The sequence below is a fragment of the Ambystoma mexicanum genome, chromosome 2p (assembly GCF_040938575.1).
Source record: "Ambystoma mexicanum isolate Mex_15411 chromosome 2p, UKY_AmexF1_1, whole genome shotgun sequence".
NCBI lineage: Eukaryota > Metazoa > Chordata > Amphibia > Caudata > Ambystomatidae > Ambystoma > Ambystoma mexicanum.
The window spans coordinates 1,139,934,015-1,140,078,193 of NC_090923.1; positions in this window are offsets into that span (position 1 = coordinate 1,139,934,015).

Below are 144,179 nucleotides of genomic sequence, written 5' to 3' on the forward strand. Positions count from 1 at the left end.
CAGTTTTACTGAATAGTCTATATTCATATGGAACAGCATCTAAAGCTTCTATCGATTTAGCGGAGAAATAGTTTTCCTTCTTCATTTGATTCAGGAGTTCAGCAGATCTCTTTTTTCTCAGGTGAGCATCTGCTTTTGGAAACTCACCAATGTTCAGGTCACTCTTTGGAATCACTAACGCTGGAAGGTGGAAAATCACTATAGAACACAGCCCTACCCAATCTCTGGGCAGCTTCATGTAAGCTCTGGATCCTCAGGCCCAGTAGTAATCCATTATCGCTACTGTCCCATCTTTCATTCCTGGCACATTGAAGATTCGACCACACTGCTGATTCTCTCCAACTTTTCTCGTGCCATTATTTCTGAAGCATAGCTCTGCACTAGCCAAAGACAATATCTGCAACAGGCTTCCTTTGGCTTCAACCCACGTCAGCAATTTTGAAAGCCTAGGCCAGAAAGGCTTGCATCCTTTTTCCACTTGTTCGATAAATGGCTTGTGATGACCAGTTACTGCCACAGCTCTGCATACGACTATGCCTTCGTCCCAACCATCTGGAGAAAGTACTGTCCCCCAGATTCTCATCTGGCCTCTTTACTTGCACCTCAGTATTTCTTCATCAGTTTTTCCCTGACAGTTGAGTTTCCTGTTTATTTCTCATCTAATTCCAGGTCCCTTCATTCCAGGCTGTTTGTATCTTATTACATTATCTCTCGTGTGTGCTCTTTCTCTTGTCTTCAAATCTTGAACATAATCATCGTCTTCTGATGCTGCCCCTTCTGTCACCCATAACAAGGATGCTGTTCGACCTTAGAATTGACCTCTTGAATGATAGAGTACAAGGTGAGTCAGGCAATGAGCTTAGACTTAGACTTTCCCATAGCATAAGGCAGGAGAGCACATGCATAACAATCCTCCTTAGAAGTCCTCTTTCCCATTTCTTTCATGTGCTGATACCACATGTTGTTTACCAAATGTACTGTACTGTGTAAATAATCATTTAATTCATAATCACGCTCCCTTGCACTTCTCTTAGGCATTTTTCTTGCCAGGTGAGCTCTCATAAGCATCTCATTGAATACATCAGTATACATTCTTCCTAGAGGGGGAATCATAGGAACACTTGTCAGTGAAACAGGTGACCTTACATGTGTCACTGGTGTAGGAATGATCACATATGGCCTTGGCCTTCTTACAATGTCTAGTTCTGCAAATGTCACTGGAGTGGGAAGGTTTAACTGGACTTCTTCCTTTTTGGGACCAATAAAGTAAACAGTGTGGATCAATAGGAACAGACAAACAATAATAGATGCTGAACAGGCATATATTATACACCATTCATTAGTCCCGATCATCAGTGTCTCTTCATACGTTGTTGACTCTGTTCACTCTCCGGATTTGCAATATGTTCAATAGACCACATTATGCCTGTGATTACTTTTAAGGAAAGAAAAACTCTTTTTAATCAGGCGATCTCATTAAATGCTCAGGTAGCTATCTGATCTGTTCTTTTATTGCTGCCAATAATTGTCTAATCGCCTGGCCATTTTTAGGATCTTGGATAAAAGTATGCACATCAGTGCTGTGCCCAACAAGAGCAGAGTAAGCTTGGAGTATAAAAATCAAGACAGCAAGAAGTAGTCTGTGAACATCAACATTGGACAATACCATTTGGGTATCCTAAAAGAAACTAAGTGAGAAACGAATTTGGAAACTGTTCCCTTTTCCAGTCGTCGATAAAGGAAGTCTAAATCGGGCATTTTTCATTTACTTCAGCACTTAAAAGTCCAATGTTAACAGATTCCTGTATAATCAAGAACAATAACTTTCTTACTTCCTGCTAAAATATCTATAAAGAGTGTCCAGGGCAGCCACAGTCCAAAAGCACACTTTGTGATGCTGGAAATGCATCGGAGGGAGAGGGCCTCCGTATCCTTGTCCTCTACTGTTTTTAGCGTGTGTTCTGTCATGTTTTCTGTACAGAAGTTCATGTGGGACTCCTGGCGGTACAGGGTTTTCTTTTAATTTGTTGTACAGACCCATTGGATACCTGTATGGCACCCATGAGTGGGGGAGCAACCTTGTGCCCCTAGTATATGTTTTTGGGCACTTGTTTGTGGCCCACAGAGCAGGGTATGTGCTGGTGGCAGCTCCATGCTGAATTTGACAGGTGCTCTGAGTATCCTCCATTTTGGGATACCAAAGCCCTGCCTTTGGAATCAGTTGATTCTTGATAGGAAACAAGATGGCCCCTGTGGCCTCTTGCTTTCTATTGCCTGTCACCTTGTTTTCCCAAAGTCCTGGGAAGCCCTGACTCTGTCCCTTCCCCCTGACTGGCTGTTGGGTGGAAGTTCCATATATGGTGTTGTTGTGAAGTCCAGGCCAGACTGGCTGGAGCCTTTCCAGTGGCTGTATGTTGAGGGTACACCCTGTGGGTGGGACCTGGGTGAATGGAGTGTGTGACAAATATGTACTTCTTGTTGTGGGTGTCTAGTTTCTGGTGTTTGACACAATGACCGAGACAGCCCTGGCTGAAACTGGTATGAATGCAGTGTGGAGTGTTGAATGGCTGGGTATTTGTCCCAATACACATAACTTGTGAGTGTCTGGAGAGAAGTGAATGACCTGAATGCACTATGCACCTGATTGGCTGCCTGTCTGCATGAATGCCCTTCTGACCGATTGGTTGCCTGAGTGTGACCCAGCAGAATGAATGGGAGATCAACTAGTATATCTGGGGGCCTCTCGCTGCTAGAATTCGTGTTCAGAAGCTGAAGAGAAACTAGAGTTGAAACTGAAGCTTAACCTTCAAGCCCTGCTGGAAGAGAAGTCTTGCTGCTGCTCTACTTCATCGATCTGAAAGCTGCTTTGTCTCCAAGGACTGACCCAGAGAGGACCTGGTTAGGCACCCTCTTCCCGAGCTACGAGGGACCATCGTGCACCAGCTGATCTTTGCCAAAGCTCCCTGGTACACAGACCTATGACAGGCTGCCGACCGAAGAAGGGGACCGCCGCTGAATCACAAGGAGAAGTGCCCGGACACTGTTGTCCATCACCTTCGACGACCGCCGTTGCCAACTGGAGCCGCTGTGCTCCCTTTGCCTAAGTAACATTTGATCGAAGGATGCTCTCGCCTGCACCGTCGACCGTTTTGTCCCACCGGAGAAAGTCGAGGCTGCTGACGCGCCAAGGAGCATCCGCCGTTGGGTTTCCCGCCACTTGAAGACTGCAGAGTCACTGACGACCCAACGCCCTTGCTGGGCCAACGTTGTTCAAACTCTTTGCTGTCCTGAACTATCGTCACTGAGGTACCCCGCACGCCACGTCCTTGCAGGACCCCAGCGCTCCGTAGTTGCCGAGCACCGCTAGGAACAAAGCTGCCACTTCACCGTCATCGTTCACCCTTTTCCTTGTGGGATCTCAACGATCCGTGGCTCCTGCCTTAAAGGGAGCTGCTCAAGAAGGGTCCGTCGATGACCCGATGACTAGCTCTGCTATTCCAGGTACATTGGGGTTGTAGAACTATTTTAGAAGGAAATAAGACTCTTGTGAACAATATATGGACTGGGCTTGTGGTATATCTTTATTTACAGGTTGCCCAGGTGGGGGGGATCTCCATACAGAACTGTGTCTAACGGTAGAGGCCAGTATTCTGCCAATTGTTCTAACCAACTGCTTTCCTGCTATTTCTTTTGTTGGTTTCCTTTATTGAATGATCTGTGTGACATTTAACCAGAGTACATTTGATACATTTTAAAGAGATCTGATAATACTTATGGTACCACTAGAAGTGTATATATTTGCCATTCTAGATTAACTAAGCACTAAGTGAGTTATTGTGATTGTATATAACCTTGAACTTAATTATATAAAGACTGCGTTTTAATTAATACAGTGTGTGGACATTCCTTCGTGGGGGCTTGGGGACTACAATGTACTTAAGAACCAGCCTGCATCACCTCCTGAGAAGCTAGGCCTTGATGGCTCGTCCATTGCTACCACAATAGAGAATCTTGGCTGGGGTCCTCTGTGCCTCTCCCCTACCAAATAGAGAGCAGAAATACAGACACTCCCCTCCAGTCTTTACACACTTGCATTTATTTATGCCACAATCTTTACGTCCTTCTTCCTCGTCATCAATCGAGTCTGCATGTGCTGAACTTCTTCTTCTTGACTTGCTTCCGAATGGGGTGGGGGTGTGACTGTCTCACCAGTGTAGACTTTTACATCGCCCAGGTGGATCTAAGCTCACCTCTCTTGGACTTTAACTTCTGAAGGAGTAATGTCTTCCACAATATAAGGACCACTAAATCTGGGCTTGTGCAACTTCCTAGAGAAATGTCGAATTAAAACACAGTCTCCAGCAAAATGTTTAGGAACAAATAACTCTTTATGTCTGGTTGCTGTATTGTCTTCATCTGTGTCCTGAGACCGACACCCCTTCTGCTTGAGTTGATCCGAAATGACAGAGATGCTAGCAGTCATTCATGTTAAGTATGAATGTCACTCATTTCCCAACAATTCTGCAGTTGTCTGGGCATCACTTCTATTCCTCGATGGAGGAGTCAGAGGTGTTCTCATCCGCCTCCCTGTAACTAACTTGTGGGCGTGAGGTGGTGGTCGGACCCGGGCTGATTTTTCAATGCATATAATCCAAGGAGCAAGCAATGTAGCTGCCCCTTCTTCAGTGTCAATTTCACCTTGCTATCCTTTCCTTGAGAAGACCGTTGAGTCTCTCACATTTTCCGTTCATTGCAGGTGATAAGCAGATAAAAACATATGTTTAATACTAAGCAATAGGTTAATCTGTTAGAATATCTCATTCACAAAATGGGGCCCAAAGTCAGATCGCAGCACCTCACATACTCCCCATCTAGGAAATACTTCTCGAAATAAAAACTTCACAGCGCAAATGGCATCAGGATGTGTGCATGGACCAGCTTCAATCCATCTCAAAAAGGGGTACATTACCACTATCATATACCTATATCCATTACATCCTTGCAGTATGTCAACATAATCAATATATAAATGCTGAAAAGACTGTTTAGTCGAGGAATCACTCCTCTGACTGTTCGCAGAGTGTGCCCAGCAGTAAACCTTTGACATTGATGCAATTTACTACATAAAAAGCAATGTGTTCTAACAGGTTCAGTACGTGGTTGCTGCAAGGCTCTCCCTAGTTACGCAAGGTAGTATAGCTGTTCTAACGCCACCCTTAATAAGGCTACAGGCATTACCGGATTACCAGTGCTATCCTGTTGCCATAATGCTTCAGAAGGGGATAAAGAACACCCCCTCTGTGTTCACAGCTCTTTTTCTGCCTTTGGAGCACAGCCTTGAACTTCCCTCAATTGTGTTCTTGACAAATGATTAAACCCTTCATTTACAACCATAATTGTGACCATTTTTTCTCTCACATCAGGAGTATCAAAACTACAAATATCCGATAAATATGCAACATGTTTGGCCTCTTCGTCAGCGGCTTGGTTTCTGTGTGAAATTAAGTCAGTTCTCTTAGCATGTGTTGCGCACTTGACTATCGCGATGGCTACTATTGCGATGGCTACTGGGAGTTGTAGTGCCTTCATAAGCCTGTCCAATAATGCTACATGTTGCACTGGGGTGCCGTCCGCTCAGAGCTAGCCCCTCCTTTTCCAACGTGCTAGCTCTGCATGCACTGTTGATGTCACATAGGTGGAGTCACTGTAAACCGTCACTTCCTGCCCTGCATGATTTTCGAGTTTGACAATAAGTGCACCAGCTCTACAACCTGTGCTGAAAAATGAGCCGGTAGTCTCGCACTTGCTACAACTTCAAATTCCCTGTTAGCTCTGTGCCTTACCACAGTTGAGCCTGAAAGCCTTTCTCCATCAGTTTGATCGATTTCAAAGACCCGGCAATAAAGAGAACTTCCCTTGCTACTAGAGCATTCTCCTTTGCCCTCGGGATCTCATCATAGAACATAGTTAGAGCAATGATGCACTTGCTCATCCGCTGCCAATGGTTCAGCTACACATGTGGCAGGAGTCATTATTTTGCACCTGACTATTTTGATTGCTCGATTTAATATAACTACCTCATAAGCAGAAGCTCTCTGAGACGTCAATGTACCCTTAGGTTTCTCCAAAACAGCAAATAATGCATGCTCAACAAATAAAGCCATGGAACACCCCATCACTATGCTTGTAGACTTCTCAATGGCAAATTTAGCTACTGCCAGCGATTGTTTTCAAGGAAAGTGTCCTCTCATAACTGGGTCTAAAATCCCACTATAATATGCTAAGGGTTTGTATCCTAATGTGGTTGTCTGTGTGAGAACTGCTGTCATAACTGTTCCATTTGTGTGCAAAAACTGGAAGAACTCCTCTGAATAATTGGGAATTCCTAAAACTGAAGCTGTACAAATTGCTTTTTTCAATTCCTAAAATCCTTCCTCCATTTCCTCAATCCATTCAATTTTTTCCTTATTCACCTGTGCTTTCTTCAGAGCCTGCAAACGGGGTCTTTTATATGAACTATAATCAAATACCCATGCTCTGACATAATTACACAGTCCCAGCAACTGTTGCATTTTTTTTATATGTGCGTTTCTGGAGTTTTCATAATTGCTTCAGCTCTTTCAAGTGTAACTTTCTTTCCTTCATGCGAAATTAACTGACCTACGTATAACACTTCTTCCTGAAAATATTGCAATTTCTCCTTATCCACTTTGTATCGTTTGTCTGCTAGAATAATCATTCATTGATTGAGTCTCCTCTGCACTCCTCTTCTCTTGTGCTACATACTAAAATATCATCTACGTACAGCAGCACAATGCTTGGCCAATCAATATTGCTTAGGTCCATCTGCAGGACCCTATTAAAGATCAATAGAGATTCACATTACCTTGGGGGCAAACGTGTGCTGTTCAACGTAGTCTGATGGAACGTAAATGACGTAAGGTCTTGAGAATTCTTATGTAACGGGTTTGAGAAAAACACATTTTTCAAGTCAATCTCTGAAATATCATGCCTCTGTGTCATGGCCACTGGTCAAGGGGCCAGTCCTTCCTCATCTCCAGGGTCCCATTGGACCCAGTCGTGTCGCCTCTGTGCTAGGCTCATGTTAAAGTGTGCTCTGCACACACTAGGCCTAGTGCGTGTGCAACTGTGCCGGGCATGGCCCAAGGAACAGAACTGGAAGGCACGTGCTACAGGCCCAAAGAAGGACAAGGTGGAGTTTGTAGGTGGAGCTATGGGAGGGGCCTGAACCAACCTATATAAGGCCAGCTCATCCACGTGCCCTTCGCTTCGTGTTATTCTACTTCCAAGCAGCATAACGCTCTCCACTGTACCTACATGTGCCTCGCTGCATTACAGCCTCATCTTTGAGATTTCCTGGGAACGCTTCTTACCAGCAGTCTTCCGCCTCATCTCCGCGAGCGTCTTCTCTCCAGCTACTAAGTCGCTGTGGACGCGTCTTACCTGCTGCCAGTCGCTCCATCTGCTACCAGCCTCTACATCGATGAGCGCGCATCTTACCTGCTACCAGCCTCCACATTGCTGAATGCGCCTCTTACCTCTCACCAGTCGCTACATCGCTGAGCACGCATCTTACCTGTCATCAGCCGCTACATCGCAGAGCACGCACCTTACCTGTTGCCAGCCTCCACTTCGCTAGCGCTCCAGCTGCTGCATCACTGAACACGACTCTTACCTGCAACTCGTTGTGGCCTGTGCCGGACTCTTCTTCTTACCTCCATTTCATTACGGCCTGAGTCGAGTCTTCTTCCGAGCCACAATTCCACCATGGTCGGAGCCAGAGACGCCCTCTTGCCACCACGAATCTTCATCGAAGGCACGGACACCATTCTTCATCGTCAGCCTGCACCTACGAGGGAAAAGAACAAACAGGTTAGAACTTATATGCGCTCACACGGCCGCATATACACATGGGACATTGCAAGAATTACCACTAGATGGAATACAGTCATTCCGAACTGAACTATAATCATACTAAAGACTTACCTCATACTTGGATTGGTCACAGCCGGTCTGGATGTACCTTCCCACGGGCCAGTGAAGTTTACTCGGCCCGATCTACGCACCCCTGCTAGGAAAGGCAGGACGGATAGCTCAACATTACAAAACTACAAGTGAGCGTCTATGGGAAAGTGCTTGCCCACCATATTCTGGCACGAAAGGGCTTGGGGAAGTCACGGGGTCCCCACTCCGTTCTCATCGCCTCTCCTCTTCACACAAGGGCAAGATCCATCTCCTGAATCGCAGGTCCAACCACTCTCGGAGGGGGAAGGTGATTCTGAGGAACCAGACCAGGGGAGGGCTCCAACCGTGCCCCAACGCCCCTGCGGAAACCAGGTGAGCGTTACTGCTCTGGGGGAATACTGCATAGAATCGTCACAGGATTCGGAACTAAAGGAAACTCTGCCTCTACAATCTGGTTAATTGGCCTCATGTCCTGAATTAAATGCCACAACCCCCCTTCGATTTTTTCACAGTTACACTGCGGTATTACACGATGACTCTGATGTCACCAAGATGCATTGTTCCATCATAACCTATATAGTCTTAAAAATCCCCTCACCCTCTTCTTGAAACATTGGGTACCTCCTTGCTCGAGATAAAATTGATCCTGGTTTAAGCTTGATCTTAACTTCTCCTACCCACTTCAACAGGCCTATGTCAGAGGGGCCCGTAGTCCATAAAGAGGCTGCCACTTTTTCCATATCCTCATCAAAAAATGCTGGACGTTGCCTCATTATCATCATCCGCTGTGGGATCTCTCTTCTTTCGATTCTGATCCAATACTTGATACTCATTTCTAACACCACTTCATTGTCTGACGGATTGTCTCTGAACATATCTACGTCAGTGACGTCAGACAATCTGTACCCTTCCCCAATAGCAATTACCGTTCTGCATGGCCTGCCCTCATCATCGGTTCCTTCGAGCATAGCCCATTCCCCTTGTACTATGGCTGCCTGTAATTCATGGGGAATAATCGGTCCCCCCTCTTCATTCAAAGGCACCTGCAGCCTGAACAGAAATTCATCAGGTATTCTCATAATCTTGCCCACTAAGCCGGGTAGCGATGTTAACAAAATGCATACCCCATAGTGAAAGACTTCTGGCTCTAATGGAGTTCCTCACAGGGCTATTTGCCCTGTAAATGCCATCATAATTTCGCTCATGTTTAAATAATGTATTCCTGGGGTGGAACACACTATACCATCGCCAGTGAAAGAAATCACCATATTTAACTTTGTCATGAGATCTTGCCCCAGAATATTAACTGGTGTCTGCCTTGAATACAATAATGGGACTGCCATTGGTATCAAGCAGGTAGTTGGGGCAAGCTGGGTGGAGTCTTGGCAGGCCTGGCATAGGCATACAAAGAACCTATAACAAATCCCTCCTTCATTCCTTCCTAGTATTTGTAGTAACTTCCTGGTTACCACTTCCTGTTGCCAAACAGGAAGTGCATGATAACTCATGATCTCTCTAGTGTTTGGGTGTGGTTGGGTATATAAGCCACGCCCAAGATTCTTCCAGTGCTTCGTGTTGCTTACTGTGAGCTGTATCAGCAACACACTTGTCGTGCTCTGGATCAGCCAGCATCTGCTTACCTGCTCCGGATCATCCTGTTTCTGCTTACCTGCTCCGGATCATCCTGCTTTTGCTTACCTGCTCCGGATCATCCTGTTTCTGCTTACCTGCTCTGGATCATCCTGCTTCTGCTTACCCGCTCTGGATCATTCAGCTTCAGCTTACCTGGTTCTTACTCCATGCCACAGCTATCTCCAGTCAAGAGGAGACTTCTACACCGGCACCTGTAAGAACAAAGAAGAACAGCGTTAACACGCGCACATCAGTAATGCTGTGCATACTCACCGAATCTTCCAGCGACGCTGGAATCCAGGTTAGTTGCACAAGCGCACAACCCTGTAAGAAAGAAGAGACATTATTCATAGCGCTCGCTCCAATAACGCGGACACTTATTTCACTGCGCTCTCTCTCTCTACGCGGTGCATACTTACCAAAAGCCCCCGTGCAAACTTGCCTAACCACCAAGTCGCCAGTAGCACTGAACCCGGACTCAAGGCGCTAATACCACATAATTTCTCCTGCAAGGGAAAGGGAGAGACATTACCAGGCACGCTTGAATTGTAGGCACTGCGCAAACCTACCAGCAGCTAGCTTCTACACCAGCGCTACTCACCCACAAAAATACCGGCAAAAAAGACAATACGGACAATTTTGGACACTCAACATTCTATGCGCAACGTTCACTTGTGGGAAGGACTTTCTAGCCAGTGAAGAAACTGGCGCCTTGAACTCTCGGCCTCGCTGTAAAGGCATAAAATAGCGTTTGGCATCTGAACTCAGCCTACAGACATTGGCACCAATCACATGAGTGAATCGCGCCCCTGCAAATGAAGGATGGAATGCACACCCTACTAAAGATCAAGGTATTCCTCCGGGTGAAACAGGGGAAGTGAAGACTAGGGGTCAAGGGAGGCTTGTCCATCGCTCCTGTAGAGACACAGGTGAGTGTGACAGGGACAGACATATCACATTCTCCTATAGAGACTGGTCATTTCTCAGTAAAAGGAACTGTACTTGTAGCTCCAGAGAAGCCTTGAGCATTTATGGCATTTCCTGATAACCAAAATGTTCCCTCTCGTACACATGAGCGAGTTACCCCTGTGTCTACTAAAAAACAAAAATATGTGCCTCCTATAGTAACCTCACCCCTTGGTTCCTCTTGAGGATTTGGTGTCACTGATAGTACTGAACACATCAAGTCACCCTGTGAGCTGTCCTATTGTGGGTACAGGCTTATTCTCGTACCTGTAATATGACTACCTCCCATGACAGTGACACCCCCTACTCTAGGAGTCAATAGCTGTCCTGTGTTTGCATTCTGCTATATCTGCATAGGTGCGTGCTGTGACTGCACTTGCAGCGGATACAATGGTGCTTGCTGTGGTTATAAAGCCTATTGAAATGGCGGCATCTGCCCCTGATATACTGTCTGATCTTGGGCGAATCCATCCCTATTTTGTGAGCTATATGCTGGAGGATAAGCTGTCCCTCCTCTTGAGAATTGCCCATTCTGTACATACCCTTGGCTCCCACGTGTTCACGCAATGTGCCCTGTCATTCAACATGTCCAACACACAGGAGGGAGTCTTCTAATCTGCCCTCCCTGCATGCCTTGATTATCATTGTGTACATTCTGAAAACCACCTTGGTTACTGTGGAAGCCCCCTTGATTATTCTAGAAACCTCCCCTTCCTCCGGAACCGGTTCCCCTGCCTCTCGCATGAATCCATTCCCTCCTTGATCCGATTGACTTTGATTATTCGCCTGTGACATACCCACTGCTTGCTGCGTTATCAGCAGTGGTCGAAGTGTACGAAAAGAAGTAGTGGAACTATGTTCCCTGCTGCCCTGCACCCACTCTCCACAAACCCCATCACCACGTTCCCTCCCACAAACAATATACCCCCCCAAACACTTGCACCTGCTGTTTAAGGGAACGTTCAGTGCATTTCAACTTCTTCCTACACTTTTATTTTAAAACAAAATAATCCCGAAACTGTTTCTTTTTAAAATAAAAGTATAGGAGCTGTGAAAGGTAATTTAAAAAAGTAGAGGAGCACCGCTCCCGAAACGCTCCCGCTCACTTCGACCACTGGTTCCCAGCCCTTCTCCGCTCGTCAGTACCGCTCTTTCTATAACGTACTTTGACAATTTCTTCTGAACTAATTTAGATGCCTAAGAGGGGGCGCTGGGAGAAAAGATCATGTTGATCAATGAAGTGAAGATTGTGCATTATTAAAGTGTCCTATTTGTTAAAGTGCAGAGAAATCCCATTGTGTTGAGTTGAAATTCAATGTGTGTTGTTGCTGCAATTGAATGTTTATTCAAAAATACATGTTGTCCATATTGATGCAAACAAATTTCATAAGTGATTACTGTGTTGTGTGACGGAGTTGGTGGTTTGTGTATTGTAGAGACATTTCTATCAATGGTGCAATTGTAAATAAATAAAAACTATTTGTTCTAGGTTGGAGACCTAACTGAGTTAGAATCTGCTAGGCACTCTGTTGTGCGACACCTTGATTGGGGGGGTGGGAGGAACTCCAGAGATAGATCACTATGCTAAAAAGCAAACACTGGAACTCTCTGCCAAAAGGCCCTGTTGCTAAAAGTTCCCACAAATAAAGTCCAGTAATAGCTAGGCATTTTATCAACTCACCTGAGTATGTTTGAACACCTTTATTTGATGGTTTACAAATGTTACGTATAATGTAATGACACAGGCATGTGGCAAACAGTGACTACACACAGGTGACTATCACACAGGAACTTTTGGATTGTGTGTACGTCTGAAAGTAGTACAACCATAGGGTCATTTGCAGAGATCTCAACTTGTGCCATGTAGGTGTGAAGTAAAAAAAAATGAGTCCTGGCTTTTAGGCTTTCATCATACCGCTCATTGGCACATGTAGTTGTACACCTGTAACAGTATTGCACAAGAGTGCAAAATAGCATATGCTGCTAGTGCCAGGGCATAAAGTAATTGTTTGATAGCTGTTGAAGTATACCCTTAGAAACAGAAGTATTCATGAATAAGTGATATAAGTATGAACAGTGGATAATAATTTTCCGTATTACGAGATTTAGCAGGCTGTGGACTTTTCTTTTTCATCATTTACCTTGGGTACTTTCTACTGTTGTGAGGTAGAAGAAAAACATAAATATTTTATGTTAGTTTAATCTTTGTTTATACATTGTCAGTCGACACTGTATTGGTCTAACCGAGCAGAGTCACGTCCGGATAGTGGATTATTGGGCCTCATTACGAGGATGCCGGTGCTACCGGTGGCCTACAGGCAACCTCCCTGTACCGTTTCTGTCGCCTGACATCCCACTGCTACCGCGATATCACAGGTGGCTGAGAAACAGTAAGTTCCCATTCCTGTGGAGTCCCATAGTAGTAGTTAGTAACAGTGCCGGTGCTTCAGTGACAAACCTACCAGTAGGAGCCTGAACATGGCAAACCTGCCGGTTGTTCAGTGCCCATACCGGCAGACTCGGAGTGACCCGGTCCAGAAAAGGTGCCTGTAACGTTGTTACCAGCACCTTTATTTCCAGACCGGGTCACTCGTAATGAGGCCCATTGTGCATATGTTCGAATTGTAGCAGCACGTCTCTTTCATCTTTTTGCAGTTGACAAAAATGAAAATCATTTAGAAGTGCTATATTCAAATGTGTTATTGAAATTATGGTGAAAGTACTGGCACTCATTTGTTTGTGACAAGTCATACTAATATGTGCGAATGTTTGATCCCTTCGCATTGTCGTAGTTGCATCTGCACTCAATGGCGGCCATTTTCTTCAAAGTGTATATCGCATGGAAGGGGAAGCCTACTTTTGCACTTCCGTGCAATTTTGGACATTTGCATCTCAAAGTGCTAATGAAATCTTTTAAACCCGGCAAGTTGTGTTTGAGGGAGGCTTTTACTTCGGATTTACTTAGGATTCCTATGGAATCTGTCTGCATTTAGTAAGTGCTCAAAACTGGCGGATTCCATAGAAATCCATTGGTTATACGCCAGTTGGAAAATGTCATGTTGGTGTAAATCTGTTCCTTTTTTGCAGGTGGAGCGAGAAAGCAATGCAGAAATTGTACTATTGTTCAGTGCGCTCAGTACTGTTGCAAAAAGAGTCAAAATACCCCAGTGCGTAAATAATTGTCCTAAGACATGACTAATGTATGTACGCCTCTTTTTGGCATCTGATTTTTACACTCTATATGAGTAAAAAATAAGCCCCAACACTTCAACACACCCGTGTTAGCTATCTACTCCTCCATGATAGCAAATTAACCACTTTCCTTTATACTGCTTAGTTTATAATGTCTGCATTTTAGACATGCAAAAACCGTTTGCTTCCTTAGCAGCACCTCAAAACTTTTGTTATATCACAAGCAGTAACAAGCGTCGTACTTTTGTCAAGAAATGACTACAAGCAGGTTGACGTGTATCTTTTTTTTATCTTGAAAGTACATTAATAAACCTCAGGAGACTTTTTTTTCATCTTTCCTCACTTTGTGTATGTGTACAATGGAATGGGTCGTTTGGTTGAACTGTGTCTTTTAAAATGTACAATAGCCGAGAATAGTTACATTTTGGCATGGACCATAGATAATGAAAACGCCCTGATTTTTTTTTTTTAAAAAAAGTATACAAACTCCTTTAGTGTGTGCTGTGCGGGACCGCCCTTTCAAGAAATCCTGGCACATGATTTGGTAGAACGTGAACGCGTGAGCCAATAACACAGGCTTCTGGCACAGGGCCGGAATCTTTGCTGAAATCTAAAAAATGGTACAGAAACAGCAGGACGAAACACGACTGAATGATCTGGACTTGTTACGGGCTGTTTTCCTTCTGTGCTGCGTGTATCAGCGTTTGTTGCCGCTGCCATTTCCCTCTGTACCAGACAGGCCCTGAAATGTAGACTTAAAATGGATGCTGCATCATTGTCCCGCTTTGTTTTGGGACTTGGCAGTGCAGTAGAGCAGCAGCTCCCAGGCTCAAATTTGAAGGGAGGGGCAGGGGACTTCCCGGAGTCCCTGGATGATGCAAGAGGGTGTGTTTTGGCGCGTTGGCAAGCAGGCAGGCCTCTCTGATTCACTCTTATGAAAAGGCAAGGTTCCTAATTCCAATGAGCCGGTGGATAGTGTTCCCTCTGAGTTTTTTTGGCCGAAAAGCCTTTCTCGTTATTCAATCCACCCCGCCCCCTCAAGCAACTGTTGTGATCCTATTGGGCTCTTCCGCTAGACACGATGAAGCAGCCGAACAGGGAACTCCTCAAAGTGGCAGAACAAGGGCGGGTGGGGTTGTTGACTTATTTAGATATGAACCCATATTTTGGTTGGATCAATGCCATTTCCTCGCAGGGATTTACCGCATTTTACTGTAACTAAATGCCCAGGGAGACATCCTCAGACCTATTTTGCCTTTCTCGATACCTAAACCCATACTCCATCTGCATATTTGTGGCACAATGCGGTCAAATCTGTTCAGTGAAATGGGATTCGATGAAAGTGAGCGGCGAGGAAACATGGTAATTCTTTTAGTTTGCAGCACGAGCACTGCATGGTTTTGGACCGTCCTTGCCTAGTCTTCCCTGTTCTCACCTACACTTTCTATTTCACCCATCAGCCACTTTAAAAAAAAAAACAACTCCCAAGGATTGTTTTTGGCAGAATAAAAACTGTGATATACATGCCCGCTTCTCGCAGTTTCCATCTGTTTATTGTATATATCCCGTCATTGCCGAACTATCCTCTCTCATCTCCAGCTGACTCCCCACCACCATTCACGGGATGATACGGCACTCTACCAAAACAGAGGTGATCTTTCTCCAACCCACTAACCCTACAACTATTCTCCTGTCATCTGTGCGCTACTACCGCCTCCCCGATATCCTCACCTCATCACCTAAGACTCAGAACCTCGTGTCCTCTTTGAGCGGGGGCCAATAGTTCATGACCTCCACAGCCACGGCTGTCACATCATTCGTCCCGCCATCCCTCCCTCCCTCACTTATCACTCAACTAGGATCCCTGTTTCCCCTTGTGTCTTCAGCAAGCTGGACTACTGTGCACTCCTGCGCTTCTCACTCACCTCCAGTTATTAGTTATTGACTTCATGTACGATGGCTACATATGCAAGTTCCTTCAGCTGGTCTTTAAACCCGTCCATGAGGTGTCGACACGCCCCATATCTTCATCTGGCCGACTATACACCCTTCAACGCTCCTCCTCTCTGCAATCCCAACCTCTCTGTGTCTCACTCCCGTTCCTTCACTCTCCTAGCTCCTTATCACTGGAATTCCTACCCCCTTAAATTAAGAGGAGAACCACAGAACAGGCCTTACCATGCCAAAGAATCATCTCCCTTTGCTAGAAGAGGCACCCGCCTGTGCATACTTCTATATGCTCCTTATCAAGGCATTGTCAGTCTGTCCCCATTGTATGTTCCCAATGTCCCTTTCCTCTACCACATGGCTACTTTAAAGACCGCATATCAACACTTACTGTAAAGCACCCAGCAATGGTGGAGCTTTCCATGCCATTTTGACCTTAAGTTATGTCATATTATCTCGCATGTGTATAGCGCCTAGTGCCGTTGTTCGCGCCGTTGAAGTGCTTTTGCCTGTCAGGGAGCCAAAGGATGAGCATGACAGAAAATGCAGTAGTGGTAGGTAGAAGCAAAGTGCAAGTAGATAGTTGAGGAGAGCGTAAGGTGTCCAGGAAGACATGAGAAGGGAAAGGTGGAAGGGCTATGTGTGCAATTGGACCACATTTATCATGAGACTGAACTGTATTCTATGGGGCACTGCGCCAAGAGGAGAGATCGCTGGAGAAGAGGTGTTCACTGCACCAGAGGGTCTGTCTGGAATCTACTCCGTGCACGGTGCACTGGAGCATGTTGAAGTCATGCCCAAGAAAACACAGGTGGCAAAGCCCTTCTACTCCCTAGACATACCCTTTATTATAACAATCTGCTTGATACAAGCTCCTAAAATAGCATCATGTGTAACTGGCTAGTCAGATATAAAACATTCATAGTGGAAACTGTCAGCAGAGGTGGCCTGGATGGGGCCATTAAAGTAAGGCACTTAGTACTCTTCGATGTCCTCCATCCAAAACATTTCTTTTGGCTGGGACCAATACCAAGCCTACCAGAGCAGATGGCAAGAAACCTATAAAACGTGCACAACTTGGCTCCAGGTACGGAAGTGTCAGTCTACCCATGTCATTATGGTGACAGCTATACAATCTAAATCCAAGGTTGGTTGCTTGGAGTGCCAGAGACACGCTCATCCCTTGGTCATGGGCTAAGAAAGTGTCGACATTGAGCAAATGCACACACAGCTCTGGCTTAACAACAAAGGATACAACCAGGTGTAAGAAAGGATTGCACCCCGGCGCCCACCCTGCACAGCACTTCACAGCAGATGCTTCTCCCGTGCTAGCCAAAGCTGCACCCCTCAAGCGCACCTAAGGCCCGTCATAAGCCGATCCATTCAAAGAGGAATGTAAAATAACCCGCCTCATATACGTCAACGATTGCCCTGTCGCTGGAGGATCCAGACCCCACACTCAGCAATGGTATTGCTTGTAAGAATCTGCTCAGTGAGGCTTGGCAAAACCTGCTCGATTCATTCATCTATGCTACAGATTCTGTACATTGTTCTCTCTCTAACAACATTTTTTTTTTTATAAGTGTCGGTCTTCCTTAAGCACCCATTTCTATGAGATTTAGTCGTGTTTAATTCGTCGCAGTAGAATTCGATTTTTGTTTTGGACAGAAAGATTTTGCTGCACATATATGCGGGGTAAGACCCCCCTGTAGGCACCCCTAACTGCCCTACATTATTTATTCACCTAAACCCACCCCACACATATATTTGTGGCAAAATCTGTGGTTAAAAACTCAATGAATGCTTCCACAAAGAAATATGCTGCGGCAAAACCTCCCATTACCTCTGCACCCTCCATCTATCTCGCCCCATATGGAGGCCTTTTACCACTCAGGTTGGCACAAGTGTCTTGGGGCTTCAGGACAGTTTTCATCCTGTCCTACTTCCAGTGCTTTGAGTAGGGCAGAGGCAGCCAGGGCTGGGCCCTGGCAGTTTTCAAAAGAGAGGGGCTGAGCCGGGGCCCTGCCAGGGATCCCTGGTTCCACCACACCATGGCGGGGCACACTATGCCACCACGGCTGCAGCCATGACGGGAGATGCGCCCGCCATTAAGTCAGGCAAGTGTCATGACCCACAGAACGCGCCCCTTCTGGACTTCCTGGTCCTTGTCACGGTGGGGCTTGCATTCATTGTTTCTCCCAACGTGGCCGTATCACGTGACACGCCTCGCACCAGCCTTCACGGCGGACGTAGTACGTTCCATAAATATGCCACGCCCCCGCGGCCCCGTGCGTCTCAATGCCATTGCGAAGTAGCGACCAGACGTGTGCTCCGTAGCTTGCGGTATTGTTTCCCTTGCTTCTTCCACACTAACCCAATTCTAGTCCCTTTTCTTCCTTCTTGATTCCTGGACTCGTGTGCTAGTTGCGCACCCTGTTATTTCCTGGATTCCTGGATCCCTGCATCCCGGTACTTGAACGCACGCTGGAGTCGGAAGAGACTTGTGCAGCCTTATTCAAGACTCGAGCAGTATGCAAGAAGGCATTGATCAAGAAATCCAGCAAAGATCGAACTCAGGTGAGAAGGGGGGAACTCCTTGACAGCAAGCTGACAGAAGTGCCAGCCGGCCACAGCATTGCTGTGGCTGGCTCTTCTGTCAGTCACTGTAACTTCATCTGGTGACCCCTCACGCGAGGGGTCAGCAGAGGAAGTAACTGTCCTTTTGTTTCCCCACCCCCTCCCCAGGTCACTGAGGCGTCTTTAACCCTCGGCGAACCTGGGGACCCGTGACATTTCTAGGTTTATAAAGGATGGCTTGAAAAGTACACAATTCAAGCCATCTTTTATAAAGCGTTGCTGACAAAGACGCCCCAGACTTTGTCCGTCATCAAAGCTTTATAAAAAATGGATTGAACTGTGTACTTTTCAAACCATCTCTTATGAACATAGAACTGTGTTACATATATCTATGTTTAAAAAAGAAAGCTTGAAAGTACACAAACCAGAGTAAGGTAGGCACACAAATATATACATGCTATATATTTGTGTGCCTACCTTACTGTGGTTTGTGTACTTTTCAAGCCACCTTGAAGTACACAAATCACTGTAAAGCATGCAAACAAATATATAAATGTAATCATTTATATATTTATGTTCGTAGCTTACTATGGTTTGTGTACTTTTCAAGCCATCTTTTATAAACATAGAAATATGTAACATATTTCTATGTTTATAAAAGATGGCTTGAAAAGTACACAAACCATAGTAAGGTACACATACAAATATATAAATGCTTACATACATTTAGATATTTGTGTGCGTACCTTGCTATGGTTTATGTACTTTTCAGGACACGCCCGTCATGCAAGTCACAGACCCAAATGAGGGCCCCCTTCAATTTCTTACCCCACTTAAAGCCGTGCATACGCCTCAAGCAGCCATGTTATACACCACAAAGTAAATGACTGTAAGAGCGGCATTTGGCTCAAGGTTGAAGACACCTGTGCTATAGAATGAACGCGCACTTTCCCTGCGCACCACACACCTCCACACACGTGTTTAGAAGGTAGTTCAAATGTAGACATCTTTGGCATAGCGTTAAATGAGGGACTTGGCTTTGCCTCTCAGGTGAGAGCGGTGGCGAAACACTCTTCCTTCCACCTAATGATGCTTCGCCGTGCCCTATCGTTGCTACCTGACGAGTCCCAGCCAGGAGCCATAGTTCTAGAAAATGGCAACGTACGCTGCGCCGGGTAGCCCGATCACCAGCTTAAGCCTTTGCAAAGTGGGCAGAAATGCTCTTGTTTGCCTAACCTTTGTACTAGAAAACACACCAGTCCTCCTTTGCTTCTCTGGCCAGACGCTTACTATGCATTGATATTGAGATTTGTAAAGTGCCATACGCAGTGCTGGTCAATGTGCCAACTCTTGCCGGGTCCGAGATCCGGCATCAGAGGTCTGGATGGATCTCAGGCCCGGCCTGCCCCAGCCCTGACAAGGCTATACCGAACCACCAGCTTCTCTGATGGTGATCTAATCTGCCCGCGCCCCCTTCCCCAGCCGTCTTCCGCGCCTTTGCAGGTTTGATTTGCTTAGCCTGTTTTTTTTCTTCAAACCTGAAAGGGACACCACAGGAATCAATGGGCCCCGACTATCACTGGGGTGGGGGCCATCACTGTTAAAAGCAGGCTTTCTACATGCTGGGCACAATATTGTTTTCCAAATGTGTATCTTACACTTTAGTTAAAAAAAAAGTCATTTCCAAACTAAAAAATGCTGCTTAAACTTGCATTCACTAGTTTTCTTTGAAATGTGTTTCTTTTTTGTCAGGCTACTACTACACAAATACCCTATAAATGTTGTCGCGCTTCCTTTGTGCTTTATCACAGGTTATTTAGGATGATGTTATATGCTTGTTAAACTGCTTAATTACACATAAATGCTTACGTTGTGCTGACAGGAGGTATTAGGAAATTAAACGTTGGGTTTATGGGTGCCAACTTTTGATTTTCACTACAGGGGCAGAAAACCCCCCACCTCTGCCTTGAATATAAGCAACCGACCAGCCCAACCCATGCCCTAGCCAAACACATTTTTATAAGGAATTGCAAAAAGTCATACGATTAACAACCAAATTTTAATATATAATATCTCAGCAACTGTCTCTCAATCTGCTGAGCTACCCTGATAGCCTTCTACTGTACAACGTGTCTATGGACCTCTTATTGTACTAAAAAATCACTGCATTACCAACAGTATTTTGGGTACACCACTGCCATGGACGTGATTTAAAGTGGAATTGATGTACAGTGTGGAGTTTGGAAAGAAGCAGCATGATAGAAATTGCGCCATTTTTAAACATTTTTTAAAAATATTTCTTTTTAGCAGAGTTCAACTGCCAGCTCCACCACTTAGAACTCCGCCCCCACCCCGCCCCTTTGTGATCCCCTTTGCATTTTTTCCATTTTCACCACTGGCCATAAGCAAACGTTCGCTTCAGGATACAAGGAGAAATGGGTGGGTCTATGGTGCTAGACAGAACAAGAAGAAGCAAGCAGGATCTGCAAGGAGTGTAGGCCCAGTCGCATCTTGGCCAGACGCCACGAACGTGCTAACTGGAAATTGAAATAAGTGCAAAAGGGGAGTGCAATAAGTGTTTATAACGTTTTGGTGCCCGTGGCAACAAGGCTAGCGACGGCGGTGGCTGGTAATGGCCCACATGCTGCCAGCACGGGCGAGCCTGTGTGAAATGTCCTATCTTCAAGCATTGGGAACTTGTGTGGGTCGCGCGTGCGCACCAGGGTCCTTCGAAGTTTCGACGCCTGCCATGGAGGTGTGCGCACAGTCTGACGCACGCGCCTCGGCGTGCCTCCGCTGGCCTCCACTTGTACCGTAGCCCAAGAAGCGAAAGTGTTACCAGAGGAGGCATGCGGTTCCCACTACAAAGCCTGGAGGCCCTTCAGAAGACCGCTGAAAGTCTGTTGCTTTTGTTTAACTGGTTCTGCATATATTGTGGTGTGTTCTGCTTTTAAACTTGCTCGAACGTTTACACGAAATGTAGTTGCTGGGGGCCATGTAGAAAAAGTGAAATGAAGTATTGTAAAAGCTTGGGGAAGCTGTGTCTGCTTGAACATATATTTTACACATCCCCCCGCCCCCTATGTACTGTGTGGTTCAAATTCAAACTGTTCAATGGATATACTGCACTTACTTGTCCAGTCTTGCTTCACATGACACTCAGAGTTCCGACTGGCACTCTGTTCTTTGTAAATTGGCCCAATATTCTAAGTTGCCCAAGAAAAGGGATATGCCATTTTCCAGGTAGCACCACTGGACCAAGGTGCCAGGTGAAAAAGTAACCCCTTTCAGCAATGGGGTTATGGAGGCCCAGAGACTGAGAGTCCATGGAAGCACTTTGAAACACATAGTCGCTATATAAATAAACTATCATATCATATATCATCTAAACGTGACGTCCAGGGGAGTCTAAATTTTGAAAGTATAAGAGGACGCTCCTAATGTGTGAAAGATAGTCCCTTCAGGGAGAGTATTCCTAGAAGTGGGGGGCTGTATAGTCAAAGGAACCCTACTATAACATCTTGGATGTTTTCACCCCGGGGACTAGCCCCCCTGGTAGTTAATTTGCCCCCAGTCGCCGACAATGTCCAGAAGCTGAAATGAGGATGAAATGCGAAAGATAAGTCAGGAATGTTCAGGGTTCCCTGTCAAGTGTAGCGCAGGGGCCCAAAGACTGTTCGAGGTCAGCGATGGACACACGTGACTAGGACCTCTTTTTCTCTCTCCACTCACGATGCTGACGTTGGTTTCTCATTCAGACCGTTTTCCTGAGCCTGCTCACTCTCAGCCTCCTCTCATTGTACCTTAAAGAAGTAAGTACACAGACCTGCTAAAACACTCCCCGCCCACTCTCACCCCACGTCCTCACCACCACCTCTCTCTCGGACCACTGCCTGCAAGAATCGACACACACGCGCCGAGACATCCCATCTTCCTGATCTAGTAAAATACTCCAGATTAGGCAAAGATGAGGTATTGCCATTAATTATACTGATTCAACTTGGAAGCACAGCAAACAATCAAAATACAACAAAAGCGGGCTGTAATCAGTGATCAGTTGCGTAAAAAATAATAGCAAAACACAAATTGATGTGTGTTTCCTTCAGGATTTCTGATGAATCACCTCAGCATATACTACACAGGCACAAGTGAATCAGCCGTGTGTAGATGTACTCAAAAATCGACATTGCCATAACATATAAAAAAAACAGTACCTCACTTGTCAAAACACATATAATCATTACTTCAAGCACATACCTACAAAATTCATGATTAAAAAAGATCATACAAATCACAACATACAGAATAGTATACATAATAATATACACATCGAGGACCGAAAAAACTCAGTTCATGAAAGAATGTTGTGTAGAAAATTATTCACCAGGGGTCATGAAGCCTTCTAATGTGCCTTAAAATATTTCGTAGAGTGAACAACCCATTATTCTGAAGCCCAACATGTTTCGATCCCTTCAAAGTGTTGGATTTTCTTCAGGGAAAAACATGGATGGAATCTGTTGATGTGTACGAATACGGACACCTAAGGTGAAAACAATCAGAAGGGAAACTAGACAAACCCAAATAAAACTGTTAACTAGTAATTGAAAACAGAAAAGACTACTTATTTTATGTTCACTAACCTCATTCTCTGAGGATTTGTAGACATGAGCTCCACCTCACTGATGATGCTCAACAACGCTGAAACACGTGTCTGGGGATGCTGTTGGTACTCTTGTTCAGAGGAGAATTGCCCAGCATTTCGGTGCTGGACTGCCCCTGGGCAAGACAAAGACTGATATGCAGGGAAATGTCTTCTCTGTGAAAGGGACAGTGAACTAAAGACTTGGTTGAGACTCTCCCAGGAGCCATCCACCCAAGAACAGGTCATTGGGCCGTGTTCGTGCTGGTAGAGAGACTCTCGGACCCCCCTTTGTTTTGTCAATCTGGAATAAGACAGAAGTAGAGTATAATCTTAATACAAACTCTAACCCTATGTACACCTTGTTGTGTAACAATATTAAAGCAGTTAACTTTATTCTGCTTACTTCAGCTTTGAGGTACATTTGTTAAAATGCAAAATAATTTTGAGCAGTGAGTAGGGCTGCAAGGTGAAAACGTATATGTATTAGACGTTTAGTTAGTTACAAAAGTAATAATGCTGCAGGGGTGAATTGCCAATTACACTTACTCTGATAGATGAGAGCCCAATATATCTCCGCTAGTAAGACATAGATGGATGGAGTCTAGTCGCCGTTGCGCTCAGCACTCGATAATACATAACCGCTGATAACGACTCAGCATATCGGAGCAGTATAAAAAGACTAGACCGTGTCATGCATTACTCGGTAAAGTAAGATGGCGCTAATGAAAGCAGAAGGTTTAGATATGAATTTATGCAGAATGCCATGTTGGAACGGATTTAGGTATGATGTGACCACATAGGCACAAGGACTTCAAAGGTACATAATGTCTTCATTAGCATGACATTTGGTATTATAAATCAAGCATTCTTCCATTTTCAGTAGCTTTGAACTTCTGGGCCACCACTTATGGATAAACATACAGAACAAACCAAATCAGTTCCTTTAAGACTCTCATTCAAAAAGTGTAAAACTAAAGGAGCTGTGAGATTTGGATTTTGAATGCAACTGCGGCAGTCACAGATTCTGACCTTATTTTTCCTCATAGTCATTCCAGTGTATTGAAGCCCAAAGGGACAGGTAATAACAAATACAACCGGGCTGGTTTTGCAATTTGTGAGTTGTTTTTATTGCCATAATCTGCTGAGACCCAAATCCAAACTCATAGTGATTTTAGGTTGGGTGCATACAGTGCTGGAAATTGAAAGAGTTTACTGGGAGAACTGTCACCTCCTTGGAAGGCTGGGGCTGTGGGAAGGAGGGTGCGTGCCAATGGGGCGTGGCCCGTCAGGTTACGCAAACAGTATCTCTTCATAGAACCCAATCCTGGCAATTTGCATAAAAGCAAAGAGCATTATAGGAACATTATAATGTCCACAATTTTAAATGTTAAACATGTCTTCTAGTGATTCAATAATAAACATTTTTAAGTGAATAATGGACTCTTGTTTTGATTGGTCACAATAGTCACCCTAATAAAGAGATGTCTATAAATTGCAGGATATATATACTAGTCTGGACACCTGCAACATTGTATGTGTGGCTTTGGCAGTTTCTTCATGCAGTCTCCAGTAACAAGGCTTCTGAATGCTGTTGAAGAGCGGGTTACTACTATCCAAATAACAATAATGCAGCTCCAAAAAACAGCTCCTTAAAATCTCAGTTGCTGGAAGACCACACAGGTAACTGCTGGTGCAGTGTAAATTACAGTGCCAAAGAAGCCCCATTCCATTTGTGAGATTATAGTCTGTTTTTTGTACATACTGCGACTGGATTTGCCCATTATAAATTGAAGGTTACAAGTCCAAGAATTCACATAAAAACAGAATTCGACTATCATCTTCCCAATGCAATGGGGCATATTGGGATGTCAGATTTGTTTCCTTACTCCCTGCCTTGCATCCATTATCACTCTCCTGTCATTCTTTCCCTCTTGCTTTTCACATTCTTTCTCCTACTGCTTTTTTTCTCATCTCACTTTCTTCCTCTCAGTGTCTCTACCTCCTCTGTGCTCTTCCCTTCATGCTCTACTCCATACTCCCTCTTCCCCTCCATTGCCATCTCCTCAATCCCTCAACTTGCTTGCTTCTTTGTCTCATTCTCGTCCACCTGCGTTCATGATCTCGAACTCTCTTTCGTCTTCACAGTCTCCAATTCACTCTCGACCCTCACTTTTCCATCCCACCATCTCCTTTACCCTCCCTTCCATCCATCATTCTTCCTCTCATGTACGTACGTCTCAGAACCCACAACAGAGGTCCGTGTAAAATTAGAAAAATGTTGTTCCTTGGAGGAACATCATTTTTCCTAAAAGCACCATATCTTATGAAAGAAAGACTGTGTCGTACTGACATGACCCTTGCATGTCCCTGATTTATGGCCTGACCACAACCCTAGTGGCAATCGATAATGCATGTTGGACACTGCAAGGTCATTGTCCTTGCCGAGGCCTAGTTTTGCATTTTAAAAAAAGCTGTTAAAATAAGGCACCTTTGCGATGTTATTAACATCTTATAATGGAGGGGCTGAAAATCCCGTTTTAAGCGGAACAGACAGGCCCGGAAATTCCCCGCCCAATAACGGAAGAGTCAAAGTAATTGACAAAGGCCTGTTTTATTAACAATCAGCATAAAAGAGGGTCCGCAGTAAGCACTGAACGTCTCCATGCTCTCAAAGATTTTCATCTCAAACAACAGCTTTTAATCAAAAGATACATCATAATTACAAAAACCTACAGGAAGGTGGGATTGCTAAAGGGAGTTGTCTTCATATAGAATGTATACTGGCCAGTGTTTTCATTGGATATAGAACTTTTTTGGCCCCACCTCGGACCACTCCTAGACTGATAAGGTAAGAAATACATTATCATAATAATAATGGATTGGCTCCTGTGTGGAAATGGCATTTTCTATGTCCCTTTTCATTTGCAATGTAGTACATCACTTTTAATTACCCCACTGTATTCAATGTATTGCACAACTTCATTTTCCAAAGTATTGGGTGACTTATTTTCCCCAAATGCATTTTACCTGTTGCTCAGCTGCAGCCTGGAACCCCTTTCAACTCTTCCTCCCACTCACTCCACCCTATAATTAATCTCCCCTATGACACCTCTCCTAACCTTTCAAAACAGTTCCACTTCTTGTGTCCATATTGGGGGCTGGGGATGCTCTGGAAAGCCACATTCCCCACCCAACAATTAGCCTGACCTCTGGCCCCAGCTGCCCTGCACTGTATAATTCCATCTCCCCATACCTTACATTTAACATCCCCTCTGGGCTCAAACTGCCAACTCCCCTGACCTGGGAATCACCCAGAATACCTGAAAGTGTGTGCCCCACTCTGCATCCCATCTCCCCTGGAAACGACCCTGGCAACACTTGCCCAATCTAACACTTGCCTGGGTGAGGGGGCTGACCCTGGAAACGACCCTGGCAACCCTTGCCCAAACAAACACTTGCCTGGGTGAGGGGGCTGACCCTGGAAACGACCCTGGCAACCTTTGCCCGAACTAACACTTGCCTGCGTGAGAGGCCGGCCCTGCAGTGGATGGATGAAACAGCCTTATATAAGCCTGTGGAAAAAGGACTGGAGGCTCTCTTTTTTCCTTGGCTGCTGGCAGTGTGGTGTGCTGACGTGGGTTGGGGGCAGAGGTTGCAGAAGCCCTTCTGGCAGGTACACTTCCCAATGTCTGGCCTTATACTTCTGCCCTGTTTCCCTTCGTCCCCAACCTTGCTCTGTTTTTCGACCAGTGGGTCGCCTGGCCTCGCTGTCTCTTCTTCCCCTGCTTCTCTCTCCTGGACTCAAGCCTCTATCCCCCTGTTCCCTCTGTCCCCCGTGTCCCTGTCCCCCGTGTCCCTGTCCCCCTGCATGTCTCTCCGTGCCTCTCTGCGCCGTCCTCTCTTTAATTTCCCCCCCACAATCTCTACCAGCCCCCACCCCTCCTCCAACCTTTCCCTTTCTCCCTGGGTGTCCCTTCTTCCAAGAGTACTCCCCAGGCCCTGGGTTCCATGTCAGTGGGTGTGCCTAGCTAGTCCAGTGTGTCTACTTTATCCTGCTGGCAATTACTTTACTCCTCTTCCTGTAATAAATATGTTCCTGGTTTCTACAAAGACTTTGGTGCCTTCATTGTGTTCCCACTTTACAGTGCAGCCTGCCTGTTATTACCGGGGGGGGGAGGGGGGGGGCAGTGCATCTGCATACACAACGCATCCTCACTGAGTCGGTTGACACCCTGGTCCAAAACTGTGGCCCTGTCTGGGGTCTCTCTCACGGCCTCCCCTATTTTGGCCTGCCTCCCACTTTCACACCTGCAACAGTTGCAAGACAACATTATCGGAGAGCAGTGATTGTTTGGTACTGGCTTCAGCAACCTTGGGCATTTGCCAGGTAAACAGCACCTGAGCAAAATATAGTGGCAGAGACACCAAGGAGCCACTTCTTCCAATGAACTGAGACACCATCCCTGGTTTCCTATGCCACAAGCAAGGGCATCTAACTTTGAAGTTGGCCTTGTGCAGCATCTGTGTTCTGAGAACTTTTAGTGATTTAAGGCCGGTGCATATCTGTGCCTGGCGCTAATGGACACTGTTTTTGAGTTATGAATCACGTGCGAGGAGACCACATTTTGAATTATTCTGCTCAGCTTCTATCGTGAATTTAGGTCTTTAGTGCTATTACCCCCCCGCCCACCTGTCCTCTAGAGACTTGGTCGAGCTACTCTTCATACAATTTTAAGATTTTAATTAGACAGCACCTGGCATCCACGAGTTGTAGCCCCCCTCCCAGCCTCAGCCCCGTAAAGAAGTTTATCTTGTCGTTATTTTGTGTGCTCTGCTCCTGATTGATTGTGGGCGGGGTTATGGAAACATTGGCTTATAGGACCTGGGATACCCTGGCATTGCTGAAGCCTGACGCATGGTACTGGGAGTTTAGTTGGAATGTAATGTTTTTATTTTTTTTTAAATTAAATGCGTATATATATTGTATACATTAAAAAGAGTTCGGGAACCAGAACTGCTGGCCACATTTGTAACATTTTAGATGCAGTCCTTGTGTTAATTTGGAAATTTGTGACGACTTTGTGATCCTGATTTTACATATTCTGTCAGTGCACTTGTAACAAAATTAATCTTCTTTGCTTTTATGGAAGGTTTTTTACGGGAGGTGTACCTGTTCCAGAACTTCTGTTTTATGTAAGTGTACCCTTTTGCTTGTATTTTGTATTAAAATGAAAACCCGAAAAAAAAAAAAAAAAAATTAGACAGCACCTGGCATTCGAAGGTTGTTTGTTGTTTTACTTAATTTCAGAGAAAAATGTCTTGCGCTTGGGAATTGTTATCTTCTGTTTTACTTCATAGCTAACCGACCCTCCCTTTTCTGCAATAACCTTGGAAGGAGGCCGCGTAGCCACTGCCTGGTCTGTGCAAGTCTGTGTTTCAGCCAATTTAGCAAACTGAATTTCTCTGCAGCGGCGTCCTTGGATTCTTCTTCCACTCTAGCGTAGCGGTGCTGTCCATTTTCTCCAAAATGGCCACTCGTTCCTGCTGCACTTCTAGGTTAAGCAAGCTTGTACTGTAAGCATAGAAAAATTACTATGATTCAAAATGACGCACAGTATATGCTTGCAGTACTAATAAAACGAGATGTGAGGGCTTTCTGGGCTTCGGTCTCCAGCCTAGATAACGCATTGATGGCTGATCAGCTTAATGCAATCCCAGAGGCCAAATGGTTTGACTATTACTCTAAACTTTTTGATATTGGGGAGGAAGACTTGGCTTCGGATGTATTGATGATTTACCCATCGAAAGACGCATGGAAACCAGTTTTTGATCTTGAGACAGTGTTCTGTCTTATTTCTAAGGCTAAGAAATCTAGGGCACCAGGCCCAAATGGCCTTACGAACAATACATTCAAAGCCGAGCCCGAGATTTGGGCCAATCTACTCTTCCTGCTTTTTCAGGACGTAGTAAATTCCGGGAAGGTCCCTATGAGTTGGCATACGGCCCATATTGTCCCAATCTTTAAGAGAGGCTTACGCTCGGAGGTAAAGAATTATAGACCGATCTCTCTTATAGACGCGGACTGTAAGCTTTTTGCTTCTCTGCTCCTCTCCCATCTTAACATATGGATTAGGGACAATCATATTCTCCCCAAATACCAAACTGGCTTCAGGGTCGGCCACTCTACCAATCTTAATGGTCTTATTATAACTGCCCTTCAGACCTCCTCTTGGGGAAAATCTGATGGTCCTCTGTATGTCGCCTCTATTGATTTATCTAATGCATTTGATCTGGTCATTAGATCCAGATTATGGGAAAAATTAACTAAATGGGGCATCCCGGCGGGCCTCCTTTCTCTCATTATGGCCCTCTATGAAAACTCGGGGGTACACATCAGGCTCGATTTGGCTGGTACTCTCTCTAGGAGGATTAGGACGCGTATTGGGGTGAGACAGGGTTGCTCGTTAGCTCCCTGTCTATTTATCCTCTATTTGGCTGATGTGGATAACTTCCTGAAAAATGCAGGCATGGTGAGTGCTAAACTTGGGGACCTGAGATTCTCATGGTTGGCATATGCCGATGACTTTCTCTTGTTCGACCAGACCAAAGTGGGCCTGCAGAGGCTCCTGTGTAAATTTGAACAGTACGCACTGCTAAATGGGCTGAAGATCAATCCTGGTAAAACACGTATCATGGAATTCTCAAAGGGGAGAACCCGAAACAACAAAGTATGGAAAATGGGGGGAGCAAACATTTCTCGAGTTAACAAAATCGTCTATTTGGGCTTTTTGATCTTGGCCCAACCATCGGTGACAGAACTGAGACGATTCCTTAGACAGAAACTGCTCCCTCTCATCTCCCAATCACGTACTTTGGAGAATAAATATTGTATGTTCTCCCTCAAACCCGTGGTAGACTTTTTCAAGGGTAAGGTGATTCCAAAGTTACTGTATGGTATGGAACTCCATTACTTTACACTTTTGCCCTTCTGGGACTCTCTTGAAGGTATTTACTGGAGGAAAGTTTTAAAACTGCCCAACTCAATTCCTACTGTTGCCATCAGATATGAGTTAGGTCTGGTTTCTCTACGAGCTAGGATTCTTTGGAGGGTTCTCTCACTGTTCTCAGCCTTGCTTTCCCCTAGACCTGATACTTTATATGTTGATGTGGGCCATATGATTTTCTCCCAGACACACTCGGGCCATAACATATATCTCCAGCTTTTCTCCACTCTCTGCGATAAGACCCTGATGGACATATCCTCCGACAGGGATACATTACTTACAAACCCTAATAAGGTAAAGGAGTCTCTCTTCAGCCATGATTGGAGCAACACTATCGAAAAACTTCATGGTTATTCCTCACTGAGTGATCTTCAATTTGATCATAAGAAGAGAGGTGTGATGTCTTTTATTTTGATCCAATTTCCTAATAGACATTACCGCTCTCTTCTTATTAAACTCAGATGGAACCTTCTTCCCACTCGGGAAGTCCTACGCAAAAGGAAGAAGCTCTCTGATTTGGATCCCACCTGTCGTTTCTGCAAACTTTTGGGGGTCACTGAAACTTCTCGGCATCTCATTCTTGACTGCAAGGCCTTGACCTCTTTAAGGGACAAATATCTAGGCATTTTTAATGTTATGGGGCGACTGGGGGTAGACAATTTGATTTGGTCACAATGTCTTTCAATCTCGAACATCAAGGTTGGTCTGGCTGTGGCGGGCTTTATCAGAGCCCTTGACCTATATGCCCCTTTGGTCTGATTTTTGCTCCTATTCTTGGAACTATGAATTTTTTACTATATGAGCACAGTGTTTTTAATATGAGCAATGTATTTCATATTTTATACCTTGCATTTATTCTATCTGTTATTCTCTGTAACTAGTACTTTGTATTGACTTGACTAATCTTAGACAATCAAATTTTAAATCTGAAACCGGTTGATTATCTATTGTGTGTACCTTTTTGTAAAATTTGCAAACTTTTGCAACTTATGTAAATCTGTAATTTCGTATTTCTTTAGCGGGCATTTTCTTTTTCTTTTTTTTTTTTTTTTTTAAATGCAAATGCAATGCAATGAATGTTTATCTTTTCTTTTACTATTTTGTTTTTAATTATAAAGTTTGTTTTATTTGTAAAGGTTTTTTGTAAACCATATACAATAAAAAAAAAAAAAAAAAAATAAGCAAGCTTTCATGTGTATTCTTACGCATCTTGCCTTTCAGCGTATACATCATGATATGTTTCTAGGGTCTATGGAATGCAGTTAACATTCTCATGTCTAAATGCGAGTATGGCCTAGTGTCTGTGTATCTTCATGGTGGGTGCATATCTGCTGCGTGTCTCGTGCGTCTACGTGTGCCAGGCTGGCAATGGGATCACTGGCTCTTATCAGCTTCATTTCCAGCATGTTCATGTCTTTCTTGAGCTTGCAAATACATCTCTTTGTCGATGGTTCCAGGATAAGGTTGGTAGGGTTGCCTTAGTGAATAGCGTCTCTCATGCTTGTGCTATTTAGGCAGGGAATGGGGCTTACGTCATGAATGGCGTACTCTCGTGTCTATGGTATGGAGGCATGGTCAGGGCAGACAGGATGCATGACTTGTTCCTCTGCCTATTGACATGTTTCTGAATTTTGTCTTTCCTGCATAAGCCAGGCATTTCCTGGACGGCAGCACCACTCTTCTGATTTGCCGCACACGTTCCTCCGACAGTAATACATTTTATCAGCTTGTGCAGCTGGAAAGTTCCCACCTCAGAATGGCGGTGCTGGAAACTGAAGCTTTCCACACTACTTTTCCCCAGAGCGCATAATCAGGGCCTCAGCCTCTATCGTCTCTTCCCTCTCACCTCACGTTCCCATCCGGCCTCCCCCTCCGCCCCGCCCACCCCCACCCCCTCTCGCTCGCAAGGCTTGTTGACAGAAACGGTGCCCTGCTGTGTGGCGGCGGGAGAGCCGGGGTTGGCTATTTCGGGCGGGCACTGTCGTGTTGGCATGTACCCCATGGCAGCAGCAGGCACCTGTCACAGGAGTCCTGTGATCTCTCTCTCCCGCGTTCAGTCGCTTCGGAACCTCTGAAGGTGCTGCCAGGATGCGAAAGTGGCGTGAAGGCCAGAGGGGCATGCTTGGCGACGGTGCCAGCGGTCAGAACGGGAATAGGGGAGGAAGGGAAGAGGGGGAGGGGACGTGAAAAGGTCCGGGTGGGACAAGTGATAGCGAGGGTCGCTGCTGGTGGGACGACCCATCTGAAACCAAAACAAACTATGATGGCCTATAACATATCTATTGGACACAACCTAGGAAACTATCCTTCCAGTTTTACAAACGCAGCGACCTTGGGAGTGGCCGTTTATTGAGCGCTCTGCAATGTTGATTTTAAGCAAATGTGTGTTCCCTGCTATTATGTATGAGTGTGTCACCTCTCTGGGCCACCATTACACACTGGGGCAAGCGTTTGGACTGCAGGGAGATTCTCACGGCCCTCATTTGAACACAGAAACGGAAAAGTAAATGGGGGCGGGGCAGTCAATTTGCAAAACGTTATCCAGCCCCATAGAGCCATAGCTGCACTCCTTCCTGTGCCCGTCTCCTTCTGAGTGACGGGCGATATCTGGTCATTGCCAAGGCCTCCAATGAGAGCCTTTACATCCCAAAGGCTGCAGGGGCCAATTGCAGCACCTGAGAAAGGAACTCCTTTGCGGGCTTCTGCCCTCCATTCTCCACTCGGGGAAGTGTGAGGGGGTGTGGGAGGGGGATATTTCTCTTATATGCCATGAGGAAAGGGAAAGCTGCAGGATAAGTGCCTGGCCAGGGTCGGACTGGGGCATACAATTGTCTCGGACTCCAAGGAATAAGAGGCAGGCCCACCGTGGCAAATGTCTATTCATTCCTTTTGTGACAGACTGAGTAGTGACCAAGGGGGGAGGTTTTGGATAAAATCGGATGCAAATTGTGCATTTTAAAGAGCATTTATTCTGTAACACTAGTCAAAACTACTGGCCGCTGGAGAAGTAACTTATCAAACTGGCCCGCAGGCATTGCCCTATAGGCCAGTCCGAGCCTGAGCCCCCCCATTCGATCCAGTTGCTGTGCCCTGGGCGAACCCCAGGGAAGAACCCTTCAGCGGGGAGCAATATACAGAGAGGCCGCAGTGACTGTGGACATTTCTCCACTTATCAGCCCAGCAACCCATCCCAGTCTTCCTGGCCTCTAAGAGGTAAGCCTGACATGTGAATGACTCTTCCCCAACCCAACACACTTTTCAGAAGCGTCACAATTCCCAGTAGGCTGCTCCTCTCCGTGGGGTTAACTAGTACTCGGGCTTCCCCATGGTATGCCCACGCCAGGATTATTTCCATCCCCCTAGGCCTGTCACTAGGTGGCAGTGGTGTGAACATTGGTAATTCCCCCCTATCGTTGGAAGTCGTCGGTACATTCTACTCGGTGGGTGTGAATCCTGCACAGGGCCCCCCAGGCCAGTCCTCCTTCAGGACATATATACCGTTCACCTGGTAGTTGTAGGCCAGTGATCTTGTCAGGCTATGCACCAGTCTACTCGGCAGTAGGCTAGTCTTCCTGTCAGGATATATCCTATTCCCATCCCATCAGACTTGTCCTGGTAGTTGAAGGCCAGTCCTGCTCCTATGAAATATCCGATTGCCCTGGTAGTTGTAGGCCAGTGATCCAGTCAGGATATACGCCTTTCTACTCGGTTGTTGGCCAGTCTTCCTGCCAGGACACATCCTATTCCCCCGGTAGTTGTAGGCCAGTCCCCACAGCTGGCTATGATAGGCCAAAGCTCGTAGGTTGCCCGTGGCCATGTTAGTTCAGTGGCCGTGCTTTCAGTATTGCTCAGGGTTCCCCGTTGACTCCTGCCCTGCATGTGAGTCACCCTGGCAGAGCTGCCTCTTCCTGCCGCGCCTTTCTGACTCATAGCGCTGCTCTGGCTGACTCACAGCGCTAGGCCAGCGGGGGCACGATATCCATCAGCCCCACAGTACCGGACGCCTCAGATTCCACAGCTCGGGCAGAGGGCCACCGCATTTCTTTGAACAATGCTGGCTTCCCCACACACACAGACTGCAGCCTGATGCATACATGCTAATTGGCCGCTGAGTACACACTGTTCCCCGGGCCTTCTCCACCATGACAGCCCGAGGCCTGCAGCAACGCGATAGCTTCCCTGCCCAGTGCCGTGGAATGAGGGGTCACCCCTATGGAGCTCACGTGCAGAGGCCCCTAAGCTTGGCGAGCTGTCCACGGGGTACAGAGGAGGTAAGGGGGGGAGGGAGGCACCTATAAGGCACGCCACGCACCTCCCCCCCCCCTCCTCTCTTGGTGCAGGACTCACAGGAAGAGCCTGACAGGGAGGGGACCTGGGACCCAACAAAAGGTGCTAACAGGCGGCTGGCCCCAGCATGGAAGCCCCCAGTATTTCTCCCCCTCTTCAAAGGGGGAGAGAACACTCTAACAATAAGAGAGGGGAGTGGCAGGAAGCCATGCACATAAGTGCTGCACAGGCCAGCCATTGGAGTGGCCAGTAGCCACAAGCTGGCATGGCCACAGGGCATATTTGCCTGGAGTGCATCTGGATTCTGCGCCCGCAGATCCATCTTTTCGTTTGCCCATATCCCACCCACCACTGGAAAAGGTACAACGGCCGTTGTCTGAAAGTCGTGGAACAGAAGAACAGAGAATGCGCCATGGAAACTGCCATCAGTCACAGCCACAGCCACTTTACAGGTCCCAAACACACAGGCCTGGGAGCTCACGCTGGGGGCACCCTGGGAGCACAGAAGGGCAACTTCCAGTTCCTGGCCAAAGGGCCCAAAAGTACAGAACTAAGAAAATGCTGCACACCTGTCTGTTGGAGAATACCCATAATACTAAGTTATGTTTTCATTAGTATTATATTTAATAAAAAGCCCCCGCATTTTTATTGTCAACAGAAAACTTGTTTTTTTAATGCATTTACTGTAAAGGGTGTATGTCCCATAGGGCCAGCAGTTCCACAGTTTATAGCACCTGACAGCTTTTACCTGATGTCTATGGCTCACAGAGTGACTGACGATGACGCTACAGACTAATCATGGGGCCTGTCACAGCGGCCTGGCTCTTGAGGCCTGCTGCACGCCACCTACTTGAGGCCTGCTGCCACCTCGAGGCATGCTGCACACCACCAGATAAAATCCTGTTGCAGATAAAATCCTGCTGCACAGCACCTTCATGAGGCCTGCTGCACTAGAGCTGGGAGAGCCAGGGGTCTCTAAGCCAGGGACGCCATTTAGGGGTCGCCAGGGGTCACAACTGCAACCCCGGAGGTCTCCCTTGCTACCCCTGTGATCTCCTTGCTACCCCTAAAAAATAAAAAGTAAATGCAACATTTTTGGGAATGCCAGCTCCTGGGCTGTAGCTAGCGCCATGTGGCTCTGCTTCTGGAGTGGTTGGCTTTCTTGTTCAGGCCTCTTAAAAAAAAAGAAAGGAAGAACAGGGGTTACACAAGTCTAACACTTCCAGTAGTGACCCTATATAAGAAAGAACAGCAATACCAAATAATGTGTATTTCTGGAATTCTATACAATAATTGCTAGACTCAAAAAAGGTTTATTTCAGGCACACTTCAGGGTGTGAGTCACTGATTTAGTCTGCTCTTAAACACCTCAACTCAGCCTTTCATCCTTCCGAGGTCGATAAAGGAGTACCAACACAGGTTGGGTGATATTGTATGTATATTTTCGATATATAAAGCACTTAAGCGTAATTGCTATGTAATAACACATCATTATCATTTGACCATGGAAGTCTGCTTGCATTCACAGCATTTTGGTAATATGGGCCTATACACACTGATCTTAACGATAGATATTGTGATCCATTCTTGTATGAACTGTACATTACATGATAGTGATATCGTAACTACATTTTTCGTAGTGTACTTAGGAAAAATGATATGTGATGCCACTTCCTGTTTTGTCAAGGGGTGAAAGGTTGTGTTCCATCGCTTCCCGCGATATCACTTCGGGGTGGGGTCAAATGACATCATTTCCTGTGATGTCATCAGATTTCAAGGGTTGCGTGATGTCACTTCAGCTACCCCTGGCCTTTTGGTGAAATGACGTCACTGCTCTAGACTAGGCCGAGCCAGGGGCTCTGACCTGGCTCTTAGGGCCAAATGCGATCAGATCCAAAATGGAGTCAAGAAAACCGGGGGTTGGGGGGATGAGGGGTCTGTCAGGGGCTATGGGGTGTATAAAAGAAGCTGGCCCGTAGAAAAGTCATGAAAAGTGTTGAAAAGGGGCTGGGGCTAGAAAACTGGTGTCAAGGTATTGGGGGCAGAAAAAAGGGATGAGTGGGAGCCAGGGTTTGAGAAAAGAGGTGTGAGGGGGATAGAATCTGAGAAAAGGGGCTAGAGGTCGAGAAAGAGGGTGTGAGGGGGATAGGATCTGAGAAAAAGGGTGTGAGGGGGCTAGGGGTCAAGTAAAGTGGTGTGAGGACGCTAGGGGCCTAAAAAGGGATGTGAGGAGAATAGGGATTGAGAAAATGGGTGTGAAGGGGCTAGGAGCAGAGACAAGAGTTTTGAGGGGGCGATAAAAGTGGTTTGAGGGGGCTAGGGCCGAGAAAAGGGATTTGAGCGGGCTGGGGACTGAAAAAGTGGGAGCGAGGGGGTTGGGGGCTGAGACAAGCAGTGTGAGGGGCTGGGAAAAGCAGTGTGAGGGGCTGGGACTGAATAAAGAGTGTGAGGGGCTGGGAGCCGAGAAAAAGGGCTAGGTCTCGGAGGTGAGTAATGCTGCTGGGGCCTTCGGGCAAGGGGCGAGTCACACTGAAGATTTTGTGGAAGGAAGGGATAGAAAGGGGACTGGCCACACTTGGGCCAAAGTGGGGGGGTTGGGAGTCTGGATGTTGGGGCAGGGAAAGGAACTGATGTGGGAGGGCAAGGGGGTCTCCGCCAGCATATTTTGAATGGTGGACTCAAATTCAACACCGCACAACAGAATCGCCTTCACCTGACTTCCTGTCTCGGCCACCTTGTCCCTTCCAAGCTAATAAATGAGTGGCTGGCTGGGGCGGGACAGGAAGTCAGACGGCCGGGACAGGAAGTCAGGTGAGCATGCTCCTGTTGTGCTGTCGGCACTTCAGGAGCATGTTTTCTTTTAAATGTATGTTTTTGCAGGGGTGGCCAGGAATCTGGAGGGGCTTGTGGCTAGACCCTGCTGTGAGCAGGCACTGATCTGAGATGAGGGTCAGGCCAGGGCCCAAGTTTTGACACGGGCTGCACTTCTGCACACCACTTGCTCGAGGCTTGCTACATTACACCTGCTTGAGGCCTGTTGCACACAAATAGTTTGAGGCCTGCTGCACACAGACTGATCATGTGGCCTACCACAGCAGCCGGACCCTGCTGCATGTTGCCATCTCAAGGTCTGCAGCACACCACCTGTAAGGCCTGTGGCCTACTGCATGCCGCCTCCTGATTAAGACCTGCTGTGCACAAATAGTTTGAGGCCTGCTGCACACCTTATCAGTTTCCGGGGCACCAGTGGTCCAGGGATGAATATCGGTTTCTAAACCATCAATCAGCCCCACACCGCGAGTACACCAGAAGGGATCCGAACAGATTGGAACACAAGTACATTATGAACCTCCTTGTCCAATTTTGGTAACGTGGACGGAATGACTGGCTTATCTCTGCAAGGTCGTGGATCGTTGGTTAGTTGCAACACAGCCAAAATACAATTATTGCCCAATGATAAAAGGGACTGTCCAATCAAGGTTGTATAAAAATATCTACTTTATTATTATCACAACAGACAGTTCTAGCACACTAGAAAATACAACCCACACTGTAAAGGTACACAGAGGACGGACAGTTTCACGAAGGAAAGGGATGCACTCTGGATACTGACAGGAGGGTAGTCTTTAAAGCAATCAGTCTTAACTGTTCAAGGTTATTTGTTTTCAGCACCAAGGGAGCAAGGGGTTGTAAATGCCACTTTGGAGAAGGACAAGGGGGACAGAAACACAATGTACTTGGTGCTTGAGATGTTCTTGATGTGCGACAGCGTCGAGTTGGTTCCAGGCTGCTTTGCAGCTCCTGCGGCAGAGTATGAGACGGGAGACAGCTGCGGGTATGTATCAGGCAGCAGGCAGTTGGGCAAGCGAGGCTGGACAGACAGCAGCAGGCTGGCCTACACAGCGGCTCGGGGTCAAGAACCGTTGTCTCTTTGCTGGTTGGCAGATCCAGAACATTGGTCGAGGCTTCTCGGGCGGCTTTAGTGACTGCAGCGTGACAACATTCAGTGGTGCAGCCGGTCGCGGTTGGAGGGCTCGACTGCCTCGAAAATGTCCTTAAAAGATGGACGCTGGTTGATACTTGTGTGGCACTCCTCTTAGCTTCTTGGCAGGGCTTGTGACGTCCTTTAAGGTGGACGGCCCAAAGCTGAGGAGAGTGTTTGCAGGCAACAGCTTTGTCCTTTGTTCAGAGACTCTCTGGCACTTCCCACCTAGGAAGCTTGCTGGCAGAACCTAGCAGGGCACGCTGTGTGCTGGCTGGGTACCAGTTCTGGAGCTGCTGGATGGGTCCTCTGAGTCCGGTATCTCCCTCTGTTACCTATGAGATGTTTAGGGCAGGGGTCTTGCTTCCCTCTTGGAAATCCTGGCCTTCCTTACTGGCGGAAGCTGTAAGGCCGACTGTACCTAAAGCCAGGGTCCAAATGAGTCCTTCTTCTTACTCCTTTCAAAGTTTTCGGATGGTCTGCTAAGTGAGGGACTCAGCCCTCTTTTAAAGCCAAATGGACCCCAGTGATTGGTGCAGGCTAAGCCTACCTTAAGGAACCAATCTGGGGTCCCCACCAACAATCTTCTGTTATGCGTGCAGTCAGGACCAGAGTGCTTTGAAACAGGAAAGTTAAGAGGTGACAACATGTACACCAAAAAGTCCCACCCATCTTCCTGTCTGTTGTAGATCAAAGTCTCTCTCTGGTTAACTGAGCCCTCTGTGGCTCTTGATCAAAGTGCAGGTCTCGCTTGATGTTTGTGGTGAGAACAGACTTCTGCCTCTCTAAAATCACATACTTCGTCCCACTAAAATGGAGTTTGCCTACTGTAAACAGTTGTCGCAGACATGACATTCACTGCCCTTCGTACAGATTGGTGGGAGCTAGCTTGACACATTGCATATCAAGGAGGTTTTCGTTTTCCTGGCCATTGTTTAGTTGTGTGACCGTGCCTATTTGCAGGCCTGCTTCAATTAACTCTCATCAGTATGTGCTGCCACCAAACAGAACCTAGACAATAGAACAGGGCGGATCCATGGAGCCTTTGATATTTTATTAGGCTGGCTCTGGTAGGAGGAAGGTGTTGCCCTTATCCTCTGGATGTTTTCTTGCACCCCTCGCTGTCACCTGTTAAATAAATGTGACAGGGAGGATTTTGCCTGTAGGCTGTGTCCCCAGAGTACACTGGACTATGTGTTTGTTGTGGGGTGAGCATTAGAAATGTGTGCAGATTAGCCACACACATTTTTGGAGGTTGATCTCTGATCATTCAATTTCCTAAAAAATCATCAAAAAAAGCCCAGGCGAGCACACACTCCCTGGTGCGGATGGTGGAATCCCTCACACACAGACTGATGTTGTGGTCTGTCACAGCGGCCCTAGGCCTGCTGCAAACAACCAGCTTAAGCCCTGCTGGCAAGGGCGGTGCCAGCCTCTGGTTAGGGTGGGCATAAGCCCTTCCAAATGGAGGAAGTTGCAGGCAGAAGGCAGCACTCTGCCATGATGCTCAGCTCAGGGCTCTATGGGGAAAGGGCTGTAACTGCAAGAGCCTGTTTTTCTCACTTGGGGGAGCAAAGTGTTTACATTTAAACAGTCATTAATATGGCAGCAGCAGCAAACGTGCAGAGGATAAAAGCATGCTCAGGAACTATCAACATGGCACCTATGATGACAGAAAAAGGCTTAACTGCTGGGCTTTTAGATGGACACACCTCCAATGATTATCGTTCTTTGAGAAACTAAATAGCTTCTGAATTGGGATGAAAGATACATCTAGCATATCCAATAGGATGACCAGATTTTTAAAATAAAAAACGTGGGACATGCCGCTGACATAGTAGTAGGACTACAGCTTCAGCGATGAAACTCTAGTCCTACTTCTATCTGGGCGGCCTGTCCGGTGTCATGTTGCAAGACCCGGTGTCCCGAGGCTATTTTAAGTTTAAAAACCCTTTCTGGGATTTGGAGATCAGGTGGATACCATCCAGGTTTTTGGCAAACCAATGGAAAAAATCATTATATCCGGTCACAAACCGGTATGGTATCCACCCGATACCCAACTCCCAGGACAGGGTTTTTAAACTTAAAAAAGTCTTCGGACCCCGGGACGGAGGTGCAAATACCCGGACAGTCGTGGCAAAACCAGGACGTCTGGTCACCCTAATATGCAAGGAAGGCATAATAGCTATTCAGCCTCTTGGGCTCAGATGAAGGGGCATAAGGGGTTGACAGCACAGTGGGTTAATGAGCCCACTCACAACCAGCTTTAACCAGCTTGTGTTAATGTGTGCAAATTAGCCCCACACCTCTTCCAGAGGTTGACCTACCCTCATTGCATTTCATATAAAATTTCCAAAAAAGCCCAGATGATCGCACACCCACTGTACAGATGGTCGAATTCCTCCCAAGTGCATCTGTGAATGTTATTCAAGTTGGACAGCACATTAAACTCTGTAGTAAGATATCTCAGTAGCTTAATGCTCCTACTGCAGAGATTTATGTTTAAGCTACATGTCCTTGGTTTGAATCTGGGTAATCAACACCCAGCCTTCCATCCTTCTGAAGTTGATCCAGTTAGCACATTGAACTGGGGAATTGAAAGATTACATGTCAGACCAACAGAGTCAGTCACATGTCCAGTATAGCGCCTGGATCTGCTTTTCATTATTCAGCAATTGATACATTGAGTATTATTTCTTTTTGTTTTATTGGTTAAAAAAAGACAAATGTAACCTTTAACAACACCATGTACATTTACAGAAAAAAACAAATAGAACACTCAGAATCCTAAAATTAAATAAAGCTAAATAAAATAGAAACATATGATTAATCTAGTCGTAGAGCACAATGAACCACTTCTAAGACAGGCTTCAGTCCTTAATCTCCTCCAACTTTTCGAGCTCGAAAAAACCTATTTCAGAAAACCCAAAACAGCCGGCATCAGCGCAATGCTTTCCCCTTGTAGAACAGCTGACCACCAGTGATCGGGTGATCTTGTTGCATATTTCCAGAGTAATCTTGCCATCCATCTGTTTCTCTGGCTCTTCTGACTAAGGCAAAGGATAATCATGTGATGGAGAGTCTCCTTTTGCTCTCTGCACCATCTGCAAGGGTAGTCTCTCAGGGCTTTAGGCTTCCTAGCTTCCAAGATCTCCTTCGTTGGCATTAAGTTCAACCTAAGTCTCATGAACTCATATCTTCGCTGTCTGCAAGGAAATCTTTTCAGGTATTGTTGAGGAATTCCTCTTTCTCTATGTGCTTGGTCTTTCTGGCTGTACACCCTCAGTGATCTAACATTTCTCTTGTATGGATCCAATCTAAGTCTAAACGTTTTATTTTTAATTTTGTCAGGATTTGACATAAGAACGTCCTCTGAACTTCTCAGTTCGGCAAGAATGTTTATTCAGTAATTTTTCTACGTCTGTATATTGTGTTCTAGGTCCTCAAATAGTACTTTATTCAGCAGTTTGAAACCTCACTCCCATTCATTCAGGAGGCATTTGCAGAAAAATGCAAGCATTTTCCAATGAACGATTGCTAGTAAAGAGTTCAAGCCCAGCCCGTCTCGTATAAGGTCAATGGAAATACATGAAGGGAGTGCCAGTATCTTCCGCCAGAATAATCCCTCTAACTTGAGCCAAAGGTCCTTGGACAGCATGGGGTTGGTGTCTGAGCCGTATGTAAGTAATAGGAACAACCTTCATGTTATAAAAGTCTATTACAGGCTGTAATGTAAATTTACTGTATTTTCCAACAATTGATCTTCCCTGCGAAGTAAGGCTTCTCATCTTTGTTCTTAGTCTGAGTTCTTGGGGCGCCTCAACTTTGCTGTTACTGATCAAGATCCCCAGGTAAACAAGACTTGAGACTTCTGGGATAATCTCTCCCTTAAAGTACCATTTCTTTTTCCCTGTAATCCTTTGTGCACATTTTCCAGTCAGAGACAGAATTCTTGATTTCGAAACATTGACTTTTAGGCTGTTATTATCCAGATACTATGTTACCGCGTCCAACTTTCTTTGCAGTCCCACTTTGGTTTGATCGAGTAAAATTAGATCATCTGCATATAGCAGATGACCTACAGCAGTGCCTGCCAATCTAGGAGGAAACAACCAGATTTTTTCAAAGGCAAGGCGCATGTCTGATATAAATTGGTTAAAGATGATCGGTGCCAGTCTACAGCCATGTTTCAGGCCCTTAGTAGTTGGTATTGAATCAGTGAAATTGCTTTTTCTGTAGGCCATATTTTATTTATGAAGGGAAAGTAACACTACAAGTACTTTACAGGAATTCAACATAACGTAAACTAAAATGCAGCAGTATGCAGGAATATCAGAACATGACGCATGGTTGTGTCTATTAGTTAAAAGTAAGTGAATAATCAATAAGTGACCTGTGCAAAGCATAAAGTAGTTTGGAAACATTCATAGGTTCCATTGGTTGCTTAGCAGTTACTTAGCATGCAAATTACATCCCTGTAGTAGACGAAAAAGCATTTCCCATTGTGAAACAAGGCTATTTATCCTAATGGGCCAGCTACACCCCACTTACTAAACCCCACTTACTAATGGGGCTTACTTTCTTTGCTGGGACATCACGTCCTGTGACACCACTTCCTGTGACATCACTTCCTGTGCCTTTGCACATTTGTATTAGTCTCTAAACTTACTTTTTTGGAACTTGTGCACTGCAAATGTTTGTGCCAGGTGAGAGGATTTTTTTGGTTAGCACCAGTGAGGTGGGAAGAGGGCAAATCTGGGGACGGATTCCATTGGTCCGAGAAGAAGAATGATGTTTAATGTGGAACGGGTGGTTCTTTGATATTACATGGGGAAGGGGAATTCTCACTAAGAGCATTTGCCCTGGAACATGGTGTGTTATGTTAATATAATTTTATACTGTGCCAAATCACCCCCACCGTAGTGTCAGAGTGCCTAGGCTTGCCGGTGGAGTAGCATACTGTGCCCCGCTAGAGGTATCTAGACCTTAGTATCCTGGAAGAATTCAAATGAGGAAGGGGAAGGTAAGAGGAAGGAAGAGCGAGAAGTAGATGCTCCAAACACACGGCGGGTATGGTGCATCGGGGGAAGAATGTTGTGTGGTAGCATTAGCATGTGTGCATGTCATCGTGTCATCGCCCACCTGGTGCCTTCCTGCTTGCCGCTCTTTTTCCCTACTTAAGGAGCTCTCCAGCCTCTTTTCCTTTGCAGATGGGAGCAGGTGCAAGTGGATCTAGATTACCTGGCCTAAGCTCTGCCCACCTGGTGCCTTCCTGCCGGCTGCTCTTTTTCACCAGTTAGCTAGCCCCACCCACCTGGTGCCTTCCTGCCTGATTCTCTTTTTCCCTACTTAAGGAGCCCTCCAGCCTCTTTTCCTTTGCAGATGGGGCCCAGGTGCAAGTGGATCTAGGTCACCTGGCCTAAGCACCACCCACCTTCTTAGCCCTGCCTCTTCCTTCCTGCTCTTAACTATTAGATCAAGGACGTCTCTCGCCTGGGCGTCCTAAGCGAAGAGCAGATGAAGAAAAGGGCAATTGCTGTTTGGACCTGTTCGGACCAGGAGGACCCAGGGCCCGACCCCTCTGCTCAGACAGCAGGTAATCATGTGCCAAAATGTGTTACTCCCTCTGTCCCCACAAGCCAGCCCCACCCCCTCTGGTCGCCCCTCCCGTGATCTTCCCTTGTGCCCCTCCATTCTCGCACACACAGGTGTTGCCTGTTTTGCTTGATTCTTCTACCCTGTTCCCCCCTCACCCACCTCAAGCCTACTTCTGCAGGAGTCTGTCCTGATAAATTCTGGTTTCACCATCACCGTCTTGTGGCCAATGCTGGATTTGACTTTTATGGACTTCATTCATTCACGGTGCGGCACTCTTTCTCAACTCTCATGCTGGACTTCCTTTGCATCATGCACTCATGGTGACCCTGAATCATGCTGTTCCCATCTTCATCTTGTATCCTGGCTTGCAACATTATGTGTTACTTCTGACTTCTACAATTGTATTTGCTCTCCCCTCTTGCTTCGCCACTCTTTTGACTGCTAACTCTCTGTTCTCTCCTCCTTTCCCTTCTCCCTTTTCCTATCTCCTCCCCTTACTTTCTTCTATGCACTTACTCTATCAGAATTGTCCCTGGACCTAGTATGATAGCAACCTCGTCTGTCTCCTCCCCCCTCCCCTTACTGGCTACTTCCTCCACACCGCCCCCCCCAGCACTATCTGAAATGTCATCAGGCCTAGTATGATAGTCGCTTGTTTTGTTCCTCCCCTCCCTTTCTGCACCCCTATACCTCACCTTTTGTTTTTCTCCGGCTCTACCAGAAATGTCATCAGGCCTAGTATGGTAGTCGCCTGTCTGTTTCCCTTTCCTTCCCACTCTCCCCCTCCCTTCCTTATCTATGTCTTAGCTCTTGCACTATCTATAATGTCGTCAGGCCGAGTACGATAGTTAATTTCACATCCTTACTGTTCATGGCCTGTAAGAATGTCATTGTATTTTCCCTTGTTCCCTCGCTTGCCTTGAAGCACTTTGAAACACATTGTGTATTGGCGCTTTGTATTTCTAAGCTGTTCCTTCATGCTCTGGGCGTGCACAGGCCTATCCTGTCTGACAGCACAGGGCTTGCTTTGTCTCAGATGCTTCTCATGGGTAAAGACACAGAGGGGGTGGTTGTTGTAATGTTTGATGTGAAATATTCATACACAGCCTCCAGCCATGGAGGAAAAGGCAATATCCTGGGTTCTAAGCGATGATAAGTCTGCCGAAGGCCAGCCACCTGAAGGCACATCTGCCACTGAAAACCTAGAGGAAGAGGCAGCACCGACGTCTGTTACCCAGTGACCAGCGTAGCATCCACGGAAGGGGAGCGCTGATTGGCCCGACACTGTTACTATAGCGAGGGCTGGCAAGACTTGGCAGAACCGCTGTGACATGGATACACTCATAAGACCACAGTAGACCTGATTCCTGAGGGGCACCCCCTTTCATTCTGAAGAGGCCCTCTTAGGTTTGTCTGGGAAGAGACACACTGCGGCTTGGGCAGAAGGACATGTCCATCCATTTTGCAGTGAGTGGGGGGAGGGAGTACGCCCCCACCCCAAGCTGTTACTCCCCATCATTGAAAGTCCGAAATCATGAGAAGAAAATTAGACACAGAAATAATTGGAATCGTAGACAAAAAGACACTGCAACTAAGAATGGGTTTAAAAGTCCACAACCAGCCAATTAAAAAGGGGTACAAAGTACTTTTTTTCAGCGGCCTCCAGTATGGTGCTCATCCACCTCAAAGGGATGACCGGGGGTGGACTGGTCATGAACGCGTCCCACGTCATCACCTGGGCTGCCCTATGGATTCTGCATTCTTACATAATATCAGTTCAGGTTCATCCTAGGGGTCCAACTAGAGCAGGCGGCAACATGAAGAAGATAGTTCCCCCTGAATCTCCCTGACTGCCTCAGGCAAAATACTAGGTGGCCAAAAAGGAGTTTAGCCAACTTCAGATCAAAGAAGTTGGTGACACCATGTGCCTCAACAGTTTAAGCCATAGTCATGAAGCCCTTTGACCCCTAGCCTGAGTGGCACCACCCGCCTGCATCCGTAAAACCCCAACAAGGATCTCCCAGGCACTATGGCCAGCATGCATTCCACATTGTGCCCACAGAGCTTCTGTGTCTCCAGCCTTTCGCAACAAGGCCAGCCATGCTATTGGTCCTGTGTTCAAAAATGATTTGCAGCAGAGAAAATATTTGTGTTTTCAATTCTTTTCATGTCCTTGAGGCAGCGGATTGAGTCATGAGTACGACAGGGCCACTCTCACCTACCCATTGGATGAGGGAAACAGTCCCAACCCCTTACAATTCCACAGGAGGATGTGGGTAATTGCCTAGAGAACCCAGTAAGGGCGACCAGCTACCGCAAGGAGCAGCTGGGTTACCTGGTCACTGGCTGCAGGGCTCCCTGCAGTGACTTGGCCATTGGGCGCGCATGATGGTTATTGCGCGCAGAGTGCTGGACTCTTAATTGCCCCTCCCCCAGAGTGAATGCTACAGCCACTGATGATGTTCTTATGGGAAGCAGTTCCATAGTGGACTTCATCCAGCCCAACGCGACCCATCATACTTTGCATCACACACCTGAACTGATGTACAGTCAGCAGGGTTCCCTCCTGCTGTACCACTGGGTTTCCTCCACCTTGGGGGTCTCACTGGCAGGCAGTCTCTCACTGAGGCTACTATAGACCCCTCACCTTTCCCATTTCCCGCCAGTCCCGTAATGCCCAGGCTACCTTACCTCTTACCCATCCAACCTTCTTCCACTCAGCAATTCTCCCATTGTGCCACCCTGCTGCTGTCCACTTCCTGTCCCACAACTACTAGTTCACTGACAAGTGTGATCTCCAAAATACTGCAACAGAAGAACACTGGTTCAAAGGCATATTTGCACACATGGGCGGGGTGGTGGGGCAGAGCTAGGCGTCGAATAATGTGGGCGCTCTGAATATAGGATGCTTGCTGATTTGCATAAAAACAAAGTGCATTTTGGGAACAATAGGATGAACATAAGAATGACCACCAATTTCTCAATCATGTCTGTCATAGTAATTGAAACGTGCATTTCTTCTGAACATGCAATGCACACTGGGTATGGTGCTCATTTAATCTGGCGGAATACTCACTATGACAGTAAAATGTGTGCAAAGCACTGCTTTGGGCATTTTCATTCTTTGAGTTCAGCCTGTCCCTGTGAGCAAAGGTTTGACTTTCCCATGCTGCTTGTAAGGCTTGCACATTGCGCTCGTTGCACGTGTTGACACTTTAAAAGCACAGCATTAATCAGACAGGCACTTTCAGGTGTAGCAGAGAGCTTCCGCATCTTGAGGGGCCTCTGGGGAACGGCGCTCCGACAAGACACTTTTTTTTAACAGAGCAGAGCTCTATCTTGCTGCAGCCCAATTCCCTCCCTGTCTACGCACACTGTGCCTGATTTACAGAAAGTTTTACGTAGCGCAAATGCACTTAGCATCCAAAAGTGCACTTTGCACCATGCAAAATTATATCCTCTGATTTACAGATCTGACTTTGCGCTGGTCCCCTGGCACATTGCGTAATGTTCGCGGACATTGCCCGAGGTGTGAGGGAAGGGCCAGTAGAAGAAGGGGGCGGAATATGCAAACATCACCATTAAAGTATGGAAATGAGGGATAACATGTGGAGTGGGGAGGGAGGCACCGTGGAAATATGCAAACACGCCCCATGAAGTGCAAATGGACTTGTATTTACAGATTCAATTGTGCATCCATGCAGACTGTAAAGGACTCCGATTTTACCGACACCCATGACCAGCCACAAAGTAGGACTGCGCCGTGCAATATTTCATAGTCTTCACAATAACGCTGCCTCAAACAGGTCCTAAGCTGCATCATAGCACGTGTGCACAGCCACATAGACATGCCATGCAACATGAAGGCAAGGCCAAGAGAGGCAAATAAATTCTCTGCATTTGCCCAGTACCCACTGGTACTTGGGGCAATTGATTGCACACATATTGCACTACAGCCCTTACGAGCCACAGAACATATATATCAGAATCAAACAAATTGGCATTCGCTGAATGTGCATGTCATCTGTTATTCTTAGGGTCACATCATGCATGTGAACGCAAACTACACTGGATGCACCCACAATAGCTACATATTACGCCATTCCCCCATCCACCAGTCACTGGCACCGGGAACGTTCGGCAACAAGTGGCTCATTGGTGAGTATCAGCCAGCACACACCCCAAAATACACTGGGGTCACCTCCAATACAAACCACTATAAAATCACATACCATAACAATATTTGATCATCATTTACAGGGGACAGTGCTTACCCGCTATCACCATTCCTGATGACGCCTATCTGAAATCCCACCACACAGGTGCAGGCCCGCTACAATGCAGCCCACATTTCCACCAGAGGCATAATCGAGTGCACATTTGGAGTGCTGAAATCACGGTTCCGCTGCCTTAACCATTCAGGTGGAGTACTGTTGTATGCATCAGCTGTGTCTTTTACAATCATATTGGCATGTTGCATCTTGCATAATATAGCCACATGTCACGGCATAGCAATAGCATACCAATAGAGGTGCATGAGAGGTTGTGGCTGCAGACATAGACAGTACCCATACCATTGCAGGCCAAAGGGTGAGGGGCCAGCACATACACAATCTGCTCGTCCAGACATACTTCACATGAATAGCATCCAGTGTGAAAAGTCAGGACATCCCTGATGGCCTTCGATGATGAAACAAGACAAGTACAGTTGGGCCATACACAACAACCTGCGAATGGCAGTCCAGGTTGGACATGTGGTGTGTGCCTCATTCTAAAAAAAAACACAAATCTTGCCCGCGCACCGCTCCACTGTTGCCCCAATTCAAGTTAACACCTTCTGATCCGCCTCTACCCATTTACTCCGTCTTGTAAAAGGGTATTTATATTTTAAACGCCCTGCGGCCTTTGCTAAGCTACAGGCCCACAGCCTGTCTGCTGGCATCGCTCTAGTGGCAAAGTGGAACTGCCCATCAAGGGACCGCAGCTCCTGCTGTGTCGCCTTCCTGCTGCATAGGAAGTTTCCCGCCACATCTCTGGGTGTTCCTGCTGACTCTTGTTTCATTGTGTCGAACTCTATTCTAAGAAACGAAAGGTATGTGTTACCAGGGGTGTTGCTAGGTCTCAAAAAGATCTGGGGATACGCTAATGTTGGGACTGTCGGGACTCAGGGCTAGCTGGCATTTTGGTTGTAGCACCTGAGCTTCTATACGGGGCTACAACCAAAAGACCCATGGCTATAGCGCCCTGAGCCACCCCCCAGCAACTCCTCTGTGTTAGTCCCTTGCATTTATCCTGCACTGACAGCACACACTGATTCCAAGCTATCCTTCCGAAGGTGTCCCTCAGTCCAGTGCATGTTTCATCTGTTGCTCCGCCCACAACAAGGACATCATCAAGATCAAGGATGATTCCGCAGAGGCCCCGCAGAGAAACTACTAAAGCGCTCCAACACTGTGCAAGACATTGCCAAACCCAATGGCAGAAAGTGGTCATAGTACGACCTATTGTTGCTTGCAAAGCCCAGTGAAAGGTAACTGTTTGGGAGAAATGGCAACAAAATGAAATCTGCCTTACCAGCAAGACCCTTTGTCTCCTCTCTCTTATCATGATTCCTGATTCCTCGAATGATTTATAAGACAAGATAAATAATCTATATACAGAACGCACCAATTACATAAGGTACATCAACATTCAGAAAGATTTCTGGTGCTGACACTCTAAGGCAATCAACTATAGCCTTGAACAAAATTCAAATGTGAATTTACACTGAAAATCGATTTAGACAGTGTAGCACCCTACAAGGAAATAATCCTAATACATTGAAATTCATATAATAATCATATCAAACCAAACCAATTAAAAACTTTTAAAACAAAAATGTGTTCATATAGAGTCACAACATTAATTTTGTACCAAACGAAACTATACATGTATTGGTGGGAATCAATTAATAAAAAGCTGCTAAATCACAAATTCAGCGGAATTTCACAAAGAAAATTCAACACAGACCATCAGCTGGTCACAATGTTGAAATCTTGCCAAAATTAGAAATATCCACATGAGTATTCGTAATGTCAGTGACCCTTAATAACGTAGATGGTAATATTATAAAGTTTCTCTCAACGCATTTCAGGAGAATAAGGATCTGACTTTAACTTCGCAATTCTAACACTAAGAGTACAAAATTGGGTGAAGATAATGTAAATATGTAAACATAAAGTCTAACGGTTATAGATTTAGAAAAGTCTTTCCTCACTAAAATCCACGAGAGAAGTACTGAATAATCCTTTATCAAATACGTCCAACCAGATGTTCAGCAAAGTTTTATAAAGAGTAAACCTTTAAAAAAAAAAACAGAAGTACTGTGACGAATTGCAGGAATTTGTCCCTTCCCCCTAAGGGGAAGCCCCCACCCTCCCTTGTGAGGCTAGGGAGGTGAGCCTGCTGCGCAACACCCTCCTGAGAGGTCGAGGCAAGTGGGACCTCACCGGGAGAGACTCCCCCTGTAGGGCCAAGCACCCACGTTCCTATGAGGAACTCCCTAAAGAATATCCCAACATCACTTCTTTAGGAATACCCTACAGAAACTTGTATGAAGAAAGAGCCACTATGTGTTACTGTCAGCAAGAAACAGTGAATGTCACTTTAAATGGAAAGCTCAATTTAACTGAGACGAAGAGGATGGAGCGATGAGAGGCCACAGCAGGCGGAGGGAGAGAGAGAGACATGGAGGTACGCCGGGCAAGGCCCACGGCGACATAGCACATGAGAGGGTAGGAGACTTTGAGATTGAGTAAGCCAGCGAGTTACAAAACTGCTCGCATACCGAAGGTTGAGTGCTAGATGTGCAGTGTCCTGTAAGCTGGAGAGAATGAGAAAAGGAGGGTGCTGGCATGACCATGAAGATCTCGTGGTGGACCGGGCGGTCTCCGAAATGATGCCAAAACCACTACGCAGTTGGCACTGCATAATGTCTCAATGCCTGAAACACCAAATGACCGTTGTTAGGAATGTTTTCCCTCAGGTGCATATTTCCCTCCGTTTATGGATCCCCCCCAACTTTTGTTTTTGTTTGGCTAAGCTAACCTGACTGTTTCTAGTGGAGCATATCCTTCAGCTGCGCTCCTCTGTGCTTTTGCTCATCTGTTATGCGGAAACTGACACGTCCTTCAGAGTGTCATTACTGGGAAACAATGTTTCCCTTAGTCTTTGACTATGTTGCCATTTCTTGATAACTTTTCATCTATGTGACAAGTACCTTACCCACGCATAGTGGTCCTTTTGTTTTATGGCCCTAGACACCCTCTAAGGATTTCTTTGGTGATTGTACAAGTGTGCCTGGGATGAACTGCTGGCAGCAGTTTACTTTTATAGTATTTTTACTTCTTTTTAATGAACCATACCTCATTTACCATGTTTGGCTCAAGACTGTGGCAAGTGCCGAAATGGCAGTGTCACAATGTCTTTTGTTCTGTCCTTTGGCCATTTTGTCCCTTTGCCTTCCCCCCTGGTCGAGCAGAACTGGGTTTTCCTTATTTGGGCATGTAGCCTCCCGTGAAAACTGCAACTTTTGTGGGCTGCTGCATTTCACGCGTGTTGGTGACCAGGAAGAGGATTGGGACTGCCTGGTCCCCATCCACACTAGTGGTGCCAGTATGTCTGGCAATAGTACTTGCCTCACTTACCGGTTGCCCCCTGGCACAGCATTGTTCTTTATGCATGAGAATCCCTAAAAAGTTTGTCAGTTTAGCTGGGCTAGCCTGTGCTCCCTAGCTATTCCCGAAACTCGAAATTCGCTCTGCCTGTAAGGGTAGACCCTTCTCGAGTAGTTGGTCACTGTTCTTCATCACCTCAAGCCCCTTCCTGAATTGCTACAGCTCCCTGAAGAGGACCTGCTTTCTCTCATTACGCACGACCGTGCATTTTTAACAGTGTAGAGGAGGAGCCAAGTGCCTCTTCCGGAAGTCCCGCCCCCATTTTGCCTATGTGTTGGAAACCGGAAATTGCAACACGCACAATGCCGATAATGGCCTCTATACAGCGAAGAGTCCTCGAAACAAGGTATGATCAAATACAAGGGCTCCTGGTGATGACCCTATTCTGCCCAGGAGGGCTATATTATCAAGGTATCCATTGAGAAAACCCTATATGATGTACCCGTAGAGAAATGGCAGTCTTTTAAAGGAGATTCGGGAAGAAGTTTGAAGATGAACGAAAGAGAAAACTGGTGATGTCACATGAAGCAGAAATGATGCACCCAGAATAGATGCCAATGAAGAGAGTATATAGACCTTATAGAATCTGATGGTAAAGTAAAGAATTGAGCACCATTTCAAGAGCAAAATGAAGATTGCACATGCAGGGAGCACTGAAGAAAATTAATTTCGTTTTATCATTATACAGATGCTGAAACGCAAGTAGACTAAGTAATCCTGATGCTAGCTATACATATTGAATAGACTGCAGACGGTGCCGCCATTATATATATGTGTATATAATCTGGATGTTCCACAACGTATTTTAGCAAACTAGGACCGTATGAACAGGAAGGCTGCAAGTGTGGCACAGTAAAAGAAAGCAGCTGACAACAAGGGAAGATTTGAGAAAAGTTGTCTGGTCCAGTGTCAAGAGTTGGGGCAACCAAGAAACTATTTATCTATTCAAGAGGATGCACTGAACGTGAGAAGCGAGACGAGCTCCCGTTGAGGTGTAATGGAAAAACACTAGAAGTGCCAGGTTTTATTAATTTAATAGTTTTAAATACAAAGAAGGAGCTCAAAACACGGTCTCCTGTCACATGGTCAAGATGAAAATAGACTTTGGGCGAGCTACACAGAGACCTGAAGATAAAATCATGCTCACACTCCCTTATATTTTCAGGTGCAGTGATACTTGCAAGGCCGAGTTCAAAGACTAATTTGAATGGCAGACAGTAGGAGTGATGATGAATGATGGGCTAATTGGGTGGGGAGGCATGGTCAAGTCCAACCCTCCAGCACCTGGGGTACCAGCTTGCGTGCTCCTAATGAGTGGAATATTCCAGAAGGGTACAAGCGTGCCAACCAATCATAGAGGGCCACGTAGTAAAAGGCCCTATCGGTTGACAGCCAATGAAATGTGTATTTCATGACAACGAAGATTACTTGCACTAGGGGTGGGCATAGCTGTCCACCTCACCTTAGAGACCCAATCACAATCCTGTCCCCCATAGAAAGTATACCTAGATGTTCCCCTTAAGCCTATCACAACCCCAAGTAGGTTTTCTTATTTTGCCACATAGCATGATGTCACGTATGACGAGTTTATGCTATAAAAGTAAGGTTTTTTATGAAATGCGTTGAGACTTATGCTGTGGGACGTCCGTTGACGCCTGTTGTTTTCCCTGTTTTAGACAATTTCTATTAAAAACAGTTACGTTTTGCCAACTTCCTGAGTCGGTCTTCTTATTGGTGTAAGAGTAAGATCTGCATCCCCCATCCATCCAATGGAGTGCTTCCTCGCTTAAAGGGCCCACGGGTTCAACACACTACTGTACCTTTGAGCACAAAGCTCCCCACTTCGTAGGGCTGCACTGCTTAAGTTTGGGATCCATTCTGAAGAACCGCCTAATGCTATATTTGTGTTAACCTGCCCTTCTGTTACAGGTTGTGGCTGTGTTTCCCCTTTACCACATTAGACGAAACGTAACTGTATATATGTTAAATAGTGAAAGGCTTTCGTGTTCACTGTTTTATATTACTGTGGTTTCGTGTTAAATTATTAAGGCCTATAATAAATGTATATGGATTTTTGATATAGACTTGTCTAAGCGTATTCTGTGGAGTTTTACTGTGTGTGCACATTGTGGGCTTTCGATCACTGTCACCCCTCCTGAGACTTAGTCTTGACAGCCTGCCAAGCTACCGTTGTTGGTCTGGCTTGTCCAGAAGGTTCCCCTGTTCCACTAAACTAGGGTGGCCTCCTAATCCCCTGCCACCAGGTCAGAGTTTAGAAATCCATCTTAACAACCATCCAAGAGGAGGATACGGAGTACAGGGTGTTGAAGTAAGTAAAAGAAGCCGGGCAGGCAAAGAAGAAAACCAACCTCAAAAGAAGAGAGGCCTCAGTGATGTTATCCCTGAGAATACCTGGTAAAAGGGACAACAGGAGACCCGGGAGGTGGCCAGGGAATCATTATGGGAGTACTCATACTCGTCCCAGTCAAGTTAAAGGAAGTATAACTTTGAAAGCAAGGGAATTGGATGAGATTGAGAGAAATATGGAAACCATACAAATTAAGAAAGGAAACAAAACTACAGGAGAGAATACTGAACAGAAGGGTTGAGGGACATATATGTCCAAAGACAGAGAAAATAAAAAGAATAGTGTGAATCAAACAGAAGGGAAGAGAATCTCAAGAGAAGGTTGGATAACACTACCCTGGGAAAAGGGAAAAATACACCTTTATCGTAAAAGTAAAGAGGGGAGTAACAAGCAAACAGAAACCATTGCCAAGGAACAAGCTATCAGTACAGAGGTCAAAAACAAAAGTATAATTATCTCCTGAAAGAGTTGCATAAACTGATCAAAGAAGTCACAAGAGGCTATTTGAAAATCGCTTATTGACTTGAACCAAAAAGGGAAACTTTAAAAGAAGCAAAAGCCAGGAGAATGGAGTCTTTCTCCTGTCTTTAGTTGTTAGAATAGTGGTAGGGTCAGTCAGGGTTAGTTCGGACTGTGGACAGATTCTTTGAGACATTCACTGACGACTGACAAGCACCTTAGTTTGTTATGTGTGGAACACCCCATAGAAGCAGGGAAAGCTAGCTATTATTCTTTTCTTTACTAAATGCATACTTGAAATGTCTTCTAAGCATCTGTGTCCTTCTTCTGACCCGCCACAGTACCAAGTAACGAAAATGTCACATACATCTGTCTAGATTGTCAAAGAGTACCCCCTCGGGATTTGACAGAGTATTTGCTTGCCTTGATTTTTGGAACCAAATCAAAAGGGTAAACATAACGTGCTTCAGAGATGCCACCAAAACTGGTCCCATTACCCTGCGTATCTTACACTCCTTGCAAATCTTCCCCTTGACAGCGAAGGCAGACCCCTCAAATTCTTAGACTGAGAAACTTTGTTGGTGCCTTTACACAGGAGCGCAAATCTTTTAGCACTCTGCCCATTTCTATACACTTAATGCGCGTTGGCAGTGGCTGCCCCCTCACACCCACCCCTGCTTTATGCCAAGTTCCCTGGGCTGTGGGTTGATCAGGACTGACCTGCTTCTGCATTATTCTCTGATTTAGAAGTGATCCCTTGGTGTGTTCGACAACTGAATCCCCCCATTCCATTCTTCCTTGTCTACATGCGCTTGTCTGCAGTTACGTCTGGTATGGTTCCCCCTCAGGGTTTTAAGTGGGCCGGGGCTAGCTGGGGCATAGCCCCGGCAGTCTCCAAAAAGGGCTCCCGAGCCCCCGACTAGTCCCAGTGCCGACCCATCAGGCCGCCCATTTAGCCAAAGCACTGCATGGAAAAAGGGCTACCTGTAGGTGTCTGCACTTCAGATTAGAAAAAAGAAGCAGCAGAGAGCCTGTCCCTTCACCTCCAGCATGTAATCAATATGTACCTCTTCCCAACTGTAGCAGAGATCTTTCCTTTATGATGTCCGAAATGCTCATCTAATACCCTGACCATCTCCTACAGGCGAGCACGTCCTGCATCTGCTCCTGCTATTGGCTGAGACCTTTTGTCAAGTAAGGGGCTTCCTCCTCAAGTTTCGTCATCGTGCTACCTATCCCGCGTGCCCATTTATTGTAGTCCTCAGAGCTTTATTCTCTGGATCTCTGAGGATTGAGAATACCACTTTCTTCATCTTCAGAAAGTAAGGGGAACTTAAAAAAGCGTCTGAAGCCCCGCCTCTTACCGCTCAGTTCTTCAGATGCGCGGGCTACCTCCAGTCTTTTAGAGGATCCGCTCATGGAAGTGTAGGGCTTCCAATGGCCCCTTCCTGCTGCTGGTCGCGGGCTCTGTGCCCCTGGTGGCTTATTATGGTGCTCACATCCCACTCCTTCACTTCTCTTGAAACCTTGGTCAGCTGGCACCTTTCTAAGCACATCTTCACTACCCTTTGACTGCTCTAAACTACCTTGGCCCTACTCTTCACCACTGCTTCCATTTGTCCTGACACTAAAGTTAGGATCCCAAGCCCCCCTCAACACCCCCTCGACACCGCTGTACCCACCGGCTGCATCTTGCCCAGTGCTTTAAGTGATATACAAAATTGGAGGGCTCAGGAAAGGGGGCTTGGCCAAAGTATGCTGGGCATGGTCCCGCACAAATGCCTTTCTAACACGGCTCCCCGTTAGCTGTCCAGCTTGATCGCCAAAACCAACCAGCGAGACTCCCTCGCTCAGTTTACCTAGGGCAACTGTCAACACCAAGGTAAAAAAGACAAAGAGCAGGTGGCTCCATTTTCCCTGCCCTGGCAGCTAACTAATGGAACGTTTTACCTACGGAACTAAGGGTAGATCCCTCAGTATTGTCCTTTCACAAAAAGCTAAAAACCTGGCTCTTTACACAGGACACTAAGCCGCGTCCTCCTTACTCATAAGAACCCTGACACGCCTATCGGACGGATCTTCTGCCTATCGGTTCTCATCTCTGTCAACCCGCTATTAGTCGCCACTCATTGTTGTAATGAGACATTACTGTGCAACTGTTCTTTTTTCACTGTATTGTATAACAACGTAATTGACCTGTACAACTAAGTATGAACTGTAACCATATTCTTAAAACAAGCGCCCAGATGCCTGAGGGTTAGACGCGCGATAATGCAATAAAAAAATAAATGTGGTCAAGGGCCACCTGTACCAACAAAGGCACCACGAGGCACTGCAAACATGTATTTTGGGTCAGCATTTTCTCAGGTGGTCTTGTCTGCACAATGTAAATAGAGCCCCCTCTGGTTCAGTTTCTAAATAGATTACTGTCTGTAAATAAATTAGTGTCTCACTCGGTGTGTAACCAAATTAACCAGTAACTCACCTTTGTTCTGTAAAAAAAGGACTAATTTTGAAAGAGACTCCCACTGACCCACCATGTCTCTTCAGGAAGCATTGAGGTGTTCTGTGAGAAAGGAGCAGGAGGTGGGGGGCAAATAGAAGCAATGTAAGATAATTTGCATGAAGTCAAAAAGCATTTTGGGAACATAAGAATTGGCACCCACATTTTTTATATGACATATCTGGGACAGTGATTCAAGCCTGTGACTCTTCTGAGCACAGAATGTACACTGGCCTGCCTGCTACAGGCATTTATACTAGCACCCTAACAGTAAAATGACTGCAAACCATGAGTCATAAGAATGTTTTTGGACAGCTTCATCCTTTGGGAGTTAGGCGTTGGCTGTCTACCTACGGCTTCCGTGCATGGCATTCCATCACAGCTTCTAATTACTTTATGTAGTTACTAGAGGTCAACTTCTTCTCACGGGTATTGAACTGTGTTTGGCTAAGATTGTGCAGGAGGGAGGCGTCACACCTACATCCCTGAGGTCTCCCTTGCTATCCCTCTGGTCTCCCCTCAACCCTGCACCCTTTTTTTGTTTTTCTTCTTTTAAATGGAAGCTCCTGGGCTGTAGCCAGTGCCATGTGACTCTTTGTTTCTGGAGTGTCTGGCTTTCTTGTTCAGGCCTCTTAAAAAAACAGGGGGTTTCACAAGCAGTGACCCTAAATAAGAAAGAATAGGAATAACAAATAAGGTGTCTTTCTGGATTTCTATACAGTAATTGCTAGACTCATTAAGCGTTTATTTCAGGCACAATTCAGGGGGCTGTGGTGTCACTGATTTATTCTGTTCTTAAACACCTCAAATTCACAATGCAGACAAAAACATCCAAAACGCATTTAGAGTAGAATAAGCATCAATTTCGGACTATGTATGTTGCTTTTCGCAAGTTGCAGTTATAGCATGTTTTTTCCTGCTGTTGTCTCTGTTAGGATCATCACATGACATTGCATCTCGGTGTCCTCGGTCACTTGACAAAATCCTTGTGCCTAAAAGCGTGTGTACAGTGTAGAAATGTTTGACCATAGCCCATAAAGTGGCCCTTGATTTCATTGTGCCACAATTAATGTTTTGTTGTAATGTGTCTATCTTTCCTATCTCCCTGGCATGCTCTTCAGGATGTTTGTTTGCATGTAGGAGGTAACAAGTGCCTAGAGTACGGGATGCCATGTGAGTTTGCTCCTTTCCCTGCGCTTCTCTAAATTCACAGTCATGAAACACAGTCATGAACCCTCCCAATGGAAGTATTTTGCCAACCTCTGAAGCTTGAAAAGTAGATGCATGCAGGCTTGACATTTGGCCAACTTTGCACCAGAACTGCAGATGAACTGGCCTGCTGTTAAATCTCAGTTACCAGTTTAATGGTATTCACTACAGAGTGTAATTTGCTTTCTGACTTGAGAACATTCAGACATGTAATTGCTCATTTTACTATAGCCAGTAAGAAATCTATAGCCGGTAAGATAGCGCAGTGGGTTGAGCGCTCGCTTTTGCAATGTGTGTGTGTGATCTGCAGGTTGCAGGTTTGAACCCCAGCAAGGCCAACTCTGCCTTTCATCCTTCTGTGGTTGATAAATGAGTACCAACATAGGTTGGGTGATATTGTATGTATCTTTGTTCTATAAAGTGCTTAAGTGTGAGTGCTATATAATAACACATCATTTGGCATTGGACGTCTGCTTGCATTAACAGTAATGTGTTAATATGGGCCTATACATACTGATGTTAATGATACATATGGTGATCCATTCTTATATGAAATGTATATCACATTACAGTGATATTGTAACCATATTTTTCAAAGAGTACTTAGGAACAATGCTATGTGATGCCACTTTGTGTTTTGTCAAGGGGTGAAAAGTTGTGTTCCATCACGCCCTGTGATGTCACTCTGGGGTGGGGTCGAATGACATCACTTCCGATGATGTCATCAGAGGTCAAGGATTGTGTGATGTCACCTCTGCTACTCCAGGCTTTTTGGTGAAATGGCATCCCTGTTGTGCAGGAAACTGAAGGAGCTTGTGGAGACGGCCAAGGCTTGGGCTCGTTAAGGCCATGACCCTACGATTCCCCCCCTTTCAGGACCTTCCTCTCATGCTTCCCAGCAAGCCTTCAATGTAGTCAGCTAACATTTCATTCTTATGTTTTCCTTCTTCACAGCCTTGGCTATCATGGATACGACCTGTGAAATTCTGAGTGTCGACTTCTGGGTACAAACTGCACAGATGCACTTTCGTAAGGATATGGCAACCCTGTAACTGCACGTTATTTTGCCATTCCCCCTCTACAGTATGTAGGTACCCCTTTCTTTGCTTGATCCAGACCTCTTCAGATGTTGTGTTTTTCCGGTGGTCACACACTCTTCCCTCTTCCTCTGCAGCCTTCCATTTCCTTGCCTTCCCTATCCGCTCCCACACTGTCTCTTTCTATCCCTTCTCTATCCTCTACTTTTTTCCTCTACCCTCTGTGTCTCCTCTCTCACAGTCTTCACCTTCTCCTCCCTCTCCTGAAGGCAGTGTCACTCCTCCAGCTCGTCTCCATCCTCTGTCCCTCTTCTCCCTTCGCCTCTGTTTCTAGCCTTTTCGCTGCTTCCCCTGCTTCTCGATGCCATCTTCCTTCTCTCAATTCCCGGCCACCGTTTCCCATTCTTTTTTCCACTCTCTATCATTTTCCTTTGGATTTTCCAATTTTCTTTCTATAAACGCTTCTCTCCTGACCCGGCCTTCTTCCTGCTTCCACGCTCCCTCCTCCCTCCATCACACCCCCAGCACTGTGATTGGCCAGTACTCCCTCTTAATACACCATCCCAGGTCAGCCCCACTGCCCGTGCAGCCCCTGCGGCTAAGGGCACCAAGGCAAAGGGCGGCTCCTACAGCGGCGGCTCCTAACTGTGTCTGCAGGTGTCAGCAGGGGAGGCCAGAGATCAGCCGTCAACCAGCCGCGACCACCAAGGTAGGTGTGGCCTGGGTGGAGAGTAGAGCAATCACTCTACTCCGGAAGCCCTGCCACTCAACCTACCCTCAGAACATAGCAGTCCAGGACATTAAAACTAACCAGCATAGCACCTAGATAGAATTGCGAATGTTGGCTTGCGTCACTTTTAGACAGGATTGTGAATGTTAGCCACTACCACATTTAGATAGAATTGTGAATATATGCCATTTATTTATTTATTTATTTGGATTTATAAAGCGCCCAGCGGCCCGTAGGCATTGTGGCGCTGTTAAAGAATATTCACTTAATAACACAGTATACAAGTTATAGCAGATATTTCATGTGCAATAGTAAAGATTAACATGACATAGCTGATGGTGTTCCAAGGTTACAAAGGAACATTTGGTTGCAGGCAGTACGTTTAGCAACTGGTCTAATTAAATAGCTTTGTTTTAAGCACTTTCCTGAATATTGTAAGGGATTGTTCATTTCTTAGGCTGAGTGGTATCGCGTTCCAGGCTTTTGGGGCTAGGACTTCAAAGCTGGTGCCCCCAGTTTTTGCTCTGTTGAAGGCTGGGACTGAGAGTAGGTGAGCGTATTGGTCACGTTTTGGTCTATAGGCCGGGGCCTGGTGAACTCTGTCTGCTAGGTATGCCGGGGCTGTCTGTCTGCCACATTTAGATAGAATTGTGAATATTAGCTTGCATCACATCTAGACAGGATTGTGAATGTTAGCCAGTACCACATTTAGATAGAATTGTCAATATTAGCCATTGCCACATTTAGATAGAATTGTGAATGTTAGCCATTGCCACATTTAGATAGGATTGTGAATGTTAGTCATTGCCACATTTAGATAGAATTGTGAATGTTAGCTGTAAATACTGCCTTGCGTCGCTTCTAGACAGGATTCTGACTGTTAGCAAGTGCCAGATCTAGATAGAAATGGGGAGGTATTCAGACGTCACATCTAGAAAGAACCTGGAAATTAGCAAGTATCGGATCCAGATAGCGAGTCCATTAACCAACCCACTAACAATCTCACCCCTCTCCATATACCTCTTAAACCAAACTCTAACCAAACACAACCACAACCCTAAAGCACAGCAGACTGCACAAACGTCACTACACCACAACAAAACAAAATCGCACATAGCTTCGCACAACAGAACACGACGGCTACTGACCAAAAAGCACACCTAAACTCAGGTTCTAACCAAACTGAAGCTGCCAACAGCACATCAGTGCTCTCTTGCACTTTTTCCGCTCAGTCCCACTAAATCACCCCCATCCCTTTACTTTTCAGCTCCGCCAGAGCGCCAGGAGACCACTCCGGTGGTGATAGTGCGCGGAACAAATATCCTTTAACATTAACTTAACATTAACATTCTTTTTTCCACTCTCTATCATTTTCCTTTGGATTTTCCAGTTTTCTTTCCTGCTCAAGCACCAAGCCGTCACCCTGCTTCCTGTGCCCTGCTCCATGGGCATACCATGATTAGCGTAGAACTCTGGCTCCGACTGTTTAGCTGTATCAACCTCTGGGAGTTTTGTGGGCGGGGGAGATGGAGGTGTACACTGGTGGTCTGGTGGGCCAAAAAAGCCTGATGGCCCAGTCCGGGCTGTATGGAAACAGGTAGAGTGGAAGAGTCAATGAAGCCAGTGCAGTGGCTTTAAAATAACAATACCCCGCCCCCATGGGTGGTATAGTGGACACTAGCTGAGCTGAAGGGGATGGAAGATGTTTTTGTAAACTGCCCACTGGTTTTAAAAATATCAATATCTCCTATGGTAGGCCCTGCCACAACGCTTATGAGTCTGGGTAATCTGGGAGGCCTGGGGGTAAAGTAGTCCTTATGGCACTTGAACCCCCTACCCACCAGCATTTTTACAATTAGAAACCCCTGATGGGTTTCCAAGGATCAGCGCAAGCTCCTGGCTCAGAACCAGTCGTGCAACGACCATTGGCCAGATCGGGCTTTAGCCCCCGGCCTCCCGCTCCCAAAAATGTTGGGCTATGTTGACTTGACCTGTCTAAAATGCAGAGCCGTAGCCGACAGAACAGGACACAGGCAATAAATGGTGCCTGGGGCTGCACAGTTAACATATGCCAGGCAATTACTAATGTAAAAGGTTTCATTGTTAGCAACTGCATTCGTATGCATACATTTTTAGGCAATTGAAATGGTGATGGCCAGTGCTTTAAATGGGCCAGTCCTACCCGGCCCTCAGTACCTGCCCTTTTTATTTTTGAGCATTTGAGTACCTGCACTTCTCAATGCCTGAAAGAGAGTACCGGTACTCTGTACTCAACTATGTTGCGAAGTGAAACGAAAGCTTTTCATTTAACTTAAGCACAACTTAAAGGACTAAGCTTTTGCAGCCTTTGTTGGGGAAAGCAGTGCCACCCTGGCCCCACCACCTGCAGTGCCATAATGTCTCCTTCAGGGCCCACCCTGCAGAACATAAGGAGAGACAAACAAGCATCTACTGCGCTCTCAGCACACTAGGCGCGCAACACTAACTGGGCTTCACCCGTTACCACTGGAGTCCTTTGATGGAACAGTGATGGATGTGGAAAGCCTTGCAAATGACTGTTTAAAGATGTTTCTTTGTTATTAGTAGTGCCTATACTAATGTGTAAGTGTTTAAGTAATTGGAGTTGAATTTATTAGGCAATGAAAAGGAGCAATAATAAAACTCCTCTTCTGGAGCTTAGTTTACAGCTATGATATCTGCTAGCTTGACGAGCAAAACAGAAAGTCTAATTTAATCTAGATATTCAAACTTTCTTAACACAAAGCATAACAACAAACTGGAAGTTTGTGTGAAAGGATCTCAGATGCATTGCTTTACCAAACTTTGCTCGTTGGCACATAATTTAATCTCACTGGGCATTGCCTGTAAACAATAGGGTGTGCCTAAAAGGGACCTGTGCCCAGGGTGCGCGCCAAAACGGCCGGCGCAGAAAGCTTGCTTAGTAACTTGCTGAGTGCCTGCACTTCTTTTTTCCATTTAAAGCACTGGTGATGGGGTGTTAGTACTTGCCTGTCAGGGGGTGATTGAAAGGATAGCGGGGTGGGCAGGAGACAGCTCATTCTCACAGCAGTCCTTCTGTGTCTGGTTTCAGACGTGAAGAACAGAGTTCGCTGATGGTAATGTTGAAGCTTCACCAGGACTGTCTCATTAGAATGTGTAAAGAGGTTAGATGCCCCCGCGCACAAGTAAGCCCCCCAGAGAGTCTCTGAAGATAGTGGGCCTCATTACATGGTATGCGGTAACCATGGCGATATTAGCGGCATGGTTGCTGCCGGTATTTTACTGTGTCCGCCTTGGTGGATGGCGGAATTACCGGCCTACTCCAAGGTGAGTGGGGCCGGTAATTCCCCATTCACCAAGGCACTTCTCCATTCCCATTTTTGCCCCCATAGGGCTCAATGGGAATGGGGAAGGAGGTAATTACGGTACCACAAATTGCGGTACCGTAATTAGCACCAAGGTCCCTTTGCGGGCCCGTTCCTTAATGGCTGGTAAAACCAGCCGTTGAGGTCGGGTCCGGCAAAGGGACCTCGTAGTAAGGCGGTAAGGGTTTACCGGTACCGGTGCCCTTACTGGTACCGGTAAACCCTTACCGCATACCGTGTAATGAGGCCCAGTGTCTCTCCCAGCATGTAAAGAGTTAGCCCCCCCGGCTCTGAAATTTTAGCCGAGGTGCGCGCATGCTCAGAACACATCTAAAGCAAGCGTCCACGAGTCTCGGCCCTGACTGCCTTCTTCAATGTTGCTTCCGCAATCCACTGCTGGGGCACCCTCTTAGCTTCTGCTGCGTGCCGCCGAGCAATAGACCTTGGTGACCAGTAGCAGGCCCTTGACTGCTGGCCCGGCGTGGTGTAATTATGCCACTGCGCCAGGCCATTCCCGCTTCATATGCCCCTGCGCCTGATGCAATGAGGCCCTAGGAGGAGGGAGAGGTGCACGGACGGACATGCAAGGGCACACTTTCACCCATTAGTCTCACCAGCTTACAGGCCCGTGTGCTGGGGTCACTGATCTTAGAATTCCTGGCAAGCTGCATTCTGTGCTCCTTCCTGGGTCACCCTGGACCCTGCGTGGACTGCCTCTTGAAGATGAGGGTGCAAGTGAAAGAACTCTGCGAGGACACCCTCTTGAAGGTGAGTGTGTGAGTGAAAGAACTCTGGGGGGTCTCCCTCTTGAAGGTGAGCGTGTGAGTGAAAGAACTCTGCGTTGACTCCCTCTTGAAGGTGAGCGTGTGAGTGAAAGAACTCTGCGTTGACTCCCTCTTGAAGGTGAGTGTGTGAGTGAAAGAACTCTGCGGGGAGCCACTCTTGAAGGGGAGGGTGTGAGTGAAAGAACTCTGCGGGGAGCCACTCTTGAAGGTGAGGGTGTGAGTGAAAGAACTCTGCATGGAATCCTCTTGAAGGTGAGTGTGTGAGTGAAAGAACTCTGCGGGGAGCCACTCTTGAAGGTGAGGGTGTGAGTGAAAGAACTCTGCATGGACTCCTCTTGAAGGCGAGTGTGTGAGTGAAAGAACTCTGCTTGGACTCCCTCTTGAAGGTGAGTGTGTGAGTGAAAGAACTCTGCTTGGACTCCCTCTTGAAGGTAAGTGTGTGAGTGAAAGAACTCTGGGGGGTCTCCCTCTTGAAGGTGAGTGTGTGAGTGAAAGAACTCTGTGGGTTCTCCCTCTTGAAGGTGAGTGTGTGAGTGAACTAACTCTGGGGGGTCTCCCTCTTGAAGGTGAGTGTGTGAGTGAAAGAACTCTGCATGGACTCCTCTTGAAGGTGAGTGTGTGAGTGAAAGAACTCTGCTTGGACTCCCTCTTGAAGGTGAGTGTGTGAGTGAAAGAACTCTGCTTGGACTCCCTCTTGAAGGTGAGTGTGTGAGTGAAAGAACTCTGCATGGAATCCTCTTGAAGGTGAGTGTGTGAGTGAAAGAACACTGCGGGGAGCCACTCTTGAAGGTGAGTGTGTGAGTGAAAGAACTCTGCATGGACTCCTCTTGAAGGTGAGTGTGTGAGTGAAAGAACTCTGCTTGGACTCCCTCTTGAAGGTGAGTGTGTGAGTGAAAGAACTCTGCTTGGACTCCCTCTTGAAGGTAAGTGTGTGAGTGAAAGAACTCTGGGGGGTCTCCCTCTTGAAGGTGAGTGTGTGAGTGAAAGAACTCTGTGGGTTCTCCCTCTTGAAGGTGAGTGTGTGAGTGAACTAACTCTGGGGGGTCTCCCTCTTGAAGGTGAGCGTGTGAGTGAAAGAACTCTGGGGGGTCTCCCTCTTGAAGGTGAGTGTGTGAGTGAAAGAACTCTGCATGGACTCCTCTTGAAGGTGAGTGTGTGAGTGAAAGAACTCTGCTTGGGCTCCCTCTTGAAGGTGAGTGTGTGAGTGAAAGAACTCTGCTTGGACTCCCTCTTGAAGGTGAGTGTGTGAGTGGAAGAACTCTGCTTGGACTCCCTCTTGAAGGTGAGTGTGTGAGTGAAAGAACTCTGCGGGGTCTCCTTCTTGAAGGTGAGTGTGTGAGTGAAAGAACTCTGGGGGGTCTCCCTCTTGAAGGTGAGTGTGTGAGTGAAATAACTCTGGGGGGTCTCCCTCTTGAAGGTGAGTGTGTGAGTGAAATAACTATGCTTGGACTCCCTCTTGAAGGTGAGTGTGTGAGTGAAAGAACTCTGCTTGGACTCCTTCTTGAAGGTGAGTGTATGAGTGAAAGAACTCTGCTTGGACTCCTTCTTGAAGGTGAGTGTATGAGTGAAAGAACTCTGCTTGGACTCCCTCTTGAAGGTGAGTGTGTGAGTGGAAGAACTCTGCTTGGACTCCCTCTTGAAGGTGAGTGTGTGAGTGAAAGAACTCTGCGGGGTCTCCTTCTTGAAGGTGAGTGTGTGAGTGAAAGAACTCTGGGGGGTCTTCCTCTTGAAGGTGAGTGTGTGAGTGAAATAACTATGCTTGGACTCCCTCTTGAAGGTGAGTGTGTGAGTGAAAGAACTCTGCTTGGACTCCTTCTTGAAGGTGAGTGTATGAGTGAAAGAACTCTGCTTGGACTCCCTCTTGAAGGTGAGTGTGTGAGTGAAAGAACTCTGGGGGGGTCTCCCTCTTGAAGGTGAGTGCATGACTGAGAGAATCCTGCATGCACTCCCTCTTGGTGGCGAATGTGTGAATGAAAGAACTCTGAGTGGACTCGGCCTTTAAGGTGAATGTTTGAGTGAGAGAACTGTATGTTGACTCCCTCTCCCTCTTGAGGTTGAGTGTGTGACTTAGAGCAGAGTGGGCGTGAGAGAGCTAAGGAGAGAGGGAAGCACCCATCTTCCTGGAGCTTTCCATTGTGTGAGTGTTGAGAGCAGTTCTGCTGCAAACCGAGGGAGCAACAGCCTCCAATCCAGGCCTCTACCTCGTTCTTCTTGCAGTCCATTGTGGAACAACTCCGAATGTGACTTGGTTTAAAAGTGCCAAGGGAGTGAATGGTAGTCCTGCATTCCAATAAGAACTCGTTGTGGGCTCTGCCCACTCCAGCAGTTAGGTGGTTAACATTATTATCTCAGGATGTATGGTCGGATCCATGTTTAAAACGGCTGCCCATTCAAAAAAAAAAAAAATATTATCTCACTTTCTCAAGTTGTGTTGATGTTGGTTGTCCAACGCCAAGCTCACGAAAGTAGCAAGCACAGCACAGCTACATTATAACAGAGGACTCCATTTCACAAAGTAGAAGCTTTGCTTTCTTGTTCTGAAGCCAGAGAGCTATGGTGCAAAAGATGGCTGCTCTTCTCTCCATTGCAAGCAAGCTTGCTGAGCTGCCACAGTATTGGGCACTGTGATCCTTGTGAAATAAAGTCTACCATTGTGTCCTTAGATTAATTATTCTTTCACAAATACTGATATGGTTTTTCCTAAATATGTGCTTTTGATGATTTACACAATTCACAGATGAGGTTTAGGAGGCAAAGGACCTCTTGAGATCCAGCACGTTTGGGCCTGTGTCTCTGGACCGTTTCCTAAGAGCTTGTCTTCCAACCGCCTAAAAGTTGCCCTTTAACAGTTTTAATAGCCCTGGCATGAAGGTTGTTTCCTTTGGCTTGTGTTCAGCAAAGGTATTTACCCTATTTGGTAATTTGTATTGATTTGAAAAAACATACCTTCCTCTCTGACGCCCTCCTCGGCCAGCCCCTTACCCCGCTCTCCTCAGCTACAATCTATTCCTACCAAATCCCTTTTGGTGGACTACCCTTGTTTGAACAAAAGCAGCGAGAATGTATTTGTGGGGTTCGAGGGGTCCTAAAATTAATTCTAACGTCATGTTTGTCTCCCCTGTTCTGTCTTTCCCCCGTTTTCTCTGTTGCTGCTCTTTCCAGCCAGCTGTGAAAGACTTATTTGAGTTGATTGTAAGTGCTGTAACTCCTCTGTAAAAGGCAAAGAGTTGGGCATTAAATGGATTCCGAGCTCGACCTTTCCTTGGGTCAACCTCTGAAAAGTGAAATTTAGAGCAGGTGCCAGCAAAGCAGCGACCATATGTGCACGAGTGATGACAGGGCACGCTCACCGGGCCGTGATGCCCAGGCTCTTATCTTATTAGGTGCCAAACTGAATTCCTGTTTAGTCCACGAGCACACTTTGGTTTGTAGTACTTGTGATTGCTTTTTGATCTTGGTCATGGAAATCAGAAGCTTGAGACAAGTAAAGAACGTGCTGGGTAGCGTTGGCGCGTGAAGCTTCTGAGATCCTTGAAAAGATGATCACCTCATGCAGAAAGATTCCCTGCGAATCCTGGACCCACTCAGGCTACTCTGCCAACGCCACAGTAGGCTGCCGGGCCTTTCCTCCGGGATCACTAGGAGAGTCGCCTACTGGTCGAATTGTACAAAAATAAGTAGTGGAACTATGTTCCCTACTGGCCTGCTCCCGCTCCCCACAAACCCCATCGCCACCCCCCCCCCCCACGTGCAATCTGAACCCCCAAACAAACACACCTGCTATTTAAGGGAATGTTCAGTGCAGTGCACTGAAGTGCAAGCCTCAACTTTTTCCTACACTTATATTTTATAATGAAACCATTCCGGAATTGTTTATTTTTTTAAATAAAAGTATAGGAACAGTAAAACGTAATAAGAAAAAGTAGAGGCGCTCCACTCTGAACCGCTCCCACCCACTTCGCCCACTGGAGTCGCCGGCTCGGATACCCTTTTCCCTTTTCAGCGTGCAGCTTGAAATGCTATGACTTTGGTCCTGTCACTGCTTCCATAAACAGTGTTTTTTTTTCTTTAAGATGGCTCGCGGGCGGTGCTCTGCACGCCTGGTCTGACCAGGCGTGCAGAGCGGCACCCGCGTTCTGACCTGGCGTGCAGAGCGGCACCCGCGAGCAGAACTCATAATGTGGCGGCATGGTCACAACGGTGCCGGTAGCACTACCGGAGCCGTTGTTGCCTTACCGCCACAGACGTAATGGATCTTGCGTGTTGCTGGTAGTGTTCAAAGGGTGTATTCGCTCAATAGTGTATTTTGTGGTGTGTTTGATGTGCATTTATGTGCTTTGCACAGTACTGGAAATAGAGCAGATCATAGCTTTCGTTTTTCACTCAAGCAGCGACAGCACATCCGTTGAACCCTAACGTTCTCATAATGGTCCGTCCACAGTTATGTTATGTTAACCCTTTACTCTGCGCCTGTCAGCATGGTTGTTTTTTAACTACACTTTCCTAAAAGTGGCCTACTGTGCCTCTGCCCGGGATGAACAAGAGAGGGGTCTGTGGAAGAAGGGAGGAGCAGAGAGGAGATAAAATGGGGATGAGTGAGTAAAAAACCAGGGGGAGCAAATGGGGCTGTGGGGGAGGTGATGTGGTTGTGGTAGTGTGAATGGGTGTGTAGTCACTGCTGGTCAGAAGAGAGGTGACACCACCCGTTGGTAAAGCTAAGCACCTTCCGTGACGGTAGATTCCAACACATTCCAGAACATGGCCGAGTGGCACTAGAGGCAGTCAGTGCAAAGGTTTGGAACCGACTTGACATGTGCTCACGCTGCTCTTGAAATATGCAGGCTTTTTCCGGAGATAAAGTTCATACACTGGCCGCCCTTCCGCGGAGACGATATTCTGGCATTGGCAAGCCGTCTGCCAGGAGTGCCAGTGCCAAGAGTTGGTTGTGTACAGGTGAGTGCAGGGGGACTCAAAAGGAAAGGTGAGTGAAGAGAAGAAGGGGGAACCTTAACTAAGTAAGTTATTGGTTCTTCTCTTCACTCCTCTTTTTTTAGACTAGCTAGAATTAGATTCTAGAAACAGAAACAGCATTACAGCGACGTCACTTTTCCTTCCAGCTCTGTCTTCTGGCTCTACTTTCTCATCCACGCTCTTGTGTTTTGTTTTCTGATCCATTGATTCTTTTTGTGGAGAAAGACAGACTCTGTCGACTTCTTTCAAAGGCCTTTTACAATTTACTTGAATTGGGAGCAGGGTTTCATTGGCAGCCGCTCTCCAAAAAGAAGAGTAAAACATAACGGTTGTGCAGTTCTAGGCCCTGCCTCCGTAACCCCAACGTCACTTCTGTGCTGTAACCCAAGCTTGGATGCAGCTGCAAAGGCACCCCAGTCTACTGGGAGCGGTTGCAGGTGGTGTACGACATAGTTGATATACGCGTCTGCAATAGATGGCCCCACGCGCGCTGGGCATGTTGGGTGGCGGGAGAGATAGTCCGCTGGGTTTTCTTCCTTGCCTGGGTGATGTTTGATGTCGAACTTGTAGTCTTGCAGGCACAAACCTTATCTGGCTATCCTGGGGGGCATTCTGGCCTTTGGGTCCCCATAGATCGTCAAAAGGGCCTGGTGGTCTGTCACGACCGTGAATGCCTTCCCGTACAAGAACAGGTGAAAATACTCACAGGCCCCTACCACCGCCAGACTCTTTCTCTGCCTGAGAGTACACCTGTTCTGTGGCCATGACGCTCCTGCTGGCGTACACTACAATAAATATGTTGGAGGGGTCTGCAGGGGATCCTTGCGTCAGAATTGCACCCAGTCCCACCGGGCTGGCATCCACTATCACTTCAGTCTTCCTTTGTGCATCGAAGTAGGCCATGTCCTCCGCTCTTGGGATGTTATTGTGAATTGTCTCAAAAGCGCTTTGACAGTCTCTGGACCATTCAAATGGTTGGTCTTTGCAGGTGAGTAGTCGCAGGGGATTGCTTACTGTGACATAGTCCCTGAGGTATCTGGAGCAGTAGTTTGTCAGGCCTAGGAAGGACCGTAATTCAGACGTATTTTGGGGAGGTTGTGCCATGTTAAGTGCTGCCACTTTGTGTGGATCAGGCCATATTCCTTTTTCGGAGAAGATGTGCCTAAAGAAGCAAAGCGAGCCTTTCCCAAATTTGCATTTGGATTTGTTGAGGGTTAGACCCGCCGCCTCGAGTGCTGAACACACCCTGTGCAACGCCATGTCATGTTCTTCTTTGGACTTTCCAAAAACTAGGCGTCATCGGAGTAGTTAATGCAGTTTGGTACATGTCGTATGATCTTGTGGATCTCTTCCTGGAATATCTCGGCAGCCGACGAGATGCCAAAATGAAGTCTTTTATATTGGAAAAGTCCCAGATGTGTCACTAATGTGGTGATGTATCAAGATTCGGGTGCAATCTCAATCTGGTGGTGTCCTTTCGTGAGGTCGCTTTTGGAGAGCACTCTCGCTCTGTGAAGTAAATGGATCATATCAGTGATCCTTGGCGCTTGATGTCGTTCGCATTCAATTGCCTCATTGGCTCTCATCATGTCTACGCATAGTCGTATGGATCCGTCCGGTCACTTCTTGGGTACTGGGACTATGGGCGAGACCCATGGGGTAGGGCCAATGACCGGCTCAATCACTTGCTGTTCCAGGAGTTTGTCTAGCTCCTCCTCCACCTGTTGCTGTATGTTGACAGGTATGCCCGGTAGTGCTGGGCCACAGGATGAACCTCGGGATTAATGTGCAGTTGTGCCTTCCTGTGTTTCAGCTTTCCCAGTCCTTGGAACAGCTTCGGGAATGCTGCCTCCACATCGTCTGAAATGGCAAAATACTTGTGGGCCATAAACTGGTACGGAATGTGCACCAGTCCCAATGTCGACCGCCGTCCTGAAGCTCAGAATGCATCCACTCTTGGCCTCTGTTTTTACGACATGTAGCGGGATCTTCGCTGCATGGGTCTTATGTGTGCACCAGGCTGTTATGGTGCCCTTGCATGGTAGGGGTGTGGTCGACCCATAGGTGTAACTGTCCACTGTTGACTTTCGGAGCTTTGGGGGCCGGGCGAGGGCTTTAAAGGCCTCCTTACTTATGATGTTAACCGTCGCTCCTGTTTCGATGAGAAACTCCAGCGGGGTATCATTGACGTGGAGCGTCAAGACGGGTCTGTGTTGAGTGGCGGTACTGCTGTTGAGCCGATGATAAGGACTTGCTGCTTGCTGATAAATCTGGAAGAAAGGGCTATGGAAGGACTAAGTATTGCAGGAACTGACATAGAAATGTTAATCGATAATCCATTGAAGGCAAAAAAGGCCCTGGAGGAGCGGGATTGGATAAATACGATCAACAAAATGCGCTCCCTATTACCTGAAAACCTCTTTCTGAAAGTGGATAAAAAACAATAGGTCATTGCAAAATATCTGATAAAGTTCCCCGATTGGAGGATTAGGAGGAATTTTCGCAGAATTTGATTCAGCATAGCGCACACAGGGAAGGTCCTGTCGATAAGGGGGAAAAGGGAGGAAGCTATTTCTCTATGCAATGTGTGTAAAAATCCACAGAAACAATCCTTAAAACACTTACTGTTGGAGTGTGAGGGAACTTGGCCTGCAAGACACCTACTCTTTGCCAGATTTGGTGTGGGGGGGATGCCTACATAGAGGGATTTTTCTGGGACCGCCTGATCGCTGGACATTTGAATGACCTGCCAATTGCAGTAGTACAAGTCCTTGAAAGGTATAACATTGTGTCTTCTAAAAAGGTGCCATAAGAGGGCATCCGAGATTCCTTGCTTTGATTTAACTGAGATCATGTTTAGTTGAGAAATGTTTTCTTGTTTGGTTATTGTCTCTGATTGTAAGTGATTGTACATCCACCTCATTTAACGGATAGCTGTTTTTCTTCTTTTTTTCCTTTGTTAGTGCTTGTCTCTCGTTTATTTATGCTCCTTTTCTATTTCAATTGAACGGAGGGTGGTTTTAGTTTAAAAGATGGAAGTGAAAATTCTTTTTAATGTTCTTTTTCCTCTCTTTCTCTGATGTTGTTTGGTTTTATTGAATGAATTGTAATACAAGTAATAAGTATTCTGAAAAAGTTTTTTTTTTCTACAACCAAATACAAATAAAACATTTATTTTTTAAAAGACTCGCTGCTTGAGGGAGACCTCATCTCTATCTATCTGATGAATCTTCTCCTGCCGCTGTGCTTGGAGCAGTCGGGGGGCCAGCGGTCTTTTCTAGTGTAGGTGCTTTGTCGTTCTCGTTCTTCCCGCCTCTGATGACTGGGCTCCCCTCTCTGTCGGTTGACTGGCAGGCTGCCCCGGGTGCTTCTTCGTCGCTCCTGAAACCTTGGTCTGCTGGGCGTGATGACTGGTGCATTTTTGAAGACAGCCTGAAAGCGGTCATCTCCCCCGCATGCAGCCCACTGCTGCCCCATAGCAGGGCATTCACCCGTGTGTGGATATTCGTTCCCACACCGGAAGCACGTGGCTACTGATCTTCGGATGGGTTGATTCAGTACGGTCGATAATTTATTCATGGCATCTGCATCTGCTGGGTTGTGTTGTATGGTGATCTTTCCCAGGTTGTAAAGTTGGGACTCTACCGCCACTTCCATCCAAGCCAGCGCTAGGATATCCTCCAGTGATCGCTGCTTCTGAAGTAGCTTCTTCCGGAATGTTTGGGACTCACAGCCTGCGATTACTTGCGACCTCAAGGTCTCCTCATTGGAGTACCGGTGGAAAGGGAAGAGTGGAAGTCTAGGGTGGGAATCAACAGGGAAGAGAAATAAACAATGAAGATTACCCCTGCTAGCTGCACAGGGAGTATTCATTCTATTAAAGACTAAGGAGGCGAGCATTATGCTTTATCTTCATTTATTTATACTCTTCAGCAGTTCAACAAAACATATATAAAACCATGAAAAGTGTAGAACAGAACTTTTCTCTTTTCAAAACTACAATATCCATGAGTCTCTGTAGTCCATGCCCTTTCCACCAGTCACAACCCACTTCCTGTGCTTGGGCTCCTCCTCTGCTTTTACTCGCTCTGACAGTCACTCATGTTCTTTAACTGATCCTCGCCAACGGTGCGGAGGGTCTTCTGAACTTTAAACTCAACTGCCGGTGCTCTCCCGGTCTCCTGATACTCTCAGCTATGACACTGCCTTCAGCTATTCTTCTGATCTTCCCCTATGAAAACATAATAAGAGATCTTAGGGTGGTGTGTATGTAATGTCCTCACTCATATAATGCATCAACATTTATATACATTACAGTTTTCGGTGGGAATTTAATGCTCGCCTCCTTAGTCTTTAATAGAATTAATACTCCCTGCGCAGCTAGCAGGGGTAATCTTCATTCTATGACAAGACTGGAGGCGAACATTATGCTTATTCAAAGCTTCCCCAGCACCGCACCAGCCAAACCCTCTGCTGGCTTAAAGTAAAACTCTTTAAAAGTACGATCGCTTGACCAGTCTGCTGCTAGCATTATTTCACTCAAAGGCACTCCCGCTCTTGCGGCTGACGATGCCATTGCTCCTCTCACTGAATGAGCTCCATACGTGTCCACATTCACACCTGCTGACCTCTTTGACCCATCTAGCTATGGTAGCTGATGCCACTGCGTGGTAAGGCTTCCTGCGCGCTATTAATAACTGAGTAGTATTTACTGCTCTATTCTCTGCTGTTCTATTCTCATATTCTTTAATACAGTGTGCAACGCACCATTTCGAATTGTTTGGAAAATACGGATAGTGCACAGTGGAGGTGCCTGTCTTGGTCCTCCTGGCTATGGAGAATGTGACTCCCTCCGGACCAAAGGACCGTCTGTTAATTTCTAACGCTCTAACGTCTGACACTCGTTTGCATGAAATCAGACATAATAACATAGCTAGTTTACCTGACAGCTGTTTAAGAGAAAGGTATTTATCTGATGGCGAATCTGATAATAATCGCAATACCGTCGTCACGTCCCATGTTATACTATATTTGGGCCCTGGCGGCACTCTGAATCTCGCTCTTCTAATGAGCCTCACTACCGCGGGATGCTCCCCTGCCGGTACCCCTTCTATTGGCGTATGCCCTGCTGATATGGCTGATCTGTATACTCCTATTGTCCGGAAAGCTTTCCCGTTCTGCAATAAGTGCAACAGGAAATTCAGTATTTCCACTACAGGTGCTGAAACGGTGTGAACACTTCTGTTCTTGCACCAGCTTGTCCACTTCGCCCAAGCTGCATCGTAGCTCCTCCTAGTGGATGGAGCCCAGGACTCTGCGATAAGCTGAGCAGCCTGCGCCGAAATTCCTGGCAGTGCCCAGCGTCTCCTGATATCCTGCACGTGACTAGCGGGAGTGTCCCTCCCACTCTCACAGGATGACACGACTCAACTGGGGAGGACTCCGGGAACGTCTGCTACTAGCTCCATTAGTGTTGGAAACCACACTTCCGACTTCCACAAAGGTGCTACTAATACCAGTTCCACTTTCTCCCTCCGACACTTCGCTAGCGCTCTGCTCAACATCGCGAAGGGAGGGAAAGCGCAATGCGGGCCTCCTGCCCATTCCTGCAGGAAAGCATCCGTTCCTTGCGCTCCTGCTGAAATAGAGGCTTGTCTGTGTGTTGAGCCGAGAGGCGAAGAGGTCCATATGCAATGGTCCCCATCTCCTGTCCAGCTTCTGAAACACTGCTGGATCCAGCTTCCAATCGCTGGAGTCTGTCAAGTAACGAGAGTCCCAGTCCGCTACCACATTCAGCGAGCCTGGTAGGTACTCTGCAGTCACTGACGTTTCTGTCCGTAGGCAAAAGTGCCAGAAGTCCTTCGCTAGCTCTGCTCGCATCTTGGACCTTGTACCGCCTAGGTGGTTTATGTACCTTACTGCTAATATGCTGTCCATCTTCAGCAGTACACAATATTTCACCCTTCCTCTTGTGAAGGCTTTGATCGCGAATGATCCTGCCAGGAGCTCCAGACAGTTTATGTGAAGACGGAGCTCCTCTTCGCGCCACTTGCTTCCGGTCTGTAGGGTCCCACATCTGGCACCCCAGCCCTTCCGGCTGGCATCCGATTCTATTATCCGATCCGGCTTGTCTCCGAATATGGCTCGCCCATTCCAAGCTTCCATATTCTTTAACCACCACTCTAGTTCTGTAATGGAGTCCTGATCTAGAGGCACCTGTTGGTGATACTTCAGACCCTGTTGTAGATGTTTTATCTTCAACCTCTGTAAAGCCTGGTAGTGCAGGGACCCCTGGAATATGGCCTGAATAGATGCTGCTAACATCCTTGCTAATGTCCTGAGGGATATTCGTTGTTTCTCTAAACATAACCTGATCTCCCTCTTTATATCTTTAAGCTTTCGAGCTGGCAGCTCCAGAGTCGCTTTCTTTGTGTCTAGTACGAACCCCAGAAAGTCTAATCTCTGTGCTGGAATGGTATCTGACTTCTCTGTGTTCACCAGAAATCCTAGTGAGACTAGAAGTTCGTGTACCCATCTTGTTTAGTATACTAACACCTCCCGATCTTCTGCCAGGAGTAAGAGGTCGTCCAGATAGATGATCAGTCTGACGCCCTTCTCTCTGATTGCCACCTCTACTGGCTTCATCAGCTTCGTGAATGCCCAGGGTGCTGAAGCAAGCCCGAATTACATTGTCTTGAATTGCCAGAATTGTCCTCGCCAGCGGAAAGCTAGGTATGGTCTGCACTCTCTGAGGACCGGGACTGTGAGGTAGGCGTCCTTCAGATCTAAACACGTTAGCCAGTCTCCTTCTCTTAGAGAGTCCCTGAGCTGATGTATGCCCTCCATTTTGAAGTGGCGGTATACTATCCATCCGTTCAGCTCTTTGAGATTTATGACTGGACGCACCTTTTCCTTCCTGTGCACTAGGAACATATTGCTCGCACACTTGGGGGCCGTCTCACATCTCTCTATCGCCTGTTTGCGGCTAAGCTGCACTATCTCGCTGTTTAAGCATGCTTGTTCTGCTTGCGCTAGCCTCTGACTCTGTCGTCTGCTCTGCTGAACTGGGCTCTCTATGAAATCTAGCTGCAGCCCTCTGACGGTCTGCAATATCCAGGAATCGCTTGAAAGCTCGCGCCAATTCTCTAAAAACATGCGCGTCCTCCCACCTATAGGAGGAGAATCAATCGCTCTCAGCTGGCGTAAATCCTTGACCTCGTCCTGATCCCCTGGATCCGCGGCCTCTCGGGAATCTCCCTCTGGATGGAAAGAATGTATCCTGGCTCTTGTTCCCCCAGTATTGGGCTCTGGGGTTCTGAGGTCTTCTGCCTCCTTGACTGCGACCGGCTGCACGACCTCTGGGGCGGCCGGTCCCTCCAAAAACTCTACTTAGGAATATTTTCTGAATCGATGCCTGAGCCTTTTTGAGGGAAGCGTATGTCCCGACAAACCGGCCCATCTCCTTCCCAAAGGTCTCTCCGAACAGGAGGCCCTGGGTTCCTTCTCCTGCTTCATATGAGGAGAGGTCGCTAAGATTCGAATCTATCTTGAGCAAAAGGCCCTTTCTCCTCTCCGAAGCGATGGCGCAATTGGCGTTCCCAAGAAGACATACTGCTCTATGGGCCCATCCCGCGAGAGCTTCGGGGTCCACTTCTTCTCTTGTGTCCCTTGCTCTCTCTGCGAGGTCCATGATTTTCGCGAGAGGGCCTGCCAAATCTAAAACCTTTTCCTGGCAACCTTTCCAGAACCTATATATACCCTTACGGGGGTCTTCATTGGTTTTTGACACAAAGGTCAGCATCTTCGGATCGAGCTCTGGGGCTTCCGCTACTTTCCCCGGGAGATCTGGACGCGGGCATTCTGCTCGCAGTCGTTGTCTCACCTCCTTGTCCAAAGGCTTGCGTAGTCTTGCTGTCATATACTGTGCCACTCGGGGGGATGGCTGCCATTCGGTGGACCTCGGTTCCGGATGCACTCCGGGTCAAACATATCATCCTGAGGTTCCAGAAGGTGCTTCTCCTTCCGTGCTCTCTTGCCCCCACTGGGTTTCGCCCAGTCTTCTTCCTCGACCTTTTCGTCTTCCTGCGAAGTCCGATCGTCAGCCTGCTCATCGTCCGAGCCGGGGTCATCTCCTGTATTTTCATCCCCTGGAGAGGGGGTCATGAGGTTCGGCACTGCCTGCCGTTGCAGATAGGTTTCCTTCAGCTTAACAAATGCGTCAGGCACCTCTGGGGCCCTATTCGCTGCCCCTTCCAAAGCGCCCTGGGGGTCGTCCGAGGCTTTCCTCTTGAGTTTTACTCCCCTTGAGTTGCCCTTTTAAGGTGTCTGTGGGCGTGCGCTTCCAGTCCTTGGTGCTGCTACTAGGGGCGAAAACATGACCTCCAGTGTCTCCAGCCTCTCATGTAGGGGCCTGACGCCCTCTGCCACTGCATCAACCAGAGGGCTCCCCAGCACTTGCTTAAAGCTGGCAGCGAGGTCCTGCGACTGCTCCTCCTCGCTCCACTCGAACTCTGACATTTTCTGAAGTGCTGTGTGCCTAATATACCTGAGAGAGGTCTCTTAGCACGCCCACTGCTCCTGATTGATAAATCAGAGTCAGTAAAAGTCCTTTTTACTTCTTAACTCTGTTCTCTTTTCTTTTTTTTCTTTTTTTTTTTCAGTGGCTGCACCTATGTCCTTAGCTCTGAGGCTCTAGTAAGCCTTTGTCTCTAAGGCGCCAATCTTCTGTTGAGTAACAGTGTAAGGGATCTGCAGTGTCTTAGCTCAGCAGTTCTCTCCACGTGGACCTGCAGTCTCCCAATATGCTCTCCTGGAGCAATGGCGCTCACGATCGTATGATCGCTGGTATCAGGGCCTTAATCAAGCCAATGTAAGCTATTCGCTCTTCCGAGCGCTGTGCTGCTGGTGTATAAGGAAAACTCTCATGTCGCACAAATGCGGCGTCCTGATGCGTGAGTAACGCGCCTATCTCCTCCCACCAGCGGGTGGGGGCTAACGCTTCGGAACGTAGAGCCTACACACGGCTCGCGGTAGCTCTGCCCACCCGCGGGCGGGGGCTGCCTGCTTGCGAGCTCGCTGGCCGCGCTCTGAGCCTTGCGGGTGCTGGCTCCGCCTCCCCAAGGGTGGGGGCCAGCTCGCGGATGCCAGCGCGGCCGGCGCTGCGTGTCTTCGCGAGGCTGACTAAACCCCTGGAATGCCGGTCTTATGACACAGGGCCGTCAGCCTCGCGAACAAAATCTCTGCCTCGCAAAAATTTCGCGGAATCTACTCTGACGCGTAGCTATGATAAAACACTTAATCTCGCAAGCGCACGAGTCCGTGTTACTAGACTACGCGCCTATAACACTCTGGATAAATTATTACAGAAATTATTATATATTTTTTTTATATGCTACGTAAAAGAATCTTCTCTTTCACACACATACTGTGCTAGGCATAATCTTAATCTTCCACTCAAACCCAGTCATTCCAACCTTGACATGCGGAGAGGGAAGAAATGGTACTTATCTGCTTGAAGAGCAGTAAAAGAAGAGGAGGAGCCCAAGCACGGGAAGTGGGTTGTGACTGGTGTTTGCGGCTAAGCTGCACTATCTCGCTGTTTAAGCATGCTTGTTCTGCTTGCGCTAGCCTCTGACTCTGTCGTCTGCTCAGCTGAACTGGGCTCTCTATGAAATCTAGCTGCAGCCCTCTGACGGTCTGCAATATCCAGGAATCGCTTGAAAGCTCGCGCCAATTCTCTAAAAACATGCGCGTCCTCCCACCTATAGGAGGAGAATCAATCGCTCTCAGCTGGCGTAAATCCTTGACCTCGTCCTGATCCCCTGGATCCGCGGCCTCTCGGGAATCTCCCTCTGGATGGAAAGAATGTATCCTGGCTCTTGTTCCCCCAGTATTGGGCTCTGGGGTTCTGAGGTCTTCTGCCTCCTTGACTGCGACCGGCTGCACGACCTCTGGGGCGGCCGGTCCCTCCAAAAACTCTACTTAGGAATATTTTCTGAATCGATGCCTGAGCCTTTTTGAGGGAAGCGTATGTCCCGACAAACCGGCCCATCTCCTTCCCAAAAGTCTCTCCGAACAGGAGGCCCTGGGTTCCTTCTCCTGCTTCATATGAGGAGAGGTCGCTAAGATTCGAATCTATCTTGAGCAAAAGGCCCTTTCTCCTCTCCGAAGCGATGGCGCAATTGGCGTTCCCAAGAAGACATACTGCTCTCTGGGCCCATCCCGCGAGAGCTTCGGGGTCCACTTCTTCTCTTGTGTCCCTTGCTCTCTCTGCGAGGTCCATGATTTTCGCGAGAGGGCCTGCCAAATCTAAAACCTTTTCCTGGCAACCTTTCCAGAACCTATATATACCCTTACGGGGGTCTTCATTGGTTTTTGACACAAAGGTCAGCATCTTCGGATCGAGCTCTGGGGCTTCCGCTACTTTCCCCGGGAGATCTGGACGCGGGCATTCTGCTCGCAGTCGTTGTCTCACCTCCTTGTCCAAAGGCTTGCGTAGTCTTGCTGTCATATACTGTGCCACTCGGGGGGATGGCTGCCATTCGGTGGACCTCGGTTCCGGATGCACTCCGGGTCAAACATATCATCCTGAGGTTCCAGAAGGTGCTTCTCCTTCCGTGCTCTCTTGCCCCCACTGGGTTTCGCCCAGTCTTCTTCCTCGACCTTTTCGTCTTCCTGCGAAGTCCGATCGTCAGCCTGCTCATCGTCCGAGCCGGGGTCATCTCCTGTATTTTCATCCCCTGGAGAGGGGGTCATGAGGTTCGGCACTGCCTGCCGTTGCAGATAGGTTTCCTTCAGCTTAACAAATGCGTCAGGCACCTCTGGGGCCCTATTCGCTGCCCCTTCCAAAGCGCCCTGGGGGTCGTCCGAGGCTTTCCTCTTGAGTTTTACTCCTCTTGAGTTGCCCTTTTAAGGTGTCTGTGGGCGTGCGCTTCCAGTCCTTGGTGCTGCTACTAGGGGCGAAAACATGACCTCCAGTGTCTCCAGCCTCTCATGTAGGGGCCTGACGCCCTCTGCCACTGCATCAACCAGAGGGCTCCCCAGCACTTGCTTAAAGCTGGCAGCGAGGTCCTGCGACTGCTCCTCCTCGCTCCACTCGAACTCTGACATTTTCTGAAGTGCTGTGTGCCTAATATACCTGAGACAGGTCTCTTAGCACGCCCACTGCTCCTGATTGATAAATCAGAGTCAGTAAAAGTCCTTTTTACTTCTTAACTCTGTTCTCTTTTCTTTTTTTTCTTTTTTTTTTCAGTGGCTGCACCTATGTCCTTAGCTCTGAGGCTCTAGTAAGCCTTTGTCTCTAAGGCGCCAATCTTCTGTTGAGTAACAGTGTAAGGGATCTGCAGTGTCTTAGCTCAGCAGTTCTCTCCACGTGGACCTGCAGTCTCCAATTATGCTCTCCTGGAGCAATGGCGCTCACGATCGTATGATCGCTGGTATCAGGGCCTTAATCAAGCCAATGTAAGCTATTCGCTCTTCCGAGCGCTGTGCTGCTGGTGTATAAGGAAAACTCTCATGTCGCACAAATGCGGCGTCCTGATGCGTGAGTAACGCGCCTAACTCCTCCCACCCGCGGGTGGGGGCTAACGCTTCGGAACGTAGAGCCTACACACGGCTCGCGGTAGCTCTGCCCACCCGCGGGCGGGGGCTGCCTGCTTGCGAGCTCGCTGGCCGCGCTCTGAGCCTTGCGGGTGCTGGCTCCGCCTCCCCAAGGGTGGGGGCCAGCTCGCGGATGCCAGCGCGGCCGGCGCTGCGTGTCTTCGCGAGGCTGACTAAACCCCTGGAATGCCGGTCTTATGACACAGGGCCGTCAGCCTCGCGAACAAAATCTCTGCCTCGCAAAAATTTCGCGGAATCTACTCTGACGCGTAGCTATGATAAAACACTTAATCTCGCAAGCGCACGAGTCCGTGTTACTAGACTACGCGCCTATAACACTCTGGATAAATTATTACAGAAATTATTATATATTTTTTTTATATGCTACGTAAAAGAATCTTCTCTTTCACACACATACTGTGCTAGGCATAATCTTAATCTTCCACTCAAACCCAGTCATTCCAACCTTGACATGCGGAGAGGGAAGAAATGGTACTTATCTGCTTGAAGAGCAGTAAAAGAAGAGGAGGAGCCCAAGCACGGGAAGTGGGTTGTGACTGGTGGAAAGGGCATGGACTACAGAGACTCATGGATATTGTAGTTTTGAAAAGAGAAAAGTTCTGTTCTACACTTTTCATGGTTTTATAAATGTTTTGTTGAACTGCTGAAGAGTAGAAATAAATGAAGATGAAGCATAATACTCGCCTCCAGTCTTGTCATAGAATAACATTCCTACTAGGTCTTGAGACCAGAGGCGTTGCTGGGGGGCGCTAAGGAGGCTACAGCCCCAGGTCTTTTGGTTGCAGCCCCGGATAGAAGCTCAGGTGCTACAACCAAAATGCTAGCTAGCCCTGAGTCCCACCGTCCCGACATTAGCTTAGCCCCTGATCTTTTCCAGAACCAGCAATACCCCGGCTTGAGACAATTCAGAGCGTGCAAGTGCAGTAACAGAAATGAGGTGAGAGGGAGGGCAGGGGACGGGAAGTGTAGGTTGGGGATGAACAGGGCAAGAAGACAAACAGTAACATTCCTACTAGGTCTTGAGACATTCGGATCGTGCAAGTGCAGTAACAAGAATGCAGGGGAGATGGCGAAGAAGGGAAGTGTAGGTAGGGGAGGAATAGGGAAGAAAGAATAACAATAACATTTCTACTAGATCCTGAGACAATTCGGATCATGCAAGTATAGTAACAGAAATGAGGGGAAGGAGGGGAAGTGTAGGTTGGGGATGAACAGGGGAAGAAGACAAACAATGACATTCCTACTAGGTCTTGAGACAAAGTCAATCATCAACAAGCCCACCCCTCAACGGCAAAGCACCAACATCTTGTTTTATTGTAAGGGCAACATGACTCTGCTTCTCATTGACTGTACTGATTCAATGGCAATCTCAGCCATCCAGGTACTAGTTCAGCAATATCTAAACGTGTTTGCTAATGCTCGAGTGACATTGAGCCTCAGCTGTCAAAGAATCCATTGCAGATTCATCGGCGGCCGTGCAGTACGTGGGAGGGCTGTACATTCCATGACTCTACAACACCTCTCTTATCTCAATTGCAAGCCAGAGGACGAAAATGCCTCGATTACTCATTACACCTACTCCTCATCTTCCTCTTCTCAGTACTTGCATTGGGAGGTGGTTGCCACTGTCAAGAGAGAAAGTTTTGGTGCTTTAAATATTAGCCTAAACGCGACATGAAATTATGCTGCACCATGTAGTTGCCATATGGAGATGTTCTTACTAACTGTCAGACCGTATAATATCCAACAGGGGGGATTGTTTACATTTTTGGGGAATATGGTCTTTAAAAAAAACAAAAAAGAGTAGCGTAATGCTTGTTGCCACTCTTTAAAAGAGATTCCTACATTAGAATATGCAGTTGGAGGGCCTCATATGCTATTTGAATGTGGACCTCCTTTTCGGTTTTCCAACTTCTTCACAGTCCAGTTTTGAAGCTTTATCTGAATATCGTTACAGTACTGTTAATTATATACTACTTATTACAATGTTATGGGTACATTAATTGCGACATTTATTGGAAACAAGTCTTTGTGAACCTTGAGTGACATTTAATTATGCACATTTTGAAGGAAGCCAGCTATAATTTCTCTTGACGAAGGGTCTTTGCGAGACCCGAAACAATGAAAGAACATTTTTTAATCCAGGCTAGTTCATGAGAAATCCTTAAAATGTTGATTTGTTGAGAAAAATAGCTTCCATGTTGTACATATGTTTAGCTACTTTTGTGACTCTAAGCATATCTAATCATCTACAAAGTTGTATATATGAAAATGGTAACTGTGGTTTTTGGTTATGTGTTTCTTACAGAATGCCCAGCTCGAAACACAATCAACTATAGTCAGTGTAGTTTTCTTGAATGTTTGATTCAAAATAATGTGTTTTTTCAAATTCAAAAACCACAAAGGGATTCCTTATCATAGCCTGTCCAGGCAAGGTGAGTCAGAGTTTTCTCTGTGTTATAAACCCTGCTGCAGTCTTTTTTCCATTGTTGTTCCCGGTGAGCGGCGGTCCGACCAGTTAAAATCTCACTGCGGACGAGGAGTGAGTCAGAGTCGGAGTGTTCTCTGTTTTTGCTGGAGGCCTGGAATTGGAGGTTGTCTCGGAGAAAATGTATACGTCGTAGGCATTGCACCAGTGGTGTGTGGAGAGGAGTACGGTCCTTGATAGGACCGGGACTACGTTTCGGCCCTTTCAGGAGCAGCATTCTCTAAATTGAATCATTAGGGAAGAGTCGCAGCAAAATCATCAGCAACGTGAGTACCATCATAACCACTATTACTGATTACTATCACTGACTAAGGATATGGCCACCACACTGTGATTCGCCAAAATAATGGTACCATATTGGATACCCATAGTAAGAGTGAGCAGTTTACTTGCTAATTCAGGGGGCACACGAAGTGCGTGAGGTACTCATATCAGCCACATTTACTCGCAGCTCCAGGATACTGGACATTCTTACTTGCTAGACCTGATACAGAGAGTTGGCAACTTAACTACTTTTAGAATATCAGCGCGCTTGCCGTGCTCGTATTCTTTTCTCCCTGAGCCAGACACAGGCATTGTGTCACCTAATATTGCTCTTATAAAAAATAAACGCATAATTTTAGCACCGAGCCGGACCATATTAGCAGAGCAGTTGGCATCAATTGGTGTAAACTGACAATTTTTTTATTCTACTGAAATGTCCGCTTAACAAGAATAATCTAAATAACGAAACATGTGACATATATACAATCTGAGAAGCAGACTATTGTCAGAGGGCCCAAGGGCACCTGAACTGGATGAAAAGATTCCAGAGTTGGTGCACTCCTAATGTAGCAGACTTTCAAGACAGTAATGCAGTTCTCAATTGAGTTTAAGGTGCGGTGGAGGAACTGATATCCTGGCACAAGACCTCCACAAATGACAAAAAAGGAAAGAGAAGATACAAACTTTGAATCCTCCTGTCCCCTGCACAGTATTTTGTGTTGGACAAACCAACTACTATAATATAAACAAAATGATTTTAGAAATTCAAATGTAAATAATGATTTTCAACCACAGCAAGTTTTGTAAAACACATTTGTGTATATATATGTTTTGCAAAATACAAATTAAATACAAAAACAGTGACAATATTTTTACAGAAAAGAGATAAGTTGAAGAAATGTTGACAGTAGTCTGCTTTCAAATGGCGACACGTTTCGAGGAGAAATACATCTTCTTCATAGGCCTAAACAGACTATAAACAGATATACGTATTTCAAAAAAACGGTCCAATTTTTTTGTACATTAGACCATAAATGCTAAGTAGTTTATACATTGAAAGAAAATTGAAACACTTTTTGGTGTTGTAGATTGTAAACAGAAATAATTCTAATATATTTACATCAAGCTAAGTTTTCAGTAAGTAAAGCTTAAGTAAACTCATGTTTTTTGAAAGAACTAATAACCCCAGTCTTCATTCTAATATGACCACTTGTGTAATACCCCAAAAGGGTATTTGATTTAAATGGGTGGGGGTCCCGTGAATCCCATGACACTCCAACAAGAATACCAACCAAGCGGTTTATAGGGTTTAAACGGTAAAAGTTACCTGACTGTACAAGAGTAAAGGTGTGAGACGATTTCTACCGCTACAAACAGGTGTGCACGTACATTTTGAAGAGTGCTGCTTCAAAGGTGAATGCTGGAAATCGGCCAAGTAGTGCCAATTTTTCAATGTAGATTAAACTACAGGGGCCAGCTCAATCTGGAAAAAAGGTAAGGTAAAGAAGGCACTAATGTCAAGAATGGTGTAGAACAAAGTTATAGAGAGGCAAGATTGCAATGGGCCATCCAATGATAACTATAAGACAACAAAGATAAGTTTGGGAATGAAACCCCAGTCAAGAGAGAAACAGATTATCTAAAATAATAGTGAACAATGAAGATACCTCTGCACTATACACAGAGGTATAATGGTTCCTAAAGTACATGCCGTAAAAAAGCAAAAGTAAACAAATAAGTAAAAACGTAAGAAAAAAAAGTAAAAAAATGCAATGCAGAGGAAGTAAGCCTCAAAAATGCAGAGACCGCAAAACCTTGAGAGCAAGAGGATCAGGGAATAGTATACATAGAAATAAAGAAATGGAAAAATCGAGAAAATATAAACAAAATTAAAAAGATAGATAAACTTCACATCACTTACATTGTTCCAAAAATGGAATGGATGAACCAGGGCAAGTAGGTAAGCCGACGAAGAATCAGTTGAAGAGCCATTTTATATAAGGAGTGAAATCTCAGCCCAGGGCAAATAATCTGTGATCATCAGCAGGCTTCAACTCCCAGAGTAAATGTGCCGGAAGATTTAGTTGATGTATCATTTCATCTCCAAACTGCCTAGGTTCAAGAGAGGCCTATGTAAAGGGCCTTGAATACACCTTAATGGCCACCACAATGAAAAGATCCATAACAGATTTTATTCCAAAGAGGAAACGCCGAAGTTTGGGTGATGCAGATCTATACGACGCAGGTGAAGCAACGGAGCCATTGGGTCAGAGTTGCTTCATAAGAGATAGTTTTACAGCCTCCCCCAAGACAACAACTGTAGGGGTGATGGACTCAGTTTGCCCCCAAGCCTCCCTGATTTACAGGAAAGAGAAGATAGTGTTCCACACATTTCTAAAAATTCCACCTCGTGCTCTACAGAGGTGTTAAGGAAGAATTCTATGGAAGTAAGTAATTAACCCTCTCAGCTTTAAGCTACATTTTGAACTTGCTAGTAAATGTGTTTGAATTGTTAAAGGGGGACGTACAAACGCATACAGGAATATTGATGGAATTTACCAACGGATTAAGTGAGTGTGAAAGCTCAATAGTCGGTCTGAATACCGCAGTAAACTCCTCCCTGAGGGGCATACTAAGAAGTGTAAAAGAAGAAATTAAACAGCAGTCCTCTCTGGTGGTGGTTCTACATGGGAAGTGGGTGGCCACAATCCTCCAAATGGAGATCTTGCATGAGAACGTGAAATCTCTAACAAATGAGATACAACAACAAAATAAAAAGGAAACGGTAGTGGAGACTGCTGCCCAGGAGAACATGGAACACATATTAGATGACACTCTTTTATAAGAGTCTGTTTTCGAAAAATGTATGCGCTTGGCCCAAATCTCAGAGGACCAGAATCTACAAAATCAGGAGGTACCGAAACTCACTCAAAAATCCCGCCCCAACTCAAAAATGAAACTGTGGTGAAACCAGGTAAGATCAATGGAAGAAATAAGAAAAAGGAAAGGAAAAGGTTAGAAGATGGAGATAGGGAAGAAGTTTTAACAAAAAAGTTTAACAAAAAATAAAGCATCAGAAAGTCTGGAAGACAAGGAAGGCCGCAACAACGCAATTTGTCTGTGCATATAACCTGCCATTGACTAATGGAAGAGTGAACCACTGCAAAAGATCTAAAAACAATCACAGAAAAGTGGATCAACAAGCAGAATGAAGCAGTTTCCCAACAAAAAGACAATCGATCTGACAAAAGTCAACAAATCAAGTCCTTGATATGATATGCTATGATAGGTTAATTATAACGCGCTTTATACCCAGGGGTTTCTAAGCGCGGACCCGGGGATCGAACCTGTGGTGCTCCGTGTCGTCTTGCTTCCAAGGTGAGCATGTTGCCACTGAGCTATCATCCCGAGACGCTCCTTGGAAGAAAGGCACACTAAAAACAAAGTTTGTCCATCCTGGGCTGAAGCTGCAAACCCTGGGGGAGGGAGGCCTCTTTATGTAAGGACTGTGACTGTGAAGAGAAGGAAAAGGAGTACTGAGGATTACCAGTAAGTCATCCAGGCATTACCTCCCTGTCTCTCTTCCTAGTGACACTCCTTCCAAAGTGAGAAATACTAAAGCAGAAGGACCGGATTTTTGGGCAGCCAAACATAAATAAACACAAAGGACCGCAACGCTGCTACTCCGTGAGATTATTGCTGAATAAACAAATATCATTTATCCACCAGCGGAAGGACTCTGATTCCAAACATGGCGACTCAGAATCTCCAACGCAAAGGCAGTCACAGGACATGAAAGAGCACAGGAGAGCAGCGGCCTCTACTCAGCAAATGTAAACAAGAGGACAGCGGAGAGCTTCAGGCTAAGCACCTGCCCTTCCTCAGCTTCATCTGCCCGCCATGTGAATGAGGCGGTGCCTGTGGTCCAGGAACGTCGTTTGGGGGGTCCCAGGGGTAGCAACTGCTACTCCTGGCTCCCCCTCTGCTACCCCTAGATCTGTCCTTGCGACCCCTAGGCCACTGGACGGAGAGGCAGTGACAAGAACAGATATCAGTGTTGCACCTGAAAAAGGCTGTTGTGCATGCAGCTGAATGTGCCACCGCTTTTTCACCTGGAATCTAGATCTGATTCGCTGGAGAAATAATAGGCATGTAGGAAAGGAAATTAAGCCGCCATCACTAACAGGTTGGCAGTCCATTAGCGAAGAATGCCTGAATGGTTGGGTTCGGAGGCAGAGCTGTCTGTGCAGCTCATAGCCAGCACTGTAGCAACAAGAAGGGTGTTGGGGTTTCTGTCTAGCTAGCAGGGAAAGGGCAAGAGCAGCCTGCAGTACTCAGTGACAGCACAGTATGAGCACAAATCTCATCAGTGTTTCTCTCGTCTGCTTTGCACATCCAGCGATCCACTGGGCATACAATGAGAGGATGTGCCCCAGTGGCTTCTGCCACCAATACTGCCTGGGCACTGTGTGACCTGATGCAGATCTGCCACACCTGCATCACAGGCACACTGTAGATAGATGCAAGGTGAGATAATTAATTTACATGATGTTGCCCGCCACCTTAGAAGCAAACCATCTGTTGCTTCCTCAAGCAAGAAACATAAACATATATATCTGGAAGGATAGCCCAGTGGGCAAAAACACTTTCTTTGGGAACACAAGGATGCAGTGCAACGTTGGTTCAGTTCCTGTTCCAGTGCTTAGAAGCTGGAGGAGGCTGGCATTAAGCAAGGTCAAAGAACATTTTAAAATGGGCCTTTTCTAGGGGTCATGTCATGGAGCTGTTGCTTACATTTTAAGACTTAAAAAACCCTGCAATTACTGCGACCTGCAACACATCCTTCCCCTCTATCTCTGTCTGCTGCTGCTGTTTGCCAGTGCCTTTTTTTGTCTATTTGAGAAGCCCCGCGGCCCCTCGCACACCCGCTCCCACCCCGCGCCCTCTTCCTGCCTCTCCTTCCCTCCCACCTCCCGTCCTGCCCCCCCCTGCTCCCATTGGCCAGTGGCCTGTTGCTGTTGGTGTAGCGGCAGAGCGGGACCCACCGGCTCCATTTCCATCAGAGCGCGATGAGTCCTGCCCCTGTCTGCTGCTGCTGTTTGCTGGTGCCTTTTTGTTGTATTTGAGAAGCCCCAAGGCCCCTTGCACACCCGCTCCCACCCCGCACCCTCTTCCTGCCTCTCCTTTCCTCCCGCCTCCCGTCCCAACCCCCCGCTCCCATTGGCCAGTGGCCTGTTGCTGTTGGTGTAGCGGCAAAGCGGGACTCACCGGCTCCATTTCCATCGGAGCGCGATGAGTCCTGCCCCTGTCTGCGGCTGGTGTTTGCCAGTGACTTTTTTGTGTATTTGAGAAGCCCCGAGGCCCCTCGCACACTCGCTCCCACCCCGCGCCCTCTTCCTGCCTCTCCTTCCCTCCTGCCTCCCATCCCACCCCCCCTGCTCCCATTGGCCAGTGGCCTGTTGCTGTTGGTGTAGCGGCAGAGCGGGACCCACCGGCTCCATTTCCATCAGAGCGCGATGAGTCCTGCCCCTGTCTGCTGCTGCTGTTTGCTGGTGCCTTTTTGTTGTATTTGAGAAGCCCCAAGGCCCCTTGCACACCCGCTCCCACCCCGCACCCTCTTCCTGCCTCTCCTTTCCTCCCGCCTCCCGTCCCACCCCCCCGCTCCCATTGGCCAGTGGCCTGTTGCTGTTGGTGTAGCGGCAGAGCGGGACCCACCGGCTCCATTTCCATCGGAGCGCGTTGAGTCCCACCCCTGTCTGCTGCTGCTGTTTGCTGGTGCCTTTTTTGTGTATTTGACAAGCCCCGAGGTCCCTCGCACACCCGCTCCCACCCCGCGCCCTCTTCCTGCCTCTCCTTCCCTCCCGCCTCCCGTCCTGCCCCCCTGCTCCCATTGGCCAGTGGCCTGTTTCTGTTGGTGTGCGGCAGAGCGGGACCCACCGGCTCCATTTCCATCAGAGCGCGATGAGTCCTGCCCCTGTCTGCTGCTGCTGTTTGCTGGTGCCTTTTTGTTGTATTTGAGAAGCCCCAAGGCCCCTTGCACACCCCCTCCCACCCCGCACCCTCTTCCTGCCTCTCCTTTCCTCCCGCCTCCCGTCCCACCCCCCCGCTCCCATTGGCCAGTGGCCTGTTGCTGTTGGTGTAGCGGCAGAGCGGGACCCACCGGCTCCATTTCCATCGGAGCGCGTTGAGTCCCACCCCTGTCTGCTGCTGCTGTTTGCTGGTGCCTTTTTTGTGTATTTGACAAGCCCCGAGGTCCCTCGCACACCCGCTCCCACCCCGCGCCCTCTTCCTGCCTCTCCTTCCCTCCCGCCTCCCGTCCCGCCCCACTGCTCCCATTGGCCAGTGGCCTGTTGCTGTTGGTGTAGCGGCAAAGCGGGACCCACCGGCTCCATTTCCATCAGAGCGCAATGAGTCCTGCCCCTGTCTGCTGCTGCTGTTTGCCGGTGACTTTTTTGTGTATTTGAGAAGCCCCGAGGCCCCTCGTACACCTGTTCCCACCCTGCGCCCTCTTCCTGCCTCTCCTTCCCTCCCGCCTCCCATCCCACCCCCCCTGCTCCCATTGGCCAGTGGCCTGTTGCTGTTGGTGTAGCGGCAGAGCGGGACCCACCGGCTCCATTTCCATCGGAGCGCGGTGAGTCCTGCTCCTGTCTGCTGCTGCTGTTTGCCGGTGCCTTTTTTGTGTATTTGAGAAGCCCCGAGGCCCCTCGCACACCCGCTCCCACCCCCCGCCCTCTTCCTGCCTCTCCTTCCCTCCCGCCTCCCGTCCCGCCCCACTGCTCCCATTGGCCAGTGGCCTGTTGCTGTTGGTGTAGCGGCAAAGCGGGACCCACTGGCTCCATTTCCATCGGAGCGCGATGAGTCCTGCCCCTGTCTGCTGCTGCTGTTTGCCGTTGACTTTTTTGTGTATTTGAGAAGCCCCGAGGCCCCTCGCACACCGGCTCCCACCCCGCGCCCTCTTCCTGCCTCTCCTTCCCTCCCACCTCCCGTCCTGCACCTCCTGCTCCCATTGGCCAGTGGCCTGTTGCTGTTGGTGTAGCGGCAGAGCGGGATCCACCGGCTCCATTTCCATCAGAGCGCGATCAGTCCTGCCCCTGTCTGCTGCTGCTGTTTGCCGGTGCCTTTTTTGTGTATTTGAGAAGCCCCGAGGCCCCTCGCACACCCACTCCCACCCCGCGCCCTCTTCCTGCCTCTCCTTCCCTCCCACCTCCCGTCCCGCCCCTCCTGCTCCCATTGGCCAGTGGCCTGTTGCTGTTGGTGTAGCGGCAGAGCGGGACCCACCGGCTCCATTTCCATCAGAGCGCGATCAGTCCTGCCCCTGTCTGCTGCTGCTGTTTGCTGGTGCCTTTTTGTTGTATTTGAGAAGCCCCAAGGCCCCTTGCACACCCGCTCCCACCCCGCGCCCTCTTCCTGCCTCTCCTTCCGTTCTGCCCCGCCCCCCTGCTCCCATTGGCCAGTGGCCTGTTGCTGTTGGTGTAGCGACAGAGCGGGACCCACCGGCTCCATTTCCATCAGAGCGCGGTGAGTCCCGCCCCTGTCTGCTGCTGCTGTTTGCTGGTGCCTTTTTTGTGTATTTGAGAAGCCCCGAGGCCCCTCGCACACCCACTCCCACCCCGCGCCCTCTTCCTGCCTCTCCTTCCCTCCCGCCTCCCGTCCCGCCCCACTGCTCCCATTGGCCAGTGACCTGTTGCTGTTGGTGTAGCGGCAAAGCGGGACCCACCGGCTCCATTTCCATCGGAGCGCGATGAGTCCTGCCCCTGTCTGCTGCTGCTGTTTGCCGGTGACTTTTTTGTGTATTTGAGAAGCCCCGAGGCCCCTCATACACCTGTTCCCACCCTGCGCCCTCTTCCTGCCTCTCCTTCCCTCCCACCTCCCATCCCACCCCCCCTGCTCCCATTGGCTAGTGGCCTGTTGCTGTTGGTGTAGCGGCAGAGAGGGACCCACCGGCTCCATTTCCATCGGAGCGCGGTGAGTCCTGCTCCTGTCTGCTGCTGCTGTTTGCCGGTGCCTTTTTTGTGTATTTGAGAAGCCCCGAGGCCCCTTGCACACCCACTCCCACCCCGCGCCCTCTTCCTGCCTCTCCTTCCCTCCCACCTCCCGTCCTGCCCCTCCTGCTCCCATTGGCCAGTGGCCTGTTGCTGTTGGTGTAGCGGCAGAGCGGGATCCACCGGCTCCATTTCCATCGGAGCGCAGTGAGTCCTGCCCCTGTCTGCTGCTGCTGTTTGCCGGTGCCTTTTTTGTGTATTTGAGAAGCCCCGAGGCCCCTCGCACACCCACTCCCACCCCACGCCCTCTTCCTGCCTCTCCTTCCCTCCCACCTCCCGTCCCGCCTCACTGCTCCCATTGGCCAGTGGCCTGTTGCTGTTGGTGTAGCGGCAAAGCGGGACCCACTGGCTCCATTTCCATCGGAGCGCGATGAGTCCTGCCCCTGTCTGCTGCTGCTGTTTGCCGTTGACTTTTTTGTGTATTTGAGAAGCCCTGAGGCCCCTCGCACACCCGCTCCCACCCCGCGCCCTCTTCCTGCCTCTCCTTCCCTCCCACCTCCCATCCCACCCCCCCTGCTCCCATTGGCCAGTGGCCTGTTGCTGTTGGTGTAGCGGCAGAGCGGGACCCACCGGCTCCATTTGCATCGGAGCGCGGTGAGTCCTGCTCCTGTCTGCTGCTGCTGTTTGCCGGTGCCTTTTTTGTGTATTTGAGAAGCCCCGAGGCCCCTCGCACACCCACTCCCACCCCGCGCCCTCTTCCTGCCTCTCCTTCCCTCCCACCTCCCGTCCCGCCCCTCCTGCTCCCATTGGCCAGTGGCCTGTTGCTGTTGGTGTAGCGGCAGAGCGGGACCCACCGGCTCCATTTCCATCAGAGCGCGATGAGTCCTGCCCCTGTCTGCTGCTGCTGTTTGCTGGTGCCTTTTTGTTGTATTTGAGAAGCCCCAAGGCCCCTTGCACACCCGCTCCCACCCCGCGCCCTCTTCCTGCCTCTCCTTCCGTTCTGCCCCGCCCCTGCTCCCATTGGCCAGTGGCCTGTTGCTGTTGGTGTAGCGACAGAGCGGGACCCACCGGCTCCATTTCCATCAGAGCGCGGTGAGTCCCGTCCCTGTCTGCTGCTGCTGTTTGCTGGTGCCTTTTTTGTGTATTTGAGAAGCCCCGAGACCCCTCGCACACCCACTCCCACCCCGCGCCCTCTTCCTGCCTCTCCTTCCCTCCCGCCTCCCATCCCGCCCCACTGCTCCCATTGGCCAGTGGCCTGTTGCTGTTGGTGTAGCGGCAAAGCGGGACCCACCGGCTCCATTTCCATCGGAGCGCGATGAGTCCTGCCCCTGTCTGCTGCTGCTGTTTGCCGGTGACTTTTTTGTGTATTTGAGAAGCCCCGAGGCCCCTCGTACACCTGTTCCCACCCTGCTCCCTCTTCCTGCCTCTCCTTCCCTCCCACCTCCCATCCCACCCCCCCTGCTCCCTTTGGCTAGTGGCCTGTTGCTGTTGGTGTAGCGGCAGAGCGGGACCCACCGGCTCCATTTCCATCGGAGCGCGGTGAGTCCTGCTCCTGTCTGCTGCTGCTGTTTGCCGGTGCCTTTTTTGTGTATTTGAGAAGCCCCGAGGCCCCTTGCACACCCACTCCCACCCCGCGCCCTCTTCCTGCCTCTCCTTCCCTCCCACCTCCCGTCCTGCCCCTCCTGCTCCCATTGGCCAGTGGCCTGTTGCTGTTGGTGTAGCGGCAGAGCGGGATCCACCGGCTCCATTTCCATCAGAGCGCAGTGAGTCCTGCCCCTGTCTGCTGCTGCTGTTTGCCGGTGCCTTTTTTGTGTATTTGAGAAGCCCCGAGGCCCCTCGCACACCCACTCCCACCCCACGCCCTCTTCCTGCCTCTCCTTCCCTCCCACCTCCCGTCCCGCCCCCCCCTGCTCCCATTGGCCAGTGGCCTGTTGCTTTTGGTGTAGCGGCAGAGCGGGACCCACCGGCTCCATTTCCATTGGAGCGCGGTGAGTCCTGCCCCTGTCTGCTGCTGCTGTTTGCCGGTGCCTTTTTTGTGTATTTGAGAAGCCCCGAGGCCCGTCGCACACCCGCTCCCACTCCGCTCCCCTCTTCCTGCCTCTCCTTCCCTCCCGCCCCCCGTTCCGCCCCCCCTGCTCCCATTGGCCAGTGGCCTGTTGCTGATGGTGTAGCGGCAGAGCGGGACCCACTGGCTCCATTTCCATCGGAGCGCGGTGAGTCCTGCCCCTGTCTGCTGCTGCTGTTTGCCGGTGCCTTTTTTGTGTATTTGAGAAGCCCTGAGGCCCCTCGCACACTTGCTCCCACCCCGCACCCTCTTCCTGCCTCTCCTTCCCTCCCGCCTCCCTTCCCGCCCCCCCTCCTCCCATTGGCCAGTGGCCTATTGCTGTTGGTGTAACCATTCTTTGGGACCGTCACCTCCCTCCAATTAGCTCTAATCCTTGCCTGGTAATCACTTGCATCATTTTTGGCCTCTTACCAACCCAGGCAGGTGAGTGGTGTGCCCCCTACCTCCATTTTGGCCCACAAAGTTGTTTGGAAAAGCTCCCCCTTGCCCCGGCGCACGCATCCCTCGCGGAGTGCGTCTCTGCTCCCTCCCGCCTCCCAACCCGCCCACCGCCCGTGATTGGCTAAATCTCCTTCGCTGTTTGGGGCCTAGCGACCCGTGTTGCAGGCGCTCATTGCCTTTTATCAACCCAGGTTCTCCTTCCCTCCCTCTCCTGACCCGCCCAGCACCGCTCTCATTGGTCCACCCAGCCTTCATCACTGGTCCCCCAGGGCAGCCACCTGCCCATGCAGCCCTGCGGCTAAGGGCCCTAAGGCCAAGGGCGGTTCCAACAGAGGCGGCTCCAAGAAGTGTTAGCAGGTGTCTGCAGTGGAAGCAGTGGCCAGCCGTCAACCATCATCTACAAGGACCAGTAAGCTAGGAGTGGCCTGGGTCAGGAGTAGAGCAACTACTCTACCCCAGATTCGGAGCCACTTACCAAACCCAAAGTAAAGAAGATGATTGCATTGTGTGATGTTTAGATTGCATGGTTAGACCTCTCAAATTTAGCTGGGGTTCTGTCTCCAAATTGCATTGTATGATGTTTAGATTGCACTGATAGGCCTCTCTCCCACTATACTGGTCTCTCAAATTTAGCAGGGGTTCTGTCTCCAAATTGCATGGTATGATGTTTAGATTGCACTGATAGGCCTCTCTCCCACTAGACAGGTCTCTCAAATTTAGCAGGGGTTCTGTCGCCAAATTGCATGGTATGATGTTTAGATTGCACTGACAGGCCTCTCAAATTTAGCAGGGGTTCTGTCTCCAAATTGCATTGTATGATGTTTAGATTGCACTGATAGGCCTCTCAATTTCAGCAGGGGTTCCTTCTCCAAATTGCATGGTATGATGTTTAGATTGCACTGATAGGCCTCTCAAATTTAGCTGGGGTTCTGTCTCCAAATTGCACTGTGTGATGTTTAGATTGCACTGATAGGCCTCTCTCCCACCATACAGGTCTCTCAAATTTAGCTGGGGTTCTGTCTCCAAATTGCATTGTGTGATGTTTAGATTGCACTGATAGGCCTCTCTCCCACTATACATGTCTCTCAAATTTAGCAGGGGTTCTGTCTCCAAATTGCATGGCATGATGTTTGGATTGCATGGTTAGACCTCTCAAATTTTGCTAGGGTTCTGCCCCCAAATTGCATTGTATGATGTTTGGATTGCACTGATAGGCCTCTCTCCCACTATACAGGTCTCTCGAATTTAGCAGGGACTCTGTCTCCAAACTGCATTGTATGATGTTTAGATTGCACTGATAGCCCTCTCTCCCACTATACAGGTCTCTCAAAGTTAGCAGGGGCCCGGTCTCCAAATTGCTCTGTATGATGTTTAGATTGCACTGATAGGCCTCTCTTCCACTATACAGGTCTCTCAAATTTAGCAGGGCCTCTGTCTCCAAATTGCTTTGTATGATGTTTAGATCGCACTTATAGGCCTCTCAAATTTAGCAGTGGTTCTGTCTCCAAATTGCATTGTATGATGTTTAGATTACACGGATAGCCCTCTCTCCCACTATACAAGTCTCTCAAATTTAGCATGTGTTCTGTCTCCAAATTGCATTGTATAATGTTTAGATTGCACTGATAGGCCTCTCTCCCACTATACAGGTCTCTCAAACTTAGCAGGGGCTCTGTCTCCAAATTGCTTTGTATGATGTTTAGATTGCACTGATCGCCCTCTCTCCCACTATACAAGTCTCTCAAATTTAGCAGGGGCTCTGTCTCCAAATTGTTTTGTATGATGTTTAGATCACACTCATAGGCCTCTCAAATTTAGCAGGGGTTCTGTCTCCAAATTGCAATGTATGATGTTTAGATTGCACTGATAGGCCTCTCTCCCACTATACAGATCTCTCAAATTTAGCAGGGGCTCTGTCTCCAAATTGCATTGTATGATGTTGAGATTGCACTGATATGCCTCTCTCCCACTATACAGGTCTCTCAAATTTAGCAAGGGATCTGTTTCGAAACCGCGTTGTATGATGTTTAGACTGCATGGTTAGGCCTCTCTCCCACTTTACAGGTCTCTCAAATCGAGCAGGGGTTCTGTCTCCAAACTGCATTGTGTGATGTTTAGATTGCACTGATAGGACTCTTTCCTACTATACAGGTCTCTCAAATAATCTAACTGCGCTTAGTTCAGTACTCTATCAATCCCGGAAACCGACCACTACCTAACTAAATTAAGTCCCATTCCAGCAGACCGTTAACACCCTAACCCCCACGACAGTGCACCCTTAGGAAACACACCCTACCCACTGACAGAAAAGCAACACTGAGCCAGAGAACACCCCAGCGTATCCAGAGAAGGAAAAACCGAGGTCACTGGGACTGCACAACACAGCATAGAGGACCAACTACCTTACTATGCCTGCACTTAAACTGGAAAATAGCCCGACAAAGAAAAGGATGCAGAGAAAGAGAACAAGATCGTGCAACAAGAGACGCGAACACACAACACCGACAGAGCCCACAAGAAGCAGCCCCATTGGAAGGAAACACGCCTAACACAGCCATAACCGGAACAAAATCTACAAGAGAAAAATCCTTATACCTCACACCTTACCTCGCAACAACCACGGTACACCGACACCCCAACACTGAAACCTCGAAACATGCAAAGAATTTCCTGAAACACGCAGAAAAAAGATGGGAGCACTCAACAAGAGAGTGGGAGGGCTCCGACCCCATTACCCCTTACATCACAAGAACAGAGGGGCAACATCGATTTCCACTACAGCCCGCACAATACGGCGAAGCACCAACAACCAGCAATGCTACCTCCCACCGAACAATCGGACGCAATGAAGAAACCACCGCTGATCTTCATCCGAGCAGCATCACAGCAGAACCACCAAGACTAATCAGCCCTGATATCAACTTATTGGACCGCTTCAATGAGGAAGCAGCCGTCGCCATTCTTCATCCTACCAACATCAACGCGGAAACACCACGAACAGACAATTACAAACCTGAACAACAAATAACCTGAAAACAAAATCTCTCCCAGAGAATCCACTACAACCTAATAAACGCAAGGTCAATGTCCAAACACTCAACTGAAATACACAACCTCCTGTCAGAAGGAGGCATAGACATCCTATTTGTAACGGAAACATGGCTAGACAACAACTACAAGATCACCCTCAACAACTGCCTGCCTGAAGACTTCAAATGCATCCAAAAAAACAGAAAATCCAAAAGAGGGGGGGGGACTAGCGAACATCCACAAGGAACAACTGGCCATCAAAATGGAAGATCCACTAAACATCGATAAATGCGAATCCTTAATACTACGACGTTCAGTAAACCCCAAAACTAACCTGAAATTCATACTGATATACAGACCACCAACCTACGATGCGACTTTCATAGACACTTTCGCGGAAGCAATCACCATCCTAGCCATCAAGTACAATCATCTGATCATCCCTCAGAGATTTCAACATCTGGTTCGACGAAGAAACCACAACCACACAAAAATCCTTAACCGCCCAACTAGCAGCCATGAACCTACAACAACTAGTCAAAGGAGCAACCCACTCAGCAGGGCACACACTTGACACAAACTTTGCCAACAAGGATCTCATCACCACGGCACCTCCAATTCAAATACTCTAGAGCAAGCACCTCATCATTCCATTCATAATCACAAAGGACACTCCAACAAAAAAGCAACAAGAAAAACGACCCATCATGATGAAAAGAAATTGGAGAACCATAAAAAACTCCAACCTAACCAAGCTCCTAGAACTCAGCAAACCACAAGCATCAACCATGGAAGAAGCAGACCTAGACAAAAAAGTTGCCCTACTTCATACCTGGATCGCAACAACCCTAGACGACATCGCCATAGAAAAGCCCTTCACCCCATCACGTAAGAAAACTACAGCAAAATGATTCACCCCATTACTCAACGCCATGAAAAGAAAAAAATGAAAACTAGAATCTGAATGGAGGACCAACAACACCACTGCAAACAAATTGAAATTCCTACAACAGATCCGCTCATATAAAAAGGAAATACAAAAAGCGAAGAGGAAACATTACAACAACCGAATCTTCAGAGCACCAAACGCTCAAAAAGAACTAATCATAAACGAAATAAAAAACCCACCAGGCTGCAAAAACACGCCAATTCCATTGATGAAACTTTGCGAGGACCTCGGAGACCACTTCAAAAACAAAATAACCTCCATCCAACACACCATACAATACAGACCAAGCGATCACAGCTCAAACCCCACCGACACTGACAAGAACACGCAAACAAGCTACAAAACTTCCCAGCAATATCGGTTGAGGCTTTTTCGTCAAAGCAACAAATCAGGCTCCCCTGAAGACGCTTGCCCCCCGGACAAATACCAAACAATTCTCAAACAAGGAACCCCCGTGGAACACCACAGGAACCTCCTCAACCTCTCAATCTCAACAGGTAAAGTACCACAGGCCTTCAAATCAGCTTACATCAAGCCGCTACTCAAAGACACAACAGGAAACGTAGAGGATTTATCCAACTACAGACCCCTCTCCACATACCCCACATAGCCAAACTGCTAGAAACGTACGTCTACCAAATAACCCAATAATTCATAGAAGAGCATTGCCTACTAGACCAGGCACAAGTTGGTTTCAGACCTATGAGAGGAACAGAATCAGCTCTCCTCTCAATATGGGACGACCTAAAAACAAATGCAGACTCGGACAACAGTACCGCCCTGATTCTCCTTGATTTGTCTGCAACTTTCGACACTGTCAACCACACCATCCTCATAAAGAGATTAGAAGGACTAGGGATAACAGACACTGCCTTACTATTGATCAAATCCTTCCTAACAAACAGAACAGAAACAGTATGGATGAAACCTTTCAAATCCAAACCCAGAGACTCCACGTGGATCATCCTTCTCCCCGCTTCTATTCAACATCTACATGTACCTATTAATCAAACTCATCAAAAAACATGGCCTCACATGCTACAACTACGCCGACGATACTCAAATAATCTTCAACATACAAGACACCCGAGAACAAAACACCACACTAGAGAATTGCCTTTGTGACATATTCAACTGGTGAACCTTAACCATCTCAAAATCAACCCAGGCAAAACAGAGATAATGATTGTTTCAAAAAAGGGAGGAGACATCAACTACATCCCCTGGCCAAGAGAGCTCGGGACCACACCAGAACCATCATCAACTGTAAAAAACCTAGGGGTCCTGATGGATAACAACCTCACTCTAGAGCAACAAGTAAACTCGGTAATCAAGAAATGTTTCTTCCTCCTGCGAGCAGCAAAAAGGATCCTACCGTTCCTGTTGTTCGCCAACAAAACACTTACCATCATCGCTCTGATCATGTCCAGAGTAGACTATGCCAATAGCCTATACCTGGGCATGCCCAAACGACTTCTAAATAAACTGCAACACATACAAAACACAGCAGCCAGACTCCTCCTCAAGCTACCCAGAAGAGAACACATCACATCCGCGCTAAGAATACTACACTGGCTACCACTAAAACATTGAATAAAGTTCAAGTCCATGTGCATCACGCACAGAGCAATACACAAACAAGGCGCGGAATTCCTAAGCGACAAACTACGCCTACATCAACCGACAAGAACACTAAGATCAAGCACCGACATATGCCTGGAACCAAAACCCTACAACAGAAAAACACTTGGAGGATCCTCTTTCTCTCACCAGGCACCCAAAACCTGGAATGACCTACCTAAGAATATACGGAACACAACAAACCACATAGCATTCAGGAATCTCCTCAAATCATGGCTCTTCACAGCGTAACCACAACGGAGACTCACTAGAATGCCCAGACATTAAAACAACGATGAAAATAACTCCAACCTCTGCCACTCTCAAATTGGACAAACACTCAAACCAAAGAACCAACCACTCGACAGAGCACAAGATATCATGGAAAATAGCCACGAAAGGAAGGCTCCAGAGACTGATCACATACTTAGACCTAGACGAAAGCCCTCAAGTGACTCACCCATTCGTACGTACCAGACGGACCATATCCAGACCGGCAGACACATCTATATAGAATTGTGAATATTAGCATGTCCACACTTAGATGGAATTGCGAATGTTGCCCTGCGTCGCATCTGGATAGGACCTTGAATGTTAGCATGACCACACCTAGGTGAAACCTGAATGTCAACATGCCCACACTTAGATTTGTGAATGTTGGTCTGCGTCGCATCTAGATAGGACTTTGAATGTTAGCATGCACGCACCTATGCGAAACCTGAAGACTAGCACAGGCCACACTTAGAAATGTGGACGTTGGCCTGCGTCGCATCTAGATGGGATTGATTGAGGGACGGCATGCCCGCGCCTGGTTGAGACCTGAATGTTGGCATGTGCCACACTTGGAGTTGGGAACACCGGCCTGCGTGGCGTCCAGATAGAGTTGTGAGTGTTGGCATGCTCACACCTAGACAGATTTCTAGACACTGGCCTGCGCCGTATCTGGATAATACTGTGAGTGTTGGCATGCCCACGCCTGGATGGAATTCTAAACTTTGGCCTGCGCCGCATCTAGATGGGATTGTGAAGGACAACAAGGGCCTCACTTAGACAAAACTGTGAATGTTAGCATGCTAAAGGTCAGGTAACCCACTAACCAACATAAGCTCAAACTCTGCATACTTATCTCACTCAAAAAACTCACACAACCATCTCTCGCACAACAAGCCGCACACACTTCACAACACTGCAACAACACATAAGCCGGAGCAACAGCATACACAGACTGACAGCTATCCAATACCTGCACCAAAGCTCAGCACCCGGTGTACACCGAGCTGAAGCTGCCAACAGAACACCGCTCCTCTCACTATCCTACTCCCTCTTCACCTTACTACCCATCCCACCTTATCGTTTACAGATCCGCCAGAGCACCTGGGGACCAATTCCGTTGGTGACGGTGGGCGGTACAAATACCTTTAACATTTAACATTTAACATAACAAAAAAAACCTGTGGGTTACTTACCAAATAAGCAAAACAGAAAGGTGTTGGCTGGAAGGTTTCAAATCATTCATAACCACTGGCACAGCTCTGGACAACCCTCCAGACCATCGTCATTCTGGTTAGACTTGTGTCGGTCAGTTGCTGTTTCCAGTCTGTGTCCAGACACTTGGCAGGCACTGGATGTCTGTGCTTTGGGGTTTAGCCCTCTTCAGGATGCTCTGTCTGTTTACAGTTTGGCCGGAGTGATGTAAAATAGCCTAGGTTGTTGTGTTGGACGTCTGCTTACATTCACAGTAATTTGGTTATCTTGACCTATACACACTGATATTAATGCTACCTATGGTGATCCATTATTGTATGAAATGTATATCATATTACAGTGATATCGTAACCATATTTTTCTTAGTGTACAGCGTAACAATGCTATGAGATGCCACTTCCTGTTTTGTCTAGGGGTGAAAGGTCATGTGCCATCACTTTCTGTGATGTCACTTGGGGGCGGGGTCGAATGACATCACTTTCTGTGAAGTCAGGGGTCATGTGATGTCACTTTCACTACCCATGGCAGTTTGGTGAAATGACGTCCCTGATGTGGTCAGGAACATTTAACATAATGTAAAGAGGTCTTTTAAAGAATAAATCTCGGCAATTAGGTGATTTCTTGGCACATGGTTCTGGGAGAGAAGGGGAGGGGGAAGTTTAGTTAGAAGAAAGGGAGAGGTAGGTGCATTTCCTGATGTGTGTATGGGCTCGTTTATGTTCTGGTACGTTGCTGAGTGTTTCCTGGTGGTAACACCGACCCGTGCGGGCCCCAGGAGTGTTAACTGTCTTGATTTGCTACCAGCAAAGGACCTCAAGTAGAAACAGTGTCTGAGAGATTGTATGCATATGCGTTGACGAATACAGCACTGTTTTACCTGGTCGTGCAGAATGATTACTCTTCATGTCTTTACTGGGATGAGCAAGGTGCTGTGAGGGCCTTGCAGATGTTAGGCTGCGGTGGGTATCAGGATCCTGTATGAAATGAAAGGTGGGAAAAGATAAATGGGAATAGGTGAGTGGGTGGGCTATCGAGCCCTAGGCTAATAGTATTTATCAGACCCACAGGTGATAGGTTTTCTTTCTTTGATGCTCCTATGAGGATAGTTGGGAGGGTGATGGATCGGGCGTGCTGCCGTGTTCCTTGTCCCTCCCTTGAAAGGCTCTCTTGGAGAGGTGTTGATGTCCCATGCCAATAGTGGAGGACGTGATCAACCCGGTGCCTATCCATACAATGGGTAGGCAGAGCAGTGGCACTACAATAGAAGAGAGCACTACCAGTCCTGTGTCCTATGTGGAGGGCACCTAGATTAGACCAAACTGATTGCAACGGTCTCCAGGTTACGGTTGCACTTGCCCCAGCCTGAGCCTGTCGGGCTGTATATATGGCCTACGAAGGAAACCGGAGTAAGAGCTACCCTCCAGGATTGCTATGGTTCTAACCATTGTGCTCGGGGGTGGTCTTAGGTATGAAGGGACTTCCTGAAGGTCATGGGCTCTTCCAAAGCGTGGGGTCACTTGAGTAAGGAGTTCCATATGTTTGCTGCGTGGAATGCCAGGGGGACCCTTTTGGTGTTTCAGGTTCCAACCTAGGGCGTTTGATTTTGCCAGGTGGCTGCATCAAGGCATGACGCAAGGCACGTATAGGATGGATGTCTTTGTGGTGGTTTCTGGGCCCTGCTGTAAGCGGCAGGAGGGGCGACACACAGGCTTTGATGTAGCTTCTGCTTTTTTCTGCGAGATAATGGAGTGTCGGAGTGATGTTAAGCAGAGAATCTACTCAACCCATATAGCCTATAGACCCCTTGGCCTGAACTATCTGACTGACTTTTGAAAACATGGATATATACTAATTGACCTTTTCACAATTCACTTCAGGAGAATTGACCTTGGGAGAATTGACCTAATTTAAAATGTCAATTAGGACATATATGTGGGGGGAAACCCCCCGAAAACCCCCACCCAACCCAAACCCCCTGCAACCCATCACCTAATACCCTTATATTATTTATAATCCAAAACCACCTCAATAAATATATAAAATAACTAAAATAATATAAAGGTCAATTGTGCAGGTCAATTAGGACCACTATAATTAGGTAAATTAGGACAAAAGGTCAATTTGGGTAATACCACAAATATTCCAATCCTACCAGAATGCTTGGGTCATTGTCTGCCAAATGATTGCAAATGAAAAGGCCTTACGGATCAAGCTTTGGTGCCAAACTGCTAATAAGTCAAGCCTTGGAACACGGGAACTATCATCCCTTGGACATGAAAACTCCAAAACATCCCAAAAAATGTAAGAAATGCCTAAAGAGACGAGTCCATCTCACAACTTGGAATCTACAGAATGAGCTGTTCGGCTCCTCGTCCCACTCTGCAGCCTCTTTTACCAGACCGCAAGAAGAACATTCGCACATTTCTATAGGCTAAGCACTTTAGCAAGCAAAAACCTTTAGTCTGTTATACCTGGGACTGGTGTTCCTATTCACCTCACTCCCCTTTTATCTTTTCCCTCTTTGTGCACGCTGACGTGAGTAATTCTGCATGTTGTTTGGCACCAGATCAACGCTCTTGTTGCTGAGTTCTGTCCTCTTCATAAAGGGTCCAGCAGGTAATCAAGGCTTCCGTTGTCATCCAGTCTTGTCAGTAGTGGGGTGATGACTGCCGTGGTTGTTTGTATTGAGGTCAGGGTGGCATGGTGTGAAAGATGGATCGTAGTTGGAGCAATCAGCTTTTGACTTTAGATTGTTGAGGTGAGTGGGTGCAGTGAATCCAATTTCTCCTGGCCAATGTTTGAGGAGTCTTGTTGCTTTGGTGGCCCTGATCACAAGTTCGGTTTTAGATGAAGTAAGTAGTTGTGCTAGCTAGTCGCGCTCGCCCCAACAGATTGTTGCAAGCAAAATTATCTAGTATCCTTTTTTCAGTATTCTTGGTGTATTACAGGCCAAGAGTGGCCTGTAATAAACCAAGAATACTGAAAAAAGAATACTGGATCATTTCACTTGCAACAATCTGTTGGGGTGAGCGCGACAAGCTAGCACAACCACTTCCTGTATTTTATGGGGTCAAGAGTAGGACCGCACTGCACTAGCTACACTGCACGCCAAACCCCAGAATTCTAGGACTGGAGCGCACTGAAAGGGGGGCATACTCAATATTCTTATCCATCGGTTTAAGGTGAGTTGGCTTTCAGTTGGTTAGTCATAATCCGTCTGTCTGTCTGCGATGGGCAAATGACGAGGTCTGTTTGATTGTGATTTGGAGATTGCATGAGTTTGTAGAAAATGCGAGTACTGTCTGTATAATTGTAGCAGGTGAAGCCTGAGCTGCTGCATGTAGATGTTAAAGAGCAGTGGTGACAGACTGGTCCATCGAGGAACTCCAAAGGTGATAGTGTGTTGGGGAGGAGATATAAAGAAGTCACATAGGCAGTCTCTGTCCTGTATTAGAGCAACAAAATCATCCTGTGTAGTTCAGTTGTCACCAATCCAGTGAGCCCAAGTCTTTTTAGTAGGATTTCGTGGCTGATGGTGTGGAAAGCTGCTGAGCCAAATGGTTGAACACACTTGGTGTGTCAGTGTTGGCGTTGTTCTTTCGTGTGCCCCAAAATGGTTATATATTTATTTATTTAACATTTATCTAGCACACTAAGCCTGTGGGCATCAAAGCACTGGTTACAAAGTTACAAAATCTAAGCAGAGTTGGCTGCAGGCCCGCATCTTATACCAAGGTACGGCCTTGAAGAAAGAGCAGTGTCTTGAGGTGTTTCTCGAAGGTCCAGTAAGATCGTTCTGATCGTGGGATGTTTTTTTGCAGGGTTTTTTAATGCAATTTTTTTATTGAAAAAAGCCATTGAATTTTTTTTTTGGGGGGGGGGGTTCCCCCCAACCCACAATTCCCTTTAAGTTTATATCTAATACCAAAAACCCACATCCCATATATATAATTTTTTAAATCCCCCCCCAAAAAAATTTGATAGTCTGTTCGATGAAAAATTTGTGGTAAAAAACCCTGTGATAAAACGTCCCGCGATTAAAGGAGGTTGTACAATATGCTGGTACATAAGCTTCTCAAGGATGTTTGCTGGAAAGGGAGTTTCAGAGATAGGGTAGAGGCTTGAAGGGGCATGGGACACTCTGTGGTTCCATTGACCAATTGAGGCATGATTGGAAGACGATGGCGAGTCTCTTGGTTGTTGTGCTGTGGCTTCTCATATGTTGTGTGAGCTCAGTTGTTGATGTGCTCCTGCCGGTGTGCAAGAGATTAGTATGTAGAAGCTTCCCTGGGCTCTACATGGTTTCTTTATATGATGGTGGTTCTGTTTCGTAAATGGGTGTTCATATGCCGTCCCTTTGTCCACATGTTCTTGAAGCTGTAGGATTGTGTCAGTGAAGTAGGCACAGATTGAATCATAGATCTGTTATGATTGATCGTTGTGTTGGTGCGGGCTGGTGGTTCTTGAACTGTTTGATGATTTTTGAGCATTTGATTCTAAAGACATTGTGTGGATTTTATGCAATGTGAGCAGTGGGATTTCTTGGCCGATACTGTATCTGGCCTGTAGATCTGCATTTGTCAATTGTACCCAACTTTCTCCATCTCATAGAAATATTTCCTCCAAATTTTCTTGATCTATCTGTTCTCTTTCTGTGAGTTGGTGGTGTGAAAGAAAGCCATCTGGAGAAGGATGGGTAGACTAAGCTTTTTATAAAGTTTAAAGTATAAAATGATGCTGGTCATTCTGTTTCTGAAAGCGGGCTCTGCCAATCAGACCTTGTTTTCATAAGGCTCCATGCCAGAAACCATAGTGCACACATGCACCTTTTTGTGCCTGTCTACTGACATCTCTCAGCAGCTGTCAGTGCCAGTGGCAACACAGCAGGTTCAAAGATGACATGTACATTCCTGAACACAGCTACTGGAGCCCAAAGGTCCAACAGATAGGGGTGGATTTATAACTGTACCCATTGTGTTCCCCCAGAAGTCTGGTGGTAGTTAGAAAAAAACGAATCATACAGCATCTCTGGTTTTGACATGGTGGCTACAGGGATTGCACAATTATACAATAACAAGAATTGATGTCATTTTATTGTCAGCTTGGTGAACAGTGACTCATTCATGACCGGGCCTGGTGTATATTAGGTTTGTCTGGGATGGCTGTACCCAAAACAACCATGTGGGTCCCACTCAGGAAGCCTCTCTTTGATTCACCCGAGGAGGCTTGTCACATCCTCCAGAGTACAGGTACACTCCATGGCAGTTCAGCTGGGAACTGGTTATTTAAAGGCTGTCCTGTCATTACAGTGGCCACCTCTCACCTGGATGCTGATTACTGGAGTCCTTTTGACTCCCGAAGCAGATGGAGTCAGAGTAGCCAAAGTGAGAGCTTCAGTCCACAGAAGACTCCCACCACCTTGGATTTTGCTATGGCTCCCAAACTTTGCATTCCCCTCTACACGTCCTGCAGGTAAAGCACTCTGGGTATGACATCAGAAGGCAAAGGACACTTGTTACAGCGGCCTGGAAATGACCCATAACAGGCTCAGTATGGACCAATCTGCGGTGACATTTTGCCTATCTGATGGGGCGGGTAGGGTGGGAGGGTTGCTCCATTTAGTTGATTCACTCCAGGAAAGTTCAAGAAGGCTTCACATGGAACTCTGTTGGACGTACAGTCTGCTCCAAAGTCCTCTGTCAGTGTGGTGCAGACAGAGAGCTCCAAGGAAGAGGCAAGCTCTTCTCCCTAACAATCCCAAGGGAATATGTTGGGTGACTGCTGTAGACCAAAGGCTGTCTGGAGCCTGGACACTGGAACCAGTATCCTGCGCCCTGGGGGTGAAGGATCCCTGCATGTGCTCTCTAGCTACCTTCCGGCATGGACGTGCCTTGCCTCTGGAGACACTGGACTGTCTCGTCAGCCGGTCGCTCAGTCGAGCCACTACAGTACCTGCAGTGCTGCCTTTGGCACTCTAAGTGCTTGAAACTGCTTACCCGCTTTCCTAGCCATGTCAACTCTGGCTCAAACCATTGCGGCTGATTACCCTGACTCGACCGTCGGCTTGACTGCATGGAAGCAACGGACTCGCTGCATCTCGACTCGGTCCAGTGGAAGTCTCATCTCGACCCAAATTGACCACTGACTCGACCTGTTGAAAGCCATCGACTCAACCAGTCTCGACAGCGACCAGGGAGGTGATAGCAAGACACAATGGGATTACAAGATAGTCGCACGAGTGTGGGAGGAGGGCATAGTTGTGAGATTTCCCTTGCAGACAATTCCTTTCAAAGTGTGTCTAACTCTGAGTACATGGATGTCCCCTCGCTAACTGCAGAACATTAAAACATCCATACAATGATCCCCCAATCTTCACTCTTGTTTCCCCTTCACAAAATATATACAGCCAACAGGTGCAAAGTTTCTTTTCCCCAATGGGGTACAGCAGTACCAGAAGGCAGTCGTGGACAATGATGGTGGCAAAGTGAATGTGAGGAGAAGATAAGATGATGACAGGCTAATTCAGGGTAGCAAACAGAATGAATGTGAACATTAAGTACTTCGGGCCTTTGCACATACCGGTATATTCTGTTTTTGCAAATTCCCTTTGTTGAAACCTGCTATACTCTTGGTGAAACCCCATTAGAACGTGTACAACTGCCTTGTTTCCTGTGTAAACACTGCTCAGCTGTAAAATAATATCATGATTCCACACAGCGCTTAGTGCAAGATTCTGACTATTTCGAAGCACTGTAATCATAGATGGTATTGCTCAATTTAGGGATCATTTATTAAGCACAGATAACGGGATGAGCTAGCTCTGGCAGGCTTCAACCCTGTGAATGCCGGTTGCACATCTACTTCCGGAGCAATCACTTACCTTACTGAGCTGTATCATTGGACACAGAGCTGTACAAAAAAAAACATTTAAACAAAGTCAATTGCAAACACCCCCACCGAAGAAAACGTTGCATTCGGGCCCTCTGGTTTTCTTATGGTACCTTGCATAGGGCGCATGGACAAAGTAACCAAGATGCCTCGCAAATCTCGCGAGGGAAAATCTGTATGGGATTCTCCGAGAGTTTCCTATAAATCAGAAAATCAGGGCGCACATTTTTCAATTTCAATGCCATCTGTCAAAACCAAAGATGCAATTAGACATTGATTTGAAAAAGTGAAACTGGCACACGAACTCCTCTGCAAAACCACCTGGGAAATCCTGAATTTCAGTGCTAGACTGATTTCTAGTGAGCAGCTGAACATGGCTTGCCATTGCCAACCATGAGACTGTCACATTCTGCTGTTTGAGAAGCGTCTAATGAAAATGGCACTGTGGTTGGTAAGGTTCACGCTTGGCTGTCTAAGCCAAGAGGGTCTTGCATTTTGTCCCCTGGGGACCTCGCGTTCCTAACTATGCAAATTCATTCACCCTTTCCAAAACTCTGGCCCTTATCGTGAAATGGATTTAGGGGCCGTGCCCGCTTTGGGGCATAGAGACTGCAGAGATTCCTAAGTAGGCGTTTCAAATGTCCAATCAGAAGACTTTGCTGAAAGTTGCTGGAGTATCCACCCTTGGGGTGAATGGGTGATGGCATGGAAAATCCTCAGGTATGCCATCGAACATGGAATGGGCAACAATCACCCACTTATCTTGACCAGAAGGAGAATTGGGATCTCCAAGGGGATTAGTCCTGCTTGCAGTTCCTTCCGAAAGACCCTCTGGCCCACACATGGTGGCATCAGACTAGATCAAGCATCAGGGAACTTCCCATCATCTCCAGGCCTTCAGTCAGCATCAGGACTGGTGCACCGGCAAAGGAGGAGCGGGGTGCCAGCACTTCTTGGGGTTTTTCTCGCTCCGGGGATGGTTGCTAGGAGCAGACTCAGAGCTCACGCAATGCCGTCCACCATGGTGTAACAGATCGAGGTAGTGTGGGTTTTCAGTGCTGAGAAATGGTCAATTTGGTGCCTTACACCAAGCAGACTGAAAGCATAGAGTTCCATCCACAACCACTCCTTGCCAAAAAACAGGCTGAAAGCGCAGATCTCGATCCCCAACCATTCCTTTCCGAAGAACAGTCTGAAAGCACAGAGCTCCACCCACAACCAGTTCTTTCCGAAGAACAGGCTGAAAGCATAGAGCTCCATCCACAACAGCTCCTTTCCAAAGAACAGGCTGAAAGCATAGAGCTCCATCCACAACCACTCAAGCATAGAGCTCCATCCACAATCACTCCTTTCCGAAGAACAGGCTGAAAGCATGGAGCTCCACCCACAACCACTCCTTTCCGAAGAACAGGCTGAAAGCATAGAGGTCCATCCACAACCGCTCCTTTCCAAAGAACAGGCTGAAAGCATAGAGCTCCATCCACAACCACTCAAGCATAGAGCTCCATCCACAATCACTCCTTTCCGAAGAACAGGCTGAAAGCATAGAGCTCCATCCACAACCGCTCCTTTCCAAAGAACAGGCTGAAAGCGTAGAGCTCCATCCACAACCACTCAAGCATAGAGCTCCATCCACAATCACTCCTTTCCGAAGAGCAGGCTGAAAGCACGGAGCTCCACCCACAACCACTCCTTTCCGAAGAACAGGCTGAAAGCATAGAGCTCCATCCACAACCGCTCCTTTCCAAAGAACAGGCTGAAAGCATAGAGCTCCATCCACAACCACTCAAGCATAGAGCTCCATCCACAATCACTCCTTTCCGAAGAACAGGCTGAAATCATGGAGCTCCACCCACAACCACTCCTTTCCGAAGAACAAGCTGAAAGCCTAGTGCTCCATCCACAACCACTCCTTTCTGAAGAGCAGGCTGAAAGCATAGAGCTCCATCCACAACCGCTCCTTTCCGAAGAACAAGCTGAAAGCCTAGTGCTCCATCCACAACCCCTCCTTTCCGAAGAACAGGCTGAAAGCATAGAGCTCCATCCACAACCACTCCTTTCCGAAGAACAAGCTGAAAGCCTAGTGCTCCATTCGCAACCACTCCTTTCTGAAGAGCAGGCTGAAAGCATAGAGCTCCATCCACAACCGCCCCTTTTCGAAGAACAAGCTGAAAGCCTAGTGCTCCATCCACAACCACTCCTTTCTGAAGAGCAGGCTGAAAGCATAGAGTTCCAGCCACAACCACTCCTTTAGGTAGTTGGGACCAAAGCACAGTTAGGGCTTCGTGCTTGTAACCAATCATGCTCTCCTGATGGCGTTATGGCCACCAGTGAGTACAGAAGGTAGGCCCATCATCCATTGCAGCAGCATCTGGCGATCATTTTGTAAGGGGCTCTCATCCAATCCAAGGGCAGAACTCCACAAGTCACTCTGCCTAAAGCAACAAAGGAAACAAAGCCTTTTGAACCAACCAGAGAATGTGTTGTTCACTACCACTCCATGAGGAGCCAATCATGAAAGCCTTTTATTTTCCACCACACTCCTGCCCCCTGGCGCACCTTGAACGTCTCTAAACTTTTCTCTTGTTCCTCTCAACTCAAGGGGAGTTGTTTAGTGCGTTTGGGTAGAGGCGTAGACAGGGTAGGGCCTGAGTGGGCAAGGCCCACACACAATCTGTAAATGGCCGCTCGGCACGGCTGTGTGGACATTTACAGATGTTAATGTCACTGTGTGGGACCCCCCACAATAGCTTCAGGCCTCACCTGTTAAGACAATGCTGGCTACGCCTCCGCTTTTAGGACTTGCAGGAGACTATCAGTCACTCACTCTGCTTCTGTGGCTCCCGGTGAGGGCTTAAAATGAAATATTGGGTGGGGGGAAGACGTAATGGAGGGACGGAGAAGGGAAAAGGTGGAGAAAGAGGGAGAGACAGAAAAACACAGAGAAAGGGAGTGTATCAGAGCCCGTGTGTGGTGTGTGAGTGACTGTGCGTTTATTTGTGTGCCTTTTACTGCTGGTTGCCAGGGCGGTTCCAATTCCTTCGCTCCAAGGGTTAATAACTGCAGTTGCATAAAAAGCTAGTAAAGTGTTACAGTATAAGTCTCCGAAAAGTATTGAGGAAACAGGTTTCGTCCACATAAAAGAGAGAGAGAAAGTGGACGTGGCAGAGATACGCAGCGGAGAGAGATAAACAGAGGGCGAGGGACAGCCGGGGGCGGGTGTGGAAAGTTATAGCAGACACTGTATCCAGCAGTGTCTTATATACACAGTTCCCAAGCAGCTGCACCCCAGCCCGGGGCGCATTCCAGGCGCCACCGCTATATCAGGCAGCACACGGCTGTGATAGAAGACATTAACAAGCAGGCAGGCCTGTGATAGGGAAAATGGCAGCCCGACTCTACTACACTGTATTAAGGCTTGCGGACCCAGCCACGAGCTGTACAAACAAAAAACAAGCATTGCCCATGCCAGCAGTGTGGGCTTTTCTGCAGGTATGGGAAAGGCATTTGCCAGGCACTGCCGTAGCAGTATTAACTGGCTATTGAAGGTAGCAGCAGCAAAATGGGGCAAGTACATGGACAACTAATAGCAGTGCCTGGCAAATGCTTAATACTTATACACGAGCATACATTTTGGCTTCGCCAATGTTTGATTTTAACAGGGCTTCAGTGAAGGGCACGCACAGTGCTTATAAATGTCTCAAACCTAGCAGGACCGCCGTGCCCAAATTGCATTGCCTGCTCTCCAAACTGCACTGATAGGCTTTTCTCCCACTATACAGGTGTCTCAAACTCAGCAGGGCCGCCGTGCCCAAAGTGTATTGTCTGTTTCTCCAAACTGCATTGATAGGCCTCTCTCCCACTATACAGGTGTCACTCAAACGTAACGTTAGATGGAATTGTGAAAGTTAGCATGTCCACTCTTAGATGGAAGTGTGAAAGTTAGCATGTCCGCACCTAGATGGAATTGTGAAAGTTAGCATGTCCTCACCTAGATAGAAATGTGAACTATTAGCATGTCCACTCTTAGATGGAATTGTGAATGTTAGCATGTCCGCACCTAGATGGAATTGAGAAATATTAGCATGTCCACTCTTAGATGGAATTGTGAATGTTAGCATGTCCGCACCTAGATGGAATTGAGAAATGTTAGCATGTCCACTCTTAGATGGAATTGTGAATGTTAGCATGTCCGCACCTAGACGGAATTGAGAAATGTTAGCATGTCCACTCTTAGATGGAATTGTGAAAGTTAGCATGTCCACTCTTAGATGGAAGTGTGAAAGTTAGCATGTCCGCACCCAGATGGAATTGTGAAAATTAGCATGTCCTCACCTAGATAGAAATGTGAAATATTAGCATGTCCACTCCTAGATGGAATTGTGAATGTTAGCATGTCCGCACCTAGATGGAATTGAGAAATATTAGCATGTCCACTCTTAGATGGAATTGTGAATGTTAGCATGTCCGCACCTAGATGGAATTGTGAAATGTTAGCATGTCCACTCTTAGATGGAATTGTGAATGTTAGCATGTCCGCACCTAGATGGAATTGTGAAATGTTAGCATGTCCACTCTTAGATGGAATTGTGAATGTTAGCATGTCCGCACCTAGACGGAATTGTGAAATGTTAGCATGTCCACTCTTAGATGGAATTGTGAATGTTAGCATGTCCGCACCTAGACGGAATTGAGAAATGTTAGCATGTCCACTCTTAGATGGAATTGTGAAAGTTAGCATGTCCACTCTTAGATGGAATTGTGAAAGTTAGCATGTCCGCACCTAGACGGAATTGAGAAATGTTAGCATGTCCACTCTTAGATGGAATTGTGAAAGTTAGCATGTCCACTCTTAGATGGAATTGTGAAAGTTAGCATGTCCGCACCTAGATGGAATTGTGAAAGTTAGCATGTCCACTCCTAGATGGAATTGTGAATATTGGCCTGCGCCGCATCTAGATAGAACTGTGAATGTTAGCATGTGAAAGTTGCATTTAGAAAGTGTGCCCTATAGCCTCTCCTTGAATTTTAGAAATGTGCCCAATAGCCTCTCTGGTAAATGGAATTTAGAAGTGTGCCCAAGATCCTCTGTGAAAGTTGCATTTAGAAGTGTGCCCAATACTCACTCTGTGAAACTGCATTAAGAAGTGTGCCCAATAGACACTCTGGAAAGTTGCATTTTGAAGTATGCCCAATAAGCTTGCTGTGAATTTAATAGTGTCCCCAATAACCACTCTGTGAAAGTTGCACTTAGAAGGGTGCCCAATACCCCCTCTGTGAAATTTAGAAGTGTACCCAATTACCCAATAACCTCTGTGAGAGTTACATTTAGAAGTGTGCCCAATAGCCCCTCTGGTAAATTGAATTTAGAAATGTTCCCAATAGCCTCGCTGGAAAATTGATTTTAATAGTGCGCCCAATAGCCTCTCTGTGGAAAACTGAATTTAGATATGGGCCCAATATCCTCTGTGAAAGCTGCATTTAGAAGTATGCCCATTAGCCACGCTTTGAAAGTTGTATTTAGAAGTACTACCAATAGCATTCTGTGAGAGTTGATTATAGAAGTGTATCCAATAGACACTCTGGAAAGTTGCATTTAGAAGTTTGCCCAATAGCCTCTCTGGAAACTTGAATTTAGAAGTGTGCCCAGTAGATGCTCTGCGAAAATTGCATTTAGAAGTGTACCCAATAGCCTCTGTGAGAGTTACATTTGGAAGTGTGCCAAATAGCCTCTCTGATAAATTGAATTTGGAAGTGTACCCAATAGCCTCTGTGTGGAAAATCGTACTTAGAAGTTTCGCCCAGTAGCCTCTCTGGAAAGTTGCATTTAGAAGTTTGCACATTGAAAAAGCATATAACCCATCATATCACACCACCACGCTTACTCTCTCCTTTACATCACCACTCAACTAGAACACAGTGATACTATGACACCATTCGGTATAACTGTTCTCATACGAACATCCGCCGCTTACTCCACATCATTCTATGTAAACACTGCTGGTCTCACACCCCCAGCCAGGCGTTTTCCTCAGGCCTAACGCAGCCACATCCGTTCCGGATAAATCCTGCCAGAACGAACACATTCTCCTGATCTCTCAACCACCACACCTACCGATAAGAAGCAGCTATTACACAAGTGCCGCACGAGCTGCACACATATCCGGTGCTCACACGCACCTTTTTGACTCTCCCTACTCTCTCTACTGATCTGAACTGCGGTTCCCAAGGGCGTTCAACCTACCAGCGCCTTCAGACCATACCAATGGTATATAAGGCGCTATATAAGTGCAAAATAACATAACATAACATAACATTAACTCTCAGAAGATACTTTGAAAAAAACACTGGCAGGCACTGTGAGTGCAACGTTTTGATGGTAAGCCTTGATTAAAACAAGCTCAAAGAGTTCCCATGAGGAGGTGTTTTGTGCGGGGAGGGCGCTGGGTGGGAGTGACCATCGGGATTAGCAAGACCATGGGCAGTTAATGGGTGGACAAATAACCATACAGCACCTACAAGCTTTGTTTCCCTCCTGATATGCCATTTCTCCCTATCGGTACTCTAATTCAATAGGTACGGCTTACAGGTGGTGCTAAAACACCACCTAATAGCTGAAACTAAAAAGGGACCCCGGGCACCAGATAAATGGACAAAGAGCAAAGCATTCCTCACTGCCCAAGAAAGATACAACCTGCCCTCTCAGTTAATAACATACAATTGTAATCATCCAACCGATCCTTACATGCAAAGCAATGTACAACAAGCAAATTAACTCTCACCAGCAAAGACATTGCAACCAGTAAAGCAATCCTCTCACCCCAAGAAATGCACAGCCAGTCGACCCATCCCCACCAGTGAAGGCATGTTGAATCTGCAAGCCAGCTCTCACTAACCAAGAAACGTAGTGTTGGAAGGTGCACTTCCAGAATCATTGATAGGTGTCATCTGCAATCCGAATGCCAGCATCCAATAAACCTACAACCAGCAAACCAACAGGTGCCAGACATCGACCGGAACAACAAGCACACCAACTCCAGGAGACAAGAAATGTACAAACCCCAAGCACGCCCGCATTAGTCAACAGATGTGCAACCGGCAAGCCAAACCTAACCAGACAAGAAAGTGGCATTGAGTAGCAAACACTTAGCAGCCAGAAGGTCAACCCTCACCAGCTAAGACACGTTCAACTGACAACAATCAATACATCCCCATGAAAGAATGCATGCCCCGCAAAGTAAGAGCCACTAGCCAAGACATTCAGAACCAGCAAGCACACCACCACAAGCCAAGGTATGCACAACTATCAAACCAACTCACATTATTGGCTAGAAACACACAATGAGCCAGTCTGCTGCTACCAGCCAAGAAATGTGCAAGTAGCAAACCAGCCGCCACCGGGAAACAACCAACAAATCGACCTCGATTAGCTAAGAAATGCCCAAAAGCAAAAAAGCCAGCACCAGAAAAACAATTTACAACCAGGAAATCAATCCTCGCCAGCCAATTCATGTACTCAATCCTTTAACCCTCACCAGACAAGAAAAATACAACCAACTCTCCAACCCTCAAAAGATACAAACTGCAGATTCAGCCTATCAACCCTCACAGGCTGATGAACTGTACACCTGTTCAACTAACCCTTAAGACCCATGACGTGTACATTAGCAAACCAACATTCGTCAGTCACAACATGCACAACCAGAAAGCAATCCCCACTAGCAGAAGAAATGTTTAAGGAACAAACTAACTCCACTTTCCAAGAATGTGCAACCAGAAAACCAGCCACCATAAGCTAGGAAATATACAATATCACACAAGCAAAGACAACAATAAATACACCAGCCAAGAAACGTGCACACCGGCAAACCAACCACCACCAGCATAAAAATGCACCTAATGAAAGGTACAGAAATATAGCCAGCAAACTAGCCTTTAGCAGCCAGTAAGTGTGCAATTAACAAACAAACCCTCGCTATCCAAGAAATTCACAATTAACGAATCAAACATTTCCTGACAGAATATGTACAACAAGCAACCCCCCCACCCCCTCGGTGAAAGAAAGTTACACCAGGCAGCCTCCACCAGCTAAAGGAATGTTTGAATAATCCAAAGCTCTTCTGCATAGAAATGTGCAACTAGAAATAATTCTATGTTTGTTTGTGTTATATAGTGACTGTCTGTGTTGATCTGCCATATGTGAGTGTGTGATGTCATATGGAATGTTGTTGGGTGAATGATGGAATGCTGATCTGAGGGTTCCGTACTGAGGCAGGCAGTTAGAGCTCCCCTGCCTGGGTGATGGGGCCAGTGCTGATAAATACTCCATACTCCTGTATTTACTTCCATGTAACTGTAACTGAAGTGTCATGAATAAACCTAATATATGACCCAAGTTAAGCCTGCAAGTTACTTCGCAACAATGGCGACGAGGATGGGATGCGGTCAATTTTAAAATGAAAAAAAAAAGGGAAAGAAAGTATTAGAGAGAGGTAGCGCCTCTGTTGTGCATGGATATGAGTGCATATGAGTGAGGTAGCGCCTCCGGTAGGTGTCTCTATTAGTGTTAGCAAGAAAAGCGCCACTGATGTGAATGGACACAAGTGTATATGAGGGAGATAGCGCCTCAGGTTTGTGGAACATAGTGATGAGCGTGAGGTAGCGCCTCAGCCCGTGTAGAGTAGGACAGGTACCTCAGAGGATGAGTACCATGTCATATTGTTCCCGCAATTGTTTAAAGGAGGTAGCCCCTCTGTAGTGATATTTTCTTATGTGTAGTTGTGTCAGAGCCTGTGTTTCATCCAAATTAGTGGGGTGTGGCATGTCAGTTTCTATCAATTCTGCATTGGGTTGACTGTGGTCATTCACCGGGTACGCAGATGGGTTTGGGATGCCTGGCCAGTGTCTCAGCTTCTTCTTCAGTATTTGAATGCATTGGCTAATTAGGTCACACCCAACAGGCTGAGTATATTTGATGTTTGAATGGGTAAGTGGTGTTGTGTCGCTGTGAATGTGTCTGTTTCGGTTTGGTATTAGATGCGTGTTTGAGACGGGTTTAGAGAAATACCTTTCTGTGCGTCTGATTTGTACATGTATGGTCTGGAAAAGGAAGGAGATGTGTTACGTTGTGACTTCCTGTGTGTGTGGTTTTGGAAAAGGAGGGAGATGTGTTATATAGTGACTGTCTGTGTTGATCTGCCATATGTGAGTGTGTGATGTCATATGGAATGTTGTTGGGTGAATGATGGAATGCTGATCCCAGAGTTCCGTACTGAGGCAGGCAGTTAGAGCTCCCCTGCCTGGGTGATGGGGCCAGTGCTGATAAATACTCCATACTCCTGTATTTACTTCCATGTAACTGTAACTGAAGTGTCATGAATAAACCTAATATATGACCCAAGTTAAGCCTGCAAGTTACTTCGCAACAGTTTGTTTATTTGTTTCTTTATTTAATGTGTGCACCGGACCCTGAGGTAGCAGGGCGCATGAGAACAAGTAGGTTTACAGCTTAGTTCCAGAAGTTACACATTTACGGAACATGGCACCACAGGGTGAGACAAAAACAAGTACAGACGATGCACAGCCAAACAATCATCATCATAGAGCTAGAGTTACATAGTAGCAGGTCCTTCTCCATCAGGTACAGGACAAGTGGTGGGTACATGGGAGAGTGCAGGTTACATAGCATTCTCAGTGAGCCATTTTATTGTGTTCTGTCTGAATTTGTTGAACGTTTGGTCAGATCTAAGTGCATGGGGTAGGGAGTTCCATAATTGAGCTGCCTTAACTGGGAAGCTAGATCCTCCAATGGTGGTTAGTTTCAATCTGGGCACTAAGAGGCCGTTGGGGCTAACTGTTCTTGTAGGTCTAGTAAGGTTTTTTATTAAATCGTTCTGTTAGGTAGCGGGGGGCTTTGTTATTTAAGCATTTGTGGATGAGAGATGCAGCTTTGAGGTTGATTTTTTCTTGGGTAGATAGCCATTTGTATTTCTGTCTTATTTCGGAGATTTGTGCTCTTCTGGGAATACTTAGGGCCGCTCTAAGTGCATTATTTTGGAGCACTTGCATTCTGTTGATTATTTGTTTGGTATATCCTATGTAAAGTGAGTTACAATAATCTAATTTTGATAAGATAACGGCTCTGGCTAGGATAAGACAACTGTCATCTGATAAGAATGGTTTCCCGGCTCGTATTAATTTACATGTATAGGCCATGGATGAGGCCAGTGAATTCACCTGTTTGGTAATGGAAAGGGTCGAGTCAAGGTAAAAACCTAGGGTTTCTTACTTCTTTGGCAACCTTAATAGTGTTCCCATCTATGATAAATACTGAGTAATTTCGGTTAAGTTTAGAGATTCGAGCAGCGGTGCCCTGGATGATGAGCTCTGTTTTGTCATCGTTTAGACGTAGGCCGTGGTTGGCCATCCATGCCTGAACAATGCTATAAACTCTATTCACCAAAGCCAGATCTTCTCCGTAATCCCCGGTAAGTGGTAGGAGAATCTGGGTATCGTCTGCTTAGTTCATGTAGGAGATACCCAGATCGTCAAGATCGTCAAATGGGTTTAAGTTGCGTGGAATGGTGCCCGTAGTAAAGGAGGCATTGATAAGTTTGGTGATGAAGGGAGCTAGATCTCTAGCAGCGTCCTTGATCAGTTGTGCTGGGCATTGGTCACCTTTGCAATTGGATGGTTTAAGAATAGTTTAATCTACCTCGATCACTGAGACCTTAGAGAAACTGAATTGGGTAGCTTCTTTAGGTTTTGGTGTGGGAGTTTTGTTCAAGGGAGTTTGGGTCTGGGCTGATAGTGAGGCTTTCTTTAGAGCAATTTTGGTTTGGAGGTTGGACACTTAGTTAGTTAGTGCCAGCTGTATGTCTGTGCACCAGGTTTTTATCTTTGATGGAGTCATCCTGTACTACAATAGGAGTTTCTAGTTCTTTTAGGATGGACAAGAGCTCCTTCATGCTGGAATTGGCTTGGGTAATCCTGTTATTATAGGTTTCTTGTTTGGCCAGGATGATGTCCTTTTTGTATTGCGTTGAGATGTTTATTAGGTTGGTTTTATTTTCCGCGTGGGATGCAAGTTCCATGCCGTTTTGTATTTTCGTTTCTGAAGTCTTAGGTTTTTTAGGTGGGGTGTAAACCAGGAGTTCAGGTGCTTTTTTGGTTTACTGTTCCTAAGTTTAAGCGGAGCAATGCTGTCGAGAGCGGAGGTCATAGCATTATTGAATTCCTCCATTAGAAGGCCAGGATCAGCATGGTCAGGTAAACGGTTAAGTTTGGGTAGGATATATGGCAGGATTTTGTCCGCCGTGATATTTTTCTTGTTTCTGGTTAATGTGGCTATGGCGAGGGGAGGTGTTAGAGCTATGGGTTTTTTAGTATTGATTGTAAAGGAGATTAAAGGGTGGTCTGTCCAGATTTGGGGGGCAATAGTTATGATGGATAGATTACAGTTGTGGCTGGCAATCCAGTCAAGAGTTCTCCCTTTGGTATGGGTGGATACATTCACTTTCTGCATGAAGCTTAGTTCTGTTAGGGTATTGGCTACGGCAATGGCCTGATGATCATTGATATCATTACACCCTAGGTTAAACTCTCTTAGCACAAGGGTTTGTGAGGAATTTTTTAGCTTTTTAGCTTCTCAGAGATAACAGTGGTAATATCTTCATTGAAGGTGCTGACTAGCAACCCACCCTGAACCACCCAACCAAGAAATGCACAGCCAGCAAACTATTCTTGGGCAGTTACGAAATGTACAACGATCAAACGAGAGTTATCAGGCACAAAGTGTGCAATCAAAAACCTAGACTGTCCAAGCAAACAAACCCAAATCCGCCAGGAAAGGTAAAAAGAGTCAGCCACCCATTGCCAGCAAAGAAATGATCAGCCTATAAATAAACCACCAGCTAAAACAAGTACAATGAGTAAACACATCTCATCAGCATTCAAAGGAAGAACCAAACAGCCATCACAAGTCAATCAACAAACCAAACCTTGTCAGCACAGAAATATACAACCAGATAATCTACCCCCATCAACCATGATATGACCAACCAGCAAATCGACCCTTATCAGACAAGAAACGTACAACCAACAAACCAACCCTCCCACTTAAGAGATGCAGGGCCAGTAAACTAAACCAACCATCATCAGCAGGGAAAGCTGCAATTGACTAATAAACCTCACAAGTACAGATATGTGCAGCCAAGAAAACCAACCCTTAGACTGGTCCAAATCCATCCTAAACAATCAACACCAACTTATTTAAATGAGACCTCTCCTGAGACTTAGCCTTGACCAGGGCAGATTCTAGAAATTCATTTGAACAGGCACCATGGATGTGGAATGGACAAACAGTCCCCCTTCCCCCCTCCCTGGGCTAAGCACATATAAAGGCATCAATAGCCAGTGAAAACAGCAGCTTTCCTGGGCAACTGCATGCCCTTATATGGAATTTCCTGACCTAAGAAGCCAGAAAGAAGTCCAGACAACAATATGGCCAAAGAACAAGCAGAAATCTCTTGGTGTGGCCAATTTAGGGCACTAGCCACTATTAGTAGCTATATGCAGTAAACACGAATGTGCACACTAATAACAATGCAAACATGGTACAAATAGGTCTGCAGCCTGTCTCTAGACACATATACAACAATAACCCCAAGCCCACGTGTAAAAGACTAGGGTGATACAAAGGTATCCTCACTGCAGTGCATTGTAAGATGCTGTGTGCACTGTTAGAAGGTTACAAAAAAGGTAAAACGTAAAATGATGTACTGTAGTCTGAAGGACGGATCAGTTTCCCCATAACAATGAGCAAAAGGCCAGGGAAGTGATTCAGCTTCACTTCTCTGGAAAAAGCCAACGGTTTGGTGGTCCTATATGCAGGCTATGTGTCAAGCAGTCTGTTGAATTAAACAAAGGAAATCCAGCACCAATGACATAGCCCAGTGCAATATGGCACTTGATAGTCACTGGCAGATGGTGTGCTGAATCCCCAGACAGAAAGTAAAAAGGGTGGCTGTCGAGGGATGGTGTTATTGTGGTTTTGGGAGACTGTCGGGGGTACAACCCTGGCTTGCCTGGGCCCACTTAATTAAAGCCCCGCCTAGCATTCTCCTCAAATAAGACTCAGCTGTCCATGTAAGAATGCCTCCACGCTTCTGCATAGTTCACCAAGGGGAAAAAACCTGGGCCAAGTCCTAGAAAAGAAAGTGGGGGACTTATTAACATACTAATTGAATGTGATGTCACCAGAAACTAGCGTTTCAATGTGTTCTCTGAAACAAGTGGGGGACGAGGGGCATCCATCCACCCACGTATACCCATGAGTTGAGCCCTTCGTTAACTTACTTTGGCTGTTGCCACTGCAATCATGGATCATCTTTAAGACCTGTATCACCTACAAAGCACTGTTGGCAAAGTCACCTCAATGCCATACAGAGAAACAGGTCATCTCTAACACAGAAAACCATCAGCGAATTCCACGCCTGTTTACAGCCACAAAATGCAAATTCCCGCAAAGGAACACACATGCAGCGCTTCCCAGTCTTTATACAACCCTCATGGAAAATAATTCCTCTCCAATTCTAACTCATCCCATTTTATTTATTTATTTTGCATTTATATAGCTCTACGAACCCTCGGGTATCTGTGCACTGCTTATTATTACCCACGGTGTGTGGTGCTCATGTACCGGCCTCGGAAGAATGAAAGGCTGAGTTTGGCCCGGCCGGGATTCGAACCTGCGTAAGCAGGTTCTGCACAGATATCAAAGTGAGCGCTTTACTCGCTCTCTCTTGCAATCCTGGATGGAGCTCAAAAAGTCTTCAACAAACACCAAGTTCTTGATCCAAAATGGCATCTAAATATGTGACATTCATCACGTGCCTGCTTTAGACTGTGCCTCTGCATGATTCTTCCCCCTCACCACCTCTCTTCAATTGGACATGGTCTTCAGCTTTGATTTCACAGCGCTCCACTGCACTCTAGAAAAGAAACTTTCCCTATATAAATAACCAACATAATACAATACAATACAATAAAACGATCTACAGCAAATAATTGTAGAGCCAGGAAAGCGGCTACCCTCAGCCAAGAAACATGTAGAAAGCATGCCAAATCTTGCCAGCCAAAGACTGTAACACCACCACATAAACCCTCACCAGCCCAACAATGTGCATGTGGCAAACAACCCCTCCTTAGGGAGAAAATGAAGGACCAGCAAATAAACACTCGCCAGTCATAAAATAACATATACACTAAGCAAACAGAAACTCACTAGACAAAGAAACCTTCAACCAGAAAAGCAACAGTATAGGGCCAGAAACTATACCACCATCAGGTCTGCCCTTAACAGCAAATTCATTGGAGCCTTTAAAACAACCATTTACCGCCAAGAATTGTACAGCCAGCCTATTAACCCCAAACAGATTAAAAGATACACAATCAATACTCCAAACCTCATTGGCAAAGACATGTACAACAACAAGTCAACCAATCCTCAGCAGGCAGGAACAACCATCGGCAGGCAGGAACGATAGAACCAAATAAACTACCCCTCAGAAGCCAAAGAATATTCAACCAGCAATCCAACTCCTGTTGACCACAAAATACACTACCAGAAAACTAAGCCTTGCCAGGCATGGTATGTACAAACAGGAAACAAACCCTCAACAGCCATTCAATGAAAAACCAGCAAATCAATCCCTGGTTGACAAGACAACACGACCAGCCATCAGCTGTTGAAGGCCAAAGAATGCTGAACCTGCAATATAACGCTTACCAGCCAAGCAATGAACAACTAACCACCATCAAGCTAAGAATGTCAAACCGTTAAATCAGTTTGCCCCAACCAATTAATATGCAGCCAGCAAAGCATGCAAAACAACAATCAACAGGATAACCAGCAAAGCAAACCTCTCCAGCCAGGACATGCACAACTAGCAAACTAACAAACAGACGCCACAAAATGCTCAACCATCCAAACAACCCTCAACAGTCACAAAGTGAGCAACCCAGACAATAACCCCAACCATGGACACCAGGCTAGAGGGCGAATGGCCTAAAATGGGGTACAACAGTAAATGCAGTGACACTTTGAGCTCATGGTGTACAGACCAATCGGGCTAAATGCAAGATATGGCTGACTAACACAATATGGCTAAATGTGAGATATGGGTGACTAGCACAATCATGCTAAATGCGAGATATGGCTGACTAACACAATCTGGCTGAATGTGAGATATGTTTATGTTTATTAAGTTTATATAGCGCTTTAATCCAAAGTGCTTTACAATAAAACAACAAGGTACAATAATGGAAGAAGCAAGTTAACAATCATGAGACAAACCAGCGTAACAATATGTAGCACAGTTTCCTTGGATATTGGTGGTGAGGGAAAGGTGAGAAGGAAGGGAGAGGGGGAAGGAAGGGGAAAAAGATTCAATTATGTGATATAAGGTCAAGTGGATGTGAGAGGAAGGGAAGGTATGGGGACAGTTAGAAGGGGAGGAGAGAAGGTAGAAGGTCAAGGGTGGAGTAGAGAAGAAGGGCTTTCAAGGAGGTGTGGAAGGAAGTGCATGTGGGGGTGGGGCAGATAGAGAGAGGTAAGGAGTTTCAGTGTAGGGGGTCCAGGAGCTGAAAGGAACGGAAGCGAGAAGCGGCACAAGGAGACGGTGGTACAGTATGTCAAAATAAGTCAGCTGAGCGGAGAGAAAGATATGGCTGACTAACACAATCTGGCTGAATGCGAGATATGGCTGACTAACACAATCTGGCTTAATGCGAGATGTGGCTGGGTAACACAATCGGGCTGAATGCGAGATATGGCTGACTAACTGGAGAATATATAACCAGATAACCAATCCTTAAACAATGTACAAGAGACAAACCAACCTTCACAATTGAAGATATGTTCACCAGGCATGTAATATGTATCTCCCAATGAATGTGCAACCGACAAGTCAACCCTTGCCAGATAAAGAAAGGACAACTAGCAAACAACCCTCACCAGCTACAAAAATGCACAACGCGTAACGTGTGAACGTACCAGCTGCATTAAAAGCACCTCACCCCTACTAGATAAGGACTGTGATCTCTGAAAACCAATGCTGAACAGCAATGTAATGCAACCAACAAACTAACCGCTCCAAAGGTGCAACCTACAAAAAAACCTCCCTAGTCAGGAAATATGCAACCAGCTAACCCTCAACCGTCATAAAATGTACAGTCAACACTCCAAGCTCACCACCTAAGTAGCACACCGCACACTTAGGTTATGTTATGTTACGTTATGTTGATTCATACCGTGCTCTGCTGTCACCCAGCATCAGTCTCCCGGTGCTGGAGTGGCTCTAGAAGAAAAAGGGGATGGGGAGGTTAATGAGGATATTATGAGAGGATAGGTTCAGAACCAGGAGGAACTGGCATGTGTGAGTGTTGTTTTGCATGTGGGAGTTGGTGCGGACGGCCCAGTGCGTTGTAGTCGTATGGGTAAGACTCAGTGTCTCTGTTGTGTGATGGTGTTTGTGTTGGTGTGGGTTGCGGTTGTGCACACTGGTTAGAGTGTCCATAGGGGATACAGAGTCGCTGGTGGCCATAAATGCAAGACTATCTGGTGTCTTGGTGTGTAGTTGCTTGTTGATGATCTTATGGGCTATGTGGGGTGTTTCACTCTAGGTGTGCTTCCAGTATCTCAGAGATGGTGGGTGTGGAAATAGAATTGATAATCGGTTGTTTATGTGTAGTGTGGCTAGCCCAAGGTCATGAGCAGTGGCATAGGTTATGTCAAAGGAGCAGGAAAGAGAGGTGGGTTAGTCATTCTGTGATTTGTTGAAGCTTCTTGTGTGACTCTTCGGTTGCCGCCTGATGGTATTTACCCAGGTTCTTTGTTGTGGGCCTCTCTACTTGTTTATTTATGGAGTTATTGCTGTCAGTGTCCCTTTGCGGCTGTCATTGTATGTTGAATAGCCAGGTTTTGAGTTGTTTCCTGAAGGTGATGTGGTCTTCTGTGGTTCTAATTTCTTTGGGTGTGGTGTTCCAGAGGTTAGCAATTAGACATGAGAAAGCTGTTACGCAAATTCCCTTTTTTCGTAATGTTTGCCTCTATTTGTAGGTTGTTGCTGGATCTAAGGTCCCGTCTTGGGCTGTACCGGCTAATCTTTTCTTGGAGGAATTCTGCTGCTTGTCTGTGCAAGGCTTTGTGGGTGATGCAGAGTGCTTTGAATTATATGCATTTTTTTACTGGTAACCAGTGTAGGCTTTTCAATGCTGGTGTGATGTGGTCTCTTCTGTTTAGTCTTACCGGGATCATGGCTGCTGTAATTTGCACCCTTTAGAGTTTCTTGGTGAGTCTTTCTGGTATTTCTAGGTAGGGGTTATTTGCATAGTCGATTCTTGTGAGTATCAGGGATATGATTGTGAGGGTTCTATGAGGGAAGGACAGGTCGGGGAGTAATCCTCTCTCTAGTCTTAGGAGGAAGAAGCATTTTTTGGTGATCGCTTTGACTTGCATTTCCATGGATAGTACATTGTTCATTAGTATTGCTAGGTTGTTTACTACATTGGTAGTCTCCGGTTGTGTTCCCATGCCGGCCGGCCGGCCAGTCCAGTTGTGGGTTCCCTCCATCGAATCCTGTGGGTGAGAGCATTATTTCAGTTTTTGCCCGGTTCATTTTAAGATTGTTCATTGTCATACAATTGTAGATGTCTGTGAGGCAGTTGTTGAGGAAGTTATTTTGTTCCTGGGTTGTGTTTGTTTTCACAATAAGTTGTGTGTCATCTGTGTAGTTGTAGGCGGTAATTCTGTGGGTTTGAATTATTTTCATCAATGGGCACATGTAGATGTTAAAAAGCAGAGGAGAGAGGCTGGATCCCCCAGGGACTCTGCAGGATATATTTTTGGTGTTTGAGGTGAACGTTGGTAGGTAGGTTCTTTTGGTATGGTTTGTTAGGAATGAGGTAAGCCACTTTAGTGCAGATTCCAGTATGCCACATTCCATCAATCCTTGTATTAGTGTTGCGTTGCTGATTGTGTCAAATGCCACTGAAATGTCCAGTAGTATGAGGGCCAACTGGGTGTCATCGGCTGCGTTTATTTTCCGGTCGTCCCATATTGATAGGAGTGCTGATTCTGTTCCTCTCATTGGTCTGAAGTCACCTTGTGACCAGTTGATTATTCCATTTGATTTGACGTATTTAAGTAGGATCTTCTATACATGGTTCTCCAGGATCTTTGCCAGGTAGGGCAGGTTGGATATCGGTCTGTAGTTGCTCGGGTCTTCTGAGCTTTCTGATTCCTTTTTTATTAATGGTTTGATGTATGCTGATTTGAAGGCACGCGGTACTATTCCTCTTTTGAGTGATTGATTCATTAGGTTCCGCAAGTGAGTTGCCGGGGTTCTGTGGTTGCGGATTCCTTTGAAGATGTCAGGGGAGCAGTGGTTCCTTGGGGATCCTGCAGGGTTGCTGTCCTTGATCGGTGTGGCAAAGGTTTCTTCTGTGATTGGTTCTAGGCAGGTGAAGTTTGCTGTGTTCTGCGTTTCGTCCAGTGTTTGTTATCCGCCAGTTGTTAATGTTAATGTTAAAGGATATTTGTATCGCGCAATATCACCAACGGAGTGGATCCCTGGCACTCTGGGAAATCTGAAAAGGAAATTAGGTTAGGGGGTGAGTTAGTAGGGAGGAGCGGGAAAAGTGCTAGACAGCAGTGATGTGCTGTTGGCAGCTGTGGTTGTATTTGCGTGGGCTGTGTTGATGGTCTCCTCAATTGTGTCTATTTTTGATCTCAGGTGGTTGGTGAGGTTGTCACAAAGTGCTTGTGTCGCGATGGTGGAATTCTTGCAGGGTGAGTTTTTTTTATCTCTTTGATGATTTTGAAGAGTACTTTCTGTGGGTTGTTTGCTGATACTATTCTTGTGGCGTAATAGTATTTTTTTGCTTTGAGGACTGTTGATTTGTATAGTTTGAGATGTTTAGTGCATAGTCCTTCTCTTCAGAAAATGGTATCCAAGGTGTGTCTGGCGTTGTGGGTGGATCCATTAACTATTTGCTTGAAATGCAAAGTGTCCAGCAGTGCACACAGTGGGTTTGCAGTGGGTTTGTTTTCTTTTTTGAACTAGATGTTGAATTCTCCCAGTATGACTAGGTTGTCGTGGCAGGTTGATAAAATGGCAGCGCGCCGGGTCATTTTGTTGTGAAGTTGGGATTGTAAGATGGTGGCCTGTAGATCAGGAGGAATACATTGTTGGTTTGGTCATTGAGTTCTATCTTGATGAGGAGGGATTCACAGTCTTCTACGTCAGTTGCGATGAATTGAGATGCTTGGATGTATTCTTTGTGTATGATTGTGATTCCACCTCCTCTTTGGTTTTCTCTGTTGGCGTGTATTAGTGTAAAGTTGTCCAGTATGGCTTTGTTTGCAATGGCTTTGTAGTTGTCCAATAGCCAGTTTTCTGTAAGAAAGGGCATGTCTGTGCCTCCTATACTTAGAAGGTCATGGATTTCTATTGAGCGTTCTGCCATGGATCTAACATTGAGAAGGCTGCAATGTAGTATGTTTGATTTTCCTTTCTGGCTTTTGTTTGTATTGTTGGTTTGGTTCGGTGGGTTGTTGGTTTGGTTTCTGTTACCGGCAGCTCTCTCCCGGTTGTGCCTGTTGGGAGGTGAAGTTATTTGGTGGTCTGTCTTTTTGTCGAGTAACTGACAAGATTGATGACAGGGTTGGTTGTTTGGGTTCATTCCGGCTGGTGAATTGTGCTGGTACCCATCTGTTGTCTGGTCTTTGGTGACGTAGGCATGTGGAGGGTAATGGATTCCAGTTTGTCCATGATTCTGGTTGGAGTATTGTGCCTGGTGTAGTCCTGGGTGGGGTGGTTTATCAATTGTTGTGTTATGTTTGATGTCCCAGTGGGGTCTGTATTGGTAGCGCTTGTTGCCTGTCGGTTTATTGTTGCTGGTCTGTCTTTGCTTACCAAGCAGTCGTACGTGGAGAGGTAGCGACTGATGTATTCCGTCTTTGCTTTATTTTTTTGTATTTGTCTTTGGGCTGTATGGCCTGTTCTTTACCCAGTTATTCCAAGTTGTGAGGTTTTGCTGGTCTGCACACCTTCACACCAGGTTGGGAATTCCTTATTGTTTCTGTTGTCCATTCTGGCTATTTTTTTCTTTCCTGTGGCGAGGCAGGGTGTTTTGGTTGTGGGGTTGTATTCCTTAGAGTGGGCATCCTCTTTGGATTGGTGTGTTTCCTGGTCCTTGGGGTTCAGTCTTTGCTGTTTGTGGTCGTTGTTTTTAATTGGTGATGTTGTGGCTGTTGAACGAGGGGTTGTAGACCCTCGTGGTTCGGTCGTTTACTGCTATTCCCTTTGTGGTTTTGAGGTGGTTTTGGTGTTTTTTCTTTTCTTTATTAGCATTTTTTAGTTTACGATTTTAAATTGTTTATGCTTACATTTAATTTACATAAAATAAATTATCAACCAAGAGATAATTTAGTAAATGAGTAACTAAATCAAGGAAGGTAAAAAACAGGAAGAACAAAAAATGTGTAAAAGGAGAAAAAGGAGAATAATAAAAGGGGTACTTTCAAGGATGTGAAATCGTTGTCAAAATAGATCACACAGTCCATATTTCGTGACCTTTTTCCTTAGTCCACCCCTGATAGAAGAGTTACTCATTCTCTACTTCACGAGCATGTCTGAGATATCTTTTTAAAAAAAGGCTAGTAGTGCCAGTGTCACAGTGATTCTTTTCCCTTGGATCAAGAGATTCCATAATTCTTTGGGTGTCCTCGTAGAGCAATAGTTTAGAAACTCACCCCGATTTTTGATCTTAAGTCCTTCAGTGCCAAGCACTCGATCATAAGGTGCATCTGAGTTTCCAGTGGCTCTGGACAGAATCTGCATGAGTAATTAACTTTCTATCTGCCATCTCTTTTTGGTGTTTGGTGTTTATATTGGGGGTCTTTGAGTTGTGGTTGTTGAACCAGGGCTGGTAACCCTTACGGTTCAGTCGTTTGCTGGTATTTCCTTTCTAGCGTTGATGTGGTTTATTTTTGGTGTTTATCTTGGGGGTCCTTTGGTTGATGTAGAAAAAGTCTGGACTGTGTGGCTAGCTTACCTGGGGTCGTGGCAGGGGCCCAAGCAGGGGCACAGCAGCAGTACTTACCTTTGGGATACCCGGTAAGTGGGTGAAAGCTTAGGATTGCTGTCACAATCGTAAAAGCGTTGATGCCTAGCTTTGGGGTACCGGGTTGGTGGGAGCGAAGCTCAGATTGAGGACACAGCAGCAATGCCAGGTGTGGCTAACCAAGTTGGCCTAGATGCCAGATATGGCTACCTGCCTAGTAACACCTAGATTTGGGACACCTGGATAGAGGGAGAAGGGGCCAAAATCGGGAACAACAATAGGGGCATCCACCCTAGATTCGAGGACACCTGGAGAGAGGGAGAGTGGCCTAAAATGGGTGCACAACAGTAAAAGCAATAACACCCAAACTCCGGACACCTGGATAGAGGGAGAATGGCCTAAAATGGGTGCACAACAGTAAAAGCAATAACACCCAAACTCGGGACACCTGGATAGAGGGAGAATGGCCTAAAATGGGTGCACAACAGTAAAAGCAATAACACTGATACTTGGGATACCTGGATAGACGGAGAATGGCCTAAAATGGAGTACAACAGTAAATGCAGGGACGCCTAGATTCGGGATACCTGGATAGAGGGAGAATGGCCTAAAATGGTGTACAACAGTAAATGCAGTGACGGCTTGATTCGGGATACCTGGATAGCGGGAGAATGGCCTAAAGTGGGGTACAACAGTAAATGCAGGGATGCCTAGATTCGGGACACCTGGATAGAGAGAGAATGGCCTAAAGTAGGGTACAAACAGTAAATGTAATGACACCTATATTTGGGACACCTGGATAGAGGGAGAAGGGGCCAAAATCGGGAACAACAATAAGTGCAGCCACTGAGATTCGAGGACCCCTGGATAGAGGGAGTGGCCTAAAATTGGCTGCACAACAGTAAAAGCAATAACACCCAGACTCGGGACACTTGGATAGTGGGAGAATGGCCTAAAATGGGTGCACAACAGTAAAAGCAATGACACCAAGACTTGGGATACCTGGATAGACGGAGAATGGCCTAAAGTGGGGGCACAACAGTAAAAGCAATGACACCAAGACTTGGGATACCTGGATAGACGGAGAATGGCCTAAAGTGCGGTACAAGAGTAAATGCAGTGACGCCTAAATGTGGGACACCTGGATAGAGGGAGAATGACACTTAGAGCTTATGGTGTACCAAAATATTTGGCTAAATGCAAGATATGGCTGACTAACACAATCTGGCTAAATGTGAGATGTGGCAGACTAACACAATCTGGCTGAATGCAAGATATGGCTGAAAAACACAATCTGGCTTAATGCAAGATGTGGCTGACTAACACAATCCAGCTGAATGCGAGATACGGCTGACTAACACAATCCGGCTGAATGCGAGGTATTGCTGACTAACACAAACTGGCTAAATGAGGGATGTGGCTAACACAATCAAACTGAATGCGAGGTATGGCTGACTAACGCAATCTGGCTGAATGCGAGATATGGCTGACTAACACAATCCGGCTGAATGCGAGGTATGGCTGACTAACACAAACTGGCTAAATGAGGGATGTGGCTAACACAATCAAACTGAATGCGGGGTATGGCTGACTAACGCAATCTGGCTGAATGCGAGATATGGCTGACTAACACAATCCGGCTGAATGCGAGGTATGGCTGACTAAGACAAACTGGCTAAATGAGGGATGTGGCTAACACAATCAAACTGAATGCGGGGTATGGCTGACTAACGCAATCTGGCTGAATGCGAGATATGGCTGACTAACACAATCCGGCTGAATGCGAGGTATGGCTGACTAACACAAACTGGCTAAATGAGGGATGTGGCAGACTAACACAATCTGGCTGAATGCAAGATATGGCTGAAAAACACAATCTGGCTTAATGCAAGATGTGGCTGACTAACACAATCCAGCTGAATGCGAGATACGGCTGACTAACACAATCCGGCTGAATGCGAGGTATGGCTGACTAACACAAACTGGCTAAATGAGGGATGTGGCTAACACAATCAAACTGAATGCGAGGTATGGCTGACTAACGCAATCTGGCTGAATGCGAGATATGGCTGACTAACACAAACTGGCTAAATGAGGGATGTGGCTAACACAATCAAACTGAATGCGAGGTATGGCTGACTAACGCAATCTGGCTGAATGCGAGATATGGCTGACTAACACAAACTGGCTAAATGAGGGATGTGGCTAACACAATCAAACTGAATGCGAGGTATGGCTGACTAACGCAATCTGGCTGAATGCGAGATATGGCTGACTAACACAAACTGGCTAAATGAGGGATGTGGCTAACACAATCAAACTGAATGCGAGGTATGGCTGACTAACGCAATCTGGCTGAATGCGAGATATGGCTGACTAACACAAACTGGCTAAATGAGGGATGTGGCTAACACAATCAAACTGAATGCGAGGTATGGCTGACTAACGCAATCTGGCTGAATGCGAGATATGGCTGACTAACACAATCCGGTTGAATGCGAGGTATGGCTGACTAACACAAACTGGGTAAATGAGGGATGTGGCTAACACAATCAAACTGAATGCGGGGTATGGCTGAGTAACGCAATCTGGCTGAATGCAAGATATGGCTGACTAACACAATCCAGCTGAATGCGAGATACGGCTGACTAACACAATCCGGCTGAATGCGAGGTATGGCTGACTAACACAAACTGGCTAAATGAGGCATGTGGCTAACACAATCAAACATAATGCGAGGTATGGCAGACTAATGCAATCTGGCTGAATGTGAGATATGGCTGACTAACACAATCTGGCGAAATGCGAGATGAGATTACTATGCAAATTGTGTGCGGTATGCATCAAACAAGAAGTTAATAGAGAGTAAGATAGAATAAGATTGGGTTGGTCAGTTTAGTTGGGAGAAATGATGGATGCACCCCCTGCCCGAACCTCACTTATCTTGATAGCAGCTGCTGGTTGACGGCTGCAGGCCAAGAAATGTACACATACCACATAATCATCACACAAGAAACAACCTACAAGCCAACACTCAACAACTAAGAATGTGCAAACAGCATACTTACCTTTTGCATCCAAGTAATGCAGTGAGGAACCAGCCTTCAGCCACTGGCAAAAGAATGTACAACTAGAACACATTCCTCACCAGCCATGGAATGTGCAACGAGCAAAAAACCTAACCTTCACAAACCCCAACAATATACCAACAGCAAACCAAAGAAACGCGTGCAACTAGAAAATCCTCAGCAGCCAGGAAATGTACAGCAAGCATTTCCCAGCCAAGCAATGCGCCATACGAAACCCAGCCCCGGCCAGCATCAGCCCACCAATACGGCCCTCCACACAGCCATGAAAAGTCTAGTGGCAAACGAATAGTGACGGTGAGCCGCCATTAAGCAGCTATACAAACTGAGCCAACGCTAGAAAGCCTGCCCGCCCACACAATGTACAACACGCAACCCGGTCCTAACTAGCACAGGGCTGTGCAACGGGCCCTCCTCAGGAAGATACCCGCCCAGGAGAGAACATTACTCACGGCAGACTGTTATTTGTGGTGTTTTTGCTTCAGTCTGCGGAGGAAAGTGTTACACTAATGAAGGCACATTTCCGAGATCATGTGGAGCCTGGGGGAAGAGTTCAGCTTCCCTGGCTCTCCTTGGCAGCTCGGTCACCTTCCAGAAACCCGTTCTCCGGGTGCTTCTCCTCCTCCATGCAGGGACAGGCCGCTACTTGCCAGGGCACTGAACTTCCCTCTGGGCGTCTGCTCGGCCCTCCTGATCTTCATACGAGGGTATGGAGGCAGCAGAGGTAGAGAGCAGGAGGGGAGTGTGTGAAAAAGAGCACTACATAAATCAAAGACGGGGAGGCTGCCTAAACTGGGGCGTGCACCTCAGGGAAGCTCAGTGAACTGGCTGCAGAGATCTGTGCTCAACCTGTAGGTCTAAAGCTAGAATCCTGGCGGGGCTGACTCAGCATTTCATCTTTTAAACGGAGGTAATTGTCACCTGTCACCTACGCAACTGGCTGTTGTCAAAACAGTGGCACTGTAATTGAATGATATGTGCAATCATTATTGACTTTACTAAACAGAGGGCATGAGCGCTTCACCTCCGGCTCCTGGGCATGTTGGCACGCTGAGAAAGACTGGTGCAGACAGGAGGATTATGGACACATGCATAAAAGTAAAGACTGGCACAGGCAGACTGGCACAGGGAGCATACATAACAACAGGCCCGGGGGTCATGCGCAGATGGTCACAAGCAGTGGGGGGGGGGGTGGCGCAGGTGGTGGGATCGTCGAGAAATGGTTCCACAGACAGTGCCATCATAGGTTGGCACAGGCAGAGGGATAGTACACGGGTAGGTGCACCGGCAACGCCACCAGTGACAGGTTAGCACAAGTTGAGGCATGATACATTGTGTTGCTCAAAGTTGCCTCAAGAGCGCGTGCCTGCCAGCGCGTGAGCCTGTGGATCTAGTGTCTACTTGCGGGTATGAAGGTATAGTTGAGACAGTCATTAAGGGGGGTGGGCGGAACCGGTTTAGAAACAGCAGGTGGCCAATGTGAGGCATGGCCCGCAAATGTGCCACTGCTAATTCTCATGCTCAAGTGTTGCGCAGAAACTGCATTGCGTAAAGTTGAAAATGAAGACCTGCTCCATGATGGCTATATAGGCACACACAGGTCTTTAAGTGGGCCGGGTCTGCGTGTGTCCATGACCCGGCAAAGTGCCGTAAAGTCCTCCAAGATAGATTCCGGCTGGGTCCCGCCATCTATCCCAGGTCGCCCCTGGTAAGGGGAGCCCAGTGCTCCCACTTTCACTGCCAATAAGCAGACAGGTGGGCACAGGCGGAGGAGCGTCTATAGGCCTCCACCTAGGCCCATCTATCTGGATTCCCGCCCCCTGCGCTTCTCTATGGCCGCACTGCCTGTGTCGATCTATGATCACTCACCCCAGGTGTTCGCAACTGTTTTTGCCCACGTCTCTGCCTACGTCCATCTGTCGGTGATTATTCCACCTGGGCACACGCTCTATAATCCCAGTAACCTATGTCCTTCTGTCAATGGTCCATCTTCCTGTGTCCATCTATCTGTCTTGTGCTATATACAACTAACTGTTCTTTGTCTAAGACTCTTCGCCCCCCCCCCCTTCTTCTCAATTTCCCTCAATGTAACTAGCGCCTGGATACCCAAGGGTTTTGTGCGCTATAATAAAAGCAAAAATAAATGAAGAAATAAATAAATATGTCCATGCTTTCTCTGCCTTCGCCCATCTGTATGTAAACATGTGTGTGCCCATCTGTGATACCTGTGGCCAGTACTCCAGATAATATTTGGAGGTAGGAGTATTTTTCTCCCTATTTTTTAAAGTTGGGAGTGCAATGATTTTTAGGGAGTAAAAATGTAAATTCAATTCCCAATAGGAGTATTTTATAAGCGAGTACAAATGTTTTAACTGGAAAATAGAAATGTTTTTGTAATCATGATTTCTTTCCACCTAGTTATTCATGCACATTAAGCGATACACGTTTACAATTATTACTGCCTGTGCAGAAGAAGTAATTTATTCCTGTGGTGCTGTGTGCACTACTGGTCCAGACATATCAATGGAGCTCTGTCGGTGAGAGCGGGGGCGCATAGTTCTAAGTGTCTTGTTTCCTACCTTTTGTTGGGAGTATTTGTACTCCCCATTTTAATTTTTGGGGAGTATTTGCCTATTTTTAGGGAGTAAAAGTGGCCAGTACACCCCTTTTCTGTAGGGCTGCCTGTGTCCATCCACTTATGATCACTCCACCCGTGCCTATGGACCTGCGAACCTCCTACCACCCTTGCCCATCTTCCTGTAATCTCTCTGCCTATGCCCATGTGCCTATAATTGCTCCACATGTGATCATCCATGGTCTCCCCTCTTGGGCCAATATTTCTCAAAACCCCCCACCTCTGCCTATCTGTGCACTGTGCCCATGGGCCAAGCTATCGATGCCCCCACTGCATGCGTTCACCTGTCTACTCCCCCTCCATATATTCCCACCTGTCTATGCCCCTCTATTATTAGTCTATATGTGCCCATCTGTGATCCCCTTGGCTATGTGTGTCCATCTTTCAAAGCAACCATAGACAGATGGGCACAAGTAGAGTGTGTGAATGTGGGCACAGGTGGGCAGATCAGCAACACTGATTTGTGCTGCAGGTGTGAGGTTATTGACAGATGGACACGGGAAGGGGGGTTATAGCTAGGGGGGTTTAGCTGAGCGGGATTGAGTGGTCGCCCGTAGCCCTGTGTGGCCTGTGTAAAGGCTGCCCTGCAATTTCCAGTGTGCTTTCTAGTGAGTGTGTTTAAATTTTTCATCAGGAACTGTTGTTTGAATTGAATTTGTTGCGCTCCATGCGCGTTGTGCTGCCCCCAACCCCCCTCCCCTTGCAGCCACTTCCTGGTCCTCCTCTTCCCTTCTTCCCGTCTCCCTGCCCGCCCACTCCCCCCTCTGATTGGTCTTCCCCTGGTCCCTCCAGGGCTATGCAACGACCGCACTCCACGCCCGCTTCTTTGTCTAGCTGAGCGGGATCGAGCGGTCGCCCGTAGCCCTGTGTGGCCTGTGTGAAGGCTGCCCTGCCATTTCCAGTGTGCTTTCCAGTGAGTGTGTTTAAATTTTTCATCAGGAACTGTTGTTTGAATTGAATTCGTTGCGCTCCGTGCGCGTTGTGCTGCCCCTGCCCCACTCCCCCTGCAGCCACTTCCTGGTCCTCCTCTTACCTTCTGCCCGCCCCCCTGCCTACCCAGCCTCCCTCTGATTGGTCTTCCCCTGGTCCCTCCATGGCTATGCAACGGCCGCTCTCCACGCTCGCTTCTTTGTTTAGCTGAGCGGGATCGAGCGGTCGCCCGTAGCCCTGTGTGGCCTGTGTGAAGGCTGCTCTGCCATTTCCAGTGTACTTTCCAGTGAGTGTGTTTACATTTTTCATCAAGAACTGTTGTTTGAATTGAATTTGTTGCACTCCATGCGCGTTGTGCTGCCCCTTGCCCTCCTCCCCCTGCAGCCACTTCCTGGTTCTCCTCTTCCCGCCTCCCTGTCCGCCCACACCCCCCTCCCCTTCCTCTCCTCCTCCTGCCTTAATCCTCCTCTCTGGGCAGCCCCCTGCCCGGCAGCCCCCTTCGGCTAAGGGCCCCTTAGGCAAAGGGTGGCTCCCACTGTGTCTGCAGGTGTCCGCAGGGGACGCTAGGCGCCAGCCTTTTGTTAGCTCCACCTGCTCTTCCTACACCTGCATACTTCATTCGCATGGTGCCGTCACTTCACTGTGCTCTGCAAATTGTGGTATCCTAGGGCTTTTTCTCCCCTCGCAGGATTCTCAAACTTAGGTGGCCTCTCCACTGGGTATCTAATACGCATTTACTGTGTTTACTGCTGTTTTGAATTGTGTTAACTAGGGCTGCTGCCCACTTCCTATCCCCTGCTCTCGTCTGCCTCCCCCTCCCTCCTATTCCATGGTGCTCTCTATCTCACCTATCTTCTCTAACTGCTTCTCCATTGACTATCCTGCTCTCCTCACTAAATCTGGTAGGAAAAAGTTTAAAAAGGACATCCTGGTCTCTAACCCAGGCCTCCCTATCGCAGACACCTACACCAGTGCCTCCTCCAAGGAAACTCTCACTGACATCCTCTTCTTCGTGCCTTCTCCTGACCTATGGACCCTTCATATGGTCTCTGTGCTCTCTCCTTTCTCCTCTTCTTCCATTAATGGTGGCACTCGTTGGGATGTCCTCTTGGCCTCCTTCCACTCCTCTAAGGTCATCATTAATGTCTACACTAATGGGACCGTCTTGGTCCAAGGCCCTCAGGCCAACCTCCACCTCTTTGATAGACGCTTCCCGCGCCTCATCAACTTCCTTTCCTCTCCTGCTGCCCCCATCCTCTGTCCTCAGCTACCCTGCCTCCATCCTCCCTCCCTGCCCCCTCTTGTGCTCCTTCTTCACTTCCGCAGGGCGTACCTCTGATCTGTACCCCTCCCCGGAAGTGCTTCAAGGATGGCAACCTTCTCCACATTGCCACCCTTAACTCTCGCTCTGCCGTCAAACATTCCTCTGACATCTGTCGCCTTCTTGAGGAACTGGACCTTGACGTCCTCGGTCTCACTGAGACATGGTTCACGGCCAGCTCTGTCACCAGCCTTGACACACTCCTACCTGACGGTTACAAGATCCTCTCTGTGCCCAGGCCCAACCGTGCTGGGGGGTGTGGCCCTTATCTTCCCTGAGTGGATTCCTGCCACTGTCACTCCAACGCAGACTTACTCCTCTTTTGAATGCCTTGTCTGCCGACTCTCTCTCTCTCCTAGCCATTCCCTTACCGTGGCTACTATCTATTGGCCTCCTGGTCAAATTTCCTCCTTCCTCTCCGAGTGGGCGGACCTCTCCTCCTCACTCCTGTCCTCAACCACTCATCTCCTCTTTCTTGGAGACTTCAACATCCACCTGCATGCCTCCTGTCCCCCTTCTGGGTTCTTTCGCGACCTCTGCGACTCCCTCTCTCTCTCTATTCTCCCGTCTGGGCCAACTCATTCTGCAGGGCACACTCTTGATGCCCTGATCTCTTCAGACCTTCCCCTCTCTGTCCCTCTCCCCACTCCTCTCTCCTGGAGTGATCACTTTCTCCTATCCTCCCACCTCACCCTCCCTAGCCCACAGGCAAATCCACTTCCATCATTGCCACCCACCTTCTCGGTCATCCGACCCATGAAGCGCGTGTCAGTTGAGGCTTTCGCTGCCACCTTCTCGCCCCCACCTCCCCCTTCGGCTGACTCCCACCCTGACACAGCCCTCTCCACTCTCCACTCTGCTATATCTGATACTCTTGATATCCTTGCCCCTGTCATGAGAATCCACCTGAAGCCCAAAGCCAAATGTAACTCCTGGTATGACTCGGATCTCGTCACCCTAAAACGCAAGTGCAGGGTGGCAGAGAGGAAATGGCGTGCTTCATGTTCATCCTCTGACAAACTGGCCTATCGCCTGCTCCTAAGGCAATATCGGCTCTCCGTTCTCAACAAGAAGAGAGCCCTTATCCAAGCCCGCATCTCTGCGGCATCTAGCAATTTAGCCGAACTCTTTAAAATCAGCAAGGAGCTGGCCAACTCTGCTGCAGTCTCTACCTCTCCTGTCCCCTCCCAGGCCCTCTGCACGGCACTGGCCTCTCACTTCATCGCTAAAACTCAGGACATCCTGTCCTCACTCTACTCCTATCACCTCCCTCCCTCTCTTCCCTGCACTTCCTCTGGCCCTTCTGCAGCCACCCCTCCTCCCTCCTTCTCTGCCTTTCCCCTTTTCTCTGCTGACGAGGTTTCCAGACAAGTCTGATCTATGAAAGTCTTGTCAAAACATGTTCACCCCTGTTCCTCCAAAACTATCAAGGACCACATTGACTCCCTGGCTCCTGCCCTGGCTGACTTTTGCAACCATTCCCTCGCCTCTGGAGTCTTCCCATCCCCCCTTAAGCACCCCCTTGTGCACCCTCTTCTTAAGAAACCCTCTTCCGACCCCTCCTGCCCGGCTAACTATCGTCCAATCTCCATCACTCCCTTCCTGGGCAAGCTCCTGGAGAAACTGGCCATCTCCCAGCTTAATCTCCATGCTGAATCTGTTGGTAGCCTTCATGACTATAGGTCTGGCTTCAAAGCTGCCAGAAGCACGGAAACTGCTCTCCTGAACATCCGTGAGGACCTGCTCTCAAACCTTGACTCCAACACTCCTTGTGTTCTCATTTTGCTCGGTCTCTCTTCTGCCTTTGATACTGTCAACCATGCCATCCTGCTTAACCATCTCCGCGATAACCTGGGCATCACTGGTCAGGCTCTGGCGTGGCTGACCTCTTTCCTCTCCAATCGACCCTCCCAGGTCCAACTGGGGACCTTCCTTTCTGACATCTTTTTCTCTACCTGTCGTGTCCCCCAGGGATCTAACCTCTCTCCCTGGCTGTTCAACCAGTATCTGGCACTCCTTGCCCACCGCATCGCTGCTCTCAGCCCCAACTTTCAGTGCTATGCGGATGATACCCAGCTCATTTTCAGGCTACCCTCGGCCGCCTCCTCTCCGTCCCTCATCTCTGACTGTCTGCTATCCAGGAATGGTGTCCCGCCAATGACCTCTGCCTTAATGCCAGTAAGACTGAGATTCTACTCATCAGCACACCCACTCCCTCCTTCCCTGCAGTTCTCGGGCCGGCCTCTCTTGGCCCTCTTCCTGCTCCTACCTGCAAGGCAAAAAACCTCGGGGTCATCTTCGACTCCACACTTTCTTTCTCTCCTCACATATCTGACGTCTCTAAGAAGTCACACTAACAGCTGCACCTCCTCAGAGGTATTCTTCCTTTCCTCTCCTTCTCCCAGAAGCTCACTGTCTTCCGAGCCCTGGTTCTCTCGAAGCTGGACTACTGTAACAGCCTCTTTCTAAATCTGCCTGCCTCTACACTCCGCCCTCTGCAACTTATCCAGAACAGGACTGCGAGACTTGTCCTTGGCCTCAAGCCCAAGGACCGTATCTCTCCAGGACTGAAATCTCTACACTGGCTCCCAGTGGCTGCGAGGAATAAGTTTAAAACCCTCTACATTGTCCACAAGGCCTTCTGGGGCCTAGGGCCTAAATACCTTCAACTCTCTCTTCCTAAATATCTTCCTTCTCAAGCTCTTCGCTCATCCGCCTCCAACTCCCTCAGGGTCAGCCGCTTCTCCAAGCAACGAGTTGGGGGTAGATCTCTCTCCATGGCAGGGGCCCCCCTCTGGAACAGCCTTCCTGCCTCCCTTAAACTTGAGGAGAACCATCTCCGGTTCCAGAAGCACCTCAAAACCTTCCTCTTTGCTTCTGCTTTCTCTCCCCCTCTCCCCTGCTAATTCTTGACTGAAACTGCACTGAATCTGCAACTGGGCCACTCTCACCGATCTCGGTCCTTGGCCCAGCCACTCTCTACTTGCACTGGCAACCCCTGCACTGCGGGACTGTTCTCTGTATCCCTACAGCCCCCTTCCCAGCACTTGTTCTGCACTTACCTTGCACTTGCCACTAGCGGCCATTTTATTTATTATTCTACTTGCCCTGTACTGCACTTTCCCCCTCCCTTTCCCCTTGCACTTTTCCCTTCCCTCTACCCATGCACTTGCGCAATCTGAATGACACCTGGCCTAGTAGGATCGCTGTCTGTCTCCCCATCCCAGCCTCATCGCGCCTTGAAACACTTGTGTATAGGCACGTTACAAATGCCATATCATATCATATCATATCATATCATATCATATCATGGGCACTGGCAGAAAGATCAAAGATGGGCATAGATATTGGAGTTTGCAGAGAGCACAGTGATTGGCATCACACATAAGTGGGCACACTGTGTCAGTGAGTCAGGATGGCCACAAAGTGTGGGTATGGTTTTTGATTTGCTCCCAGAGTGCTCATGTCCCATTGAGAGCTCTGAGGCAGGCGCACAGTGTCGATATCAGAAAAAGGACACACAGTGCCCTTTAACCAAGGTGAGTTCTGAAGTGCTCACGGTGTGTATGTGGTAGGGCGGGCACACGGTGCCAGTCAGTGCAGGGCACACGGTAATAGTGAGTCATGAGAACTTGGGGCTGGAGTCTTATTGTCTAGGTGAGCACTGGGTTGGCAATTTGTTTTTGGAGAAAGGTGAGATCTGAGCTTTTAAGCGGGAAAACAGTGCTCTCACTGAGAAACTGAGCATCTACGTGGGCCTACGATCCAGCAGCGGTAAGGATATGTACAGACCTGAACTCCACTGGAGCAAGAAGGAAAGAAACAGAAGACAGACCTTCTCTGTCTATGCCCCCAGACTCTGGAACCGCCTCCCTGCCAGTGCCAGACTCGCCCGCTCCCTTCTCCATTTCAGGAAGGAGCTCAAGACCCCCTCCTAACACCTAAGTCCACACACCCTCCACTCCCCACCTAACCTGAAACTGGATGATCTGCGCCCTCCTGTTTCCTCCCATGGTTGCTTGTAGATCCTGTGCGGCCGATGGCCCCCTCCTTTGTCCCGTTGTTAGCTCCCCGCTCCCTTGTATCTCTGCTTCCCTCACTGTGTACTTCCCCCCTGTGATTTGTAAAGTGTTTATTGGTTTCGGATGCTAAACTTATAATTATAACAAAGAGGTGGTCCTTGACTACTGGTTGGTGGGGGGGCCCGTCCAGGTTCTCCAGCTGCAAAGTGTGTCCTTGTTCTGCACTAGCCAACCAGGAAGTTTTCCAGAGAGAACTTGCAGGAGTTATCACCTCCAGTGAGCAGGTACTTGGGTACCAGTAGTCTTAGCTTGCAGCAAAGCTTGTCCAGACAGCAGATCACCCCAAATGTTCCCCTGGTATGGTTGGGGGGAAAGAGCTTGCTTCTTTCTTTAAAGTCTTTATCTGCACCTCTATGGAAGAAGACTTTGCGGCAGGCTATAGCCCCTTTAAAGTTCCAGATGAAATCCTTATTCTGTGGCCTAACAATGATTCAACAGAGGGGCAGGCGCTTTTATTAGGTAATCTGCCACAGTGGATTGGTCCCCTTTTAGCCTTGTGCTCTAGCACCTTGAAAAGGCTCATGTGCTAGATGGAATTACCAATAATGATCTCAGACCCAAATAACTGGACAGACTCAAAGAATATGGCAAAGTACTACTTTATTATTAGCATACAAATAAAGTAGGGCAATCTGGCAAATAACAGGCAGTAATTCATGCACTCACACCCAAGTGTGATTATACACAGGTTTTATACCCCGATATGCGTCATCTATGACGTCATCCTACGTGGCAAACTAAAACCTATTGAAGGGAGGGATTGGTTAAGGGAACATATGTACCGATAGTATATATAAGTGTTAATAACTTCATTGGCTGCCCTTTATCTGATGGGCATGCCTTGAACCACCTCTTAATATGTATCATACTGATTATAGCGCAACAATGGCAGAGGGTTGGTCGTTGCAACATTGTATAGCATGTTGCTAGATAAACCCTCTGATTGGTTGACATGTTTTCCGAACTTTGGACTTTAGGCTCATTGACAGTACATAAGCTAAACTAAACTCAGGTGCCGCAAGCAATGTCAGACTACTCCCCTCTTTCCCAATTAGTCAATCATCTCTCATCAGTCAGGCTCCAAGTCAAGGCTTCTCCTTTGTAGTTGACCTCGAAGCCTGCTCTCTTTTTCTGGGACATTCAAGGGAGTTTAGGCACACAATTATCTTTGTTTGTGCTTAATGAATAGCCCTTGTTTTCAACTTTTGAATCACATGTGAGGAGACCACAAATGTGCCCATCTCAACCTTATTTTTACTGCTATTTGATTCAATTGAATTAGGTGCCATTACCCTTCTTGGCTTCTAGAGACTTGCTCACTATATCTTACATGGGGTCACCTCCCCGCATCTTTCCATCATGGCTGCTCTATCCATGTTATGTTTTCCTCTGCAGCAAGCTTTTATATGTCTCATCTACCTTGTGTTTCTGCGTATATACAGTTATTAATCAGCAGGTTATTATATCTTCTTTGCATATACGATTTCTTCATATTCAATTACACGTTTCTCTTGTTACTTCAGTTAAATCCTTATTCTTTGAGTATTTGCAGATTGTTTCAGTAAGTCTCAGTATCTTTCCTCTATGACGTCACTCGGCTCTTCTCAGTTTTCACCTGTAGCTTGCCCTATGATGTCCAATGGTGTATGCAGACATCCTTCCACCCTCTCAGTGTGAGGGTACATTTGATACGGTTGTCTGAGTGCCTTTCGTCTCTCATACACTCAATGCGGCATTAGGATGATATCTGGTGTCCCACATAGGGCTCTTCTCCTACTGTTCCAGTATTACAGAGATGAAGGGGCGGGAGCTAGAGATAACATGTCCACCTGCTCCTCTACAGCCTTCTGTAAGGGATGTAATTCTGACTTCTGTACTCAGAGTATTTTGCCTGGTGATGTCAGTCCCACAATGTTTTGTCTGCAGGAAAAGAGGTGGGGCACAGGGAATTTGGGAGCCATGGGGGATTCCAAGATTGGGGACTCTTGTGTGGACTGGTACTCCTCTCCTGCTACTCGAACTCTGACCTCTTCTCTGCCCTGCATCAAAGAGTCTCTAGTAATTACCAACCTGGTGTGAGTGCCCTTTGGCCTGGCAGAGCCTGTGCTTTGAGCACAGGCCTCTCCCTGTCGCCCTAGGAGCATATACCATCCTCCTGGAAGGTGACAGGTCTTTCCCAGAGAGAACAAATGCCTTTCACTGGGGTTTGAACCCATATGGTCTGTTTGGGAAAAACTCAGCCCCAGAAAGTGAATACATAGAAGTCCCTGATAGGAAGGTCACGAGAACCCAAGTGGACAATTAAATTACACCAAAAGCTTTTGGCCAGTAAAATTGTAAACTCCCAGATAACCGTGTCAAAACTAGGCACGGGCTATATTTAATATTTAATCTGCCATGAGTCCCTGGGATCACCCAGTTATATCATTTTGAATCATGACTGGCCACAGTTAAGGGCAGTCCCTGGCTGTTGTTCGGGCTCCCTCTGGCTGTGTGAAGCAATGCACGTGTTCCTGCTGAGAGATAACAGTGGGCAGCTTTAGCACAGTACGTCTTTGCAGCATGAAGCGTGTTGGAAAGTGAGTTGGATTATAAAAGCTCAACTTCTGTGGCAGAATTACTATAATCTCACAGATGGCATTATTTCACAGCATCTCATTTAGGGTGCACACTTTGTCCATGAGTCATGGTGGACACACAGTGTCTGGATCTGGGTGTGCACACAGTGTCAGCCAGGGAGCCTGCATTGTCTGTGAGTGGGCAAGCAGGGCGTGAGTTAGGGTGGCCTCACAAAGGTTGGGTCAGTGTGGGCATACAGCAGTTGATTCAGGGTGGCACCAACATGCCAGCAAGTCTTGATGGTCACATAAATAGTGTCAGGCAGCCATGGTGGGCACATAGTACTTATCAGTCAGACTAGTTGCACAGTGTCCGAGTTAAGGTGAGCACACAGTATCAATTCCTGGTGGTAGCTGCACGGCATCTGAGTTAGGGTGGGCACACGGCATCAGCAGCGTTCAGTCAAAGAGAGTGGGAGCACAATCTCTGAATGAGGGTGAGCAGAGTGTGCTCTTAGGGCAGGATGTAAATACAGGGCTTCTGGGAGGCGTCACATAATGAGTCAGTGCGCCTACGCAGTGCCAGTCGCTGGAGGAGCCCTTGGGAACAGTTAGTGGCACAGAGTGTCAATAATGGTAGGCACTCAAGGCACAC